At 47.9% G+C, this 142,861-nt stretch overlaps 4 protein-coding genes across 5 annotated transcripts; 3 read left to right on the forward strand and 1 right to left on the reverse strand.

Moving 5' to 3' along the window:
- Window positions 1-12,771: 12,771 nt before the first annotated feature.
- Window positions 12,772-39,817, reverse strand: CHMP4C (charged multivesicular body protein 4C). Its single transcript, XM_070392054.1, has 5 exons — window positions 39,565-39,817; window positions 19,040-19,217; window positions 17,008-17,122; window positions 14,511-14,664; window positions 12,772-14,345 (listed from the first exon to the last, which is right to left on the reverse strand). The coding sequence occupies exons 1-5, from the start codon at window positions 39,749-39,751 to the stop codon at window positions 14,281-14,283; spliced, it is 699 nt and encodes a 232-aa protein (XP_070248155.1). The 5' UTR covers window positions 39,752-39,817; the 3' UTR covers window positions 12,772-14,280.
- Window positions 39,818-63,934: 24,117 nt separating this feature from the next.
- Window positions 63,935-85,625, forward strand: ZFAND1 (zinc finger AN1-type containing 1). Of its 2 annotated transcripts, none has more exons than XM_070392209.1 (8): window positions 63,935-64,009; window positions 66,540-66,582; window positions 67,912-67,951; window positions 70,941-71,068; window positions 71,161-71,252; window positions 72,259-72,380; window positions 84,328-84,483; window positions 84,580-85,625. In XM_070392209.1, exons 1-8 carry the CDS (start codon window positions 63,955-63,957, stop codon window positions 84,748-84,750), a joined length of 807 nt encoding a protein of 268 aa, XP_070248310.1. In that variant the 5' UTR covers window positions 63,935-63,954; the 3' UTR covers window positions 84,751-85,625. The 2 variants fall into 2 exon arrangements, with proteins under 2 accessions (XP_070248310.1, XP_070248311.1); XM_070392210.1 differs by having other exon boundaries at window positions 72,259-72,326.
- Window positions 85,626-89,092: 3,467 nt separating this feature from the next.
- SLC10A5 (solute carrier family 10 member 5) lies at window positions 89,093-92,262 on the forward strand. Its single transcript, XM_070391946.1, has one exon. It carries the CDS (start codon window positions 89,159-89,161, stop codon window positions 90,497-90,499), a length of 1,341 nt encoding a protein of 446 aa, XP_070248047.1. The 5' UTR covers window positions 89,093-89,158; the 3' UTR covers window positions 90,500-92,262.
- A 3,460-nt stretch (window positions 92,263-95,722) lies between these two features.
- IMPA1 (inositol monophosphatase 1) lies at window positions 95,723-109,810 on the forward strand. Its single transcript, XM_070391956.1, has 9 exons — window positions 95,723-95,809; window positions 97,943-98,063; window positions 98,706-98,839; window positions 100,093-100,197; window positions 101,806-101,851; window positions 104,236-104,344; window positions 105,853-105,961; window positions 107,483-107,634; window positions 108,411-109,810. Exons 2-9 carry the CDS (start codon window positions 98,001-98,003, stop codon window positions 108,524-108,526), a joined length of 834 nt encoding a protein of 277 aa, XP_070248057.1. The 5' UTR covers window positions 95,723-95,809; window positions 97,943-98,000; the 3' UTR covers window positions 108,527-109,810.
- The last annotated feature ends 33,051 nt before the right edge of the window (window positions 109,811-142,861 follow it).

Raw genomic sequence — 142,861 nt, forward strand, 5'->3', positions numbered from 1 at the left:
CAGATGCACTGGGGGTTTGGGCTTCTACGTGTGACATTTGGGGGAACACATTCGGTCTCTACAGTATCGGATGGCTGTAACATCACTGATGTTTACAAAGACATCTCTCAGTTGGAAAGATTCAGGCAGGTGGCCTATTCCTGCGCTTATTCATTCAGCACACATGGAGCACCCACTGAGCCGCCCTTCAGGGAGTCCTGGGTGGTCTGGCTTTTACACCGCTGGTCCGCCCACAGCGGGAGATGCAACAGGCGCGTGGGACAGACGACAGAGAGGACAGGGCCGCCCAGGAGGGAAAGATTGGCAGGAAGTAGAAGCCTCAGTGCGTGGTTACCACGCAGCCCCTGGTGGCGGGCGTGGGGACGGGGGTGTGCAGGTGCCTGGGAGGGACTGGCCGACATGAGTGCTCAGGGGTCAGGGGGTCAGTGAGCGCACTTCACAGAGGAGATAGAGCACTGTGGCCGGCGCCTAAGCGTGTGCTCTGAGGCAGGGAGGACAGAGGCCAGCCTTCCTTACACCTGATCTCTTCGGGTCTCCTCCTCGCGCCACCCCACCCTGGCCACACGGCCAGTCTCTCCAGTGAGCCCCTGTAATAGTACGTTGACTGGTGTCCCTGACTCCAGTTTGGCGGCCACGGCACAGCCTCCCGAGCTAACAGGGGGTTCTTTTTGAGACACCGAAATCATATCATGTTTTTTCTCTAATTACTTTCAAAGGTCTCCGCTGGTGTTTAATATTATAGAATTCAGACCTGCGCATGGCCTCCCAACATGGTTTTACTCTGCGACTACGCGGCGTGGAGCCAGTGACGTGGCCACTGTCTGTTCCGCGATCTGTGACCACCTCCTGCCTCCCGTGCGGCCACAGCCCTGTCTGCTCCTCAGATCCTGCCAAGTTCCCCTGCCCCTTCATGCGCTTCTATTTCAGAATTGACTTCCAAAGTGAACAAACCTACGCGTGAGCCTGGGCTCTACGGCTCCCCTCGGGGGGAGGTCACACCCGCTCTGGGCCACGGGCTCATGGCCATGGGACAGGCAAGGAGCCGCACGGACAGGAGCTCGAGAAAGGACGGCGATAGCGCAGAGCTTGGGCACCACCTGTGGCAGGAAGAGCACCGGACCCACAGGGCAGCAGGTGCACGGGTGCTGATGGGGCCGCGGGCGGCTCTGCAGGGGAAGCTGCGTGCCTGTCAGTGCCCCCCACGCTCTGTGCACACGGGAAGGTGCGTGCCTGTCAGTGCCCCCCACGCTCTGTGCACACGGGAAGGTGTGTGCCTGTCAGTGCCCACCACGCTCTGTGCACAGGGGAAGGTGTGTGCCTGTCAGTGCCCACCACGCTCTGTTCTAAGGCAATAACTACTCAGTCCCAGTGGGGATCCTGAAGAGAGGAAGGAGCCGCCTGCAGTACTGACCCTCCACATTCCTGCCCTTAGGGCTGTGATAGCGAACCTATGACACGCGTGTCAGAGGTGACACGCGAACTCATTTTTTTGGTTGATTTTTCTTTATTAAATGGCATTTAAATATATAAAATAAATATCAAAAATATAAGTCTTTGTTTTACTATGGTTGCAAATATCAAAAAATTTCTATATGTGACACGGCACCAGAGTTAAGTTAGGGTTTTTCAAAATGCTGACACGCCGAGCTCAAAAGGTTCGCCATCACTGCCTTAGGGTCTTGGTGAGGGTGGGGTCTGCTGGAGTGTTGCCATGGAAGTGCATTTCTACTGCACACAGGTGACCAGAAACTGGAGCTGGCCTCTTCAGCCTCCTGCATCACACACTCCCCCTGTCATTCACCAGCCATTGGAGCCTTTTTGAGTTCGTGGAATGTTCCAAAAGCTCTCCCACCTCAAAACCTGCCAGCCGCATTCCCCTGCATTTCTTTCAATAGAAGGACAAAGCCAGACGCGATCGGGGCCTCGGCTTCCTGCTCCTGCAGTCTTTCCAAAGAGTCTTGTTTCCTAGGGATGCCTGCAGGTCGTCGTACAAACACTGACAGTTAAAGAGAAACGCCCAGAGTACATGCATGAAACACGCAGGCATGTTATTGAAGACACAAGGAAAGAGGGAAATTAATGGTGATCAGACAGCAAATGCCCTTAAACTTGTTCTTGGAAACATTTTTTCTTGGAACTCCATCTCACTGCTCACATATGTCAAAGGAATAATATTGATGCGTTGTGCTGTCGGGCATACAAAGGTGATAGGGAAGTCGCCCCTAAATCCATTGTCACCGTGACGACATGCGTGTGCCTGCGCCTCGGTTGGTCCCTCATTCAATTACACAGAGAGCTTGAAACCTGGAAATGTTGGGAAGAAGACATTATTTTTTCACACGCTGCTGCTGACGTAGAAGGAGATACACGCTAAGGAGTTGCATTTTGAGAGAGGGAAATAAGACTTTCTTTAAATGCAATCAATATACCCCCCACCCCATCCATGCTGAGATTCCTGTCCATGTCCGTGAAGTTTCTGGAAAAATAATGGCAACAAAGACAGCCTGTGCTGGCCTTGGGTTCTGTCAACAGGAAGAGTTCAGATGTCTTAGGCAACGCTTTCGACGACCCAAGGCTGTGTCACCTGCATCCCTCAAGCACTGGCCATCTCCTGAGTGGCAGGAGCGAGGCCCTTCACTCCCCGCTGCTTCTCACACCCGCCAGGAGCCTGCAGGGCAGACAGGCTGCGTCCCAGGTCTGGGCGTGGTATTCGCAGGGCGAAGAGCATCTCAGACCTTGACGTACACCCCACACGTTTCACTCTAACTTCATGCTCGCACATGGAGATGCCAGAAAGTTAGTTAGGCCCACATCTCCATGTACATCCTCTAGTGCGGCGATTTTCAATGGTGAGCTGCAAGCATTTTTTAAATATGCAATACCTGACTCGGGGCCACTGACCTGTTTTCCCTGAGACTCTCAAATAAAAGAATGATGGCAGCCGAACCGGTTTGGCTCAGTGGATAGAGCGTCGGCCTGCGGACTCAAGGGTCCCAGGTTCCATTCCAGTCAAGGGCATGTACCTTGGTGGCGGGCACATCCCCACGGGAGGGGCGTGCAGGAGGCAGCTGATCGATCTCTCTCTCGATGTTTCTAACTCTCTATCCCTCTCCCTTCTTCTCTGTAAAAAATCAATTAAAAAAATTTTTTTTTAAAGTATGGATTTTAGGTAGCTGCCATTTAAAAAAAAATGATGGCAGCCCTAGCTGGTGTGGCTCAGTGGATAAAGCATCAGCCTGCGGACCGAAAGGCCTCAGGATTGATCCTGGTCAAGGGCACATGCCTGGGTTGTAGGCTGGAGCCCCAACAGGAGCTGTGCAGGAGGCAGCCAATCAATGATTCTCTCTCATCAGTAATGTTTCTCTCTCTCCCTTCATCTCTGAAATCAATAAAAATACATTTTTAAAAATATACGGCTAATTAAAATAATGATGACAGCCAACACAATAGCCATCCGTGGTGAATAAATCAAAATCCCACCGTTTTGGGGTTTTTTGGTCAGGTCAGCAAAAATGTACTGTATTTTTGGTGTGCTGCGGAATGTTAGTAATGAGCTGCGTGTGCCCTGAGATGAGGGGTTGGAACCGCTGCTCTAGCGCAGCGCTCGCTGCTGGGCGGTTCTCTTTGCTGCGAGTCCACCCACCGCGAGGACCCTGGGCAGCGAGGACCCCGGGCAGCGAGGAGGCGGCGAGGAGTCCGGGCGGCGAGGACCCCGGGCGGCGAGGACCCCGGGCGGCGAGGACCCCGGGCAGCGAGGACTCTGAGCAGCCCGCACCGCCGGTCCAGGTGCCGCCCCGACGCACAGGGCTGCACGCAGTGGCCCGCGAGGTCGCTGGGCCTGTGAATTCCTTCCTAAGCCGCAGTCGGCTCTCCCTCTCCGGCTGACCCAGGCCTCTCGCAGTGACCACAGGGCCCCGGGGGCACAGCAGCCAGCGATTATCCGGGCAGCAGCGCCGCGTTCCCGGGAGGCACCAGACTGACCCAGCAAAAGCACGGATTCCGAGCGCGCCTGCCTCTCGGGCGACGTTAAACCGTGCGGCCTGCCTTGCTGTCTGGTTTCTAAAGAACAACTTTCCATTTAAAATTTCAATTAATAAAATCCACGCTGCTCTGGCAGATTTTAGGGGGCGGGCACTGGCATTTACGGTGAGCTTAGAGCGCGCCCTAGTGGCCGTGGGGGTGCCAGCACTTGGTGACACGGCGGGAAGCCACGGGCCGGGGGGGTGGGGGGGGGGGGGGGTCAGGAAAGCCACACCCTGAAACCGGGCTGCGGTCCCCCCCCCCCCTCCCCCCCCCCCCCCCCGGCTGTTGTCAGGGAGACACACCCCAGAGAGCGGTAATCAATCCTCTAAGGAAGTGCCCTGGCTCATCAGGTAGCGCTCGGGTGGCCTGGGCAGGCGTACAGTTCATTTACTGTATTTGACGGGTTCCCTTCACCTTCCTAAGGTAGGAACACAGAGTTGACCCCCGCCTGACCCCTGATACGTCTGAAAGGCTCAATGTGGTTATCAGCTATGTCTGAGTGGTAACCAACTTTCCAACGGACTTGTTTCTATTACCGACCTGTTCCAGAGGAAGCCAGGTCCAGCGCGGAAGGGAGTCCGTTATAAGTGACCTGAGTGATTCCACCTGAATCACTGCTCCCTAGTGCAGTGATGGCGAACCTTTTGAGCTCCGCGTGTCAGCATTTTGAAAAACCCTAACTTAACTCTGGTGCCGTGTCACATATAGAAATTTTTTGATATTTGCAACCATAGTAAAACAAAGACTTATATTTTTGATATTTATTTTATATATTTAAATGCCATTTAACAAAGAAAAATCAACCAAAAAAATGAGTTCGTGTGTCACCTCTGACACGCGTGTCATAGGTTCGCCATCACTGTCTAGTGTGTTCCTTACAGAAAGTGTTCTTCTTCTTAAGCTCCTTTTCTCGTTTCAGCTAGTTTTCTAGAAGTGGTAGGTTTAATAATTTTGTGTCACCTTATTTGGAAAAAAAAAATGCTTCCCGTCTCCTCCATATCTTCCTTTTTTTAAAAAAAATTTATTGTTGAAAGTATTACATATGTCCCCCTTTTCCCTCATTGGCCCCTCGTGGCCCCCCGCCCCAGGCCCTCGGGTCCCTTCCTTTCCGGGGAACTTGGGTGTCTGAGCGAGGAGGCCCTGCCCAGTGACGTAGGAGCGCTGCTCCCTGCCTGGGGAAGGACAGGCTCCGCACTGTGAGCACAGGCACAGCAGCCCCTGCTCCTCCCACTCCGCTTCCTCAGCTGCAGCTCCCACCCGGCAGGCATCAGCCTCGCTCTTCTCTCCGCAGCTGCAATGTGCTGACTCCAAAGACTGTTAGATTTAACCCTCCTGTGGCCCCCATACAGACATGTTTAAATGCTTATTTTACAAATGAAGACAATGAGGGTCAACAGAGTGAAACAATGATCTGAGGTCAAGGTGGTGGAAGTTGGACGGGACCTTCCAACCCCCTAGGAAAGGACTTACTGCCTCGTCTGCAGGGAGTGTGGCCTGAGGCACCTCGCCCAGGGCCGTGCCCTCTTGCAGGGCAGCCACATCCATGCCCGGTCCCCAGGGGAACGCCTCACCAGAGTCACCTCAGAGTGTCTCATGGGGTCGCTGAGCTCAACTTCTCCTGCTCAGTGCTCCTTTCTTCCCTTTCTTCCCATGGGGCGGATGCCCAAAGCACCCCTTAAGGAGCCTCCCGCACGGGTCCTCAGCCTCAGCCTCCCAGGAGCCCGCGGCGACAGTCACACAGCTAGGAGATGACGAGGACACTTGGACCAGAGAATCCAAGTCCGCAGCTGTGGCCTGGACCCACTAGACCACCAACTCCGACGATGGTGGTCATGATCACTCCTTCACCATTGTCACCCTTGACAACCTTACAATCCAGTCTGTTGCCTGAAGGCTCAGGCTGATTATATTCTGAAGTTCATGATTTTCCGGTCAAGTCAAGAAATGGGACTTTAAACATTCAGTACACGGACATATTCTGATCTTGGACTTTATTTTCTCTATCAATACTTTTAGAAACTTAAAATTTTAGCAATTATATTTTTACTCCTTAAAACACAAGTCTGACCCCAGTCTGATGTTACTTTACTAAATACCTTAAAGTCAAAACGTTTTAGGAGAGAGGAGGAGCTCAGGAGAGCACAGTGTCCCGGGTCTAAGGGAGCGCTGGGGCCATGGGCCAGCTTCCTGCATGGGTCACTCTGGGTGACAGAGCCCGCAGCGCCCTGAGGCCTGGGCTGTGGCAGGTGCACTGGTCCTGCCCACAGACATCGACAGGGGGGAACAAAGCAATAAAAATCGCTCAATCTCCTGTAAACCTTGGCTGTAAATATGACCTTGAACTCTTCGATCTGACTAAGAGCTATGCTACAAAAGGGCTGACTTTTCAAATAGGGACTGGGGGGAGCATTCTTTACCACACAGGGACTGTTACTGGCTAATCTTTTGGGCTCAGATTTGCTTTCTTTCTCTGAAAAAAATAAAAGGAGGAATATTCTTTTTTTAAAAAAAAAAAAAAAAAAAAACCTGTGTAGATAAATAAATAAATAATAACTAAAACTGGAAAAACCTATCAATCTGACCCAGTTTCCCAGGACGCATTCCGCAGTTTTAGGCCCAGGTAAGTTTGCATCATACAATTAAAATAACCTAGAAATAGCACCAGTCCAGAGAGTAAGTCGATTCCACACTATGAAGTGCTCACCCTTTTCACAGTCTGGCTCGCTGCTGCCCTCTACAGCCACAGGCAGGGGAGCAGTGCTCCTTTCTGAGGTTCTCCTGGCCTGGAACTACTTCCTTCAGGATGTGGCCTGTGTCATCTTGTGAAGGACATGCTGGTGTTAGCAGAGATGCAGGAAGAGATTAAGGACGTAGGTCCTGGATGGAAGGAAGCCTGAATTCAAATTCTCAACCTTGCTTTAGGAATGGTGTGGCTTTACAAAGTTGTTTAATCTCTTTGAGCCACCTTCAACTTTACTATTAATATGTATTACATATATTAATTAATGAATTAGTACACTGGGGTTTCCTTTTGAGAGAACTAATAAAGATTGAAATTCTTTCTTTATTTTTCCCATCACCACTTACCCCCTTGCCCTCTTCCATCTCCACCAGCCCGCTCCCCTCTTCCCCTCTGCGATCACCACACTGTTGTCCATGTCCATTAGTTGTTTCTCCTTTTTTTTTTCTCAGTCCCTCCACCCTAACACGCCCCCCACAAGAACTGTCTGCCTGCTCTCTAGGAGTCTGTCTCTGTTAATTAATACTCTGTTAATACCTCCTTCATAACCATGTTTTTAAAACTAAATCAAATATTGAACGACACCCTCTGCACTCAATTGGCATAAAGATAGCATATGATGGAAGGTGATAATTGATACTGAAAGTGCCTCTGTTGCTTTGAGAATTGACAAGAGCAGAAAGAATTTATTAAGCCTTAACTTTGTACCAGGGACTGCACTAACTTTACGTACATATTCTCATTGAATTCTCATGACAATCCAGTGAGATCAAGGGTAGTATTCCTATTATATCACTAAATAATTTCAGCCTCACCGAGATTAAAAAACTTTCCAAGGTGACATGAGGACACCTTCAATTGATATAGGAAATATAAATAAAGAGAAAGAAATTCTAAAAAGGACCTAAATGAAAGTTCCAAAGTTGAAAAATATGATAATTGGAATGAAAATTTCACTAGAGGAATTCAAATTTGAATAGGCAGGGAAAGAACTGGTGGACATAAAGCTAGATCTGTTACAATTATTTAGTCTGAGGAGCATAAAGAAACATGAATTAAAAATTAACAGATCCTAAAAGACCTGTGTGATACCATCAAGCATACTAACATATAAGTGAAGGGACCACCCCCCGCAAAGGATAGCACAGAGAGGGAGAAAGGGACAGAAAAAATATTTGAAGAAATAATGACCAAGTACTTTCCAAATTTGGTTAGAGACATGAATGAACACCTCCAAGAAGCTTGATGAACTCCAAGTTAGAAAAACTCAAAGAGATCCATGCTTATAATCAAACAGCCAAAAGCCAAAGGTGAAGAATCTTGAAAGCAGCAAAAGGCTCATGTAAAAAAGATTGTCAATAAAATTAACATCTGATTTCTCATCAAAAACATGGAGGCCAGCAGGCAGTGGAATGACATATTCAAAGTGTTGGGGCGGGGAAACCCTCTCAACCAAGAACTGTGTATCTGGCAAAATTGTTCTTTAAAAAAGGAAGGGGAAATTAAGACATTGCCACATAAACAGAAATGGAGGGAGTTCATTGCTAGTAAATCTGCCCTCAGAGACATGCTTACAGGAGTCCTTCCAGCTTAAATGAAAGGACATTACATAGTCGAACCAACACAAAGCAATAGAGAACACCAGTCAGATAACTGCATTGGCAAATATAAAAGGCAGCATTCATGTACCTTTATTTGTTATTCCTCTTTTCCAATTTTATTTAAAAGACAAGTATATGATGCAATAATTGTAAATCTGTGTTGATGGGCACATATGTGTAAAGATGTAACTTACACAGTATGAAAGGGGATGGAGACATGTAGGAGCAAAGTTTTTGTTTACTGTTGAAATAAATTTGTATTAATCTGAATTAATTTGTTATAAATTAAGGTGGTATTTGTAATTCTCAAGGAAATCACTAAGAAAGTAACTCAAAAGTATATTTTAAAAGAAACTACAAGGAGATTAAAATGTTACACTAGGACATATTTAACATTTATTTATTAACTTCCTTAAAGAAGTACATAATGGAGGAATTGAGGGAAAAACAGACATAAAACATATAGAAAACATAAAGCAAAATGACAGATACAGTAACTACATTAAATGTTAATGACTGAAGTCACCAATTAAAAGAAAGAGTTTGATGAATGGGTTTAAAAAAGCAATACCAATTATATGCTGTTAACAAAAGACTATCTTTAGAGTCAAGCACAGAGCCAAACTGAAAATTTTAAAAAAGAGAAAGATACTTCAGGCAAATTTTAAACAAAAGACAGTTGGAGTGACTATACCAATACTAGACAAAATGGACTTTAAGACAAACATGTTGCTATTGAAATGATAGGAAAACTAGAGAAAACCTCTAACATCCAGTTGACTGTAGCCTGGGATAGAGACCATGGATAGAAATATACCATTTTTTATTAAACTTCAATCCCCACACTAGCTCAGAGCTCAGAAAATAATATTTAGTAGATATTGGTTGACTGAATGAATACATTTACATATGAACTTCATTCCCATAAAAGTGATAGTTAAAGCTATAATTTAAAATAAGGTCTATGAAGAATGTAGATGGATGAGACAGCAAATAACTAAATTATGGAGAATGTGGAAAAGAATCACATTTGTAGCATGGAACAGACTGTGGAATCTCAGAGGGAAGGTGGGGGAGGGTGGGTGGGTGGGTGGGAAGAGATAAACCAAACAACTTGCTTGCATATATGCATAACCCATGGACACAGACATAGGGTGGTGAAGGCCTGGGGTGGGGGGCAGGGCAGGCTAGAAGAGGTCAATAGGGGGAAAGGGGGACGTATGTAATACTTTCACAATAAAGATTAAAAAAGGAAAGATTCACATTTGTGAGGAAGGAAGAAGACTGAGTCATCTAAAAAGAAAAAAAGAGTTGGGATTATGGAAATACAGGAATGTCATGGAGGGCAATGAGTAGCAAATTTTCAAAGAGTACATGACAGGTATTAATATCGAGAGTATGTATAACTTGTACATAAGTATACACACACTTGATGTGATTATAGATATATTCATATGTAAAAACAATCAACCACATACATGCCACCTTTTCAGAGAGGTCTGGATTGGAGTGTTTTTCCTGCTGAAAGGAAGCCTCCTGATATCCTAAAGAACAGTTTGTATATAACCTCGATAGCCTGTGAATACGAGGCATTTCCAGAAGAAACATTCATCATCAGAGGTGTTGCCTACTGCTGAGTGTTTAGACATCTCTCTTCTAAATAAGCTCACTGCTCTGCCTTATCTGTACTCCCTTAATGTATATAAGTCATTTTCTTCTGAAAAACAGCCCACGTCTTGTACATAGTGCAGTAAAACTTCCAGTAAGCCAGAAAACAAATTATGCAAAGTGAATTTGAAGTCCGAAGAGGACTTTTAGCTCTTTTAAGAAATGCTTTCTCCAGCACAAATGTTAATATCTATCTTAAATTAAGGGAACAGAGGAAGGATGTGGGGAGATGAAATTGAAATCGACAAAGATTTCATCAAGTTGTTCCCTGGGGCCGTCATATAAGGGCACCGAGATATCTTCATTAGTCTCAGCTCCTCTGGGTGTTTCCTTTTTTGGTCTTCTTCTTCTTGTTTGGATTGCTAATGTAGATACATTATCCAGTTTGTTTTCACAAGACACCTACCGTTGTGTTGTATAAAGGATTTGCTACTCCAATTTCTACTAAGTAAACCAGTGCTCAGACTCTGTTTGCCAAGAATGACAAAAAGCTGCAGTTCTGCCTTCATTATTCTCAGTGTGGAGTGGACACCTATTGTTTGGGGTGGAGTTGTCAGGTGTGAGGTGGCCAGCATCCACCCCCACTTCTTCAGGCCAGATGCCTGGATTATGCTTTAGCAAACCTCCCTCCCTGCTTCTCATTCATGAGCGTCCAGATGGCTGACTCCAGAGCCAAGCTTGGCCAATCAAATATTCTGGCTCTAGACCTAGATTCTGGAGCAGAATAACATCTTGCTCACTTTTCCCGACAGTTGGCTGGCTCTCAGAGGGTGGAGTCCCCGGGATCTGGCTCCCATGAGCTCTAGAGCCTCTGGTCTGATTTGCATTTTACGCATTTCCAAGTCACTTCCAAGAAAGCCAAGTCTGTCGCTCAAGTTATCCGGAATGTGTATCACACAGCCAAAAAGAATAGAAGAACCCAACTGATATATTGGAAGACATTTATTTAAAAATACAAAATACAACAGAGTAGCTACTCAGCATTGCCCTGAGGTACCATGTGATGCCCTGAGACCAATCGGTAGCAAACCTCCCAGAATGTACAAGAGCCCTTCTGTGCTAAGGCTGCCTTGCTGGAACACCTTTAGGTGTCAGATTAACACCTTTATTATTTTTCATACTCTTCCATCTAAGGATGATTTACTTTTACACCTTTTCTCTCTTGTGTTTCACTCTCTTTACTGCCAACAGAAATGCAATATTATGATTTTATTTCAAAGCATTCTTCTTTTCAAAATAAGATGTCACCTTTTGGAAAATTTTCTTTATTTTTAACAATTTGTCATTTTAGTACTTCAAATTATCTGTGCACTCATCGATAATGAGGAATCTATCTTCTTGCCCAAGGCTAACCAACAGAAATATAATGTGAGCCATACATGCAATGCTTCATTTCCAAATAGCCACAGTCTAAAAGGGCAAAAGAAACAGCTGAGATAAATTTGAATAGTTTATGTAACTCAATACATTTAAAATAATATTTCAACGTGAAGCACTATGGGAGTGTTAATGAGACAGCCCATGTTCTTTTTATTCTGTCTCTGAAACTCAAAGATTTGGGTGCCAGGGTTTTATTTTAGTTGTTTTGTTCTTGTTACTTGCCAGCTTTTATATATTCCTTTAAGTCTCGGAGGATTTGTCCTGGGATGCGTTAGGGGACTTGGAATCATTTCATTCTTTTGACGTTTGCTTTTAGTCGTTCAGGGTGGGCCCAGAGCAGCCTTTGGTCTGGGCACAATTGGACCTCATAGTGAGCCACGCCCTACTGAGGGCTCAGCCTGATGCCTCCAGATTAGGAGTCTCTCCACCGAGGCTGTGGGAACACAAACTGTCCCCAGACTGTGAGCCCTGGGAGGGACCTGCTACTTCTTCCAGTGGTTCCTGTGCGCCTCAGTCACTTCTTACTACATGGACGCAGGTCAGTGCCCAGCCCCACTCGCAGGGACCCTCTGCCCATCTGGTAGCCATTGTGCTCGCTCTCTCTCTCTCTCTCTCTCTCTCTCTCCCTCCTTTCCTCCCTCCCTCAGACCACCAAGCTCTCAGGCTCCCCTCCCTTTAAGGCACCTGCGGCACTGAGGACCCCTCACCAGTTTCTCTCTCAGGAATCAGTCCAGCGATGCCTATTGTCCAATGTCTGGAAACTGCTGTTTCCTGTGCTTTGTCCAGTTTTGAAGGTAGAAGGTCACTCAAGTTCCTGTGATGGCCCAGAAGGTGTAAAAACCTGCTCTCTGCTCCTTCACTAAATGCTTATGGGATGCCTCCTGCCTGCGAGGAGCTCTGCTGGGGAGGCCCCATTGAGCTGAGAGAGGCAGCTCGGCCTCATGGTCACCAGACCTCGGGGAGGAAGAGCGATAACTGTGTAATAGTTCAAGTAAAGATACAATGGGAACCCTGACAGGCGATAGGCAAGAAAGCAAAGTGCTGTGGACACTGTAGCAGGGAGACCTGATTTAGTCTGTGCCATCAAGAAAAATTTCCCCAGATAATGGACGTTTCACGTCAGGTTTGGTACCTGTGGCAGGACTGAACCTTAGAGATCATCGCACACAGGCCTTAGGTTTCCCAATGAAGACAGAGGCCCGGTCCTAGAAGGTGCGAGTGGCAGGGCAGGCGCTGGAATCAGGACCCCACCTCCATGCCCAGCTCTCTCCATTTCACTGTGCTGCTAAGCAAATGTTGGGAACACCCTATATAATGACATTGTCATTTTATGGTCCATGACATAGTCTGAGCAATACATAATTTTGCAACATATTTTTATTTAAAAATAATTACGACCAGCCCTGGCCGGTTCGGTTCAGTGGATAGTGTCGGCTTGCATACCGAAGGGTCCCAGGTTCGATTCCAGTCAAGGGCACGTACAGCGGTAGCGGGCTCCTCCCTGGCCTGGGACCTGGTCGGGGCTTGGGCAGGAGGCAACCAATCAATGTGTTTCTCTCACATCAATATTTCTCTCTGTCTTTCCCTCTCTCTTCCACTCTCCCTAAAAATCAATGGAAAAATATCCTTGGGTGAGGATTAAAAATCTATATAATAAAAGCCTAAGCAACCATTATGGTGGAATGACCAGAACGACCAGTTGCTATGATGCACACTGACCACCAGGGGGCAGACAACGCAGAAGCTGCCACTGGTGGTCAGTGCACTCCCACAGGGGGAGCCCCGCTCAGCCAGAAGCCAGGCTCACAGCTGGTGAGCTCAGCGGCAGTGGTGGGAGCTTCTCCAGCCTCCGCAGCAGCGCTAAGGAGCAGTGACCTGAGCAGTAAGGAGCAGCAAGCAGATGGGCGGTAAGGAGCAAGGGCTCCCAGACTGCGAGAGGGATGTCTGATTGCTGGCCTAAGCCAGCAGGCAGACATCCCCCGGGGGGTGGGGGGGGGTCCCTGACTGCGAGAGGGTGCAGGCCAGGCTGAGGGACTCCCCCCACCCAGTGCACAAATTTCATGCACTAGGCCTCTAGTAATAATAACAAAGGCCAAAATGTCATTCAAGATACACTTTAAAATGCCTATATTTTTAATGTATTTACAGGAAAAGGCTGCAGTGTGAATTAATGTGCAGAGCACAGGGCAGGCGAGCGTGAATATTTGCACGCTCCGCGGCACCGCTGCGGGGATCAGCAGCTGATGGGTGCCTGAGTCACAGCGGGAGAGTCAGCGGGCAGTGGGAGCTATTCGCGCTTTTAGACGTTCGGGACTGCATCCGTGGCCCCTCCCCAGCTTCATTGGCGGAATAAATGTCAATTAATGATCCTTTAAGATTTCCAACGGCCAAACTCCAGTGAAACTCTGCCTGGTAGACTCGCCAGGTCGTCGCCACGTGCAGCCTCTCTGGGGCGCCTTTGCACCTTCCGTGGCACCACAGCCCATGACGTAGGCGCACAGAACAGAAGTCACTTCCCCAGCTCCGCCAGCCGCCTCGCTCCTCCGGAGCTTTTAAACGGTTCTGTGTTTGATATGAGAACAGACTTCCGTTTCCTGTCCACAGATACAGAGCGAGCACTGGCGTGTCCCAGGCCTGGGGTTCAGTGGGGAGCAGGCAGAGGCCCCCCTCGTGCAAGGTCTTCCTCGGTGCCCTGGGCAGCCCCCTCTGACCCCACTCCCTTCTTTTACTTTTACGCGTGCGGCTGACAGACAGTCATGATCCATAAATATAAAACAGGGCCTCTGCTCACTTCTGAACTTGGCAAAAATACTTTTTATGTCTTATGTACAGCTCGTTGATTTAGGCGTCAGAACAGCTCCCTCCCAGTTAGGAGGCCCACGCTGCCAGGTGCTGGAGGTCCTCGTCCTCTCCGCCTGCCCGCCGGGAAGGTGCTGGGACAGAAAGCGGATGCAAGTTAGTAATCGGTGACATGCACACGTTGGCATAGAAAACAGGTGTGAATTATGTATAAAAGGAGTATACTTAGGGAATAAAGGTAAGCGCTGACGGGGGTAGGGGTCAGGCTCCTATTTTAGGTCGTGGAGGTGGGGACACACCTGCTCGGGGCCTCGCAGCCGGGCCCAAGGAGCCGGGCGTTCGGTCTGGCTGAGCTGGGAGGGAGGAGGAAGGCACATTCGGAAGCCGGATATTTGTCATCTTCTTATTTAATTCTTCCTGCTCCAGTTCTTCCAGTTCCGCCATCAGCTCATCCTGAGCACAGGGGGAAGAAAGAATTATGGAGTTTGCGTTTCAAGCAGTGGGTTTCCTCAAACACAATAACAAGAACATCTGCTACCCAATTGATATGTGAGAACCCAGTGAAACGGAATATTTATTTGAAGACTAAGTCTCTTTTGCAACACTGAGCAATGATTAAAAAATGAATATTTTGGCTTGTGCAAATTTGTCGTAGCTAATCTTACAATACTTCAGCAAACTGCCATGCAAGTAATTTGTGCAGCGGAATATAAAGCCTCCACCGTTCCCAGGGAGCTTACCCCTTGCCTGCCCGTTTCCTTTCTACTGTGAAAAATTAAGAATTTGTGAAACCTTTCATTTGGGTTAATGTTATTACAAATAAGCAACAGGTATAGCAAAAGCAGAACGTGCAGAAGGTAAAAAGAATCAAGGGTATTATGATTCTTTTGTTAAATTACTAAAGCCGATAGGTGTTTGGGTTAAGAAAACATCATCCCAAGGTAGGTGCCCTGTATTTCTTTCTCTTAGCAATAGTCTCAGAGCGGCCAGTTCGATCCTAAGCCACTCTCTGTCCCAAGAACCTTCGATTCGCAAGACCGTTGGGAGACTGTGAGTGTAAGTCACCTACGTCAGCTAGGAGGTGACGTGTGGTTGCCAGGTCACCTGGCTCCCGGGCCCTCAGGCAGACCCGGCCCCTGAGAGGCCGAGAGGCTAAATTAATCTGTCCCCGTTAGAATTCTGAGCTTGTCCCCACTAGAAATGACCTAAGATACTCTCATATCCAACCAAAGAAAGTCTTCATTTCCTCTTTCGTTCATCATTGGACAAACTGATTGCGAGCTACTCCTGGCTGGATATTGAACTCATAGCTGGGGATGCGAAGTTCAACCAAGAGTTCCGACCTTGAAGGAGCTTATTATTAAATGTGGGAGAAAGGCACATAAACAAATAATTATCCTGCGTTGAAGTGCGAGGGATAATATGAGGGGCCACCGAGGAGCTACTTAAGGCAACCGCAACACTTGGTAAAGACGGTGTGTATCAGACAGGAAGCAAGCTGACCGCTGTGGAATGTCCTCGTGGAGAGGAAACGAAGCAGGAAAGTGTGTGTGGGGGCGGGGCGGGGGGGGGGGGGTGGTCAGTGGAGCTGGTGGTTTGTGGCTCTCCACAGGCTGTGTGAATAGAGTGCCTTCGGAATGAACGCTCATGTCCCATTTCTGCTCACAAAGCAATCAGGAACAAATACAGGAAATGCGGTCACAGCAGAACACATTATTCCACCAGGAGTCCGTGCCTAGAATCGCCTACCGCGCTCGGCAGGTAGCAACGGCACCACCAAGATATTGACATTTTCCTTAGCAAATGGGATGACAGAATCACCTCCCTCATTCCCAGACGGCAGGTGCCGCCACGTGTCCCTTCATGGATGAAAGGTGTAGTAACAAATGTAAGAGCCCCAGCGTCATGAGCCCCAGCCTGAGGAGGCCTGTTCGTCTCCCCGGGCGGGCACACTCTCTCTAAGAGCCACACAGCCGAGGCGAGGCTCCGCGGGCCGCCGTGGTCCCTGCGGCAGCCTCTCCGCCCTGCTGTTCTGGTGGTGCTGGCTTCCTGCCATCCTTAAACAGGCAAAACCACCCTCGGTGCCGGGTCACACCAGCTCAGGCTGTGGGAAGGATCTGGCCTGAAAGCCAAGTTTCCCTAACATTTCTCTCGGTCCCGTGGAACCACACCTCTTACCACGTGCTTCGTTTTTAAACCAGGGAGATGTAGGAAGTCAGGGTCTTTGCTGTGCTACTCTGAGAAGGGGAGACGGTTCCAGATCTGAGCTGGTGTGCGCGCTGGAACAGAACCAGGGGCGTTCCCAGCACAGCCCCTTCCTCCTGGGAGTCAGTCTCACTTCGCTGATGGAACGTGTGCTCTTAATGCCCGTTCACGTTCATGCGTTTCACAGCCCGAGGAACGAAGGGAGGCAAACTCACCTCCCATGTCCCAGCCACACTGCGTGCTGTCTGCCTCGCAGAGTGGCGTCTGCTCTGTTCCGCCCAGATGTGCAAGCGCCATTCCTCCCCTAATGGGCGATTGAAGCACCGCCACTGAGTCTCTAACTTCACACAATCACAGGCTGTTCTCCCTTAACAGCTAGAAACTTAATGGGGGGGCCGCCTGCCAAACTCTATCAATCTTTCCTTTAAATCAGAGCTGCCAACCCTTCATTTCCCTCTTCAGTAGGTTTCTATCAAGTACCACTTATTCTTCGATGAGACTGAAGGAAGTATTTAAGGCGCCCGTCTGCTGTGGACGGTGGGAGCTGCCCTGCCCAGCAGCCATGCGCTCCATCCCCCACGCGCTGCCCACCTCATCGAAGTCCTCGCCGAATCCAGTGCGCTGAGAAAATGCCTCGGAGATTTCCTGGGCGACATCCTGCTGCTCTGTGATTTCTTGCATCAAATCATCTATTTTGTTCAAATCCCTGGGAAAGTATATTTTGTGGAAATATTTCAGAATCTCACTTTAAAATTATGCATTTAGTTAGATATACTCCCATATGTAAAAAAAAATGAGTCAAGTTAATATAAACTCCTAGTTATCCCTATAGGATAATAAAAATGATTTTATGTATCAACTTTAAAAATAATTCGCATTTCAAAAAAAATAACCCTGTATAAGCACAGATATTTTAAATATTAAATGAACAGCCATCACCTTTGGGAGTCACGAATGAGCAAATTATCTTATAATTTACAATATCTGTAGACCCATGTTGAAATTTTGTCTGGAAGGGCATATGTAAACTTTAAATATATGCTGCTCTGTATCAACTCTGCAGGAAATGGTGCGGGGACCCCAGGCCCACATGACTGAGACCCCGCAGCTCTCAGCAGCCCCACCTCCTAGCAGCCCTCAGGCCGAGCTCTGAGACAAGAGGGCCGTTTGCCAGGCGCCTGGCAGCTCTGCCATCCTGACCCCGGAGGGCAGCACAGGCCTGACTGCCCTGGGGAGTCACAGGGAGGGCAGCGCAGGCTGGGAAGCCCTCAGCAGAACCCCCCCTGCAGCCCAGGGTGCAGCGCCACGGCCCCCCCTGAGCCCCTGGCCCCCAACCACCGACCTGAGCGGCCAGGGTCCCGGTGCCAGGCTCCGACTGCGCCTCTAGGACCCTGTCTCCGAGTCGCCCCTCCAGCTCTGAAGCGAGGCCGAACTGACTGGATACCAGGAACGTGGACTCCTCACTGGAATTTTGATTCCCAGGGGGATAAACCTTTTGACAGTTTCTCAGACTCTCCGCGTGGAAAATGCTGAGTATTCTGACATATTTCCACGTAGTAAGTAAAAAGAACACTTACCGTTCTGCTACCGCCCTTCATTCCCAATTCTTTTTGTAACAAATATGTAAGGACTTTATGTCTTAAAGGGAGTGTGGGAGGTGCGGTGCAGGTTCGAGCACAGAGGGTGAGGCTGCCGAGCACCCTGCGTGCGGTGCACGTTGGCACCGGTTAGCAGCAGCTGCAGGTTCAGACCGGCAGCGAGTGGGATGGCCTTGTTGAAGCCGTCAAATCGATGGCCCCGTGGGCACGGCTGCATCGCCCGGTGCTCCCTGCTCTCACCTGTGGTGGCTCAGACCTCACGGTCACGTCTCCTCTCAGAAAAGGGTCAGGTCCCTGGCACTGACTTCCCAGTGTGACGTCCAGCAAACTGTCGCTGGCCCCACCACCACACTGAACGTTGATTACTGATGGCTTACTTTGTACCAGGGACTAAGTGCATGACATCTGGTATCTTATTGACTCTCACAATAACCATAAGCAGTAGTATTGTCCCCAATTTACAGGCGAGGAAGCGTAATACAGGGGAGGCAAAGGCCCGGGACAGTCAGCAGGGGAACTGGGACCCTCACTCCGAAAGTCTGAGCCCCAAACCCAGGCCCACAGCTATGACTCTCATATGTCGGTTAGTGTCAGTCACCGGGTGAACCTGCTCAGAACAGAAGGCCCGGCCTGCCCGCTTCCAGGAGCCTGGGCACCTGCGTTCTCGTCAGCCGCTTTCCGGGAGATCTGGAATGCCACCAGGTGACAACCACTGTCCTGTATCGAACAGCTCAAGATGCTGACGTGTAAGCCTCTGTGATTTATCTGATGAAGAGTTACAGGCGGAGTGTCAGACAATAGTGAGGCGACTGGGAAATGCAATGGACAGAATGAAGGTCCTTCGTGTTGTCATGGAGTTTTGTTCTGTTTTGTTTTCTACCACTGGAACTTCTAGTCTTTCTCTGAAGGACCATTCCATTCTGACGTGTCAAAGAGCCTCAACAGGACAGGCCATTCCTGCCGAATTCAGCATCTGGCTCTCCCGACACTGGGGGCGAGTAGGATGCGGAGGGAGGGGCACTCACATGTTCTCATGGGCCGCTCTCATGGCCTTGGCCGCCAGGCCCATGCTCCTCAGCACCTCGGTGTTGGTGTGCGCGTTCTCCAGGGCCTCTCGCTGGAACTCGACGGTGGACAGGGTGCCGTCGATCTGCGAGAGCTGCTTCTCCAACCTCTTCTTTCTCTTTAGTGCCTGCAACGCAGCTAAACAAGGAAGAAGCCACGTTTATAATGAGAGAACCCAGTCACTTACTCCAGAGACATTCGCTCAGCACCAACGGGGGACTGGGCATTGTTGGCACCTACGGACAAGAGACAACCAGAAGGAGTGGAGAGACTCAGGGGTGCAAGTGCCCCTCCTTTGCCTGCACCAAGCACCACCCCTCAAACATTTTCAGTGTTATTCTGTTCTTCCCAAGACAGGCAAATGTCAGAGGGTGAAAAGTCCATTTTCACATTCCATAAAATAGGCCACAGACACTGATTAAAAAAACAAAGAATGGGCATAAAAATATGAATAGAAATCATGCAATCTTATATAATAAAAGGCTGATATGCAAATTGTCCCCTCAACCAGGAGTTCAACCGGGAGTTCAACCAGGGGGTAGGACTGGCTAGCCAACCGCCTGCAGCTCCTCCCCCTGGCCGGCCCAGCCTGATTGGCCTGGATCAGGGTGAGCCAGCCGGACACCACCCATGCACGAATTTGTGCACCAGGCCTCTAGTAAAGAAATAAAATTTTAGAGGAAGAAAGAACTTTAACGGCTGTTTATTCTAGCTTTGCTTCCTTGTTTCAAAGACAAGTTCATGGAGACCTGAAGAAGTTACATGGCTTGCTTAAAGGTAAACAAGTGAGTGGCTGTCCCATACCCAGGATGATGAGCTGCCTGTCTTGGTCTGAAATGGTTATGAGATGACCAGTAAGGTTACAAGGAACTATGAGCCCCATGAAATCCTAGAGTCCCACTCAAGGATTAGCTGGCATATTGGTGAGAGAAAAGAGTGTTACCTTCAGACAAAAAATATCTACATACCCTGCCATTAGCATTTTAACAAATAATCTTATCAGCTCCATTCAGAAATCACAAAGCTAAGAGTTCTTTTGACTCTGCAACTTGGAAGGCACCCAAAAACAGGCCCTAAAATGTGAGTTGTGATAAGACATTTGGAAAGAGTGCAGGGAAAGAGTGGCCAAGGAATGTTACTATGAAGACAATTAAATGGAATTGGCAAAAGAACTCAAATAGGTTAATGGTTTCAGAGTGAAACATGTAAGTTATTGCAACAGATTTCTGAGAGAAGGCTCTTTTCTAACTCAGTTTTGGTCAATTTTTTCTTGTAATTACAATATGTTTGGTTTATCTATTCCAATGCTTTTTGTTTGGTGCACATGGTCATTATACTTGTTGGGTTTTATTGGTGATCAATATGAAATATTGCTCTGACCGGGTAGAGCATTGTCCCAATATGCCAAGGTTGTAGTTTGTCCCAGGTCAAAGCACATACAAGAATTAACCCATGAATGCATAAATTAGTGGAACAACAAATCTCTTTCTCTATCTCTCTACCTATCTCTCTCTCAAATCAATAAATAATTTAAAAATGTAAAGAAATATCACTCTCTGCCCTGACTGGTTTGGCTCAGTGGACTCAAGGGTCCCGGGTTCTATTCTAGTCAAGGGCATGTACCTTGGTTGCAGGCACATCCCCAGTGGGGGGTATGCAGGAGGCAGCTGATCAATGTTTCTCTCCCATCGATGTTTCTAACTCTCCCTCTCCTTTCCTCTCTGTAAAAAAATCAATAAAATGTATTTTTTTAAAAAGAAATATCACTCTCTGTCCCATTCTTTTTGCCTCAAAGTATATTTTGTTTTATATTTAAATTAAACTTTTAGCTTTCTTTTTGTTACAATTTGCCTCTAATAATTTTATGGGGACTTCTATTTAAAAAATGTTTTATATTTGGCTTTTTCTGTATACTTATTACAAGACTAGAGGCCCTGTGCACAAAATTCGTGCACTGGGGGGGCGGTCCCCTCAGCCCACCCTGCCCCCTCTCACAGACTGTGGAGCCCTCAGGGGATGTCCTACAGGCCACTCTATGAACTCAAGGCCACTCTATGAACTCAAGGAGACTTAGCAGCTACCCAGTACATAGAAACAAACACAGGGAAGCAGCCAAAATACAGAGACAAAGAAACAAGTCACAAATGAAAGAAATGGATGAAAGCAAAATACTGGATATAGAGTTCAAAACCACGGTTATAAGGTTACTCAAGAATCTTCTAGAAACCTCCAAGAAATTTAGTGAGACCCTCAAGTATATGAAAAAGGACCAATCAGAAATTAAGCATACACTGACTGAAATAAAGAATAATATACAGAGTTCCAACAGCAGACTAGAGGATCCCAAGAATCAAGTCAAAGATTTGAAATACAAAGAAGCAAAAAACACCCAACAGAAAAAGCAAAAAGAAAAAAGAATCCAAAAATACGAAGATAGTGTAAGGAGCCTCTGGGACAACTACAAGCGTACCAACATCCGAATTATGGGGGTGCCAGAAGAAGAGAGAGAGCAAGATATTGAAAACCTATTTGAAGAAATAATAACAGAAAACTTCCCCTACCTGGTGAAAGAAATAGACTTACAAGTCCAGGAAGCACAGAGAACCCCAAACAAGAGGAATCCAAAGAGGACCACACCAAGACACATCATAATTAAAATGCCAAGGGCAAAAGACGAAGAGAGAATCTTAAAAGCAGCAAGAGAAAAACAGTTAGTTACATACAAGGGAGTACCCATACGACTGTCAGCTGATTTCTCAACAGAAACTATGCAGGCCAGAAGGGAGTGGCAAGAAATATACAAAGTGATAAATAGCAAGAACCTATAACCAAGATTACTTTATCCAGCAAAGCTATCATTTAGAATTGAAGGTCAGATAAAGAGCTTCACAGACAAGAAAAAGCTAAAGGAGTTCATCACCACCAAACCAGTATTATATGAAATGCTGAATGGTACTCTCTAAGAAGAGGAAGAAGAAGAAAAAAGTAAAGAGAAAAAATTATGAACAACAAAGTGACAACAAATACATATCTATCAACAAGTGAACCTAAAAATCAAATGAATAAAAAACCTGATGAACAGAACAGACTGGTGAATGTAATAGAATCAGGGGCATGGAAAGGGAGTAGACTGACAATTCTCAGGGGGAAGGGGTTGTGGGGGCTACGGGAAAAGATTGGACAAAGAGCTTAACCTATGGACGAGGTCGGGTGGCGGGGAGGCCTGGAGTGGGGTGGGAACTGAGTGGAGGGGAGCTATGGCGGGGGGGGGAGGGGGAGGAGGAACATCTGTAATAATCTGAACAATAAAGATTTTTTTAAAAAAGATATTGCTATAACATATGTCTGCTATTTTGCTGCCTGTGGAGTCTTGTAGGATTTCTGTGGTTTCCCATCTTACATTTAAGTCCTTTAGCCATTTTGAGTTTATTTTTGTGTATGGTGTAAGTTGGTGATGTAGTTTCATTTTTTTGCATGTATCTGACCAAATTTCCCAGCACCATTTATTGAAGGGACTGTCTTGACTCCATTGCATGCTCTTGCCTCCTTTGTCAAATATTAGTTGAGCATAATGGCTTAGGTCAATTTCTGGGTTCTCTGTTCTGTTCCATTGGTCTATATGTCTGTTCTTGTGCCAGTACCAGGCAGTTTTGAGAACCGTGGCTTGGTAATATAGGTTGATATCTGGTATTGTGATCCCTCCAACTTTGTTCTTCTTTCTCAGGATTGCTGTGGCTATTCGGGGTCTTCTTTTATTCCCAATGAATTTTTGGAGAGTTTGTTCTAGATCTTTGAAATATGCCGTTGGTATTTTAATGGGGAGTGCATTGAATCTGTAGATTGCTTTGGGTAGTATGAACATTTTAATGATGTGCCTTCCCCCCACCCCTTTTCTTAAGTAAACATTCATTGCATATTTTTATTCTGAAGAGTCAAATCTTCCTTCATCTTACGGAAACTATATTCTCTAATTTTTTGTTACTTCTTTCCCTTCCATTATTTCTACTTTCTTCTGAAATCCCTATTTATTTTCATATTATTACCCACACCATGACTCTACCCTAACCATTCTTTCTGTTTCCTTCTTTTGAAATCCCTGTACAATGGATGCTAGATTCCTTGGGTCTCATCCTCACTCTATTAACATATCTCTCTTTTTGTTCTGTGTTCTGGGAGAACTCCATAACTTTATATTCCAGATCACTAACTAGTACTCAGCTCTATTTATTCTTCTTTTACCCTATTTATTTTTAATTATATTTTAAATTTCTAAGAACTTTTTCTTCTAGCTGTTCATTTATTTGGCAGCCATTCTTGTCTTATAACACAATATCACGTGCCCACCTGCGTGCGCCCCGCCCACCCGCCCACTGCTCAGCCACATCCGCCCACGCACCACGCTCGCAGCTGTGCCCTCCTCACCGTGCCCCGCCTGCCCACTGGCCGCCAGCCTTGCTGCGATCGGAACCTGTGGGCTGCGGGAGAGGGCCCAAGAGGTGCTCCATGCACCTCAATGTGACCGGTTGTTTGGTCGTTTTGGTCGTGACGCCTCTTGGCCTTTTATTATTATGATGGCCTCTGGAACCTCCCTGAAGATACTAATATACATTTTGTTTTTAACATTTTTAAAAATTTCTTGCATATCGCTCTTCTCTGGGATTCAGCTGTTTGCTTTGCTTACCTTGATGTTTCTTTTTATGCAATGAACTTTGCTAGAAATTCTTCTGCTCTTGTGTGATAGGTTGATATGTATAAGTGAAAGACTAGGATAGTGTTTGTAGATGTGCCTCTTCTATATACAGAAGTGTGTTCCCCTATGGCCTCTCTCTTGAAAGGGAAGGCTGCCCACAGCTCTGTGGGAGAAACGGGTGGGGCGTGCTGGAGGCAGCTGCCTTCAGGGGGCAGGGAGCAGGCAGACAGGCTGGGGGCTCCCACAATTGCCAGAGAAAGGCCTTCATCTGGGTGGTGGACACTTTTCTGAGCGGTGGCTTTGCTTCCGCACCCTCCCTGCCCTGCGGGCTGCGGTGGCTCTGTCTGCCTCCCTCCCAGATGCCACACCACCATTTAAGTTCTCGCTGAACAGTACTTACCCTTTATTTATAGAACAGTTTCTATTTGTTTAACCTTTCCTCCAGGAAAGAACAAAAACAAGTCTTTTAAAAGTCATCTGGCATGAAGACCTTCCACAATCTCACTCTGCAGAGAGGCTCCTCACATTAGTGATCGGAGCTGTGGATTTTCTCCCCACACAGGGGAATGGCCACTCGCCCCCGCGCAAACGCCCCATCTGGGCCCGCAGCTACTGCTGCATGTATCCCGCTGTATTATAACAATTTGTAAAATCTACTCCCCACCACCTCCCCACACTGACGATAAGCCCTGGGAGGCAAGATTCTATTCCCCCAATTCCCCAATCCCTAGCACATGGCCAACAAAATACAAAACAAAAACCAGCTTCGACTGAGTTTTTGCTGTGTGCCAAGCCGATGTGCTTTATGTACATAATGTGATTTATGTCATAAACACTCACAATCTCCAAGAGAAGACATTATTATAGAAAATGAAGTGAGTGAATGTTAAGTGAATAAGTCTGGTAATTTTGTGCACACAGTATGATGACAACGTGCCTAATGGAAAAAGTGTGGGCTCGGAGCCAGAGTGTGGGTCCTCCTTCTATGACTTGTTAGCTGTGTGCTTGTGGCTACGTCATTCCCTTCTTGGAGCTTCAGTTTGCTCTTCTGGAAATGGGGAGGTAATCCCCATCAGGCAAGGTGACGTTCAGAATTAGTGATAATTTGTGCAAAACAGTTTATACAGTGCCTGTGCATGGTAGGGTCTTCGCAACCAGATATTATTATTATTAATAATAGCAATTCATATAACACTCCTTCATTAATGAGATTGTGTATCTTATTTCTGAGACTACTGAGCAACAGGTTACCCAGGGTTTTTCACCATAGCTCTCCCTACCAGGCACATACACTACGAGACAGCTCCACGCTTCAGTAGGTACAGGACACAGTGGTCTTGGGCAGAGTCCCAAGCAACTAAAGTCCAAGTGCGCATCTCCACCCACCACACCCAAAGGCGAAGGTTCAAAGTGTGTCCCCTCCCAGGCTCATCACGCTGGCTCAGTATGTACACTCAGTTGGAACCTATTGATTGATTCATTTTTTAAAAATAAAAATGTTAAAGTTCTCTACTAAAAAGTATGCCACGTTTCCTAATAAGAATTCATTTTAGATTACTTTCTGAAAATCAAGGAATGCAATTTGCTATACAGGATGAGGCTTTGGAGTCACCAGATCTACATTTCCATACCACCGCTACCAATTAATAACTGTGCGCACTGACCTTGGTGTGGGACCTTCACTGTGAGCACTGACCTTGGTGTGGGACCTTCACTGTGAGCAGTGACCTTGGCGTGGGACCTTCACTGTGCACACTGACCTTGGTGTGGGACCTTCACTGTGAGCATTGACCTTGGTGTGGGACCTTCACTGTGCACACTGACCTTGGTGTGGGACCTTCACTGTGAGCACTGACCTTGGCGTGGGACCTTCACTGTGCACACTGACCTTGGTGTGGGACCTTCACTGTGAGCAGTGACCTTGGTGTGGGACCTTCACTGTGAGCATTGACCTTGGTGTGGGACCTTCACTGTGAGCACTGACCTTGGTGTGGGACCTTCACTGTGAGCATTGACCTTGGTGTGGGACCTTCACTGTGCACACTGACCTTGGTGTGGACCTTCACTGTGCGCCCTGACCTTGGTGTGGGACCTTCACTGTGCGCCCTGACCTTGGTGTGGACCTTCACTGTGCACACTGACCTTGGTGTGGGACCTTCACTGTGAGCATTGACCTTGGTGTGGGACCTTCACTGTGCACACTGACCTTGGTGTGGGACCTTCACTGTGCACACTGACCTTGGTGTGGGACCTTCACTGTGCACACTGACCTTGGTGTGGGACCTTCACTGTGCACACTGACCTTGGTGTGGGACCTTCACTGTGCACACTGACCTTGGTGTGGGACCTTCACTGTGCGCACTGACCTTGGTGTGGGACCTTCACTGTGCGCACTGACCTTGGTGTGGGACCTTCACTGTGAGCACTGACCTTGGTGTGGGACCTTCACTGTGAGCACTGACCTTGGTGTGGGACCTTCACTGTGAGCACTGACCTTGGTGTGGGACCTTCACTGTGCACACTGACCTTGGTGTGGGACCTTCACTGTGCACACTGACCTTGGTGTGGGACCTTCACTGTGCACACTGACCTTGGTGTGGGACCTTCACTGTGAGCACTGACCTTGGTGTGGGACCTTCACTGTGCACACTGACCTTGGTGTGGGACCTTCACTGTGAGCACTGACCTTGGTGTGGGACCTTCACTGTGAGCACTGACCTTGGTGTGGGACCTTCACTGTGCACACTGACCTTGGTGTGGGACCTTCACTGTGCACACTGACCTTGGTGTGGGACCTTCACTGTGCACACTGACCTTGGTGTGGGACCTTCACTATGAGCATTGACCTTGGTGTGGACCTTCACTCTGCGCCCTGACCTTGGTGTGGGACCTTCACTGTGCACACTGACCTTGGTGTGGGACCTTCATTGTGAGCATTGACCTTGGTGTGGACCTTCACTGCGCGCCCTGACCTTGATATGGGACCTTCACTGTGAGCACTGACCTTAGTGTGGGACCTTCACTGTGCACAGTGACCTTGGCATGGGACCTTTACTGTGCACAGTGACCTTGGTGTGGGACCTTCACTCTTCTTAAGTGGCGTTCTCCCTTTTGAATAACAACGTCTAGAAGACCACAGCAGAACACTGTACTCTGGAATCAGGTGCCCACTTTCAAATCCAGGCTCCATCCAGCCATAGCTCTGTGGCCTCCCATGAGTCGCTTATTGGGAAATGGAGATACAACTCATTCGGCTGTTGGGGCTTAAATGAAATAACATGTAGAGTATCCAGTGCAGTGGCCGCACACGGTGAGTGACCACTGAATGCCAGGGGTTTCCACAGCACCCTCACCTCCTCCACGGGCTGTTAGAGCCCAGGGGGTGGGAGCCCCGTGTCTAATGCCCACCCCTGCAAGTGTTTGTTACAAATCATAACCAGACCTGGTTTGGGCGCAGTCTTAAACACCTATGTTAGTTAATATATGGTTTCTGCCCTTCAGAATGTTTGGGAGAAACTAGACCGCTCACCCAGAGCTGAGATCTCAATTTACACTGTGATTACCACACCACAAACTACAGAGCGGCCTCCAGGGAGTCCTCCACTCACAGGGCCGGGCAGACGGTGGCGGGAGGGGGGCAGAGAGAGGTTAGGGGAGAGGCCTTGTTTGTCTTCCCACCTGAGAGGGGGGTAGGAGGGGGGCGGGGAGGGCGTTTATGTGAAGTTGGTGACCGGAAGACACATGCCTGAGCTCCTGGAGGCAACACGCTCCTGTGGTCAAAGAAGCCGGAGATCCGGATTTGCATGCAAAATCCCCACATTCAAAAACTGATCTGCAATTTTCAAACAGAACTGTGTGTGAGCAAAACCGATGACTCCTGAGCGGCTGGATCTGGCCCCAGACACCTGATGCGTCTGGCGACATCTGCCAGGCACAGTAAGCCTCTCACAAACACTCAGACAAGAGGCTTCTGTTCCAAAGAGCGAGACCTGTCCGGGCGGGCGCCCGCCCGGAGCTGCTGCTCACGTGAAGATATGATGCCACCGCCCGGGGATGAACAGGCTCTGACGTTGTTTTTAATAAACGATTTGGGAACGTAACAACTGTACTTTTCCAAAGGCACGCAATAAACTCTGCAAACCCAGCATCGCTCTGGGTTAGGCAAAAAGGGACACATCTAGAGCCGAGTCACTTAGCCTGTGGAGAGGGTGCAATTTAATCCTCCAAGCTCCCGTGTGGCGTGAAGGCACCAGGTGAGGCTGGCTGGCGTTCTTCCTACAACAAAGGAGCTCACTGTATTCCTTTGTGGTGGAGAAGCAGCCAGGGGTGGGGCTGGTCTCCCCGCCTGCCAGTGCTGCCTTCAGCAATGGAGTCACAGAACAATGTCCTAAGTCCCTGCCCGGGGAGCTGGGAAGAGCCCTCACTCCAGCCCCCCTAGGATTGGGACTAAAACTTAAGAATTACCCCTTCACAAAACCCAACCAACCCCGTGCCACCCTGCTCCACAGTGCTGCCAGAGGAAGGCTTCAGTCACCGATGAAAACACAACACAAAGCAGAAAAGCGTAGCAGCTTCATCACTCACATGATGAGTAGGGCATCTTGGGTTTCAAGGTCAACCTGTTGACTCCCGCACTCAGGGTGTGTGCAGGCGTGCATCGCTGAGGCATTAGTTGGCAAAAAGCAAGCACCTTTTAGAAGCCCTCACACTCATGACTGCAGACTCCCTGTCTGTGAAAGAGGAGACTCTATGACCGCTCTCCCGTCCTGGGCAGGGACGAGTTTCAAGGAAGGACTAAAAGGCGAGGCTCGCAGGAGCAGCCTCGGTGCTTAAAATTCAAATGCCACACATCGTCTTTAGCTCTTAACTAGGAAGTCTCACAATCTGGTTGTTTTAGGTGAGAAACTTGAATGGAAGCTCTGGTCTTACATCCAAATCGCTTCGTCAATCAAACACTGCTTTCTGTCCGTGGCAGCTGGTATTGGCTCCGGAAAAGCACAACCTGGATACCCAACTGTTAGAAAACTCTATTATCATTTGGCCATGAGCATTTCACAAATGGAATAAAAACCGAAGTGTTTCAAAGTCATGGTTCGATGGAAACAGCTGGGGGGATGCTAGAAAACTCTATTATCATTTGGCCGGCACCACCCCGCTATGAATTCCCCTGGCCCTCGTCACTTTTATAAACCATTCCTTACCCTTTCCTTTAGGTCACGGGACAGGACACACTGAGGATCTAGCATATGCAGAGGCTACAGCCTCAGAGGAGCCCAGGAGGAAATGGGCCTTCAGTCCCAGTCCTCATTCAAGGAGCATTTGCTAAGCACCTACTGTGTTTCAGGAACCGGGCCCAGGGATCCTAACAGGCCTGTGTGCTTAGGTCACACCCTTCACCTCCAGGGCAGAGGAGAGGAGCAGGACAGGTGTGAGTGGATGCACAGAGGATGTGGAAGCTCGCTCTGCAGGGTGAGGGGAGGTGCCACAGGGAGCCATGGCAACACAGGCACCTGTCCACACCTCCCCCACTGAACCCCGCCAAGTTCCAGGCCTAGCACCATTGGGAATCAGAGACGCAATCCTCAGAACCGAGCTGGTCACAGCAATGTCATCGATATCAAATGCCAGAGAAAGGGAAGTGGGGAGCTAGAGGAAGACGCAGCAGTGGCGTATGACTAGGCAGCGGGGGTGCAGGTGCCTGGAGAACAGTGACAAGGGCCTGCAGAGTGTTGAGGGACATCCTGAGGAAAGGGCGTTTGGGAGAGGATTACTGATGTAAGCAAGCCAGGAACTGGGCTGAACTCTGTAAAAGGGAAAGAAAGACGCTCAAAGTCACTGATCATCAGGGAAATGCAAATTAAAACCACAATGAGGCCCTAACCGGTTTGGCTCAGTGGTAGAGCATCGGCCTGTGGACTGAAGGGTCCCAGGTTCGATTCCAGTCAAGGGCATGTACCTTGGTTGCGGGCACATTCCCAATAGGGGGTGTGCAGGAGGCAGCTGATAGATGTTTCTCTCTCACTGATGTTTCTAGCTCCCTTCCTCTCTGTAAAAAAATCAATAAAATATATTTAAAAAATAAATAACCACAATGAGATATCACCTCACACATGTCAGAATGGCTACCATCAACAAATCAACAAATGACAAGTGCTGGTGAGGATGTGGAGAAAAAGGAACACTCCTGCACTGCTGGTGGGAATGCAGACTGGTGCAGCCACTGTGGAGAACAGTATGGAGTTTCCTCAAAAAATTAAAAATGGAACTTCCGTTTAACCCAGCAATCCCACTTCTGGGAATATGTCTCAAGAAATCAGAAACACCAATCAGAAAGGATTTATTCATCTCTATGTTCATAGCAGCATTATTCATAATAGCTAAGATTTGGAAACAGTCCAAGTGCCCATTAGTAGATGAGTGGGTAAAAAAGCTGTGGGACATTCACACCATGCAATACCATGTGGCTATAAAAAGAGGGATCTCTTACCCTTTGGGAAAGCATGGATGGGCCTGGAAAATACTATCCTCAGTGAAATAAGTCAATTCGAGAAAGATAAATATCACATAATCTCACTTATTTGTGGAATCCAATGAATAAAATGAATTGACCAACAAAATAAGACCCAAAGCATGAAGGCATGGAGCAGACTGACACACCTCGAGGTGGGGTTGGGGGACCAGGAGAGATAAATCAAAGGCCTATATACTTATATGCACAGCCCATGGACACGGGCACTGGGGTGGTGAAGACCTGGGGGGTGGGAAGGGGCTGGGAGGAGGGGGTAAAGGGGAGAAGATGGGAGCTATCTGTAATACTATCAACAATAATATATATATATATATATATATATATATATATATATATACATGAGAAAGAAAGGAAGAAGACGGAAAGATAAATGATATGCAACAAATTTCATGAAATGACAATATCAATTGTTGTGGCAAAAATGTTATTTATTGCATTGCATAAGATATTATAAACTCCTTTGGATATAATGTAGACAATATTAAGGTTTTTTCAGCAAACACATATAAATTTAATAAGAAATTTCCTCCCCTCAAAGTATAATAATAATAGATGAAATTAATGAACTAAAATCGCAGTCAATAAAAATGTTTAAAAAATCTTTAACAGGATTTGATCTTGTAAATTCAACCAGTCGTAAAATGACTTGGATTTCTGTTCTAGAATGGAAAACCATTTTTATATGGAGATATGTTAAAATAAATACTTCAATTATGTTATCTTTGTTAGAAAATTATGAATCAATAACTAATAAATTATTTTACAAAAAAGAAAGGGTGATTATTAATATTATAAAGCATAAGAGATGAGAAGAAGAGTGATCAGCGTCCCCTCCCATCCCCAGAAAGACAGCGAATGGACAGAGGAAGCTAAGGTCATTTTCCAACAGAGACAACGCTCCTGTCCTGCTTGGAGGCGAGGCGGGTACTCAGGGCCAGGGCCTCGCACACAGGCAGTCACACAGGGGGGTCTCAGCAGGGAGGTCATGGCCTCAAAGTCCGATCAGCCCTCAGTTGTCCCTGGAGGAAGAAATACTTACCTAGAGGATATCTGAAATACCCGCTGAAATTCTTATTTCTTGTAACCAATTGTTTCCTAGGTCAATTGCCAAACAAGTAGAATTAACCTGTTATTGGCAGGACATACCAATCTATTAATTAAAATCTACTTGATATTCTTTGTAAAAACCCAATTAATGTTGGACACCAGGCAGAATAGATAGCTACTTGAATGAGTCTTTTACTTGCTACCAGCAGTGTTTGTGAGCTCACAAATTGGTAATTCTGGTCCTGCTATTGCCTGGAATATAGGAAACAGCATGAATATGAGCCCAGCAGTATTAAACAGAAAAATTCAGAAATAGTTGATTATGCTTAATTCTGAAGGGTAGGCATGTGTATCTATGGATATAATTTTATATTGTGTGTGTATGTGTACATGTATGTATATGTGTATATATGTATGTTTGCATGAGTGTGTGTTCTAGAATATGGTTCTATTTTCTACTTGTAAACAACGTTTCTGCTCATATGATGCAGTGGCATTCCTACCGCTGTGCCCGTGGCTTGCAGGGACCCCTGAGAACCAACAAATGAAAGCCCTAGAGCCCTGCCTGCGGCTCGCTGTCTGTAATTGTGTGATTATCCCTCTGAGATCCTCTTATCAAAATCTCAAGAAATGCATATAAGCTCCTGTCCTCACGATGACTACTGCCATCTGAAATTCTTTAAGAGGTTCACCACGAAACTGGTGATGAGCTATAATATTCTTTAATTTCTCAAATAAAAGTAGGAGAATACCCAATAAATCGAGAGCTTACAGAAATAGAATTTTTCAAACTGCTCACAAAATCATAGGCTTTTATATGTGATCTTTAAATACATTGATTTAACATAATCATAACTTTTTCTTGCTGCAGTTTTTTAGAAATTTTGAGTTAGAATACTCAGGCTCCAAAGCTACATTTGCTTTCACTTTAGATGCATAAAATATATGGAAAGAATTGGTCGTGTAAATAGCGCTGTGCATCGAAACAGGCCTGTTGAACAATGTTACTGCCGAGCAAATAAGACACACCCGGTATGACCAGGTGGCATATAACCCTATGTAGAAGAATAAAGAGATTCTAGAAATTCATGTTAAAATAGAAAAGAAAATGTCCTAAGAGCCTGTCAAATATTTGGATGCATAATTTTATTCCTCTAAAGTTATAAGTAAGCCAAATATAAAACTGTAAACTTTATTTCATTTAAATTAAATGATTGGCATTAAATTTTAATTTTTAAATAAAGAATTTAACTTCTACTGCAAGGATTCCTGACTTTTAACTGAGAATAATCAACTTTTTATTTTCTGTAATGTAAAAATCACCATTCTTATTGTTGCTTTTTTGGGTTTGTTTCGTTTTGAGGGTCTGTAGATTGTTGGGCTGAGGAAAGTTGATGGAGGTGGCCCAGGGTGGACGGGCAATGAGGCTTCTAGCTACGCCTCGTCCCTCCTGGAAATACCCACGAGTTAGACAGCTGGGTAAGGGCTTTGCCGTGGGCTGGAGCAGCCACCGTCCAGGTTTAGGAGCTCTGACTGCTTTAAAACAGGACCATACAAACTCTGTTTCCATTAAAAAAAATTAGCATAAATTGAGGAAAATCATATTCCTTGCAAATATGGTGCTCTCTTATCCAGTTTTGTGGAATTTACATGAAGCAGAATAAACGAATGCTCCAGTATTTATAATGCTACTCCAAGTTCACGAAGGAAAAAGGCAGACTCGAAGTAAGATCCATCACACAGAAGCGGCACCCATTACCCTCCTAGAAGCAGCTAGAACAGTCAGCAAACTGTCCAACCCGAGCCACGGAGACTAGCAATGCTCTAGCCTGCCGTGTCTGAGGAAACAGCCAAGAAGACGGCGGTAACTGGAAGCCAAGATGAGTCCACAAAGATGGAAAATACCCAACTAACCTCACCGACGTCCTCACTGTGGGTTCCTGGGTGCCCACACTGTCCTGCGAACCTGCTCACATCAAAACCGTCAGGAAGGCTTTGAGCCTCCCTCAGATGTCTCACAACAGAATTTTAAAAACCTCTCCAGGCGACCTGATGGCTCTAACACACGATCAGCTCATGAAACACTTGTGTGACTGCAGCCGGTTTTAGGAATAGTTCACAAGGTGTATTGAAGACGGTGGGGAAATTGAGAGGACCTGGGCTGCAGATGCAGGTCAGCTGTGTTCACAGCTGGGCGATAGCTGGCCCCTCTCAGTGCGACCTGTGGGCCCGGCGCACCTGGGAGAAGCCTCCTGCGCACACGGAGCTGGGCCTGCACGGGGCCCAGGCCAGGAGGCTCTCGCCTCGGTTCTTCTTCTTCAACATGTATAACAGACTCTGACAGTCACACACACACACACACACACACACACACACACACAAGGCTGCCCATCAAATCTGTGTCTGATTCAACTAAAAGAAACAGCTCATGTCATACAATTAAAAGATGTAAATCTTTATTTCAAGGCAACCAAAAATAAGAGATCTCATAGAAATATATGTAAAATCCCGAGTGCCAGCTTAACAAATTGATTTCCTAAGGGGAAGAGGGTCGATCTGGCTGGCATTTTTAACTCTTTCCAAATCCAATGGGGAAAGCCAGTGAGGGCCTCTGAATAAGCAGCTGCAAAGGAGGCTATTTACCACAACAGAGGTGTGAGTGACAGGTGAGTCCCAGGAGCTTTAAGGAAGTGATAGGCTCCCCAGGCTGGGTCCTCCCACTGAGGGGTGGGAGCCAGGAGCTCCCCAGGTTGGGGAGGGGACAGGGGGAGGGCACTGAGGGGATCCCATTTCCATGGATCTGTCTTTTCCAGAAGAGAGAACGCCCAGACATTGGTTGTGTCATTGTGACAGAATAAACCTCACTCTTTTCCCGGGCCCCAGAGTAGAGTGTGGCACAAAAAACACAGAACACTTTATGATGATGCTCAGTTGTCATTGCACCTGGACAACAGGCCAGTGAGAGGGCTGGGACCACAGTCCCATGTGAGCCTCCGTTTTCCCGGGAGGATGGGTCAGAAACTCCAGGGTAGGTCCTTCGCTGATAAACGGCGGCGGCGGGGGGGGGGGGGGGGGGGGGGGGGGGGGGGGGCGCGAAGGTAGAGCTTCCTGGTCCAGGCATCCCCGTGAGGGCGGAAGTGGGGGCACAGGGATGCGGAGGGCAGTGCGCATCAGAACGGAATTACTCGTTCTGGTTCTGGGCCCTGCACTCAACCTTCCACCAAGTCAGAATCTAGGGGCTCCTGGTGGCTGCACATTTCTGCACATTTCACCTGACATCCTCAGGACTTCTGACCTGGTGACCTGAGGCGCACATTCTGGAAACTCTTAGAAAGGAGGTCGCCAGGTAAGTGATCCCTCTCCCAGGGGCACTGCGTGCTCCAGGACCTGCACCGGGGCTGGCTGGTCACCTGAGCCGCTCTGCCCTCACAACATTGGCACTGAACTTGCCCACACGGGCCTGGTTCTCCTCACACAAAGTCCTCCGGTCTCCAGGGTCCATTGCAGAATTCAGCTCCGCGAAGGTAATAAAAAGCAAATTCAAAAGCCCAAAGAGGTTCCAACACAGCCTGAAAGGGAGTTCAGCCTCCCAACAGAATGCTCCGGCACCCACAGAATGCCCCAGCGTCCACAAGATGCCCAGGCACAAGCGGGCCTCTTACTCAAATAGAAGATAAAGAGGGGAGAGGCCTCGCACCTGGCTTTCACTGCAGTCGCAGGTAATGTAAGGGTTTGGGCCAAACGTGCTTCCTCGCTGCCCAAACCTTTCTTCTCTGTCAGCCCCACAGCCCTGAGGCCCAGCATACCCAGCCGGGCACACCCTTTTCACATGATGACATGTTTGCCTTTGTTGCTCAGCTCGACACAAGGTAAGCAGCAGGCCCGGGCCTGAGGTGAGGGAGAGGGGCACTGGGGTGGGAATTAAGGGGTGTTCACCCTCAGGTCGCAGGGTGAGACCCTGCAGGGTGCCCCAGACCCAGCCTGGTGAGGACGGTTCAGCCCAGGAAGAGGTACCGAGGAAGCCACAAAGGTGGCTGCGAACCCGAGACTCAGAGGAGGGACTGCTGTCCTCACGTTGTAAACAGTCCTCGCGTCGCACAGGTGGGGTAGGTGAGTCCCTGTTACTCCAGAGACACAGTTTGGGCCATAAGTGGAACTTAATCTCAGCTTTACAGAAACAGCTACTGTTGTAACACTGGCTGGTATTTCCAGAGCACTGGATAAAGGCTTCACACAATAATGTCATCTATCCTCACCGCGCCGGTATCAGCCTCCGCATCGCCCTTATGCAGATGAGGAAACTGAGAGCGAGGCTCTGAGCGTGGTCTACAGTTACCCGGTTTCTCACCGGCAGGCCAGGCTGGGACTGAAACCCAGGCTGTCTGCTGTGACACCCTGGCTCTTCACTCCAGCGGTTCTCAACCTGTGGGTCGCGACCCCTTTGGGCGTCAAACGACCCTTTCACAGGGGTCGCCTAAGACCATTGGAAAACACATATATTACATATTGTTTTTGTGATTAAGCACTATGCTTTAATTATGTTCAATGTGTAACAATGAAATTGGGGGTCACCACAACATGAGGAACTGTATTAAAGGGTCGCGGCATTAGGAAGGTTGAGAACCACTGCTTCGCTCCAATACTAAGTCACTTCCTATCGAATGTGAAAAAACTGGACCAGGATATTCTATTTGAGAAAAATCCCTATGACTCTCTCTTCATGATATCATTTACATGTGCACACACACTCAGAGGGAGGTTAGAACAGTGACCCCTAGGCTGTCCCATTGATCCATATGGAGGAGGGGTCAGCAGAGGACACCAGCCAGTGAAGCATCCAATATTATCAGTGCCCATGGGAGCCATGCTTTGGAAAAGGTGAGGGCGCAACCTAAGATAAGAGAACTTGTCCTTCTGCCTCAGTACCATGATTGTGGAGTTAGGGTCCTAACCCTTACTTACCCAGGACACAAAGAGTCACCCGGTGCCCACACCACACCCTAGCCAATGAGATCAGAATCCATGGGGGTGGGGCCCAGGCTTCAAGGGACTTCAATGCACAGCCAGGACTGAAAACTGCTCTAGAGGACGGTGCTCAGCAGGAGGAGAAAACACTTCAGTGACATGTAGAAAGTGTGCTTTTCACGCGCAGGTCACCAGCTATAGCACAGGAGATCTACATGGCCACCTGAATTGAAGGATGTCTGACCTCTCAAGTTTCTAACCGAATTATAAGTCTTGCTCCAAGCATTCCTCTCTTAGATCAGCAGGGCCGGGAGCATCATGACTGTTGCCAAGCCAGTTTGGTGATGCAGACTGGGGGTCTTTCTGGTGGATTACAGTACCTGCCCAAGAAGTCTGCAGTGAGAATTCACTACCACACACAGCCTTGCTACACGTTACGGTGAAGGCATGTCTCAGACTAAGTTCTACAGGCACACGCATTAAACAAACATACGTTGGCCAAGCAGGCAAAAAGCAGTTTGTCAACCTGTTCCATGAGCTCAGTGAAGTCCCAACTCTATGGCTCTTTAGGTTCAATACACCGAGAATGCAAGGCTCACTGAAGACGCAGCCCCGTCCCCTGGCAGGGTGCTGTCCCCTGGCAGGGTGCTGTCCCCTGGCAGGTGCTGTGCCCTGCGGGAGGGCAGAGACCCACCTGAACCAGGATGCCACGCGGCACTGAGCTGAGGTGGAGCCTCAGGTACCACCCTAACGTTAGGTTAGTTATACACCCGGCACATTCTTATCGCCTGTTCTCCCGTGGGGAGCGAGGAAGGCTTTCTGACTATTTTCTCCAGTCCACATACTTAGTGTGCCCACAACTTCACCAGTGAGACCCCGCTTCTCACATGTTTTCCTATTCAATTCATCTGGTTTCTGTTCTATTTTTTTCCATTTCTCACTTTCTTATGCTAATGTCAGTTACTCATTTTACCAAGAAAACCATTTTTGACATTCAGAATGCTCTCAAGACTTCTATTGTTGTAGAGAAATAGATCACTGAAGAATTTGTACCGGCCAGGAGTGTGGTCCCTCCTCATACAATACTAGTTGGCTACTCAACTAGTGTTCTTGACAGCATGTTAGCTGGCCAACCACCTCTAGAAGTAAAAGCTTAACTGCACATGCGTGAGGTCACTCTGGTTGTCATGTAAATTATGGCCATTCTAGCACCGACACTGAGCGAGCAAAGTCCATTTAGTACCAAGTATATTGGATCTTACTAGGTGTGTGACAATATTCCCCGGTGGCTAATGGAAGTCCGTAACTATGTGTATGTGAAATGACCTGGGTTATTTGGTGATGAGGCTATGGACAGTGCTTCCAAAGCTGGGTCTGACTGAATTCTTTCCATAGTTCAGATTACAGATAACCTCATGCTAACCAGCTCTTCCTGTTCCCAAGGCCCCGGCAGGCTGGGCAGCAGCAAAGAAGTCCCCAAGAGACAGGACAGAGAGGAAACGGCCTGCTGATGCCAACTGCTAATTTGCACTTGGCCCTGGCATCCGTCTGAAACGCCTCTGACTGAAGGAAGCTGGTGTGCTTAGTGTTGTCTTTAATATTTTTGCTGTCTTTGTCACCTCTAGTCATATACCCTTTAGTGAATTGCCATTTAGAGAACATTTTCATGTTTATTTTACATTTTTGTCTTCTGAAAGCAAATCTATATTTTTACCACTTCTAAGAAGCAGATATTCTTTTTTTTCCGATTTTTAAAACCAGTATTTCCTGAGCAACTACTGTAAATAAACTTCTACAGATCCAAATGGATGACAAAAGAAAAACAAACAAAAAGAAAACCGCTGACTGACACTAAGGAAAAGACAGGTGCATGTCACACGGGAAGGAGGCCAGGGAACAGAAGGGAGTGAGTTTTCAGCAAGCCCCAGGGGCCTAGTCTCCCAGAGAAACCGCATTTAATAACCTCCCCAAATATTTTCAGGCATAAAATAAAAATAGAAACCAGCACTTCACTGGAAAACAGACTATAATATGGTGAAAAGTGAGACAGCAGAGAAAAATGAAACGTGACCTTCTTATTGTTGGTAATAATGGGCACAGATGTATCAGGAAGCATTTTTATGGGAGCAGCAGGGTTTCAAGGTCCACCCAGGAGACAGTGTTCCTGTCCTGGGTTTAACGATGGCAGCATCGCTTGGGGGAGGGAGTCCGTCTCCCAGGGTTCTCTATGGCTTACGGAGGCAAGTCCAGGGCTTGGTGGCGAGCAGAGTCCTGTGCGGCCACCTCTGTCCTGGGTCTGCCATTGCCCTCGAGTTACCAGAGCGAATCCCTTCATCTCCTCGCTGGGTTTCATATGTTCCACAGGTGCTGTTTAGATCTCTCCTCTGTACAGAGAGCTGTACCATGAAGAAACCAAGGAACTCTGGCCAAGAATAAAGGGTTCAAGGTGCAACAGAAACACTAGGTATTGTTACCGACTCAAAGTCCCTTGAGTGGCAAAAACCAGTGATAAGAAATTTAATAATTAATTCCCTGACTTTTGTTTTTGTGGTTGTTATCAGGTCTCAACTTCACGACAGTCTATTAAAGTCTTCAGCAGCGGAGGCACCCGGTACACCGGAACTTACTAGAATGTACTTCAGTGGAAGCTTAGGTGCAAGTTGAAGTGTGTGATTCCATAGGCAAGAGCACGGGAGAAAGCCTGATATTTAGTGCTGAGGTCAGCAGGGCTGGACTGGGGTGAGGCCAGCCAGGAGCAAATGTAAGGGGCCGCCAAAAATTGCAGTAGTCGAGATAAATAACATTTTCCTGCTATAGAGTTAAAACTAAAAATAAGTGAATAAAAAAATCCATGTTGAACAAAGCAGATATTTTTTTTTAAAAGAATCTTAAATAAAGAAGCACCGAGCACAAAACAAAAGAGCCAGCATGGGGGGGGGGGGGGGGGGGGAATCAATACTACCGATCCTGTTTTATTTAAATTTCTGATATTTTGTTCATCGTGAATTTTTTTGCATTCATTCTGAGTGTTTTAAATATTGCCTATAGTGCTGTTCATCTCCATCACCCTGCCCTCCAGGAGCGGCGGGCCCAGCGCCCTGCAGTCGCAGCCCGGGGCCAGCGCCTAGAAGGGCTGGGGGAGCGCAGCCGGCCGCCTCCGGGCGCCCCGAGCCCGAGCCCGAGCCCGAGCCCGAGCCCGAGCCTGAGCAGGTGCCGCGCGGGGCAGAGGGCGCGCCGGGCGCCGGCCAGCCTACCTGGCTTGTTGCGCGTGCCGTGCCTGCGCGCCAGGCTGAGCTCGCGGTGGATGCGGCTCTCCAGGTACTCCTGCTTCTTGCCCAGCATCTCCTCCGTCTCCCGCAGCCGCGCCAGGGCCTCCTGCGGGCTGGGCGCCGCGCGGCTCCGGGAAGAGCCCCGTTTAAACAACTTGCCCAACTTGCTCATGCTGCGCCGGGGCCGCGTCCTGGGTCTGCGCTCCGACCTCCCGGGCGGCGCTCGCTCTGGGATCAACAAGCCGTCGGGGCAGGTGACACACACCCCTGGGCATTTCCTGGCGCCGCCCCGCCCTCGGCGGCCAGGGGGCGGGGAGGGGAGGGGACGTCTCCCTGGGACATGGCCGCGAGCGCCGCGGGCCTGGGGTGTTGGGGACGGCTGGGAAGGAGGACAAAACTCCGGGGGACCGCCAGGGAGTTGTTTAGTGCTGAGGTGCATGGGGTGGAGGTCAGCACACCCATGTTCCAGGGTCTTGTGGGAGCCTGAGAGCGCGCGCGTGTATGTGTGTGTGCGCGTGTGTGTGTGCTGGGACACCCAGATAAACAAAACGCTTCCTCCACGCATGTGCTTGTGTGAGTGTGTGAGTGTGTGTGTGTGTGTCTGTGTCTGTGTGCACGGTGTCCCTGCACAGCCTCTGCCCTTGTGAATAAGAACATCAGGTATGCGGATCTCGGTGTGTGTCCCGTGGGTGTGAGTGTGGAGGCACAGGGACCTGCGCTGTGATGCAGGAGTGAGGAGCCGCTTGCTCTAGGAGCAGCAGGTCTGACCAGGCTTGTCTCTGCAGAGCAGGAATGTGGGCAGGTGCCTGTGTGCTCTGCTCTCCGCATGGGTCATTCCCACGTCACCCTTACCTCATCCTTACGGAGCTGGAAGGGCCTGGAGGGTGGTGGTTTCTCTGTCCCAACCTCAGGACTTCCCAGTGAGTTTGGTTGTTGCGTTCAGCTCTGTCCTGCAGCTGAGCCTTCAGCGTGAGGTTAGTGTAGCGCTCGCCTGTGAGAGGCTGCCAGTGTGTCAAATGCCTTTACACAGACACCTCAGTAACAAAAAGAGAAAAGTCCCAGAGAAAAGAAATGTTCTTTTGCTCATGCTCGCTCTCTCGGTCCCATCTCGGAGGCCCCCGACAGTGTGGCAAGCTGGAAGGACACCAGTATGTACAGTGACTGCGGCCGACGCGAGCACGCCATGGAGAAGTGCACGTGGACTTGAGTCTGCAGCCTGGTTTTCAAGGGCTGTGTGTACCCCACACAACACGGCTTGTTTGAGCAACATCACCCCAGTCAACGGGACCTATTTGCGATCCTTAGCTAAGCACTGATTGTCTCAGGGAACAAAGCATCCATTACTATGACAAATACACCTTGATACTCAAGATCAATAACCCAATTCATCTGCCATCCTACTAACACAAGCAGCAGTTCGGTCCACTTGATCCAACACTGGAATAGCCAGTGCCAAATTTTGCCGAAGAAATCAGACATTTTCATAGGAGGCTCCTTGGTTTCTATCTTCCACACACAGACACAGACGCTCCTCATTCCCCAACCACCACAGCCAGCCACTTCTTACCATCTCCCCGGCCATCCAAAGCACTTGTGACCTGGAACACTTATTTTCCTCTAATCTTCTTGTAGACTGTAATAAGGATTGTAGTTTATGGCTGAATGTTTTGTGACTGTTTTGGAGCATATTTTTTTCTGTTCGACTGTAGGCCCTGGAGAGTTGAGAAGTAGCAAATTTTCTGTTCAGGTTCCCACTGCTGGTTAGTTTAACGCCTTTACCACTTGGAGTGCGGGAAACGAGGTAAGTCGGCTCGCGTGAATTGCGCGTACTCCGCGGGAGCCATCTTAACTCCGTTCATATAGATTTGCGGTGGAGTGCGGGAAACGTGTAAACTCGGGCCGATTGTAACTGCGTATTACCAAATATTTGTTTGTTTGCCGTTCACAAAGATACCTACCTGCGTATGCGAACCGCCATCTTATATTTTGGCGGGAAATTCACCCGACACCGTAGTGTTACTGAGTGTATCTCTATATAAGGTGCCGGCAATACAAGGGTAGTCTGCCCCGAAAGAGCTGCCTTCCAGGGATAGTGCCACAGGACAGGGGACCTGGGCCCGAGGGGTCTGCCTAGGGCTGCCGACAGTGTGGGTTTCTTGACTTCATGCAGGAAGAGTTTCACCAGAGTCCAGGTGACTATGAAGGAACAGTTATTAAAGCTGGGGATGTAAAACACAAAAGGGCTTAGTCTAGAACAGCGGTTCTCAACCTGTGGGTCGCGACCCCTTTGGCAGTCGAACGACCCTTTCACAGGGGTTGCCTAAGACCATCCTGCATATCAGATATTTACATTACGATTCATCACAGTAGCAACATCACAGTTATGAAGTAGCAACGAAAATAATTTCATGGTTGGGTCACAACATGAGGAACTGTATTTAAAGGGCCAGAAGGTTGAGAACCACTGGTCTAAAGAAGCAACAGCAGAGCCAGGCTGGGCTGCCCTAACTCTCTGGGAAGTCAGGGAAAAGGGGGCCTTGGAAACAGGTTCAGGGCACTAGCCTGCGATGACCTGGCCTGCCCAGTGCCCCCCAGGTTGCAAGCCTCTGGGGTCCTTTACGGTTTAGGAGAGGCATGCCTGTGGGGGCAGAAGAGGGGGGAGAGAATGGTGGGAGCTGCTCCCCAGAGGGAGAGAGCTCCTGGGTCCTTTGTCTCGAGGCTTTTATTTCTCTCTTGCAGGCAGGAATCTTCGGGGAAGCCTCAGGGGAGGGTTTCAGCAGAATATTCACCAGTTTTCCAGGTGTGCTCCTTCAGGACGTGGTCTCCACCGATTGGTCAGTGTCAGGGCTGGGGGTCATCAGTCACTGCAGCTGGTCCTGGTGTCGCCCACCTGGTTCTGCTGCCTTTCTGGGTCTGGAACTGAAACACAACTGAGGCTGAGATGTTATCTCTAGGGGGTGACCTGTAGCTGCGGTAAATTGCCGTCAGTGTGCTCAGCTGTGGGTCTGCTGCCCTGCTCCCCTTGTCCTGCTCACTGGCCTGTGCCAATAGCAGTAACATCCTTTTTCCTGGGTGCGTGCGATACGCCCCACACCGTCCCAGATGCTAGAGATTCACGGAGAGAAAAGAAAGACTGAAACCCATGCATTCTTTTTTATTTTTTAAATCTTCACCCGAGGATATGTTTTTATTGATTTTAGAGAAAGAGGAAGGGAGAAAGAGAGAAACATTGATTGGTTGCCTTCTGTACTCACCTGCAACCTTTTGATGTATGGGACAAAGCTCCAACCAACTGAGCCACCTGGCCAGGGCAACCCATGCATTTTTGGGGAGTCTACTTTCTAGTTGGGGAAAGACAGACAATGAATTAAGGAAGTAATGTATTATATGTGTTGGGGGGGGGGGCGGGGGAAAGCATGGGGTGTTAGCGAATTTAAATTTTAGACAACATGTACCAAAATCTTGAGTCTGAAGTCTTATGGGTCAAAGGAAGGCCAGGCCAGCTGGGCCTGGAGGCACAGGAGAGTAGTGTGAGACTGTCTCCAGAGGCAGACAGAGTCCAGGGTCCACACGATGTGCTAATAAGGATCTTGTATTTTATCTGTAGAGCAAATGAAAATCAATCAGAAATTGAAACGAGTGGTTTAATCATTAATTTATAATTCAACGGAAAAAGGAATCAGTTTTACTGCATTTAATTTTTAGTATTTTCAGAAATGCATGTGGTATGCAAAACAAGATACATTTGAATTAGAAATCATTCCCTCCATTAATACATAACTTCAGTAGGGAAAAGATAATATTTGCATGCAAGCAAACCCTCCAAATATGTATCAGTGCTCAATCCAGCAATAAGGTATAGAGAATAAATTTTTAAATCAATGATGTAGAAGCTGAAAAATAACACATTAATCTTCATTCAATACTCATCCCAGAAATGCGGTTTCATAAAGAGTTCTCAGCATCTGGTATATTTTTCATTTTCTAGTCTCAATTGATCTCAGCTAATAAGGAGGCTGTTGTGCAAAAGAATGGTCTTGTTCAGGGTGATTTACCGCGGTTAAGATGGTGAAGGAAATTGGAAATTTATAGATCCGTTAAAAAGACCATCGTGTCAGGCTAATTGAAACATTTTGGCCACCCCTTATAATCACACCCATTTTTAGGGTGCCAAATGACTCTCTACGGCAACCGAAGAATTGCCCCTTAAACACACTGCAGAGTGATCATCAAATAGTTATTCATTAAGCAGCTCAACGAGAATGTCCACATTCTTTTCATCAGCAGTTCTGTTTCTTAGAACCAAATATTCATCGTATATAGTATTGAGTCATGATAATGAGTACAAAAGTAGTTATTATGAAAAATAATAATTTTTTCAAAAATAAAAGATGTATTGCCCTGATCGGTAATGAAGATATACGGTGCCTGTGACTGAGTTTTGCCTGCATAGCTCTTCATGTTGTTTCCTATCTCTGTCTATCCCTGACCAGACAAAAAGGGACAGAATCTAATGAACACAATAAAACGATGAATAAAATAGGACCAGAGGCATGGAAACATAGAACGGACTGGTGAATCTCAGAGGGAAGGGGCAGGGAGAGATTAACCACAGGCTTTGCATGCATATATGCATAACCCAAGGACACAGACAATAGGGTAGTGAAGGCCTGGGGCAGGGCAGGAACTAGGGGGTGGGGTGGGGGAGCAAGGGGTAAAAAGGGGGGACATCTGTAATACTCTCAACAATAAAGACTAAAAAAAAAAGAAAATTAAACTGGTTAAAAAAAGGGGACAGAATCTAAGGATTATCAGATTTGGCTGTAAAATGTTTTCTACACCAACCACTTAAAGGATATAAAGTGAGATGCAGCTTTACCGTAATATCACCTGTATTGGGCATAACCTACCCAAAGCTGATTCTTACACCATCCTTTCCCTCTAGAGCAGCAGTTCTCAACCTGTGGGTCGTGACCCCTTTGCGGTCGAACGACCCTTTCACAGGGGTCACCTAAAACCATCCTGCATATCAGATATTTACATGACGATTCATAACAGTAGCAACATTACAGTTATGAAGTAGCAACGAAGATAATTTTATGGTTGGGTCACAACATGAGGAACTGTATTTAAAGGGCCAGAAGGTTGAGAACCACTGCTCTAGAGTTTCATTATACCTGAATGCAATCGCATGTAATTTGGGGCTTAATTAAGGAACACACAATTTATCTCTCAGTTAATAATTATAGCTTTCATTTTGCCAGAGACCTAGGAGTCTTCCTCTCATACTCCACATCCAACCCATCAGCAAGCCCATGGGCTCTCACTACTACTAAACCTGACCCCTGGCCGCCACCACCAGTGCTAGCATCCTGCTCCCACCCTCTCTGCTCTCTGCTAGATATCACAGTCGACTTCCAACCGACCTCCCAGGATCCCCTTGACCTTGCTGCTGTCTCTCTGCAGAGTGAGCTAGGGTCAACCACCCCCCCTCTCCCGCCCCCCCCCGTCGACTTTTCAATCCCCTTCATGAAGTGCTACCGAGCCCCACCCACCCTCACATTGTTAGGGGCAGAAGTAGAATATTGGAAACTAACTCTAATTATAATAAATATTAATCATCTGTTAACCATGATGGTTCTGTTCTGATTAGAGAAAGCACATTCTAACCTCGCTATGAGTTGTACTTCCTGGGACCTGGGAGCTCACATCAGAATGCAGTCCATCCTCCCTCGGAGAACTGCCTATCATTATGGAAAGACTTACAACCTCGGGGCCAAAACAATCCAGTCCAGGAGGCACCTGTTCTTTACAACCCCAACAGCTATTGCCTGTAATCTGGTCCCGGGTGCAGGAGGAGGAATCAAGCCTGTTTGTATGGCACGAGAAGCATTTGCTGCCTCTCGTCTGGGCTAAAGGCATGCATTTACTGCGTGAGCCTGATCAAGAACTGGTGGCAAGAGACCTCCTGTGGTCCTTGCCTGGTCTCCTCGCCCTTGGTCTGATCCACTCTGGGATGAGAGACATTGCTCTGCTTCGGTGATTTTTTAAACGCAGGGCATTCTGAGGTGTCTGTGGCTGGACAGACAAGGAGCATGGTGTGAAGCTCTTGTCTGTGGGTTTTGCAAGGCTGTAAACATTGTATATTAGGGTGTTATTTTCCTGGTGTAACTTTGCCTATAAGCTTGCTTAAATTGTTCAATGATGGGTGCTGGCGGCCTGATCCCAAAAGGTACTCCATTGGTATGGATCTTGGGAACTGGGCTACTGACACTTATCCACCAATGAAAAAAAAAAAAGAAAGAAAAGAAAGGAAAAGGGTGTTTTACCGCAATAGTGCTTGGCCTCACTCTTAAATATCCTCTTAACTGGGAACAAGAGATTAGTGTTTGGGAACACATGGTGTGAAGCTCTTGTCTGTGGGTTGTGCACGCCTATAAATATCATATATAAGAGTGTCTAATGATTGTTTTGTGTCTCTTTGTTGTTTGATTTAATTGTTTAAAGATGGGGCATATCCCACTCTGTGAAGGGGGGCGGGGGGAAGGGGCAGCTGCTTGTAGCAGGCTGACCCCATAGCATTGACTGCAGGAACTTCCCAGCAGCTGCCAAGACTTCCTAATCTTGGGGACCCTCCCTGCTCTCCTTCTCAAGACATCAGATGCCTGAAATGCTTGGCTAGTGAGAGTTTGGTCTGTCTGTAATGTAACTTTGGTTAAAGATGTTCTTTGCTTGCTTCCTTATCTTTTGGGGACTTAGTTTATGAACACAGGGAATCCTCTGTCTTTGCTGTTTGGACTTTGTGCCACTCAGAAGCAAAGGTCATTTGCTGGGCTGGGTTAGTGTAAAGTAAGATTCTAAGGCTAAAGTCCCAGTCCCTCCTTTTGGGAGTACTCATTGATTTACTGTAGGGGGTGTTTTGTTTCTGTTTTGAAATAGGGTAATATTTCTTCTTATATGCAAGATTTCATGTTGTTACAGTCTATTCAGAAAGAAGAGTATGAAAAATAAACTTTCTAATTCCCCCCCACACACAAGTTTTTCTCCTAGAAGGGCCTGAGCTGCAGAAGTGTCCTTGGGCAGGGGCCACTCCCAAGTTGTAAAGAAAAAAAAAAAAATAGTAAAGACCTTGGTAACTAAAACTTTGGAGTCCTGTTGTAGAAATTATTAAATAGCTAGGTATTTTTAAGTAAATGGATACTGAGATATTAATCTGAGTTTGCCCACTTTTGACATTCTATTACAGAAGAACTAGAAAATACACTTGAACTTAGTGAGTGTTTTATAATAGAAATATGTCTCTCAAAAGTGTAATGTATTTGCCAATCTTAAAGAATGATAACTGCTTAATTTTTGGTGGTCACCTAAAAATTAAGGTTTCTAAGAGTTAAGAATCTAACCAATTGGAAAGAAATTGTGTAGTTTTGGTAATAGAAAGCATGAGGCACGGAGATGCATTTGGAAGGAAAAAGAAACTGAGTTCTAAAGCTGGTTAGATCTGAATGGGTAAGAAGGTTTGTGAACATTGTAAGAAGCTTTGTGAACATTATGGAAGGGTTGTGAAGAGAAATTTTAAAAGGAAATTATAGGTAATCTGAATAATAAATTTAATTAGATAGATGAATCTAAACTAAGCTAATGCAGAATTTGTTTAGTCTTTTCTAGTGTATTAAAAGGAAAAAAAGTCTTTCCAGATTTTGCGCAGGAAGCAAAAGTTCTATAAATTATTGAAATTGACATATAGTTTGTTATATTAATCAGGTACTTAATTACTTATAAAAAGTGATCTTCTTAATTGTGGGAACTGAAGTTTTGCTAGCCTATGTCTGTGTTTAATACCGTTTTGCTACTTTGAATGAATAAATAGTCTAATATTGTTTCATAATAACAATGATTATATATAATCTTTTGTTCAAAAAAGTTTGACAACCTTCCTAGGATTTGAATTTTAAGAAACTTATTTTTTACATAGAGTTGGTTTTAGGCCATTCCAATAAACCCTGGAATGCCTCAAGAATTTGTTTTCTCTCTTTATGAAGAAAATTTTCTCCTTAAGGTACATGGGAAACTTTGTCAAATAAATAAATAATAACTATATTCTACTCATATGCACATTATTAAAATAGATTCTGATATGCTCTAATTGTTATTCTGGAATATTGTGTTTTTCAGAAAGGACAAGATTCCATGTAATTTGCATTTTAATAAAATCCATAACTGTGTCCTTTTAAATTTCTTCTTCTTATTTAGAGATATTCACTGTTTTGTTATAATGCTTTTGGGAAAATGTTACATCTTCTGAGGGATCCATGGAAAGAACTCTGACATTTTCAGATCATCACCTTCGACATGGATGAAAATTATTAGAACTCTATAGAGTATCTGGGTCTATAGAAGTACTGGCAGGAAAAATCAGGAGAAACAAAAAACTGATTATGAGACTGAATGAACTAATAATAATTATATAGTTTTTGTACTTTTGTTGAAAGTATTGCTGATTTTTAATTTTTGTTTTTCAGACATAAGGAAACTTGTTTATTTTCTTACAGCAATTTGGTAAATTATCTATTTTTCTCCCTACCCTACCCCTCCAGACTTTGGCAATTCTTAATAAGTGAGTCATGGCAATACTTTCTTTGTATGAGTTCAATAAGACCAGTTTCCAATTGTGGTTTTATTAACCAAGACTATGACTGGAATGTCATGTCTGAAAGAGACATGCCCTGACTCTGGATGTTACCAGAAAGCTTTAAAGAATGAAGACTGACTTTGAGGCCGATAAGAGCACCTTGGAGAAATAGCCTGGTACCTTGCTTGGTCAATGGTTCATGGCTATCTTTCCAGGTAAGGAATGAAGGTTGCTTTCCTAAGAGATGGCAAGGAAAGAACCCCAATACATTTTGGGAACCTCAAGAATGTGAGGAATTGGCCTAAGTCTACAGGTATTTCAGGAAAACCTAATAGCAATTAGATGGCTCAGCTTCTTTGCCCTGGGGAGCCAATTAAAGCTCAATCATGAGATTCCAGCAAAGCTCATTTAAAAAAAAAAAAAGCCTATATGATCAGTTGCTATTCTTATTGTGTTCATGCAAACAATCAGCCAAATTAAAACTAGACTTAATACAGAATATAAATTGGTCTTAATTTGGCTCCTTAATAAAAATGAGGGTGATTATAAAGGGAAAACTGTGTTTTGGTAGACTCTATAACACACAGTTGTGAATATTAAACTCAAAACTTTATTTTTTTTCACCTGTGAATTGAACTGGATCCTGAATTTATCTCTAGCTTTTACCCTAATAATACTAACATTTATAACAAAGTTTGTCTCCACTAGGTTAGAAGCCCTATTCATACTCAGAGAATACACTTCTAGACACCATTGCCACCTCCTTCTGTGCCCAGGCCTCATCGTCCCTCTGACAGAGAGCAAGGATCTCCTGGCTCTGAAAGAAATCTTCAACTCTCCTCAGCTTGAAGCAGTTGCAGAAGTGACACTGCACCCCTTTTATCTGAGAGAATTCAGAGCCAAGCTCCTTGACGGGGGTTGTGGTGGGCAGTTAGACAGACCTGAGCAGAGCAAGGACAATGGGCCAACCAGAGGAGAAATGGATGGGACCCTGAGAAATGCTTCTCACCACTCAACTGCTCTGAAGCCTGCAGTGGAGGAACCTATGCAGAGCGGACCTCTACATTTTGCTGAGTAGGAGTTGGGACACTTATTGCTAACATAGAGAACTAGTGGCCTGGTGCACAGATTCGTGCACATTGAAAGGAAATTAATTAGAAGAAATATCTTAATATCACTATTCGCCCTTTCTCTATAATAGAGTGTCAACCAAATTCACGATCGACAATGACAGATCAAAACACGCATGCAATTGGCGCCAGTGAGAGCTTTATATGTATCGTGCATGCACGAGTCAACGTTTATTTTTAAATTGCCAGTGTGTGTCATATGTACTGGCTGGTTGGTTGGTCGGATGGTCAGACTTACATACGGTCAGTCACTTAGCCTTTTATGTATGCAGATTATTCCATTCGTTTTGGGAAGAAAGTCGCATACTGGGACCCACTGTCTGGGAAAAGGATGCAGGAATGTTTTCTCTAAAGGTTGCTGCAGTCGTTCCCAGTGGCAAATGGCTGACTTTTACTGGGTGTTCTAGTTATTATCTTTCAATATCTAATAACTACAATATGAACTGTTCTGATAATTTCACACACACACACACACACACACACACACACACCCCGCCCCATAGTAATGGAATACTAAGCTGTTGGCTGGTTGGTTTCTGATATGTGGGGTAAGTGTTTATTCATATATCCCCGCTAACAGCACCAGGGTGTGGGGGACTGTTCCTTAGGATGACTGACTGTCTTTATCTCTCAGAAACATCACACGGTCCGAACCAAAAGAGACCTTCTCAGGGCCGTGGCACTGGCCTGCAATGACAATGCCCTCCTGTGGAGCCCTGCTGAACACACTGCTTTAACCATTTTGTTATGCTGGTAATAGCAGGCTGGCTCCCTTCAGGTAGAAGTGACCCGGCTGGCTTGTAGCATGGTGAGAGCCCCGAATGCCCCTTCCAGGGCTATACAGGGGTAAATCACGAGCTGAGCCAGGTCAGGGAGGAAGTTCTAGAGAATCAGGCAGCAGCCAATTATTTATTGTTGCGGCATAACCACAGTTGTGAGGAATTTAAAGGAATGTGCTATTTTAATCTTTCTGACAATTCTCAATTGATAGAAAACAAGATTCAACAAATTAGGGAAACCATCTCCCAAGATCCTGCATTCGCTGTATTCCATCCCTGGGAACGCTTTCAAGGCAAAAAGCAAACGCAGTCCAGCAGGATGAGATTTTTCATCTAAAACTAATCTCATACCTATGAGATGATAGGAAAAGCAGGAGTGAATGTTAGGGGCAGAAATAGAATATTGGAAACTAACTACAATTATAAGACGTATTAATCCTGCTCTGTTAACCATGATTGTTCTGATTAGAGAAAGCATAGTCTAACCTCGCTGAGAGTTGTACACCCTGGGACATGGGAACTAACATCGCAATGCAGTCCGTCCTCCTTCCGAGAACTGCCTATCATCATGGATTTACAACCCCATGGCTGAAACAATCAAGTCCAGGAGGCACCTGCTCTTTACAATCCCAAACCCCTATTACCTGTAGTCTGGTCCTGGGGTGCCCAGAGGTGACCACCCTCCTGCAAACTCCTCCCTCCCCCGCCACCTCCCCTCCCCCCTGCAAGCTTACATGATGATTATCCTGTGCCTACTTTCCCAGGCCTGTAATTCTTACTTTCCCACATAATCTTTGTCCTTCTACCCAATTTAAACAGCTGGCTTATGGGGAGGGCAGAGCAGATCTGTGTGGATGACCTGCTGCTCTCCATACTGCGGCTATTATTGGAATAAATGCTCATATATGATCCAACCCCGTCCCTGCTTAATTGGCTGGAGTAGTGACAGGCGGCCCAGACCCCTTGGTTGTCCAGTTACAACATCACCAGTCCCTCCCTGACCAACCCCCACTGGTCCACTCTGCTCCAGCTGCCCTGGCCTCACACCCCCTGGGCTGGAACTCACCAGGCATGTTCTCACTGCAGAGCCTCTGCACTGGCTGCTCTGCTGTCTGGAAGCCCGACCCAGACACCGTTCTGCTCACTCCTGGGGAAGCCTGGAGTTAGGACGTGGAATGCATGATAAACTCATACTCAGTGAGGGGAAACTTTTATTTGTCATGTGAATTGTGGATTATCTTACCTTTGTTTTATTTATTCTCTGTACATTAGTGAGCTATTGCCATGGGGATGCTGTTAGGGTTGCCAAAGGAGGAACGCACGAGGCCAAAGTGGAAAGGGATTATGAATTTATTAGGTCATCTGGAAACCAGATGGGTTGAGCCCCCAAACGGTGCCAGCATCCAGCAATGGGGAGACAGAGATTTTAAAGGCCTTTAGGGGGGCTTTTCCTGGGTGGAGAGTTCTCTGGGTGGGTCCAGAGGGGAAAGGTAGTGGTCTTAGCAAATGGAATGTGCAAATGGATAGATGATAGCAAATGGTCTAAAAGTGAAAGGGAATGTCAGTTGTGAAATTATCTAAAAGTCAGTTTCCAGGGGAAGGGGTATCTACTCAATTATTTGATCAGACCTAATAGCTTCTGTGTTATAAAACACCCCAAATCTCCAGGACTTACAGCCATAAGCGTTTACACTCAAGCTCACAGACCAGCAAGCTTATTGAAATCGGCTGGGCTAGGAAAGGCTTGCCTGGGTAGCTCTTCTTCGGACCATGGTTTGACTGAGATTGGCTCCATGTTTGGGTGGGGTTTAGGTCTATTCCACCTGTGTTCGTTCTGGGGCCAGGCTGAATGGCATCACTATAGGTTGAAAGAATTACGATGATGAATGAAACATTGGTCCAGCCACCAAAGTGCTATAGCCAGTAAGGGAGAAGAAATGCATAATAACAATTATAATAAAATTGAGAAATTACTAGGCTTAACAGAGAAGTACTGATAAACCATTAGGAGAGTCCAAAAGAAGGAGTGACTACTTCACAGTGGCAGGAGTAAGGGAAAGTCTTGGAGAGGAGGTGAAGTTTGAATTTGGCCCTCAGCTTGGGTAGGAATTTGATTTGTGTACGAGTAGATGGAAGGAAGGACATTCCATGGCAGGGGAGGCAGCACAAGACCCAAGGTGGGAAAGCCAAGGGCATGTATAGTAAACCTGTAATGATTCAACTTGGCTCATACATAGAAGAATTAAGAAAAGTCATTTATTTACCAATAAAAGTTGGATATCTAAAAAGTATACTCGGGCCAATTATACTACAATTGACAGCAAAAGCAGACATGGTCCCTGTCCTCATGGAGCTTACATCTTAGAGGGGGAAACAAACTTAAAAAAAATCATACAAACAAACACCAAATCCAGTCTGGGAGTAATGCTTGAGGGAGATACGAAGTGAACAAGTAACAGCAGACTGTGCAAGTGAAGGGAGAACAAAGACTTTGCTAAGGAAAAGATACTTGAGGTGGTAGCTAAGGGAAAGCAGAAACAAACTAGAATGAACGGGGGAAGAGCATTCCAAGTAGAAGGAACAGTAGGTGTGAAGGGCCTGTGGCCACAGGGAGCACAGCATAGAGGAGGCAAGTGAGAGAAAATGAGTGAAAGAAAGGGAGGCTGGGCCAAGATTTGAAAGACTTTAAATGCCAAGTAGAGACATTGCTCTGTAGACTATGTGAGCTCCTTGAGGTCGGGGGTCATGTCTTCTGTATCAGGCCTAGAGTACTGCCTGATATGCAACAGATGCCCGAACACTGGCTGCATTGGCGCCAGTGCAGATGTTATCACACGGTTAATGGAAGCCACTGGAGGCTTCTGGTCAGGTCAGTTGTACTCTCTGGGTAGTTCGGGTAAGAAAAGGACGCTGGAAGTGCTACCAGAGCGGGTGCCTGATATTTTGCTGATGCATCAGGACTTTCCAGATGAAAGGATAACAAAACCACACTCTGAAGGTGGGACAAGAGGAAAATCTGGTTCCAAACTGATATGATGATAAGAATGAATTTAAAGTTGAATTTTTAAATGTAGCTTGCCAGGACCCAGCCCAGACCCTCTACATCAGACCCGGAGTCAGGCATAGGCAGCTATATCAACAAACACTCCACCTGACTGTCATGCTCAAGAAGTTTGGGAAATTATGGCAAAGAGAACACTCAATGGACAAACGAAAGAGCTGGAAGGTAGGTTCAGGAAGTAGTTGGAGAGTGGGGAGTGAGTGCTGGAGCCTGTGAGGAGTGTTACCACTAAAGCAGGTCCTCACTAAGCTAAGGAATCCTATGAATAATGGGAACCAGGGGAGGGAGGAAGTGAGCTCTTTGGGGGAAATTACAGGAGAATTGAAGCGTGCAGGTGTGAGAGGCATTTCCATGGCACAACTGACAGTTCAGTGGGTGCTTCCCTGGGAGAAGAAAGGAGAGGTGGAGACTGCTCTCCCCAGGGAGGGTCACAGGGCAGGAAGGCATTCCTTTTTCCACTGGAGTTTTACATGACAAGTGACACCACGCACCTCACTTAGCCCAACCTCTCCTAGGATGGAAACACAGACCTCCAGGTTGGGAGAAGGTTACTGGGGCTGGGAATATGGGCATGGGAGTCACTGGAACTGTTGGCTGAAAGGGTGAGGGCTATGCGCTCCCCACCATCTTGCCTGTATCCTCCATGTTGGGGCCACGTGTAGCCTTCTTCCCGGAAGCCCAGGCCTCTGCTGGCCGCGCCCGGGATTTTAAACTAACCAATGACAATCAAGGGAAGTGCACGCCATAGATATGACCACATCCTGTGTAACAAGACCCAGCTCACGCCTGGCCAATCGGCAGGGCCCACAATCCCCTTGCGTCACCCCCCTATTTAAGCCGGATTTTCCCATGGGAGGGCACTCTCTCTTTCTGTCGCCGGGCCAGCCGGGAGCAGGGCCGGGCCGGCCGGGAACGGGGGGTCGGTCTAGCTAGCCCAAAAAAATAAAAGGTCCTTCTGCTGTTGCATCGAACTGGCTCCCAGTGTGGAATTTTTTTTTGAGGATCTTGGAATCTGGGCATAACATTTGGGGTCTCGCCCGGGATCCTCAAACCCCATTCAGGGACTCCCAGCTCGGAGGACTTGGCTGACCGCGGTATGTGTCGTTTATGTTTGTATTTGTTTGTTTCTGTGTGAGCTCACTTCTGAAATCTGTATTCGCCCACATTGATCGTGGACGCACGAGGACAAAGGGCGGGAGGAGTCGGGGGACGCCTCGATCCTCCATCTGTATCTGTAGAAGTAGCTTTGCTTCCGAGGTCAGGAAATCTGTAGGCGGGTAGCTTCCGCTGGCTGTAGAACTAGCTTTGCTTCCGAGGTCGGGAAATCTGTAGGCGGGTAGCTTCCGCTGGCTGTAGAACTAGCTTTGCTTCCGAGGTCGGGAAATCTGTAGGCGGGTAGCTTCCACTGGCTGTGGAAGTAGCCTTGCTTTGTTTTCGGTTTTTACCATCATGGAGTTGGAAGATTATTTTGGTTTCGCGTCCATGGAGTTGGAATACTGTATTTTAGGGCCCCTTAGTTGTCTGTGTTTGTGTTTTTTTGGTTTTATTTTGTGGATTTACTGAATAGACATTATGGGACAGACTCAAACTACTCCTTTAAGCATTATGGTCTGTCATTTTAAAAAGGTAGAGGAAAGAGCCAGCAACCTCAGTGCGGAGGTTCGGAAGGACCGGTGGCGGGCCTTTTGTTCCAGGGAGTGGCCGACTTTTAATGTCGGGTGGCCGCCGGAGGGGACTTTCGATCTCCCCACCATCCACCGGGTTAGGGATATCGTCTCCCAGCCCAAAGAGGGACATCCTGGTCAACTCTCTTACATTGTTACTTGGCAGGACCTCGTGGAGGATCCACCATCTTGGCTTAGGCCCTTCCTACCTCCACACCCTCCGGAGCCAGAACCCATTCTTGCCTTGCAGGAAGCGGAGAAGAGGAAGGAGAAAAAAACCACCCTGCCGTCAGCTCCAGCTCCCCCCTACCCGGTTTTGCAGGGGGGAACTGAAAAAGAGTTAATTTTTCCTCCCCCATATCATTTCCACAGGATGCCGGAGAGATTTGATCCTGCCCTGTGGCGGGAAGCTGACGCAGTTCCAGGAGTACCTGGGGGTGGAGTTCCTGGAGTGCCTGGGGATGCAGTTCCGGGAGTGCCTGGGGGCGGGGTTCTGGGAGTGCCTGGGGGCGGGGTTCTGGGAGTGGCCTCAGTTCCGGTTCCGGTAGGAAGCCCGCCTCTCACCCGGCAAAGAGCTCAGCAGGAACTGTCTGTCGCAGCCCCCGACTCCACTATTAAGACCTTGCCCTTACGGGCCGCTGGACCCCCGGATGCGAATGGCAACCAGCCCCATATCTATTGGCCTTTCTCAACTAGCGATTTGTATAACTGGAAGGCACAGAACCCTAAGTTCTCTGAAAAGCCGGGGAGACTTATTGACTTGCTAGATTCTGTTCTTTTCACCCATCAGCCCACATGGGACGACTGTCAGCAGCTTTTACAGGTTCTGTTCACAACGGAAGAGAGAGAAAGGATCCTCAATGAAGCCCGGAAGATGGTTCCTGGTGTGGACGAAAATCCAACCACAAACCAGGCCCAGATAGATGCCTCTTTCCCTTTAACTAGGCCTGAATGGGATTTCAACACGGCAGAAGGTAAGGAGAGGCTCTCGGTCTACCGTCAGACTCTAATGGGGGGTCTCCGTAGGGCTGCTAGGAAGCCCACCAATTTGACCAAGGTAAGGAACGTACAGCAGGGAAAAGATAAGTCTCCAGCTGCCTTTCTAGAACGGATCATGGAGGCATATCGCACCTACACCCCCATGGATCCAGAAGCCCCTGAGAATAAGGCAGCTATAATCATGAGTTTTATAAACCAGTCAGCCATGGACATTAGAAAAAAACTGCAGAGAATAGATAAATTAAAAGGAAAGAGTTTACAGGATTTACTGGCAGTGGCAGAGAAGGTGTTCAATAACCGAGAATCCCCTGAGGATAGACGAGCCCGCGCCATGGTGGCTGCCAGTGACAAGCAGACCCGAAACCTGGCCAAGATTCTGCTAGCCACCACCACGGAGTCCCCTGAGGAGCGGACCCGCCGCCTTCGCCAGCTTGCTGATGGCCAAGAAAGAAGTAAAGAAACCACCCGGAGTGGGAAAAAAAAACTGCAACAGAACCAGTGTGCTTACTGCAAAGAGATAGGGCACTGGGTCCGAGAATGCCCAAAGAAGGCCAGTAAAAGGGGAAGCAAGACGGACCGGGTGGAGGTCTTAGAGCTGGAAGGACTGAGTGATTAGGGAAGTCGGGGTTCGAACCCCCTCCCCGAGCCCAGGGTAACTCTTAGAGTGGAGGGGACCCCTGTTGACTTCCTTGTCGACACTGGAGCACAACATTCGGTTCTCCGCACACCTCAGGGGAAGCTTGCTAATAAAAAGTCCTGGGTGCAAGGGGCAACTGGCATGAGCCAGTATCCATGGACTACCCGAAGAACAGTAGATCTAGAAACGGGCCGGGTATCCCATTCCTTCATGGTAATACCGGAGTGCCCCTACCCCCTTTTAGGACGGGACTTGCTAACCAAGATTGGAGCCCAAATAACCTTCAGACAAGGGGGGCCTCAGGTTACCGATAGCGAAGGCCACCCCATCCAGGTTCTGACTCTGAAACTGGAGGATAAATATCGCCTACACCAGGGGGCGCCCCCAGTAGAAAACAATATAAATAAATGGCTGCAAGAATTCCCCACAGCCTGGGCAGAGACGGGGGGAGTAGGACTGGCCGCCCACAGGGCCCCAACCCTGGTTGAGCTAAAACCAGGAGAAAGCCCAATAAGAGTAAAACAGTACCCTATGTCCCAAGAGGCTCGGAAGGGAATCCAGCCTCACATCCGGAGACTGCGAAGCCTAGGGGTACTGGTTCCATGCCAATCTGCCTGGAACACCCCCCTCCTGCCGGTCAGAAAGCCCCACACGAATGACTATCGACCAGTCCAGGACCTCCGGGAAGTAAATAAAAGGGTCCTGGATATACACCCAACCAATCCTAACCCATACACTCTCCTAAGCTCTCTGGCACCCTCTAGAGTCTGGTATACCGTACTAGACTTGAAGGATGCCTTTTTCAGCCTGCCGCTAGTGCCTCAAAGCCAGCCCCTGTTTGCCTTCGAGTGGCACGACCCAGAGGAAGGCTACAGTGGACAATTAACCTGGACGCGATTGCCCCAAGGATTCAAGAATTCACCCACCATCTTCGACGAGGCGCTGCATGAAGACCTTGGTGAGTACAGGAAAAAGCACCCCAATCTCACTCTCCTTCAGTACGTAGATGACATCCTGATTGCTGCGGATACTGCCAAAGATTGTGAACAAGGGACCAAAGATCTGCTGGCCACCCTAGGGACCTTAGGGTACCGGGCCTCTGCGAAGAAGGCTCAGATATGCCAAAAGAGGGTGAGTTACCTGGGGTACATACTGGAGGGCGGACAGCGGCGGTTATCAGATGCTAGAAAAGAGACAGTCTTGAAAATCCCTGCTCCCACCTCCCGGAGGGAGGTGAGGGAGTTCCTAGGATCGGCTGGCTATTGCCGCCTCTGGATACCAAGTTTTGCTGAGATCGCCAGGCCCCTATATGAAGCCACCAAGGAGGGGAAGGCCTTTAAATGGACTGAGACAGAAGAAATGGCCTTTAATCAGATAAAGAAAGCTCTTTTAGCTACTCCAGCCCTGGGCCTACCAGACATTACAAAACCCTTTCGCCTCTTTGTAAATGAGCGCAAAGGAGTGGCAAAAGGGGTTTTAACCCAGGCTTTAGGCCCCTGGAGTCGCCCAGTAGCATATTTGTCTAAAAAGCTGGATCCTGTAGCCGCCGGCTGGCCACCGTGCCTAAAAATCATTGCAGCAACCGCGCTCTTAGTCAAGGATGCTGACAAACTGACCCTGGGGCAGGAGATCTGGATCACAATCCCGCATGCCATTGAAGGGATCCTAAAACAGCCTCCTGATAGATGGATGAGCAATGCTCGCATGACCCACTATCAAAGCTTGCTGCTCAACCCCCCTAGAGTGCGGTTCCTTCCCAGTGCGGCCCTCAACCCTGCTACCCTGCTACCTGACCCTGACCTAGATGCCCCACTACATGACTGTGCGGGAATCCTGGAGCAGGTACATGGACTTCGGAAGGACTTGACCGATCGGCCCCTCCCGGATGCAGAGGCCACCTGGTTCACGGATGGAAGCAGCTTCGTGCGGAACGGGTGCAGGTACGCAGGTGCGGCGGTGGTTGCCAACACAAACACTGTGTGGGCGGAGGCTCTGCCCCCTGGGACATCAGCTCAGCGAGCAGAACTCATTGCACTCACCAAGGCACTGACACTGGGGGCTGGAAAGCGGCTTAACGTTTACACAGACAGCCGTTATGCATTTGCTACAGCTCACGTTCACGGGGCAATCTACCAGGAGAGAGGGCTATTGACAGCAGAGGGACGGACAATAAAAAATAAGCAGGAAATCCTCGACCTGCTCTCAGCCTTATGGCTTCCTGCCAAGTTAGCCATAATCCACTGCCAGGGACACCAAAAAGCCAATGACCTGGTAGCTAAAGGCAACCAAAAGGCTGACCAGGCTGCAAAGGCAGTAGCCCTTACCTCGGTCCCTACCATGGCCTTACAACTACCAGACCCAGGGGACCCAGTCCTACCAGACCAGCCCAAGTACTCCCAGGAGGAGTTGCAACGTATCAAAAAGCTCCCTAAAGCCCAGGAAATAAAGGGATGGTGGCATACACCAGAAGAAGAACTTATACTGCCAGACTGGCTCGGGGACACGATATTAAAAAATATGCACCAATCCACTCACCTGGGAACCCGAAAAATGAAGGACTTAATCCAACATGCCAGGATCAAAATTCACCAGCAGAATACCAAGATAGATCAGGTTGTGTCAGCCTGCAAGACCTGTCAACTCACAAACGCAAGGATTGGATCAAATAAAAAAGGAACCAGGCTCAGAGGCACCAAACCTGGAGCACAATGGGAGGTCGACTTCACTGAAATTAAACCAGGGAAGTATGGTTATAAATACCTTTTAATATTTATAGATACCTTCTCTGGCTGGGTAGAAGCATACCCAACCAAGCATGAAACAGCTCAGACGGTGGCCAAGAAGCTGCTGGAAGACATCTTACCCAGGTATGGTTTTCCTGCTATGATAGGATCCGACAACGGGCCAGCCTTTATTTCACAGGTAACACAGGTAGTAACCAGGGCTATTGGGGCAAATTGGAAACTACATTGTGCTTATAGACCCCAGAGTTCAGGTCAGGTAGAAAGAATGAATAGAACTCTAAAAGAAACCCTTACCAAATTAACCATGGAGACTAGCGGGGACTGGGTGGCTCTCCTACCGTATGCCCTTTACCGGGTAAGGAACTCCCCTTATACCCTGGGCTTTACTCCCTATGAAATCATATTTGGCAGGCCACCCCCTATCATTCCTAACCTTAAAGCTAACTTTCTCGCTAAATTTGAAAATCAAGAACTATCTCTTTCCTTAAGAGGGCTCCAGAGGGCACACAAGGACATTTGGCCACGCCTTCGCGCCATCTATGAGACCAGCCCAATTCCAACTCCTCATCGACACAGACCAGGAGATTGGATCTACGTCAAAAGGCATCATCAAAAAACTCTTGAGCCACGTTGGAAGGGTCCCTACACTGTGGTGCTAACAACCCCCACTGCTCTCAAGGTAGACGGCGTCGCGACCTGGATCCATCACACTCACGTCCGGTCAGCGGACCCATCCACGGTCCAAAAAGACTTCATCACCAAATGGAGCGTCGAAAAAGATCAACGCAACCCACTGAAGCTCAAACTACGGCGTGCTCCACCTGCCTGATGCTGGTGACATAACTCGCAATCACTCCTGTCGCCAGGAGCCCCCACAATAGACTTAGATGATGCCTGCATCTGCATGAACATGACTCCAAAGAGACAGGGACAATTTATAGAAAAATTGGGGATAGACTTTAATATCACATGTTTAATAGCGGAAGATTTGGCTGCCTGAAAGCGGCCATAATGCCAGTATTATATTCCATTGTGTTAATATGTTACATTAACCTTTAATTCTCTTGCAAGTTTGAATGTATATTGGTTATCCTAAAAAAAAAACTGTGCGGGATGACCCCCGAAAGTAAAAAGTGCCTAGCTGCCAAGAGGGCAGGTGCCCAACTGAACAGGGAACGGTGCCCATCAGGTTTTGGTCGCTGTTGAGAGACAGTTGACAGTTGACAGCCTGTGTACTGCTTGCAGGCCTGCATGACCATGCCCATGTCAGGGATAGTAAAGCTAGAAAAAGCCTGGTTAGAATAAAAATCTAAGGCATGGTTATGCATAAAAAAAAATTAGCAAAGAAAATCAGAAAATCTTAAAATAAATCAATATATTTTTCTTCTTATATAATTCCTCCGAAATCTGGCAATACATCTCTTTGCATAAATTCAATAAGACCAGTTTCTAATGATGGTTTTCAGTTACCGAGGAATTTTTAAAAAAAAAATCCTATTTCAATAAAAATTGTTACTTTCCCTTCCACCAGACCATTTGTTAAAATATGCCCAGTACAGGCCTCTAGCGACGGTGGAATAGAAATGCAGCCCGACTCATGATTGAGCCGGAAGTTCCAAGACAAGGGGGGAATGAAAGGGTGAGGGCTATGCGCTCCCCACCATCTTGCCTGTATCCTCCATGTTGGGGCCACGTGTAGCCTTCTTCCCGGAAGCCAAGGCCTCTGCTGGCCGCGCCCGGGATTTTAAACTAACCAATGACAATCAAGGGAAGTGCACGCCATAGATATGACCACATCCTGTGTAACAAGACCCGGCTCACGCCTGGCCAATCGGCAGGGCCCACAATCCCCTTGCGTCACCCCCCTATTTAAGCCGGATTTTCCCATGGGAGGGCACTCTCTCTTCCTGTCGCCGGGCCAGCCGGGAGCAGGGCCGGGCCGGTCGGGAACGGGGGGTCGGTCTAGCTAGCCCAAAAAAATAAAAGGTCCTTCTGCTGTTGCATCGAACTGGCTCCCAGTGTGGAATTTTTTTTTGAGAATCTTGGAATCTGGGCATAACATTGGCAACAGGGAGAAGGGCACCAGGTGTTAGGATTGTGGGGTCAGACCGGGCTGGGTTCGGCAACCTTGGTACTTGAGTTCTGGCTAGAAAAGAATTCAGAGCCAAGAGTAAGTTTATTTAGAAAGTCACAGAGGTAGACGTGAGTGGTAGGAGAAATGGGCTCAGGAAACAAGTTACAGAGGCAAAGGAAGAGGCCTTGGGGCTTAGGAGAGAGGAAGGTCATGGTAATAGGCCTGGGCAGGGGGTGGGGGGGAAGGGGAGGAGAGGGAGGGGAAGGAGAGAGGAATGGGAAAGGCATGGGTGGGTGTGCTCCTGGGCGGGAGAGCGCTGGGTCCTCCATCCTAACGGTTTCAAGGTGGATATATTAAGAGAGGTCCCCAGGGAGCATCTCCATAGACCAGCGGTTCTCAACCTGTGGGTCGCAACCCCTTTGGGGGTCGAACGACCCTTTCACAGGGGTCTCCTAAGACCATTCTGCATATCAGATATTTACATTACGAGTCATAACAGTAGCAACATTACAGTTATGAAGTAGCAACGAAAATAATTTTATGGTTGGGGGTCACCACAACATGAGGAACTGTGTTTAAAGGGATAGAAGGTTGAGAACCCCTGCCATCGACTATGTCACAGCTTTCCAGGTGTGTCCTTTCAGGATCTCGGTCTCCGCTGATTGGTCAGCACCAGGGCAGGGGTTCTTAGTCAATGCAGCTGGTCCTGGGTCAGGCTTGTCTGGTTTTGCTGCTTTTCTGGGCCCTGAGCTGAAACACAACTGAGGCCTAGATGCATCGATGCGGGTCAGAACCTCATTGTCCTGGGGATTAATGCATAAGGGCTACTCTTTGGCTCCCTTTTTCATTCCCCCTCTAAGGGGGGTTCTAACCCACATGACTAGCAGCATGCCAGGGGAGGGAAGGTGAGGGGAGCTTCCGAACCGCGTGACCAGCAATATGCTCAGGGGAGGAAAGGTTACGTTGGGGGCGAGGCCCTTGTTTTCCCAGTTTCACCCATTGCTAGGCGCCAGGGGCTTCCCACCCGGTGACCTTCTGTACCCGGCCCATCATCCTGGCTCTGCTCATGTCTCTCTAACTGCCGACCACAGAAGTATGGGAATTTTCCTTGTATGAGGATGCAAGCTGATAAAGGGACCAAGGACAAAATTGTGGGGAAACAGGCATGTTTAAGTAGCACCTAGAGAAGTCAGTAAAGGAGACTAAGTAGAGATGGAAAAGCTAGCAACTGCAATCTTGGCTGTTCTAATTATTTAATACCTATACCCCCAGGCTCAGTGAACTGAAAAAATAAAAAAATATTTTCATTATGATAGGACAGATAACATATATTTGCCACCTATCTAGAACATTCTAGTAAATTAGAATTTACTTAGTAAATTCGAGTGAACAGTAAAATTTTAGAAAACCTATTGATTGATTGACCTAATCAGCTAAAATAAACATATCAAATCCAGGTAAGGAGGCTGAGATATGGCTAGATATCTTAGCTTGCTTCCAGCTCTAATCTAAAGTGTTGCCAGAGATTCAAGAAACTCAGAGATGGATTTATTAAATAGAGTTATTCAAGAGCAAATCCTGAAGTAATGATACCTATTTCCTAAGCCTACCCTTCCCCCTTCCTCAGTGAGGACTGACTAGGGACAATCCAAGGTCACAGAGCGGGCACTGGAATGCCCAAGGTCATGAAGGGGCGCTGGCTACCTTTCCAGTCCCCATCATGAGTAGTTTGATTTGTCATTTATGCACTCTGACTGGCGCCGGGTGTCACATCACTAGGTCACTGGGAATGGCGTCCATTTGTGCCTCTCCCAGCCAACCTCTCCTTCCTCTGAACCTGTGAAGTGGCTCATCAAGCACGCGGACTCCCGCATCCCAAAGGCCCAAAGGAACCCCGTCTGCAGTGCGTCTGGGCTCTCTAATGAGGGCCTTTACGGTTCCCTACGCACTCGGGAGCCAGAGACTTTTTTCTACCAGGATTTTTAAAAAGGCAAGAAAAAATAAAAAGAAACCTTTATTTATAAAAAAGCCTAATGTCTTCTTTACAAAGGGCATTTACTTTAAACTATATAATCAAGTAGCACTGGTGTAGGACAAATCAGGAATCGCACCAGCCACGTCGTCTCCTTCACTGGACTCTTGCAAATCCCTGTGCCAGGCACCGTGCTAGTCCCAGTTACACTACAATCCTAGTGAGACATTCCGCGGCGCCGGCGGCAGCGCGAACCCTCCAGCGCGGAAGCTGAGCGTTTCCTTACTGACCCTCGTGACGACCCCGGTGCTGGAAAAAGGCGGACAGCGTGCCCTTTCTTTGGGTTGTCCTGGGGACAAACCGCAAACACTCAGGACACTCTCAACACAGCAGCTTCGCCGCTTCCGGCCCTGGCCCCGCCCCAGCTGCAGGCTCCGCCCCTGGGTTCCCCACCTCCCCAGAAGGCGCCGTGTGCACCGTAGCCCCGCCCCTCTGGCCCTGGCCCCGCCCCAGCTTCAGGCTCCGCCCAGCTGCAGGCTCCGCCCCTGGGTTCCCGACCTCCCAAGCAGGCACCGCCCCTCCGGCCCTGGCCACGCCCCACCTGCAGACTCCGCCCATGGGTTCCCCACGTTCCCAGCAGGCGCCGCGCGCGCCGTGGCCCCACCCCGCCCCAGCGGCGGAGAGAGATGGCGGAACTGGACGTGGGGCAGCACTGCCAGGTGGAGCACTGCCGGCAGCGAGGTGATGGCGGAGTCGGCCCAGCTCTGCCCCACGGACAGTGGCGGCGGGAGGGGGGGCCTGGGCGGAGCTTCTCTGCGGGAGGGGAACCCGTAGCCTCCGTGGCATGGAGCCCGGGAGCTCCTGGAAACACCTGGCGTGCACCTGGGTGTTCAGGGCGCTCGCCGGGAAGTCGCGCCCCCGGAGCATTGCAGCTCCGCTCTGGCCCTGGCACTGCGCCCTCGGGGCCGCCGCTTCTCTTCCCCTAACTTCATGTTTAAGCTGCTACTGTCGGCGAAGGCAGCGGGAGATCAGTGCTAACCTGGGTTCCGGGCCCCTCCTGAGAGGAGCTCTAGGCGGAGGCCCTTGGCTTCACCAGCTTCCCCGGGGGTCTGACACCCCCGGCTGCTCCTCCGGGGGTGCTCTCCCTGCTCAGTCTCACTTGGACTCCGATTGTCGCCAGGCAACCAACACCTACCAGGCAGCTCAGGAGCTAGGACAGCGTCCAGACTGTCGTTAGCGGCATTTAGAGCATTAACAACAGTGTGAGCCGGGAGATCCTGACAGCACAGCCCGTCCGTCCGGCAGCAGCGCGGGCAGTGCGGCCGGCGTTAGGTTTCCCGTCCCCGGAAGGCGTTCCTGAAGCGGACAGCACAGCAGGCGCCGTCCCGGTACCGGGGTTTCTCCCGTGCGCCGTCGCCTGGGGCTCCCACTGCAGGAGGGTGGCAAGTAGGTTGCATCGCTCGTGGCGGCTTCAGGCACTGGTGCAGGTACCCGAGTCACTGTGGAGAGGACTGAGGGTCGGCCCGATTAGTGGGAGCGCCACCGCTGATTAGTGTGCCCCGGTGGGCCGGGGGCGGAGGACAGCTCCCGCCGGGTCCTTGCTGCTGACCCTCGGTGTCCCTCTGCTGCGCCGCCAGCCCTCGCAGCCCCCTCGCACGTCGTGCATGGGAAGCCTGGCCGGGGTTTGCCGGTGAGCTCTGTGTCGCTGCTGTGCCCGGCTCACCCTGCAAGTCCACCTCACCTGCCATGTGTGAGATGGTCGGCTTCCTTGCCCACTCCAGGTGTCTTCTAAAGTGTAAACGTCCGAAACGAGGCCGAGGTCTAGCTCTTGGACTAGAGGACAGCAGTTAGGTTTGGAGTGTGCGTATCCTAAAACTGTTGTTAGCTTCCCGATGGATAGAAAGATGGTGTCCGGTACCAGGAAATTATCCTGATTTCACTCTTCCCCCGAGTCCTCTTGGTTTGTATCTAATGTTTACATGGTCACTGAAAGTCTCAAAATAGCAAACAGGTACAGTTCTTCCAAGTTGAGAAAGACATCAGAAGTTTCTGTTTCTGTCTCATTGAAAAATGTATGCGCACTTTCTTGCTATGAAACGCTCATGGAATCGTGCAGCCAGAACCACAAGGACTGTTCTCAGGGGAAGGAAGAACCAACCGGGTCCTCTTGGCCCACAGCAGAATTACCCAGGGTCTCTTCGGTTATAAGGTCCTTTCTGCGTCAAGTTTAGATAACCTGCAGATTTTGGGGGGAAATTGTAGCTTTCTCTAAAGGGCAGTATCTTCTGTTTTCACTTTGTAAAAGTGGCGTGATTAGATATAGCCAGCCTTACTTTAGCTGTGATTTAATATGAGGTACATTGAAAACATTCTAGAGAGTAACTGATTGTGTCGGTGGTTAATAGTTGTCACATCTGGGAATGGGTACTTCCATGTGCTTTGCAAAAATTCTGTTCCTAATGTAGTTATTTATCTATCTATCTATCTATCTAGTTAGTTAGTTAGTTAATACTAACTTAGTTGTTCCTCAACAGCAAGGAAAAACAATTCAGGATTACATTTTGCAGTATCAATCCACCAATCTATTGAATTTCTGGACTTTCTTTAAAAATATCTCCATCTAGTCATCACAGTATTTTTCTCAGAGCCTATTCAAGACAAATTAATTGTTGTAATTATCTTGGGAATTATAGTTGCTTTCTAACTATTCATACCTTTTATGTATATCATTTGGTTTTTATAATTATCCTGTGAAGTAGATATAGTATATAATATAGATATATATATACACACACATATACATACAGACCTATATACATACTTAATAATAGCTCTGGTTTTGTGTATATATACTATAAAATATATTTATATATAAAATCTCCAAAGCTCTACTGTCAAGTAACTTGCTTAGCATTTCTAAATTACTAAATAGTGGAATCAGAATTGAAACCAGGTTTTTCACTTAAAATGCAGGAAATTTGCAAAATGCAGTCCTCGAAAACAACACCTACTAACTCTGGGAAACAAAAACAACATTTTTTTGGATTTAACATGCTACTCTAAGTAACATTTGTCTCCTGATAACCTAGTAACTTTCTCCCAGGGGACTTGAGGTGGTGATGGCTTTTGTTTACTTGCTACATTAGGATATTGTCAAAAAGGAAAGTTCTCTGAGGAAGGTGGCTCAGTACTTGCAGATTCTTTATGCTTAAGAAAACTAAATCAAAATCAAATACTGACCAGTACATATAACATTTTCCTTCAATTTTAGATTTTCTTCCATTTGTATGTGATGGTTGTTCAGGAATATTTTGGTAAGTTATTTGTTTGTACAGGATTTGAAAGTAACTTTGGTGTTTGTAATATGAGGTTTACTTCTGAACAGCAAAATTATGTAAAATAGCTCTTACTTTAGCCATTGATATTTAATGTTCATTATAGTAAAATGAACACTTGAAAAAAATAGATTAGTCATAGGCTCTGATTACTTGTGCATATATTTAGCTAATCTTCTAACTTCTTAGATGGCATTATCTGTGTGATTTTTCTTTTTTTAAATATATTTTTATTGATTTCAGAGAGGAAGGGAGAGGGAGAGAGAGAGAAATATCAATGATGAGAGAGAATCATTGACTGGCTGCCTCCTGCACCCCCCACCCCTGCCCTCCAAGGGATTGAGCCTAAAACCCTGGCATGTGCCAGGACCAGAATCAAACTGGGACCTCCTGGTTTATACATCGACACTCAACCACTGAGCCACACTGGCTGGGCTGTGTGTGATTTTGTATGTAAAAGTCATATTTGTGCCTTCTAATCACAAGGAGAGAACATGTCCACAATATAAATATGGGAAAAACCCAGTTAATGATTATACTCTTTATTTTAATTAATAAAATGAAAGTAATGCATATTTTAAAATCAGAGCTAGAGCACATTTTTGACCTTTTATTATTGACCAGAGGCCTGGTGCACGAAAATTCGTGCATGGGAGTGGGGGTTGGGGAGGAGTCCCTCAGCCCGGCCTGTCCCCTCTCACAGTCCAGGAGCCCTTGGGGATGTCCTACTGAGGGCTTAGGCCCGTTCCCCGCGGGGAGCGGGCCTAAGCCGCAGTCTGGCCTCCCTCTGCGGGAGGCGACTGGCCAATCAGGAAGGCACTGCCCCCATTACCCACTTGCTGCTGCTGCCTCTGGTCTTCCTCTGCACGAGGCAACTGGGCTGATCACGGGAAGGCGATGCCCCCATCACGCAGCTGCTGCTGCCACTGCCAGCCAGCTGGGGCTGCCTGAGCCTCGGGCCGGCCCTAGCAGCAGCAGACTCCCCTTCCCCTGACACGCCAGTCCCCCCCCCCCCCCCCGCCATGTTTTGGTCTTTTCACACACCTGAAAGCACTCAGAGTAAAGGAGGTAATTTAGAGTGGCAATTTTTTTTCTTCTCATATGGAAGTTGAACAATTGTGTTTGAGGCAATAGATGCTCTATTTTTATATGATAAGCTATTTCAGCTTATCCTTATTTGTAGAGTTCTTAATGTAGCATACATGTAATTAATCTTAAGGATGCTAACAACTGAAATATCTCAGATTATGTTATCCTTACATTATTTGATTGCATTTAAATAAACACTATTTTTTTTAATTATTTAAGCCTTGAGCACAGAAGCAGAGAGTCGCACAGCTGTCCTGAGGTATGTTAATAGTTCTCCTCTCTAATAACTCACATTTGTATTTATGTACTTTCCTTCCAATTTTTAAGAACGTATTTTTATTGATTTCAGAGGGGAAGGGAAAGGGAGAGAGAGATAGAAACATCAATGATGAGAGAGAACCATTGATTGGCTGCCTCCTGCATGTCCCCTACTGGGGAATCGAGCCCTCAACCCTGGCATGTGCCCTGACCGGGGAATTGAACTGTGATCTCCTGGTTCATAGATCAACACTCAACCACTGAGCCATGCCAGCTGGGCTTTCTTCCAATTTTGAAGAGGTTTCAAACCAGCCAGTGTACAGCAGATTAAAATTTGGCATACTAAGCTAATTATGCAAATTATTGTTTTTGCTTTATTTATATTATTTTTCTCAGTTTGTTTTTTAAAAAATTGGTCTACTTGGTATTTTTACTTTTTTAGTCTCATAATTCTATGGGGGTGGGGGGTTCTCTCTTCCTGCAACCAGCGCAGGGAGAGAGAATGCGGGGGTTGATGAATCTTGAATAGAATGCGACGAAGTTTAAGGAAAAATGAAAAAACACAAGACTGAGACAGAAATAGAGAAAGCTGGGCCTGGGTGTGGTGTCTGCCCTCTGATGGAGGGACAGACACCTCTATGGCATTTGCCCTCTCATGGAGGGACAGACAGAGAGAGCGTCAGCACCGCAAGCAGATTTATTTATACTCAAATAACAGGAAGTTACATCACATCTGGGTGGACCTTGACTTCCTGGCGACATCATGAGATCCACCCCCTTAACACTGGGCGGGAAGGTCAAACTGAATGGCGTCCCAATCTCTTGATTAGGTCCGCGCTCAGGGCGTGGCTCTGCCTTTCGCTCTGGGTTTCAGCCGACATATTTAAATCAAGTGTTTTTGCCAGCAGCCCTTAACATAATTCTTAGTTCTTTACCCTCCAGTTCTGTTTGGGTGGCCGCTTGCAGCTGTAGGCTCCCTGTTTGCAGATCTGAAACGGAATTGCCGCCCTCATGCACCCCTGCCAGTTTCCTGCACTTGTTTGTTTGCATGGTGCCTGGTGTTAGGATTTGGTGACAATATATTGTTCTGACTCAGTCAGCCTTAGACCACCCGGAACAAACCTGTGATCGCACAAAGTCCCATTCTAATTCTGACCACATGGAGAGCTTAAAAAGCTGCTGGCGGACAGAAGCCAAAATGTCATCTGTGTTACTGATAAAGGATAAGGAGGATGATGGTCAGGCTCAGTGAGGAGAGCCCAGTAGGTCTGCAGAGAACGCCAGGACTGGGCACACTGCCTGCCCATCCCAGCAGTGCTGGACCCCGCCAGGCCTCCTCCTTGACTCCCAGGTTCAGGTCCAAGGGGAAAAAGAGAAAGCTGGACCCACTGTCTCACATTTGACAGGCAGACAAGTGGCCCTGCCTCCCTCGGGTCAGGAGAGGCGGGAAGTTAAACTGGATTCTCTCCATTTGGAAGGAAGCGTTTGCCTCACACTTTGCAGGGAACACTTATTCCTGCCCACTGTTTGCCAAGCATAAGGATTTTACATCTGTTCTGTCAGTTACAGAAAATTCAGGTTAAATGGTTTCAAAGACTGGCCCTGCGAAGTTTAGGTGATTTATTTGAGGGAACTAAAAATGAATGAATGGTATTACGAAGGGTTAGCTGGGAGGAAAATCTCATTTAGAGTCACAGAAACATGCTGATGTTTTTTATGCAACTTGTAAATCTGCCCTGTGCTTTCCTTTTTCTTATGATACCACTTGATTTTCTTTCAATGTTTCTCACAGAATGTCTCTCAATTGGATCTCAATTAAATAGTGAAGAAAAATCATTTACCTTGAGACTGTGGGAACAAATTTGGAAAAATAGTTAAGTCAATTCCAACAAGTTGCAACTATCATTTATATGGAGGAGTGTCTTTGATTGTGGATTTCAAGCAATTATTTCTCTAAATTCATTCAACTTTAGAAACGTAGTTACTTAATACACCCCCACCCCCCCACCCCCGTTTTCAAAAGTTCTCTGTAAGCCCCTTCATTGTATGAAAGACCCACATTAGTACCTGTTTGTGCTAACCTAAAGAAATCCAAAAGGGATGTTCACTTTTACAAAAAAAGGGGAGAAGGGAAAATAGCATTTAACACTTGTTTTGCAGTGAGCCATTCACTACACAGGCAGCGCACCCCGAGCTGTGAGAGCGGCCCAGCAAGCTCCTTCCCCCGGAATCATGCTCAGCATCTCGGCATTAGGGCTCCCTAGCTTTGAACTGTGTCTGAGCATCTGGGAGACCAATTTTGGGGTCGGGGAACAGGGCAAAAATTTTCCGTGTAAATTAATGGTCATTGCGCCATTTCAGTTTATGAAAAGTTTCATAGGTAGGAATGCTCAGCTACTTTCGGATAGTGGGGGACACCTGTAGTCAAAAGAGCCTGGTTGATCTGGATTTTTTTAATCTTATAAAATCTCATCTTTTTCTGATGTAATATTTGCTGGAAATACAATACTAAACACACCATCATGAACAGTATATCATTAGGAAAACTATCTTTAACCCTCTGTATCACGGATAAACATAATTTTAAGTGTTCATTTATATATACTTAACTACTTAAAATTGGTGTAGAAAATTGGTAGATTTGCCATTGAGGACTGATGTTGCGTGACTACCTGAGCATGTTAGTATGGGGGCATCTTTGTGTTGGACCGTTTACAAAGTAGAAGACTAAAATTGTAAAGAGTGACTCAATAGTCACGGTAACTTGATTTAGAAGATAAATATACCACAGTAGGAAGATTATGAAAATGTAGAATAGTCAACACAATAATCATTTCTCACACAAATATTTACTATAATCTGTTTTGTGGGAGCATCGAAGTTGCTCTTATAAGTTTAAGCAGCAGTAAAATGAATGCTGCCTTTCAAAATAGATTTGTTGACTTATTCTCCATGTGAAATACACCAATTTCTCCTTTTTACATTTTCAGGTGACTGTAGTCAAGGAGAGGCTGAAGTCAGATACACATGCGTCTTACCCATGTGCGTTCAAGGGCTGTGCTGAGAAAGAGCTTTTACCAGTGACCTGTCCTCACTGTGAGAAGAACTTTTGCCTGAGGTGATCACTCAGATCCCCCACACTCTGTGTATCTGTTTAACTTGTATCTGATGCAAATACTTGAACTGGTGTCACTCTTCTGTTGCTCACAGGCACCGTCACCAGTCAGATCATGAATGTGAAAAACTGGAACTCCCTAAGCCTCGCATGGCTGCCACTCAGAAACTTGTTAGAGACATTATTGGCAAGTACCAAGGAAACTGGTTTCATTGCTTTCTGTGTTGTTGTCTACCTATTAGTTCCAAAGCTCCTGCTGCTTATGTCTGCTTCTCAGTATGGAAGGCATTGTTAACAGTCCCGGTGGGCTGAAACTTGCAATCTATTTTGATGATACTCTTGCAACAGTATTTCTCACAAAGCCAGATGTTTTCCTGCTCGGCCACTCAGATCAGCTGGTTAACCATCACAGCTAGAAATAGTTTCACGGAGCTAAAGTGGTGGTTTGTAGTCTCTAAAGACTAAACATTAAGCCTAGTCTGCTGTCCTAAGAATGCTGATACAATCTGAGATACCAGGAAAGAATCTATAATAATAAAAGCATAATATGCTAATTAGACCGGACGTCCTTCCGGTCGACCTTCCGGATGAAGTTGGGTCTGCAAGGGAAGCCCGGGTCCCGGGTGCCTGTCAGTGGCCAGAGGAAAGCCTGGGTCCCGGGTGCCAGAGGGAAGCTGGTGCCGGCAGCCTGGAGAAGGAAGGCCTACTTGTGCACGAAATTCGTGCATCGGGCCTCTAGGATATCTATAAACTAGACCAGTCTCTGCCAACATGTTAGTTCAGCAGAATTTTCATTCTTTTTAAGTACGCTACCTTTAATAAAATCTTCTATAACCAAATCTTAAAGTTCTCTGTGGAAGTGTTAGTGATTAAAGTAAATCAGCTTAAATTAGAAAGAAGCACCATACTAAGGGTTTTGATGTGGAGATTGTCAATATTTTAAATATACCTACACAATATGTTGTCTCTGTAGAGCTCCGTTGTGTGTAGTTTTTGTATGTTTCAGAGCCATAAAAAATTAATCACGGAGTATGGGCTGAGACCATCCTCCACCCCTGTGTCCACCGCAGCCTTGCAGCCAACAGTTCCTTTCAAGGTGCACAAATTCGTGCACGGGGCCCCTAGTAGTTAATAAAAGTCTAGAAAATATAATGTAAACATTATGTGTTTATATGCTTGTTTTTATTTCTTAGATTCCAAGACAGGAGAGACAGCGAATAAGCGACGGAAGGGTGCAAAAAATAGCGCAACAGCTGCGAAGGTAGCACTGATGAAATTAAAGATGCATGCTGATGGGGATAAGTCACTGCCCCAGGTTGGTCTTGGAGACTTTGAAAAACAAAATGTTTACATGTGGTTGAAGCCCCTCTTTACTCCTCCTCCCATCTAGTAACAACTAACCTGAACCTGATGTGTGTCTTTCCTGGTGTTACAGGTGTGTAGCTACATAAAAAATGGTACATTGTTTTGTGAGATTTTCACTTTATAGAAATGGCAGGGAGTCATACGTATCCTTCCTCAGCTCTTTTTTTTTTTTTTCACTTGGCATCATGTTTTTAGCATTTATCCATGTTGACACATTTGGTCTAATTTGTTCATTGTGATAACTGCATATCCCATAATATGAATATACCACATTTATTCATTCTCATGATGAACAATATTCAGAATTTTTCCAAGTTTTTTTGCTATTATAAACTGTTCAAAGGTGACTGTCCTTGTGTGTATATGGAAATGTCTCACTAGGACAGTTCCTTTAAAAAGCCATAATGTCAATTGTATTTTATACAGCAACCCAGTACATACATACATAGATATATGCATATATACCTTAACACAGTTTCACCTAACCTTACACTGGTATTTTCTAATTCTATTTTGTTTTAAAGAGTATTGATTTTATAACTCCTGAAGGATTGAGGCCCTCAGATTGAAAAATGCTCCCCTGGGGAAGATACGGAGAAATAGAAAAGCTGGGTCCTGGGCTTTGCTTATCCTCAGGTTTCCTGGATGCTGTCAGCTTTGTGCTCAGTGGTTGTGCTAATTTTTCATCTGAGGGTTTCAGGGTTTCTTGCCAACACTGGGTGTTATTCATTGTTACCAAACTGATAGATATGAAGTTATGTCTCACTGAAGTTTAAAGTTAAATTTCCCTTTTGACAATTAAGGTTCAGTTATTTTGCATGAGTTTATTGGCTATTGACTTTCTTCTGTGAATTATTTGTTCATATCCTTTGCCTATTTTTTCTGTTGGGTTGTTGCACTTTTTTTTTACTCTAGATCAGTGGTTCTCAACCTTCCTAATGCCACAACCCTTTAATACAGTTCCTCATGTTGTGGTGACCCCCAACCATAAAATTATTTTCGTTGCTACTTCATAACTGTAATTTTGCTACTGTTATGAATCATAATGTAATTATATATGTGTTTTCCGATGGTGACCACTGTGAAAGGGTCGTTCGACCCCCAAAGGGGTCGAGACCCACAGGTTGAGATCCGCTGCTCTAGATGTTCCGCATTTTTTTTACTATATGTGTTGCACATTTCCTCTCTCAGTTTGTGGTTTGTCTTCTCTTTGTTTTTTATGAGTGGTCCAGACTTTTAAAATTTTAATATGTTCAAATTTATTAGTGATTTCTCTAAGATTTGTACTTTTCAAAATAAATTGTTTAAGATATTTTCTTACATTTTCCTTTAAAAGCTTTATTTTATTTGCTTATTTTGTGTAGCTCTTTATTGCATTTAATTATAAGTAGAAGTAAAGATTTACACACATACACATATCTGAATGGATTACCTATGGTCATAACATAAGGCACTGAGAGTTCATCCTTGTAATTACACCTCAGTCACCTACCATGTAGTACACATGGGACTAGTTTGGGACTGTCCATTTTTGCATCAATATCAAACTGGCTTATTATCATAGCTGTGTAAGAAGTAGGACACGTTTCTCCACCTTACTTTTTGCTTTCAGCTGTGTTTATTCTTGGCTCTTTATTCTTTTGTAAAAATTGTAGGATCACTTTGTCCTGTTCTATGAAATTGTGCTTGATAGGAATTATACTGAATTTTCTATTAGAACGGTTTAGCTTTTTAGAATTTTTTTTTTTAATATATTTTATTGATTTTTTTACAGAGAGGAAGGGAGAGGGATAGAGTTAGAAACATCCATGAGAGAGAAACATCAATCAGCTGCCTCCTGCACATCCTACACTGGGGATGTGCCCGCAACCAAGGTACATGCCCTTGACCAGAATCGAACCTGGGACCCTTCAGTCCACAGGCCAACGCTCTAGCCACTGAGCCAAACTGGTCAGGGCGCTTTTTAGAATTTTGACTCTTCTCATCCCATCCATGTTTGTGGTGTATTGTTCCAATTTTTCTTTAGGTCTTCTTTTCTGTCTTTAAATAACATCTGTAATGCTTACCATTCATATCTATATGTCTTTTCTTAATTATATTCTTAGATTCTTCCTAATTTTTGCTGCCATTGTAAATAATAATTTTTAAAAAACTTAACGCTTCCTTAATTGGTTATGCTGGTTGTTGTTTGTTGTCCTGTCCTGCAAAGAAACCTCTCATTGTTCCCATGGTTTATAGGCTTTCTGGGATGTTTTCATGCAGTTACATTTTCTGCAAATGACAGTTTTGTGTTTTGGTGTTTCTTTTCCTCAAATTTTCTTTCCTCTTACTCCTGCTTTTCATCATTATTTGTCTTAATGCATGGGTTGATCTCTACAGAACAGGACTGAATAATATGGGTGACAGCAGGCATCTTCATCACAGTTCTGACTTTAATCCACATGAGTCTGAAGTTTCAACATTAAATATTATCTTTATTGTAGGTTGTTCATAGTTGCCTTTATCAGATTAACAATATTTCTTTCTATTCCTAGCTTACTAGAAATTTATGTCATGAATACTTACTAAATTTTTCTGTGGGTTTTTTCCCTACATCTAATAAGATGATCATGTTGATGTATTTTTTTGTTATTGTTTTTCCTTATCTGTGTGATAAATTATGTTGATTGATTTTCTGTTGTTGAATCACCCACATTTTCTGGGATAAACCACTTGACTTTGGTATATAATTCTTTTAAAATGCACTATTACATTGATTTTCTAATATGTTACTTAGTAATATTTTGTGCCATTAGTAGCCAGATTATACTTATAAAATTAGTTGAGTAGGTTTCCCTCATCTATTCTTTGAAATAGTTGTAGAAGGTGGGATTCTTTGTTGTTGAAGCTTTGGTAATGGTTATTACAGCCTTTTTGAAAAAGCAGAGAATATCTAACATGATTCAAAATGTTAAATAGTTCTTGGTTTATTTGGATAATCTGTTGGTTCTGAAATAAATGCTGGTAAATAATACTTTTCTTAAAATTCCTGATGTAGATTCTCCTGTTTATTATTATAAAGTTGTTCAACTTATTCTCTTAAATAAGAGAATTCCAGAATCTCTACTGTGTCTTTAGTCATTCCATTTCATTCTTAATATTTTTTCATTTGCATCTTTCTTTGTTTTCTCCTTGGCCAGTCTTCCTAGATGTTTGTGTTTATTTTATTTATTTATATTTTAGTCTTTTCAAAGAAACATATTTTGGTTTTATTGTCCTCTGTATTGTTGCTTTGCTTTCTTTTTCACCAAACTCTGGGTGTCCTTTTTTCTTTGTTCATATTTTTTCTGATGTACTTTTTTCATCTTTTCTCATTCAATGGTGAACTTATCTGTATTTCAACCTACTTGTTTGGGTGTGTTTTTCAGGTAACTTTAATTTGATATAGTTGCAAACACAAAATAGTAGCAAGAATAGTACAAAGAAATTTTCCATATTTTTTACCCAAATATACCAGTTAATTACATTTTGCCCTTACTTGCTTTATCATTTGCAGTCTCTCTCTTTGTACATATGTCTACACATGTGTACCTGTGTTTGTATGTGTGTGCATACTAATTTTTGGTTTACTTATGTATTAGTTTCTGAGACAGGTTTGTTAAAATCTCCTGGAGCTGTGGTTTTGTCAGGGTTTTTCTTGTAATTCTAATGGTTTTGCTGAGTTGCATATTATCAGATGTATGGAATTCTCCATTATTATATCTCCTTTATGAATTTTGCCTTTAATGCTATTTTGAATTATAATAGTACTAGGGGCCCAGTGCACAAATTCGTGCACCTTGAAAGGAACTGTGGGCTGCAAGGCTGTGGTGGGCACAGGGGCGGGTCTCGGCCCATCCTCCGCGCCCCCGCCTAGCCCCTCTTACCGCAGCCCACGGTCCCTTGTCTGCCGGAAGTCCCACTCCCGCTGCTGCCACTCCCATCCACTGATGGCACGGAGCAATTGGGGCCAGTGCCATCAGCGGGTGCGAGCAGCGGCTGCTGCCCTGATCGCCCCTCAGGAGCAGGGGGAGGTGGAGAAGCCCTCACGGGCGATCAGGGCTAGCAGCCACCGCTTGCACCCACTGACAGCACCGAGTGATCAAGACTGGAGCTGGGTGCTGGCAGCAGGTGTGAGTGGAGGCTCCGCTGCCAGCAGCAGGTGCAAGTGGGGCGGGTGCTGGCAGCAGGTGTGAGCTTCCGGCAGGACCACAGTGCACGGGAGAAAAGAATTTTCAGTAACCACCAGAGGCTCGCCCTGATGACAGCGACTGGTGCCCCGCCTTGGTCTGGCGCCCCCACTTACCTGCTCCACCATCCCGCCGCGGCCAGTGCCTGCCATGTTCCGTGCTCTCCCACCTGCTGCCAATGCCCACCATGTTCCACATGTGCCCCCTGGTGGTCAGTGCACGTCATAGCGACCAGTTGTTCAGTTGTTCCGCTGTTTGGTCTATTTGCATATTAGGGTTTTATCCTATCTAATAATAGACAAACATGGTAATTGACCGTACCTTCGCTACGCCTCCCATTGACTAATCAGCATGATATGCAAATTAGCTACCAACAAAGATGGCGGCTAATTTGCATACTGTAGGCAGGGTGGTGGCGAGCCCCCAGCACACTGCCATCCAGGGCAGGCCCGCCCCAGAAGCCCCAGCAGCAGGCCTGCCTTGCCGCCAGGGACCAGATTGGCAGGTCCCGGGAGGCAAGGCAGGCTGGCCCCAGAAGACCCAGAAGCCACCTGATCTGGTAGTAACTCTATCAGTAAGCACTTTGAAAGTCAGTGGCATAAATGCACCAATTAAAAGAAAGATTATGAGGGAGAGACCAAGATGGCGGCATAGGTAAACACCTGAGATTGCTGCCGCAAACAACCACTTCAAAAATACAGCTAAAAGACGGAACGGACATCACCCAGAACCACAGGAAGGCTGGCCGAGGACAGACTCTTCAACTAGAAGGAAAGACAACAGCATACCGAGGCTCAGAAGAGGCGCAGTGTGGAAAATTTAAAGGTGTGGAGGTGCGCGCGAAAAGCGGGCTGGTGGCTGAGTGCGCGGTTGTCGTTTTCAATCAGGAGGGAGTCTCAGACTCTGAGCTCCAGATCCGGGAGAGTCTCTAGGGACTCAGACTCAAACGGGAGAAGCGGGAGTGTCTGGCATCAGTTGAAACGTGAGGGCAGCCTTCTCTCCGAGATTTGCAGCCGTTGCTGGGGTTCTGAGAAGCAGAGCCTCTGGGAACGAGACTGAGAGCAGCCATAATTGCTCCCTCCGCCCGCCCTGTTGAGCCCGCCCCGCCCAAGCCCTGCACAGAGCCATTTGCCGGATCGCCTCAGGCAAAGGCTAGATTAGCACCTCCCCAGAGGACAGAAGTTTTCCCACAGCTGATTCTCACAGCCAGTCGGCCTGGTGGTCAAATCCCTCTAGTATTAACTACAACAATCAAGGCTTAACTAGAACAAGACTGCGCACAAAGACCACAAGGGGTTGCACCAAGAAAGCATAAAAGTTGCGGAGACAAAATAACATGACAGAAATGGAGGATATGGAGCTAAAAAACGCAATTTTGAGGGCTTGCAATAATGTGCTAGAAGCAGCCAATAAACTTGATGAGAGACTCACAAAAACTAATGAGACCCTCGATGCTATGATAAAGAACCAACTAGAAATTAAGCATACACGGACTGAAATAAAGAATATTATACAGACACCCAATAGCAGACCAGAGGAGCGCAAGAATCAAGTCAAAGATTTGAAATGCGAAGAAGCAAAAAACACCCAACCGGAAAAGCAAAAGGAAAAAAGAATCTGAAAATACGAAGATAGTGTAAGGAGCCTCTGGGACAGCTTCAAGCGTACAAATATCAGAATAATAGGGGTGCCAGAAGATGAGAGACAGCAAGATATTGAAAACCTATTTGAAGAAATAATGGCAGAAAACTTCCCCCACCTGGTGAAAGAAATGGACTTACAGGTCCAAGAAGCACAGAGAACCCCAAACAAAAGGAATCCAAAGAGGACCACACCAAGACACATCATAATTAAAATGCCAAGAGCGAAAGACAAAGAGAGAATCTTAAAAGCAGCAAGAGAAAGAGACTCAATTACCTACAAGGGAATACCCATACGACTGTCAGCTGATTTCTCAACGGAAACTTTGCAGGCCAGAAGGGAATGGCAAGAAATATTCAATGTGCTGAATACCAAGAACCTACAACCAAGATTACTTTATCCAGCAAAGCTGTCATTCAGAATTGAAGGTCAGATAAAGAGCTTCACAGATAAGGAAAAGCTAAAGGAGTTCATCACCACTAAGCCAGTATTATACGAAATGCTGAACGGTATCCTTTAAGAAGAGGAAGAAGAAAAAGGTAAAGATACAAATTGTGAACAACAAACATGCATCTATCAACAAGTGAATCTAAGAATCAAGTGAATAAATAATCTGATGTACAGAATGAACTGGTGGTTATAATGAATCAGGGACATAGAAAGGGAATGGACTGACTATTCTTGGGGGGGGGGAAGGGGAATGGGAGATGCGGGAAGAGACTGGACAAAAATCGTGCACCTATGGATGAGGACAGTGGGTGGGGAGTGAGGGCAGAGGGTGGGGTGGGAACTGGGAGGAGGGGAGTTATGGGGGGGAAAAAAGAGGAACAAATGTAATCTGAACAATAAAGATTTAATAAAAAAAAAAAAGAAAGATTATGAGGGTGAATCAAAAACAAAACCCACTTTAAATATAAAGACACATATAGATTAAAAGTAAATGAATTAAGCTGCAGCCTGTTTTGCTCAGTGGATAGAGCATTAGACCATGGACTGAATGGTCCCAGGTTTGATTCCAGTCATGGGCATGTACCTCAGTTGCTGGCTTGATCCCCATTCCCTATCAAAGCATTTGCAGGAGGCAACCAATCAATGTGTCTCTCCCTTTCCCTTCACTCTCTCTAAAATTCAATGAAAAAATATCCTTGGGTGAAGATTAACAAAAACAAAGTAAATGGATTAAGTAACATTAAAGAGATTATAAGAAAAATATATTCCAAATTTTATTAGTTGTATAATGGTTATGTTTAAATTATTAACACCTAAGAAATTGGGTGAAGGGTACATATAATATGCTGTAGTATTTTATAATTTTTTTACATGTATGAGATTGTTTCAAATTAAAATATTAAAAAATTAAAAATTAATAAAATATTAATTGAAATGTGTATGCATTACATGAAAAATCTCCTAATTGCTTCTAGCATAATTTATTAAATTGTGCTAAAATTTACAAGGGTTCAATTAAAAAATATCTTAATTTTAAATTATATAATAGAAAATATATAATAGTGCAGTTATAAGCACTTATCTGAAAATAAACATTTAAAGAAGTGAATTTACAGAAGGGATTAGCCAAAGAAAATATATGCACAACCCATGGACACAGACAACAGTATGGTGATGGCCAGAGAGAAGTGGGGGGCAAGAGCTGGGTAGAGGGGACAAACGGGGGGAAATAGGGACATCCTATATAATAATAACAAAAGGCTAATATGCACATTGACTAAACAGCAGAATGACCGGTGGCTATGATGCGCACTGGCCACCAGGGGGCAGATGCTCAATGCAGGAGCTGCCCTCTGGTGGTCAGTGCACTTCCATATGGGTAGTGCCACTCAGCCAGAAGCTGGCTCATGGCTGGCCAGTGCAGAAGTGTTGGCAGGAGCCTCTCCCACCTCTGTGGCAGCACTAAGAATGTCCAACTAACGGTTTAGACCTGATCCCTTGGGGGCCTAAGCCTTTCGTCGGACATCCCCCGAGGGCTCCCTGGCTGCCAGAAGGATGTCTGACTGCAAGCTTAGGCCTGCTCCCCTGGGGAGTGGGCCTCAGTCGACAGGTGGACATCCCCCAAGGGGTCCTGGACTGTGAATGGGTGCAGGCCAGACTGAGGGACCACCCCCCCGGAGTGCACAAATTTTTGTGCACTGGACCACTAGTATATATAGATTGTTTCACTAGTTTTCTTTTGGTTAAGATTTAACTATTATGTCTTTTTTCATCACGTTATGTTCAACTTTTCTGTGTTGTTTTGTTTTAGGGTGTCTCTTGTAAGCAGCATATAGCTGGACTTTGTTTTTTTAATCCAGTTTGATAGTATTCCTCTTTTATAGGTGAGTTGAATCCATTTATATATATTGTGATCACTGATACATTTGAATGTATTTCTTCCATCTTATGATTTTTGCTCATCATCCTTATTTCTCTTTCCTGTCTTCTTTTGTATTGATTGGATTTTCTATGTTTTCTTGTATTCTACTCTTTTAGAAACCATTGATTGTATTCTTCTTTTAGTGATTATCCTTAGTATTTTTCTTTTTAAAAATCTTTTTTTAATGTTTTTAAATTTGCAAAGGTAGTACACAGTTTTAGCAAGAGTAACTATTAAGAAATGTGTAAAGGAAAAAATCAAACTTCTTTAGGATTCATACTGGATTTGCATTACATGTTATTTACCAGTTTTGAGAGAAATAATGTTTTTATTTCGTGGCCTTCCTATCCAGGAGCCTTATGTGTCCTTCCAGTTATTCAGATCATATTTCTTGTCTTGTGTAACATGCTTGTCTTCATTTAAGTCTCATTCCTTATTTATTTTCATTTCAAATTATTTTTGGGGTTTATTTCTGTTGTGAACAAAATATTTGTGTCCACCTCTATTTTCAGGTACTTACTGCTAATATAGAGAAAAGAGTCTTGATTTCTGTATATTCATCTGATTCAGCCACATCATCAAACTCTTATGATTAATTTTAGAAGTTTCTTTTTTACCATTAGTGCCTTTGATTTCCTAGATATGCAGTCATACCCCATTAGCAGGATAGCTTTTATTTTATAACTAGAGTCCCGGTACACGAATTCATGCACTGGTGGGGTCTCTTGGCCTGGCTGGCGATCAGGGCCATTGGGGCCATCTCGCCCAGTCTCAATCGGGCCGGCTGGCTGGGGGGAGGGACTGTGGGAGGTTGGCTGTGGGAGCGCACTGACCACCAGGGGGCAGCTCCTGCGTTGAGCGTCTGTCCCCTGGTGGTCAGTGTGTGTCACAGCGACCTGTCGTAATGATTGCTTAGGCTTTATATATATAGGTAATTATATTAGTTATTTCATTTTCTTATTCTACATTATCTAGAACAGCAGCTCTCAACCTGTGGGTCGCGACCCCTTTGCGGTTGAACGACCCTTCCACAGGGGTCGCCTAAGACCATCCTACGTATCAGATATTTACATTACGATTCATAACAGTAGCAACATTACAGTTATGAAGTAGCAACGAAAATGATTTTATGGTTGTGTCACAACATGAGGAACTGTATTTAAAGGGCCAGAAGGTTGAGAACCACTGATCTAGAATCTCCAATATAATGTATTATAGTAATGGTGATAACAGGCTTGTGTTTATATTTTTATTTTTTATGTATAAAAGTAAAAACCGCCCTAACCGGTTTGGCTCAGTGGATAGAGCGTCGGCCTGCGGACTGAAAGGTCCCAGGTTCAATTCTGGTCAAGGGCATGTACCTTGGTTGCGGGCACATCCCCAGTAGGGGGTGTGCAGGAGGCAGCTGATCGATATTTCTCTCTCAGCAATGTTTCTAACTCTCTACCCCTCTCCCTTCCTCTCTGTAAAAATCAATAAAATATTTTTTTTTTTAAAAAGTAAAAACCAATTTTCCTCTTTAAAGTTACTTGGTATTACATCCTCTCAAATAGCACAAGGAGCTTGACATGCCTATCCACTCGAATGTCTCCCATCCATCATCTTTGTTCACATGTAAAGATTATTGTCATCAATACCTATGTAAATCTACAAATTTTTTTTAGTTTCTTCTTTCCTTAGGACTTACATTTATTTTTCTGAATTCCATTCTTTAGTGATTCATTCAGAGTCTGTGCAGGTAAACTCTTTTCGTCTTTCTTGTCTGAGAGTGCTCTATTTTACCTTCGCTCGAGCTGCTTGTCTATTAGACTCTCACTTCCTCGGATCTACGTACGTGCGGTGGCTTCTGTGATCTGTTATAGGGGAAATATGTGCTGTCTCTTGATTTTCATTGCTATATGGGTAACTGTCTTTTTAGTGGCTTTTAAGACTTTACCTGTGGTGTTTTTCAATTTCAGTGCAATGTTTCTGGGCATTGATTTATTTTAATTGCCCATCTTGGCCCTTGAGATACATTTAAAATTTTAACTTATGTCTTCACTTTTAGAAGATTATGTCATTTTTCTCTGACTATTGCTCCTCCATCATCTCTTCTCTTCTGAAACTCTTGTTAGTTTCAGACCTATTTGGAGACATATAGTTTCTATCTTGCTGTCTCCTTGTGCTACATTCTAGATGACTTCCTCAACTCCATCTCCCTATCAAGTAAGCCTTTTTATGGAAGGTTAGAGAAATTTTATCCTGTTTGAACTTTTAATTTCAGAAACTGTGGGTTTTTTTATGTTTATATTTCTTATTAGCTATTTATAGCTTCTTATTTTATTTCTGACTGTTTTGGTTTCATAACTTCTTGTTCCTTTTTTATGGGTATTATCCCTTAATTTGTCTCATTTTTAAATGTCTTTTTCACACTTAGTTATTTTCATCCTTGGTTTGCTATGAAATTTCAATTTACAGATTGTGTATGTTGGTCTTGAATAGGAACTCCCTTCTGGTCTCTCTGCCCACTCACCTTTCTGCATTTCTGTTCCATTTGTGATCTTCAAGCATATTTATCTTTTTTTTAGGTGAGTCTATATTTTTTTAATATCCTCTTTTTATATTTATACTCTGATTACTTTGATTTTATAGAGTTGGCCCAGAGTTTGAACTTCCAATGATTTCTTATTTTTTCTTTTAATTCTTGTTATCTGTAATAACACACTCCACTGGTCTTCAACAAATCTAAGTTCTTTGGTGCTAGGAATGGTCTTGAATCTAATGTTTCCTAAAATAATTGTAATCTTTTCTCTGCGACTTAGAGATTCTCCTCTTATGCCAACAATTTCATTGTGACAGGAATTGGTCTGTAAAGCCAACTCTTTTTAAAGCAATTTTTAGGAATCAATGAACACCTTTGCTTTTACTCTTTTTTCCCTCTGCATTTATTAACTTAGCATGAAAATACAATATGAGGAAACATATAGGGTATAGAATCCTGGAGGGACCATCCAAATCTTCTATGAAACTTGTCTATTTTTTCTTTCTTTTTTTCTAGCTTCTTTATTCTCAAAAGCCCTGCTATCTCTAAAACATTGTCTTTCATGTAGGAAGATGTGTTTCATGTTTCAGGGATCTTTCATTTGCAAACGACAGAAACTTGATACCAACTAGCTTAATGAAAACAGTTTTCCCCTCGGTGTGATGGTAGTGGCATTGATCTGGTCACCAGGATGACTGAGTTCCAGGACCCAGATGCATTAGAAAGAGCCCATTGTGTCCTTGACTTCCCTCTGTGTTGGGCCCATTCTTTCCCATCCCATGGGATTTTTTCCACGTTGGTTCAGGAATGGCTGAGGGGCCTGGGCGATAGCTGTAGGCAAGTCTTATTTAATTCAATAAGCCCTAAAATCTCAGGAGAAAGAGCTGCCCTTTCCACCCCAGCGTTTGAATGTAAAATCCCCGGAAAGACCTTAGTTGATTTACCTGAGGTCACATAACCCGTTTTAGCACAGGTCACCCTGGCCAGGCCCTCTACCCATGCATTCAGGTGGCTGCTGGGCGACTCTGACTGGTACTCCCACCACCAGTTTTACCATCAGAGGGCAGTCCCTCGCTGACCAGGAGAAGAGTGGAAGTGACAAAAACAGATGTCTCATTCATGTATGTAATCTGTTGTAACTGTTTTGTTCCTACAGACGGAAAGAGTCTACTTGCAGGTTTTCTTGCCCCAGGGGAGCAAAGAGAAGAGCAAACCCATGTTCTTCTGCCAGCGCTGGAGCGTTGGGAAGGTCATCGACTTTGCAGCTTCTTCAGCCAGTCTCAGAAACGACAACAACAAGTCCACAGCCAAGGTACCAGCGGGTCGTAACAGCTCTGCCTAGGGGTTTAGGCTATGCTACACACGCATGTTTGTTACGCTACATTGTGCTTCGTTTCTCTCTCAACAGAAGTTAAGGCTCTGTCACATGACTTCTGGAGAAGCGTTGCCCTTGGACCACACGCTGGAAGCCTGGATGGCCAGGGAGGACTGTCCCTTATACAACGGCGGCAATGTTGTCTTGGAGTATCTTAGTGAGGAAGAACAGTTTTTAAAGAATATCGACTCTTACTTGGAATAGTCATTCAGGGATTCAATCCAGGAATCATGAGGAAAAGTCTCTGTGAAGTCAGTTTCTTTTATTACAAATACTATAAGTATTTTTTTAAGTTGCTCTTATATTTTTTTCATTATGTCATATGTCCCTGATCAGTTTTCTATAAATTTAATTTAAATTTTTTGTTTTAAAGTTTAACTATGAATTGACAGCTATTAGCACATTATCGTGTTTAATTAGCTTTTGTTAAGTGTGTTGCTCGTGGGGCTGTGAGCTGTCGTTTGACTGCGACTGCTCTGTGTCACCTTGACTCCAGGATCCATGCTGAGTGTTCCGATGTCCCTTTTGGGACGTTGCCGTTCTGTGCAGAGGAAGAAAGATGCTCTGCAGGGTACGTGTATCTCTTGCTTTGAGCAGGTAACATGCAAGCGTAGCACCATGGTGCCGGGAGTGTAGCTGCTCCGTGTGCCTGCACCATGGCGTATGCATTGATGTGTGTACGTGACTCGGGAACTGCGGGCTTGTCTCATTCACTCTTCCGAGTTTCTGGATGAGGAACCTCAGGCCTGGGGAGGAGAAGTGCTTTTGCTGCTGTCACCTACCTGCTGTGGGGCATGGCTCTGACAAAGGCTCTCTTCCTGGGCGTCACCACCTGTGTTTGTTTGTGGGCATGGATTCAAATGAGAAGAAAGATGGCGCAGCTCAACTCGATGGCAGTCTCTTCTACCCACCAAAGCGAAGTGCATGCCAAGAGTGACTACATTGTACCCTCAACAAAGGACTACTGTATGGAGGGAACAGAAATTATTTCTGTTTGTTTTTTGTCCCTTTTCTATTTTAATTGTCATGGACTTGCAGAGTGGCTTTAGGTTTAATTAAAGGAATGAATTCGGAATGTTCATTTCATCTCTAATTTTTCGTCGTATAATTTTCATGCTAAGAATGGAGATAGCTTCTGACTTTCATCAGCTGCTTATATCATTTATTAGTGTGATTATTTGAGTACCTACAAGGATAAGGATTTGATTCTAGTTTCCATGGTAACTACAGTGCAAAGCTGTGTGACAAGTACCAAATGAACAGATGGATAGTAAGTATAGCTGTGTTCCAACAGCTCTTTTTCACAAACTGTATGACCAGAAGTAGAAATAATCCTTAAATCTATTCCCAGACACCAGAAAGTTTTCATACACACGAATACCTTAGCATGTGCCACAATTACTCGCACGTGCCGGGGATCAGCACACGTCTCATGACTCAGCTGAGGCTAAACATGGGAGAGAAAGTCCCAGTGGGGCTGAGCGGAGGGCAGGGAGGGCAGCAGGAACTGAGTTACGTGGAGGCGAAGGCAGAGCTGTCAGTGATCAGACGGGAAGGGGAGCCAGGGCGCGGAGGGAAGGACTGGTGTCAGTCGGCATCCGCGTCTGGTGAGGGAGGTCAGTTTCCAGATAGGGGGCCAGCTTCTGGAAGGCACAGGTACCAGCCTCCTCAGAGGCTCCAGGGACGGGGCTCCAGTATGAGCCCCTAAAGACACAGGGCGAGAGAAGCCCGAGCTTCGCACTTCAAATGACTGACAAGACAGCTTTCTCGGCGTTGTTGTGGGGCTCTCTGTTGAGTGTGCGCAACGAAATGTTAGGTTTTGACTGTTCCCACCCGACCCTAGTATCTTTCCACCTCTTGCAGACGACTAGAATTGTAAGTAGGAAACCCACAAACAGCTTTAAATTCCGATACTGTCGCTGTAACAACAGAAGGGTACAGATGAGCGCCAGTTGAAATGTCATTAGCCAGTAAAGGCGTGTGGCGGATAGATCATTACGCTTTTCTGGACATGTCGGTTTTATTCCCCACAGATCTTCGGCCAGGGGAGGGCCAGAGGGCCAGGTGAAGGGAAAGGGTGCAGACAGCAATCAGGAAGACAAAAGGTCCCTTCCTCACACCTGTGACCTGGGCAACTAAAACTGGGAGCTAAAATACTTGCTCACATACTGTACACATGGCTTTGGTTTTATGAAGTTTCTGTTTTATTTTTGTCTTTTTAAACTAGGAATGTTCTCTGGGAGTTTAACTGAGATATCAGAAACATTAGTTCTGTTCTCCATTTTCAGCATCAGCCAATGTCTTGATGTGGTACATGCAAATACAATTTATGAACTACAAGTTCCATTGCATTTTTTACAAGTGTAAAATTTTATTTTTTAATTACAGTTGACATTCAGTATTATATTAGTTTCAGGTGTAAAGTCTACTGCATTTGAAAGACTAATCTACATAAGTAGAATTTTTAAAAACTTAAAAAATGTCCAGTAAAATTGCTTTAACAGTTTTTGAGGAGCAAATGTTATGGTGCAAAAATACTTATTCCAAACTGTCCTTGCATTGAACACAGATTCTGCCTTGATTCATGAAGGATCTGCTGAAGTGGGAATAGATTCAGAGACTACCACCTCATTTAATATAGGATGTCCAAAAAAATGTATACCCACTTTGAATGATTACAAAAGCAGTGTTTATTAACAAACAGTTCATTTTCAAAATTTAAAAAGAATCTACAGAAATGCCTGGCCAGTGTGACTCAGTGGTTGAGTGTTGACCCAGGAACCAAGAGGTCATGGTTCCATTCCTGGTCAGGGCACATACGTGGGTTGTGGGCTCAATCCCCAATAGGGGGTGTGCAGGAGGCAGCTGATCGATGATGTTTCTCTCTCATCGATGTTCCTTTTTGTTGTTAATCTCACTGGAGGATATTTTTCCATTGATTTTTAGAGAGAATGGAAGGGAGAAGGAGAGAGAAACATCAGTGTGAGAGAGGCACATCAATTGGTTGCCTCCACATGCTCCCCAACCAGGGCGGGGGATCTGGCCTGCAGCTGAGATTTGTGCCTTTGACTGGTCTTGAACCCGTGACCCTTCAGTCCTAGGGCCGAGACTCTATCCACAGAGCCCTACCAGCTAGGGCTGTCATTGATGTTTCTATCTCTATCCCTCTTACTTCCTCTCTCTCTAAAAATCAATACAAAAATATTTAAAAGAATCTACAGAAATGAATAATTTTTTTGTCAGTGTCTATTTTCAAACTGATGACCATTCTGTTCCAGGCACTGCTGATAACTGGAAGCAATGGAATCGCAAACATCAAGAATCATTTCGTTCGATATTTGTGTGCCCTCAATTTGTCAACTGTTGCCAGTTTTGTACCTTAAACTTTATATTTTATGTATCCCCATAAAAAAAAGTCTAGTGGCACTTAAGGATAAGTTTTCTTTGTACAAAGCTTAGCCTGGTTTCACCCATTATTTCAAATCAGTTAAACCTGAAAAGAAGTGGAAATTAAGTGAGTTATCAGCTGTTAAAGTATATGTATGTTTTTTGGGGACACCCTATAGTAGACAGTCACAGTGGATTTTTGTTCTTTTCTTTCCTTTTTTCTGCTTAGTATCTGAGCCCCCTCTTGTTTGGGAATACATCATTATGGGAGTATGTGGGGTGTAAGTCCTCACTAGAAAACCCCAATACTTTTCCTTATTCCCGGCGGGCAAGGCACAGGCCTCTGACCTCAGTTGGGCAGTGGGATGACATGCCCTTAGCTGTGACGAGGCAGGGGTGTTAGAGTTAGTGCCCGGGGCCTCCCAGTGCCCCATGGTGTCCAGCAGCAGGGACAGGCTGTCCCTTTGGCCGTACATCTGGCCAGCCACTTTCCCTAGGTTCCCAAGCTCCCCGGTTACCATCCAGGAAATTGTTTTTCTACTTAAGGATTCCAAAACCAGTTTCAGATTTTGCCTAACTGATGCACTCTCTCCAGAGTTGTAGGAAATCTATTAGCCGCCTCAGGACACGGCAGGCTATTTTCTCGGCTCGGCAGTTGTCTAAGTCTTGCTCAGGGGCTGCCAGTGTGAGCCGCAGGAGGAGAGGGTGGAGCGGTGACTGGCTGGATTGCTCTGCTTCGCCTGCTCCAGGCCCAGCGCCCAGCAAACGTGGCCAATAAATACTCGTTTGATTTTGACGTGGCTCACCCACCTGCAGGCCCCCTCAATGTCTATTTTATATTTTTGGGTTGTGACTGTTTCTAGTGTAGATTTTCCTTAGGAAGAAAGAAAACTAAAAAAGGTGTAAGTTTTCAAATGCAAGGGAAGAGGAGGCTGTTTTTTCCTTAGCAGAAACCAGAAAATGAGGAAGAGATCAGGTTTCTGCTGTGAGTCGCTGACGCTGTAGAATGCCGGGGCTTGGGCATTTTCATAACTACAGGTTGGGCAGGTTGTGTCACTCATGAGGTAGCCAGGTTTTGTTTGAAAGTACAGGCCCTCCTCCTGGACTTTGATCCAGCAAAACAACTCTTGCCTCAGCCTCTGCCCGGCATTGGGACGCCTCTCCCAGGAACGTTCTCTCGTTGTCTTCGATGCGTTCGCATATATAATTGATTTAAGTTTTCAAAATGATTAGACGACTTTTTATTGTTTTGCTTTTTGTGACACTGGGAGAAGCAAGGAAGCCATTTCTCAGTTTTCTGAGTACAGCGAGGACTGAAATACTGTTCCTCACAAAGACCGAAGAAACCGTCCTCGTCCGATCCACTTACAGAGATAAGCGGCCCAACGCCAGCTTCCTCTCTGTGCGGCTCCAAGACCCTGAAATGCTGCAGGTGGTGAACGTGACCAGGGCCTCCTCCGGTGCTACAACCTTCATCATAAAACTAGTGGCAGAGGAAGAAGGAGAGACCAACTTGACCATTCAGCTGTGGGACTCTGAAGGTAGGCCAGAGAGACTCATTGAAGAAATAAAGAATGTCAGAGTCAAAGTGCTCAAACAGAGGCCAGACAGTCTTTTCCAGGCATCCATGCACATGGATAGGAATATCCTACTGCTGATTCTGCCAATGATCCTGTTAAATAAGTGCGCGTTTGGTTGCAAGATTGAATTGCAGGTGTTCCGCGTAGTATGGAAGAGACCTTTGCCAATAATTTTGGTGGCAGCTACACAGTTTTTTCTGATGCCATTTTGTGGATTTCTTTTGACTCAGGTTTTGGCATTGCCCGAGGCACTGGCTTTTGGGTTTGTAATGACCTGCACGTGCCCAGGAGGGGGTGGGGGCTATCTCTTTGCTCTGCTTCTAGAAGGAGACATCACTTTGGCCATTTTGATGACCTGCACATCAACGGTATTGGCCCTGGTAATGATGCCTGCCAATTCGTACCTGTACAGTAGGATCTTAGGGCTCTCCGGTACATTCCACGTTCCTGTTTCGAAAATTATGTCAACACTCCTCTTCATACTTGTACCTATATCAGCTGGAATAGTCATCAAGCATAGAACACCTGAAAAAGCAAACATCCTGGAGAGAATCATTAGACCTCTGAGTTTTATTTTAATGTCTGTGGGGATTTATTTGATGTTCAGGATGGGATTGGTGTTTCTAAGAACAGATAGCCCAGAGGTGCTTCTGTTGGGTGTCTTAGTTCCTGCTCTGGGTTTGCTGTTCGGGTACTGCTCTGCTAAAAGCTGCAGGCTGCCTCCCGCTGTGTGCAAGACTGTGGCTATCGAAAGCGGGGCACTGAACAGCTTCTTGGCTCTGGCCATCATCCAGCTCGCCCTCCCCCAGTCCCAGGCCGACGCAGCTTCCGCGGCTCCCTTCACAGTGGCGCTGTGCTCTGGGTGTGAAATGCTGCTGATTCTCCTGTTGTACAAGGCGAAGAAGAGGTGTATCCTTATCACAAGAGAGGAAAGGAACCATCCTCCCCGCTCTAGCAATCAAAGCACGGCAGCATGCCCGCTCTGAGGTCCTGTGGGGCGTCGGAGGGTATCTACAGCGATGCTGCTCTCAGCCCCCTTCCGATCTGATTGAAAACTTGGCACTAGGGGGAGGCGTACCCATTATAATATATCCATCATCATAGCATACATTCTCCCAGGAGCTCGGGAGGAGGCCACTGCGCTGTGTTGGTCTGGAAATGCTTTAGAGTGGGATTTGATTATGACACTTCATTAGGGTCTCTTAAGTGGTAAAGAGCAATTTAAAAACACCTCCTGCCGTGCTTCTGAGAATACCCCACTTTTTACAGGAGGGGCACTCCCTACAGTCTCATAGTATTAATTAGTTAATTAGTTTGCCAGCTGATAAGATAACCAAAGTTCTTTTTTTCTAATTTTACCAAATTCAGTATACAAATACCAAGATTTATAAAAGATGGGCTTCAGCCTGGTGGTGGCTCATTATTATTCCCTTTATAAAATGACTAGAGGCCTAGTGCACGAAATTTGTGCACTGGTAGGGTCCCTAGGCCTGGCCAGTGATCAGGGCGGATCAGGTTCCCTCCTCCTTCCCTCAGCATCCCACTGCCACTGCTTGCCCACCATGTTCCACATCGTCCCCTCGTGGTCAGCACACAGCATAGCAAGCAATCGAGCTCCCATTCTCCTGGTTGAATTCCTGAGGGGACACTTAGCCTTTTATATATATAGATAATTGCCCTCATGGAATCTTTTACTGCTGAGTCCTTTCAACAGAAACCTCCATTTAGGAGTAGGAAATATAATTGAACTTGCACCAATTTCACTCATATGCATTTCTATGAACATATTCTAGTGATTGGGAGATGAGAGACCTGCATCCTAGTTGCACTTTATCATTTACCTTGAGAGCTAGCAAGACACTCTCTGTACTTCAGTTTTCACATCTGTAAAATGAAAAGATCAACTGAGGTCTAAGATTTTGCTCAACTCCTGAGTTTGTGGTTGGGGCATGAAACTCCAGGACCTAGCAGCACAACAGGGTGATGGGCGGAGAGAAGGTTCGGGCTGATGGAAGTAACCATACCCGACCGCTGTAGTGGAGGCAGCAGTCAGCATTGGGCTTCTTGAGTGCAGGGACCCTGCATTCTCTGAATGCCTACGGTGTTTAGCACAATGCCTTGGATAGAGTAGATGCTCATTAAACATTTATTGGATTAATTAATCAGTAATATCTATAGCGGTCAAGGTCATATGCTCCAAGCCAGACTGTGCCTGGGTCTGCCATTTCAGCTCTGTCACCCGTCAGCTGGATGACAGTGGTCAAATTACTTGATCTCTCTCTGCCTAAATTCATGTGGAATGTGGGGGTGATGATCATACCTACCTCATGTTGTCCTTGTGAGGATTGAATGAGTTAATAGGAGCAGGGTTCTCGGCGGCCAACACACAGGGAACTCCTCAGTACTGTTACTTTACGCGTATCTGATTGGTCTTCCATGTTGAAAATGCACTCTCTGTACTTGGACTTGGAATCTGTTTTATTTCTCTTATAGATGTATTGTGGAAAACAATTTATATATTAAAATTTATCTAATTTGGATTGGGATGAAATTCCTTTTTTTAAGTTTTGTCCCTTAAGAGGGATGATTCTGTGATACATTGTCCAAGCATAAATGTCTATGATATACACTAGTGGCCTGGTGCACGGATTTGTGCACATTGAAAAGAAAATAATTAGAAGAAATATTTTGATATTGCTATTTGCCCTTTCTCTGTAATGGAAGTGTCAGAGCCGCCACTGGTCACCATCTGCGGAGCGATCGGCAGGGTGATCGGGCCCCTGCCCGGCTTTCTTAGCACCTGGGAGCCGAGCAGCTGCTGCCGCTTCTGGTCACCCTCTGCGGGGCAATCAGGCCCCCCCCCCCCCCCCCCCCCGCTCGCACCCGCCTTGGCCTGGCGCTGCCTGCTTACCTGCTCCACCATCCCACTGCGGTACTGCTCTCATCGGGGGCCCATTGGTGCTGGCAGCACCTCCACTGCTGCCTGCTGCCAGCGCCGCATCACCAACTCCCGCCATGTTCCATGCCGCCCCCTGGTGGTCAGTGCATGTCATAGTGAGTGGTCAAACTCCCAGTTGAGGGGGCAATTTGCATATTAGGCTTTTATTATATAGGATTCTCAGATCTGGGAAAGTTGTTGGCATTACAGGGCACATCAGGGCTTAACTGATATCCACAGCTCCAAACTATTTTACGTCAAAACAATAAGTGCTGTCAGCTACCCAGGAGACTCCATCCTGAGAACCTGCACATTGCCGTGTACTTTTTTAAAAATATATATATATTTTATTGATTTTTTACAGAGAGGAAGGGAGAAGGATAGAGAGTTAGAAACATCGATGAGAGAGAAGCATCAATCAGCTGCCTCCTGCACACCCCCTACTGGGTATGTGCCTGCAACCAAGGTACATGCCCTTGACCGGAATCGAACCCGGGACTCTTCAGTCCCCAGGCCGACGCTCTACCAGTGAGCCAAACCGGCAAGGGCGCCGTGTACTTTTTTAAAAAAATCAGTCCCCTAAACAACTCTTACCCAAGAAAGTCTTGTGATGTGAACCTGATTATTATTATTTTTTTTAGTGAGAGGAGTTGCCATTTACAAGCAGTCATCTCTTGGGAGTAAGTAGGCTTAGCAAGATACCCAAGTGCAAATACAGGGCAGTTGGGCCCCTTTTGCCCTTGCGGAAGCCCGACCCGAGCACTGGCTGACAGAGGCCATCTCCTCGTACAGTCAGGTGTTTGGGGAGGAGCCAGGGCTTCAGATCTCTCCTCTCTTCCATTTTGAGGTTAGCATCATTAGCACCTCTCTCAGGGATGAAGTCCCCTGAGGGACTCCCTGTTAGTGAAATGTGGGCCTGTGACCTGGGCTGCACACTGGGGGGCGTTTATTCTCATGCTGTGTGGCTCAGGCTGAGCCTGGCCCCTCCCTATCTCCCAACCACCTTGGCATGATTGGGAACAATGACTGCAAATGCAGTTTAAAAATTGCCCCTTTGAGAACTCAGGAGCGATGCACCAGGTACTGAGGGTCCTGCAGCCACCTGGACTCACAGACGAAAATCTTGGACTTTGTGGAACCAGTTTGCAATATATCCAAAGCGAGAGCCACGCTGGACTGCCGTGTGTGCTGGAAGACTCTTCATTTGCTTTCAGGCGGGCCTTTGGGAGCAGAACAGCCTCTGGACTGAAAACCTGCAGTGACTTGTGAACTACTGAGAGGCAGCAGCGGAGGCTCCTGGGAAAAGGGTGGACCTCCTGCTCATTTGAGGAGGAAGCATGAAGTGATTTTAATTTGAGAGATCAAGATATTTGATCTTCTACCTATGAGTGGGACCACGTTCGCTTAAAGGAGGCTTAAAGAGGATGCTGATGACATTTCTGCAAATGCCTGGAACATTTTACTGGTTTATGAATCAACTCGTCACCATGCAGTTGACAAGTTTGTTTTAAGGTGTCTGACAACAAAGAACCAAAAAAGCTGATTTCTGAGGTTTTCTTCTTTTTTATTAAGAACATATAAGCATGTTTTGCTAGACAAATCAAGGTTTCCAATTCAGATACTTAAGGCATTTTTAGAAAAATAAAAACAAAGTTCTGGCTCTGTGTGAGGTTTGAGAATTGGTCACTCATCTGAGAGCTCGTTCATCTGCAGCGTGTGGTGACAACACCTTGCCTTTTGGTGAAAGAAAGCAGGCAAGCTCTTTGCAAGCAAGGAGCCAGATAACCTATTTTCTTGTCCCTGATGAAGCTAGGATGTCTCAGATGTGCGCATTGCTTTTCCCTCTAAAACGGGAGACTGTATATCCCACACGGCCAGACCTGTTATTTGAAGACTAGTCCTTGTGTCTCACACAGCGCAGCCTCGCTGTGCCAGGGAGTCCCGGAGTGTGGACTCTGGGTCCGTGTGTCCCACTCTCTGCCTTTGCTGTGTGACCTGAGGACAGGTGACTTCTCTGGGCCTTCATTTCCTCATTTGTATGAGGAAGCTAGTCATATCTTCGTCCTGAAACTGTTGCGATGTTTGAGTAAAAGAATGCATATAAAAATGCAGTTGTCTGAAGCATGGTAATTCCTCACTAAACGGTGATGTTAACAAAAAAAATTCAAACCTGTAAAGAATTTTTGTGAGTTTATTTGAGCCAAACTGTTGACAATTGCCGGGAAGCAGAACCTCAACAGTTTGAGATAATGCTCCAGAGAATGGTGGTTTCTCCTCTATTTTTATACATTGCAATCAAAGGAGGGACGTAGGTGGGTTACATGAAATCCACTGGTGATAGATTAGAGAGGCAGGAGAAAGCAAACCGGGGGGGGGGGGGGGGGGGGGGGAGGAGGAAACCCCTGGGATTGGATAAAAAGTAAAATGATAGACACATACTTAGGTGGGTGCAGGGACAAGTAACATGATAACAATGAAGGAATCTGTCCTGGCGCCCAGGCACATTAGGTTGTGCCCCAAAGGGTCCTGAAAAAGGGAGGTTACAAGTTACCCAGACATTTCAAGGGTATGTTATCATAGATGCAAAAAGACAGACAGGCTCAGTTAAGGTAACGGTTGACCTTGTCAGTGAAGATACCGGTTGAGGATGTAACTACCCACCATCACTGCTTTAGTTAAAGTTTAATTTCAGACCATCCTTTGTGGTGACTTTAGGTCTGAGTTTGCAAGACCGCCATGCAGGCCTCCCCTGAGCTGTCAGGTCAGTGTGTGGCCAAGTGAATTATTGAGAGTAGGGGCAGTTGGTGTGGCCATCACTCACCAGTCTTCCTATCTATATATATTTGTAATTTGTATGGTGTGTATAATTTACATGGTTTGCATATAATTTATATGCTGTATAAATAATTCATATGGTATACTGGTGTATTTATTTATATTCACTCCCTAGTATAGGTTTAACAAGTTGCAAGATACCTGCAATTTGTGTTTTGTCAGAAGTAGTCTGGAATAAGAGAAAGGGGTAAAAAAGAGAAATGGGAAGGGAAGGAATGGAAGGAGGGCTGTGCAGCATAAAGAAGAAAGGAATTAAAAAACAAACAAAACACAGAACAAAGTGCAGGCAGGACGCTCTGAATCAGAACCAGAGATGAGAGCGGAGCCAGGCAGGAGGGGAAGCCTGAGGCCCCGCCCTGACACGGCGGGCGGGGCGGGGCGGGGCGGGGATGGGCGGGGCCGAGACGGCCACGCCCCCGTGGCCGGGGCGGGACGGGGACTTCCGGTCCGGGACCTTCCCTTTGCCCCCGGAAGAACCTAGCGGTCCCTCTGGCAGCCAGCGAGCGGGGTTCCCTGCGCTGAGGTGAGACCGGCGCCCCTGCGACCCCGGAGCTGGGGGCCGGGAGGGGCGGGCGAGTTGGGTGTGGCCGGTCCGCCCGGAGCTGGGCGAGGGCTGGGGCGGCCAGGCAGGCGCACGCGTGGCGGAGCTGCACGGAGGGCCGTCCGGGCGCGGGCCTGTTCCCTGCTCCGGTGGCCGTTTCTCCCTGCGGGCCACACCCCTCCGCGACCTCAGGCTCCCTGCGTCCGCCTGGCAGCCCGGGGGGGCCTGGCTCCCCCGCCTCCCGCCCGACTCGGACTCCTTTCCGCTGCGCCCCACGGGGAGCCCTGGGCACCCTCAGCTCCTCCCGTCCTCCTGGACCCCGCCCAGCCTGTCCCTCGGTGCCCCCGGCTTCTCCTCCCCCAGCAAGTGCCTCCTGCACCTCAGCCCCCCCCCCCCCCCCCGCAGGTGTCAGCCAACCTAAATCTGGAGCTGATCGGCCCCCCCCCCCCGCCCTCCCCCCCCCCCCCCCCCCCGCCCTGCAGGAGGACTGGTGGGTGCTCACAGCAGTCCTCCAGGCCTGCACCAGCTCCTGCTCTCCCGCCTCCGCCCTCCCTGTCCCTGGATGCAGCTGTCCCTTCCCGGTGCGCTGCTGCACTGTGCTAGTTACTAGTAATGCCTGTTCACTTGTCACGTCCTCAGGGAAACGCCATCCGAGACGGGGAGCTGGTCAGAGCCCCCTGTTCCCTGCTTCCCATGGCGCCTCACCTTGTCTCATCCATGACGGTGCATGTAGCCCGATGGTTTTGGTCCCTATCTGAGTCCCCCTAGGGAGCCCGTGGGAACCGCCACGCAGGGCACAGCATACCGTCTTCAGCAAGTAGTTGGGGGTGGTAAACAAACCATGACTTCTGGGGGTCCTTTCTGGGGGAGGCCCCCAGGGAGAAATGGCGGATTTGGGGGGCGGGAGGACTGACTGCATGGTCAGTGCCATTGCACGGGGAGAGGGTGGCTGGAGCTGAGCCTGCCTGCCGCTCAGCCTCGAGGACAGGAAGGGGGTAAATAGGAAGGAAGAAAGAGTTTGCAAACAGCTCCTGGAGCCCCTCAGCAGTTACTGTAAAATGGTAAACTTTTAAACTGCTTATCCCGGGAAGAGAGAGCAGCTGGCGGAAGCAGCTGGGGTCTGCCTGCCCTTCCCTCCCCTGAGCACTGTGTGGGGTTCCCCACGCCCTCAGGGGGAAGCTCTGGCGGTTGTTTCCGCTGTGAAGGTGACACAGTTCCGGTTGCTCTGCCAGCGATGCATTTCTGAGTCTGAGCTTGAAGGCCTCCCTGCCCAGGGCACAGACTGCACAGCTCACCCTGCCTGGGCGGGCGGCTCTAGTCCTCTCTGCAGCGTCAGTGGACAGCTGGGCAGCAAATATGTTGTGTGTTTTTCCTCTGAAACTCAGGGAGAGAAGTTTCCTTTTTGCTTTATTATTATTTTTAGTCCTGGAATATTCGCTCCGGATCTGCCCAGGGCCGCCTCCTGGTATAAGAGATACACCTCTGTCCAAGTTGGGATGCCATTCCTCCTGCCCTCCTGGCTGGGATCACTAGTGAGGCTCATCTGCCATCTGCTTGGAGGGTGTCATTTCTTTACTTGGCTTGTGAAGAGAGATCGTCCTGCGTGCTCTTGGCGTGTGGCGCTCCCTCAGCGACTCCCTGCGCTAGCAGAGACCAGACCGGTCTCTGAGCTGAACTGCGCCGACTCCTCCCAAACAAAGCAACACTGGCGGGTGAGGGGTGGTGGGAGCTCCTGGTCTGTGGGCCTTGATGCCTTCAGCTCAGAGTGATCCACGTGCAGGGTGCATATTTAGGGGAGACTTGTTCTGAACCCCTATCTTTGAAAATGTCCCTGTGTCCTTTCTCCTCCATTTTCCAAGCCAGGGTTGTTTTAATGTGACAAGATATGGGCACTTTGGGAGACACTTTTGTAGAGTATTTTTTGTTATGAAGAATGTTTCTGCAATAGAAGTGGAGTCATTTAGGTAAAAATGATTTATTTTGTTTTGTTTTTACTGGATCTACCCGTGAGTCTTGGAAAAAAATGGAACTCTAGATTCAGGAGGGGAGAGAATCCTGAATGAAAGGACGTTGCTAATTGAGATGCACTTTTGAACTATCTGTTCTGTGGTTCAGACTCAGACTCAGAGATTCAGCACGGCTCTGTCCTGATATGCATTAGACCTGTTCGAAGATGGCTGACCCCTGGGAGGAGTGCATGGACTATGCGGTGACCCTGGCAAGGCGAGCTGGAGAGGTACGGCTGCCGTCGCGTCCCGATGCCGTCATTCACCAATGCCGCCATGTCCCCGATGCCGCACTCACCAATGCTGCCATGTCCCCGATGCCGTCACTCACCAGTGCCACCATGTCCCCGATGCCGTCACTCACCAATGCCGCCATGTCCCCGATGCCATCACTCACCAATGCCGCCATGTCCCCGATGCCGCATTCACCAATGCCGCCATGTCCCCGATGCCGCACTCACCAATGCCGCCATGTCCCCGATGCCATCACTCACCAATGCCGCCATGTCCCCGATGCCGCCATGTCCCTGATGCCATCACTCACCAATGCCGCCATGTCCCCGATGCCGTGGGTTAAGCACCTGCGTTGCTTTTCATTTCACTAAACACTGTACATGGAAAGAATACTCTAATTTTGTGTCATTAACTTTTGGGGATGACAGTTGTGGATCTAAAATGGGATGTAAGATGCTATGATTTTGTATCTAGAAGGACATAACCACTAAAGGTTTATTTTGTAAACCTTGTGATAAGAAAATTTTAAGAATATCATTTAAGACAGACTGAATGTCATACACCATTTCTCTGTTTCATTTTTAGCTCGATTTAAATTTACTTACACTTTTCTATTTGTGTACCAAACAAATTTCCAGGTGGTTCGTGAAGCTTTGAAAAATGAAATGAATGTGATGATTAAAAGTTCTCCAGCTGACTTGGTAACTGCGACTGATCAGAAGGTTGAAAAGATGCTTCTCTCTTTCATAAAGGAAAAGTACCCGTCACACAGGTGCGTCTCACTGCCACTCCAAGTGATAGAAACGGACCTGCTTAGAGTCAGTACCTGAGGCAGCAGTGCCGACTAGACCGAAGTTGACAGTAGTTCCCTAAACCTGGAAGGGAATGCCTCCGGAGGGTGGCGGGCGGGCAGCCCTGGGAGGGAGGTTGGGCAGGAGCCAGGGAGGAAGAGGGACCTGGACCCCCAACAGGAGCCACGGCTGCTGAGGCACTGGTTGCCTCGCTCTTGACTCTGATTTCCCAGTCACTTACGATTATAGGTCCTGGGCAGGGCCACCAGCCAGGAGGGATAAGGGGGGTGTTTGGGTGCAGGGATGCTGATGTGAGAAAGGTCTGCCACAGGCATGATTTAGGTCAGTTTTGTTCTCTGTCGCAGACTCTTCTGTGTGGTAGCTTTGGGGACCTGAAAGCAACCACCGGAGTGAGGGCTCTCACAGGCACAGCCAGAGCAGGAACTGTCACCACTTTACGTCTTCGTGCTGTCGTTCTCTGCCTCTTCCCGGTCGTGTGTGTTAAAGCCTGTACACTTCCTCTCAAAACGTGCTGTGCAGCTAACAGAAGATCATGAAGTGATGGTTAGGAGAGCTCATTGCTGGATAAAGGGAAAAGATAAAAATGAAAGTAGGGAAGAACGACAGCAGTGAGCTCGGGCTCCACTTCCGGAATCCATTCCGGATCCATTCACTTGGGTGGTTGCGGGTGACTCCCCTGCCTCCCGAGGTCTGCGGGCAGCTCCCGTCGGTTCCTCGCCACGTGGCCCCCCTCAGAGCAGCTGAGCACGGGTGGCCTGCTTCCCTGGGCATGGCAGGGACGGGGAGTAGAGTGGGTAAGACGAACCACAGTGCGTGCACATGGGCACTTCTGCTTCATTCTGTTGCTTAGAAATGAGTCACTAAGTCCAAGTTCACACTCGAGGCTCGAGCGTTAAGCCTGCCTCTGGAAGAGAGGAGGATGAGAGACCTGAGGGCGTCTTTTTAAAACCACTACGTGCCCTAGTAAGTCCTCACCTGTACCAGCGCCCTGTGCACGCCTGCGCCTTCGCTCACCCGGCCCCGAGTTGCAGGTTCCAGTACCGCTTGTCGGGTGACCTGGGAAGTGAAGTTTGCCCGCTCCGTCCCTCGGGAGGAAGGAGGCCCAGGATGGAAGAGTGCTATGTAGGCTTGTATGTTTGCTGTGACGGTAGCTAAAGGAATGTTAAACCTGGAACTTGTGGAAATTGGTGTAAAGAATCATTCTTGCTTTTAGTTTCATCGGTGAGGAATCCGTGGCCGCCGGGGAGAAAAGTGTCCTCACCGACAACCCCACGTGGATCATCGACCCCATTGACGGAACAACTAACTTTGTGCATAGGTACGAGTGGGTGTTTGCACTGAGGGGACCTTTCAAGTGCTCCGTTCACGAACATTCATACTTTAGAGAATTGTGTAATTTGTAAGCTGTGTTAGGAGGCTTTTCATTACGTATAGCAGCAGTGATGAAATATTGCTGGTGGGACTTGTGCGACCCAGTGGCCTGCTCACTTCTTTTCCCACCGAGAGAGCAAGTGCAGTATAAGCCAGCACCGTGCTGCTCTGAGATCAGCTAGGGAGCTCTGCAGCCCCACTGCAGTGCTGTCGGTGCCACCTTCAGTCCGGGCGAGGAAGATTAGAAAGAGCGTGGGTTTTAGGGTCAGCACTCTTGGGCTTGAGCAGGTGCTTAATATAGGCTTTTCGACCTGGGCAAGTTCCTTTACCTTTCTAAGCCTCAGATGCTGTTTTCTTCTTATCTGCAAAATGAACATATTATTGGTGCCTACCTCATGGAACTGTGGGCACTTGATGAGTGGTACACAGATGTAAGGATGCTGTACAGGGCCCGGGACACAGGCCTGGCACACAGGGTCGGCACACAGGGCAGCAATAAAGGCCTCACACACAGGGCCTGGCACACAGGGCGTGCATGGGAGAGAGCCTGTTGCTGGTGAGCGAATATGAGCAGCCTCGCTGGGTGGGATCAGGGAGTTGCCCTGTGGCTGTGCCTACCTGTAGGGACACAGAATTGTTTATATTGTAAACCAAGACCTAGACCCTATAGGTGATGGATAGGGATGTGGAAGGATGCCTCTGGAATGTCGTAACCGAGAGAAGATTATAATGCAGTATGTATAGAATGGTCTCATTTTTGTTAAAATAAAAGCTATTATATATTTCTAAAAATTTTTATTTTTAACTAGAGGCCTGATGCACAAAATTTGTACAAGGGGCTCGGCCCTCCCAGCCCTAGCTTCATCCGGAAGGTCATCCGGTCTAATTGGCGTATTATGCTTTTATTATTATAGCTATATTGAACCCATTTTGTCTTTTCTTTATCTTGGTTCTCTTCTGAGTCAGAAATTACCACCCCTGTCTTCAGACTGCCATGCAGCCATAGCAACCATGTGGCTACCAGTCACCTTGCAGGTGTGAGGCTCCGGGTGGGGTTCGAGGGAGACAAGTAACAGTGTATTCTGTGCAGGTCACACCTGTGTTTACAGGTCCAGGCTGGGGGAGAAGTGACCACAGAAAAGAGACTTTTTAGCCATGGTCAATGTAAAGTCTCTTAAAATTTTTTTTGTTTTTATTTTTTGAAAAAATATCGTACATCATTACTATGTTTGTGGTATTCGACATTCAAAAGATGAAATGGCGTGCAGAGCAAAGCGGCCTTCCCATTTCTGTCCCCAGTTTCTCAGGCCTGTCTCTGGAGGTGCCTCCTCTCAGAGCTGCTCGCTGCCGCAGGAGTCCCCTGTGCGTCTGCATCTGTGTCCCCGAGCCCCAGCCCATGTACATGAAAGGTTGCATACTGTACACACCACTGTGGGGCAGCAGAATGAGACTTTATGTGAAAAATGTTATAAGCAGCGATATTGTGAAAAAACGTATTTATTGAAAATAAGTCCTATCTTGGTAATTTTGTGTGTGTGTGTGTGTTTTTTTTAAGATTTCCTTTTGTGGCTGTTTCCATCGGCTTTGTTGTCAATAAAGAGGTACGCCGTTTAATTATGGCTGGTAACATGCCTTGCTGTCCTTTCTGAGACAGAGTAACTGTCTCCATAGTACGTACAGGTTTGTCTCTGTTCACTTTATACAGCTGCATTGTTGTGAAGTAAGCTACAGGAGGGTTAACATTATCATGGTACTTTTTCCAGCGAAGAACACTTAATGTTTTTAGAGCAGCAGGAGTTTTAAGGAAGAAATACACACACTGATTTAGTCACCACTGCATATGTGAGAGAATCAGGCGGTTACAGGGAGAGTGGGATTCCAGCTAGCACGCTTCCGTGGGTGTTGGTGAAAGGCCAGGGCCCGGGTGGACGAGCAGAGTGTCGAACCCAAAGCCGCTGTGTGCAAGTCCAGCAGAGCAGAGTGTAGCTCGGGCATTGCCACGCTGCGTGGCTGCTTATTGATAAACAGTGAGTGATGTTCCTCTCATCTGTGGACCTGTCTTCACGGGGCTTGTGATGTATTGATCAGCATGGACACAAGAGAGTTAGAGTCGCTGGAAATGAAAACACAAGTTAGTGCACATGAAATTAGCCACAGGGCTCTCAGCCGTGGGAACGTGCGAAGGAGCCGAGCGAGCGAGCTCACCCTGCACGGTGTGTGGTCCCGCCCTCGACTCCCAGTCAGCGCCAGTTAGATGTGGGACAGATGGGATCCTGTGGTGGATGCTGAAAACCTACCTCGAGAGTGTGAGAGAGTCCAGGCATTTGCCAGGAGGGGTCTGAGGAGATTCCTAACAGAAGGGTCTTAAATTTGATGGAGTGGTTTGGGCCTTGGAAAATGAAGAAAAGGAATGCGTTTCCATCAGAAACAACAGCTTGGAGAAGAGCCTGGTGTGGGGGAGCCGCGAGGGGCTGTGTGAAGCCCTGGGCGTGGCTGGGAAGGCCCAGGGAGAAGCTGGTTGTGGAGGTCTGTGCGGCTGTGGCCTGTCTGCACCACAGCATTGAGGTTTGGTTTGGGGGTGGGGGTGGGGGGTCAGGAGTGGTTTCTAAGTGCAGAGTTACAGGTGTTTGCAGCCATGTCGGGATTCTGAACTATGACGGTGCAGTGAGAATAGCTGAGGAAATGCCAAAACCAGGAAGTGTTCTCAGGACAGAATCTGAAGGAGGAGCCCTGGCCAGTGTTCTCAGTGGTTAGAGCGTCGGCCCCAGCACCGCAGGGTCTGGGGTTTCATTCCTGGCCCAGGGCACGTACCAGTTGGGGCATGTATGGAAGACAGCCAATCAGCGTGTCTGTCACATTGACGCCTCTCCTCCCTTTCTCCCCCTCCTTCCCTTCCTCCCTTCCACTCTATAAAGAAAAAAAAATCTCAGGATTAAAAACATATTTTGAAGGAGAATGGGGAAGGATGGAGGTGTGATCAGGTGGTGAGTGTGGCCTCTTTGGCTGCGGTTCCTAGGAGAGGGTCTTACCTATGATGGTGGAGTTGATGGAGCCAGTGCCAGTGGTAGTTGATTTGTGGGCTGTAGGACAGGGGAGAGCTAAAAGGGACGGAGAATGGAAAACGCTGATGTACACAACTTCCAAAGGTTGAGCGAGAAGAAGGTCCTAAGAGAAGTGACACGCCCACGGGTTAGTGAGTGAGGTGGGGGATAGTCCTGGGGAAGCGGGCAGCCTCCGGATTCCCTGGCTCCGCCTCGGAGAAGGCAGGCGGCCCGTGGATTTCATAACCGTCTCTCTGCGGGGGTTTCGGAAGAATGCGTGGTCAGGGCAGAGGCCAAACTAGTGTGTGACGGGAAGGGGAGAGGCGGAGTATAGACTGCTCTTTGGCAGGGAAGGGGGAAGATGAACATTTTAAAGGTTTTGTAGGGAGGGAGAGCTAGGTGAAGAGGAAGCAGAATCGATATTCCAGAGGAGGGAGCAGCAGGGAGCAGTAGGAGGGAGAGCAGCCACACAGGAGGAAGGATTGGCCCTGGAAGATAGGCAGGTTCTGTCCTCTGGGCGAGAGGGAGGGGGGCCACGGGGGCGCTGTGAGGATTCTAGATGCTGGGACCACTTCCCTCCGATGAAGCTAGACAGTGATGGCGAACCTATGACACGCGTGTCAGAGGTGACACACGAACTCATTTTTTTGGTTGATTTTTCTTTGTTAAATGGCATTTAAATATATAAAATAAATATAAAAAATATAAGTCTTTGTTTCACTCTGGTTGCAAATATCAAAAAATTTCTATATGTGACACGGCACCAGAGTTAAGTTAGGGTTTTCCAAAATGCTGACACGCCGAGCTCAGAAGGTTCGCCATCACTGAGCTAGAACTCGGCCTTCTCAGTGTCCCCCGTGTGGCCATTTGCAAACATCTGTCCGTGTGCCGGACTTCCCTGTTGTTGAGGTGAGCGTCACCAACACCCAGGTTTCCGCCTGCAGATGGAGTTTGGAGTTGTGTACAGCTGCGTGGAGGACAAGATGTACACGGGCAGGAGGGGCAGGGGCGCCTTCTGTAACGGCCAGAAGCTGCAGGTCTCCGGGCAGGAAGGTAGGCTCACCGTGGGGGCGGCGCTAGCATCCGCTCCTCTTCTGTGGTTTTGAGTGTTAACTGACTCATAAATGGTGTGTATTTTCTCTGCTGTTTGCTCGCACTGGAGTTTGAATGTGGTGGTGGAAGCAGGGAAGCTGGTGGAATTGAGCAGACCACACTTCGGGACAGCGCTGCGGGGCTAGGGATGGAATTTATGGCGCTTTACTGCAGCCACTGCCTCCAGGATTCTTTGTAGACTCGCTCTGAGCTGATAGCGTTGGTACCATTTATTAGGCAGTAAATTAGGGAAAGTGTGTTAAATTTAGGAATCACTAAAACTGACGCATGCACATTTAGTAAGAGCTGGATGATTGACAGTTAAGCTTTCTCTCTGCATGACAGCCGAGAGGGTTTGAGGACCTTTTCCCCATAAGCCATGCCAAGCTTTTTTTCAGTTTGCACATCAGATTTTCTTAAAAATATATTTTATTCATTTTTTTTTTTTATAGAGAAGAAGGGAGAGGGATAGAGAGTTAGAAACATTGATGAGAGAGAAATATAGATCAGCTGCCTCCTGCACACTCCCTACTGGGGATGTGCCCGCAACCAAGGTACATGCCCTTGACCGGAATCAAACCTGGGACCCTTCAGTCCGCAGGCCGACGCTCTATCCACTGAGCCAAATCGCTTAGGGCCGTGGTCGGGAAACTGTGGCTTGCGAACCACATGCGGCTCTTTGGCCCCTTGAGTGTGGCTCTTCCTAAGCCTTAGGAGTACCCTAATTAAGTTAATAACAATGTACCTACCTATATAGCTTAAGTTTAAATAATTTGGCTCTCAAAAGAAATTTCAATCGTCGTACTGTTGATATTTGGCTCTGTTGACTAATGAGTTTGCCGACCACTGGCTTAGGGCATACACATCAGATTTTTAAGTGCACCAAGAACTTAAAGATACTTGCAAAACCATCTAAATTCAGAATCCTCCCACACTGTTATAAGTTTTCTCCTTAAACACTTAATTTGAGAGCATTTATTTCATTATCTTTTTATTGAACTCTAAGACCCGATTGTCCAGACGTTACTGCGTGAGAAATGTGCATCTCAGAATTGAAGGAGTGGTCGCTTTCCTACCAGCAACTCTCCCCCTCTCTGTAATTATTCTGTTCTACACAGTGTTTAATTAGACCATGTGATTAAATATTTAAGGTATTTGCTTATTTCCCACTGAAGCTATTATGTAAGCAGGTAAGTTGGTTATATTCTGCATTTTGGGGGGGGGGACGGTCGAAAAAGCTAGACTCTTATAAAATGACCACTGAGGGATAACAAATGTATCTGTATTTTAATATTTAAAGTCTTAGAAGTAAACAGATTTGATACAACTAGGAAGAGGGCTAAGAATGTCCTGTTTTGCTCTGAATCACAAGTGTTAATTTTTTTATCAGAATTCTTATCATTAAATGAGTGATTTTTTTTTTTTTTCAAATTTCTAAACGAGTGATTTTTGAAGTCATTTCCCTTTAGATGTCACCAAGGCACTCCTGGTGACAGAGCTGGGCTCCTCCCGGACGCCGGAGACCGTGCGGACCGTCCTCGCCAACATGGAGAAGCTGCTCTGCCTCCCCATCCACGGGTAGGTAGGCTGTGCCCGTGGCCACGGGCATTCGGCGATTTCCTCGTAGCTGTGAAATGTTCATACTGGACATGGGATCAGTACCATAATTCTAATTTTCTAATTTAACTTGAAAAACTTTTATTTGAAAATAATTTAAAACTTAACAAAATTTGCAGAAATAAAATAATGCAAAAAGACAACAATATATCCTTCGCCCAGTTCACCTATCAATATGTTACCCCGTGTGTTTTACTCTTTTACACACACCTTTTCCCCCTGAACAGTCTTAAGGTAAATTACTTACAGCATAGGTCTTTATCCCTACATACTTCAGCTTGTTACTTCCTAAGAGCAGAGATATTCTCTCCCGTAGCCACAGTGCGTTGCTGACTTTATAAACGTTCTTGTTCTCTAATCTGCCGTCCACGCTTGCTGTGGTCCGGGGATCTAATGACATCCATCCTTTGCAGTGTCCCGTCCTCCGTGGGGGATCCAGGCGCCGGCCGGGCGTGGCCTTGGGCTGTCCTGCCTCTTCAGCCACCTCTGCTTTGCATGTTGTTTTTGAGGAATTTGGTGCCAGCCTGATTTTCTTGGCATTTAAACTATTTCTTGATTTACATGGAGCCATTGAGATTCTGTTTTCCTTCTCACTTTTGAGGTCTGGTTGTTTTACAAGGATCTGTTTTGGAATTTCACACCTGGGGGAGTTTTCTCCTTCAGCGTGGATTTGTGTCTTCTTTTTCAAGCTTTCTTGAGTTATAGTTTTAAATATTAGCTCAGGTCTGTTTTTATTTTCTTCTTCAGACACCAATAGGTGAGATCCGTGTCCTCCGTTTCAGCCACTTTCTCTCTGACCCTTGTACTCGTGTTTTTTCCTGCTTTTCCTTGGGGCCTTGATTCGGTTTTCACTCGCAGCGCTTGGTTAGGGGCTCCCTGAATTGCAGTCTTCCCTCGATGTCATGTGTCTTGTTTACCCACCACTTCTCTGGGCTCAGTCATCTCATTTTATTTCCTCCTGGGCTTTGTTCCCCCTTTTCTGTGTGTAGGTTTTGTATTTCTGATTTAACATCTATGTTTACAACTACTTCTTTGAGATGTTTCATTGAGATTGGACTGATGTCAATTTCAGTTTTCTCCCATTTTATTGTTGGTTTTTGCGGGAGAGACTTTATCAGCCACAAAAGTTCCAACACACTTATTAGCAGCTGAGCAGGGAGCAGAGTCAAATCTTTGTGATACAAATGTGGTTATACTCTCACCCATGCATGTAGTGGAATTTAGTATTTTCTTCAGCCTATTCCCCTGAAGATGTCATGGCTGTAATGTTTATCTTATTAAATTACTTTGTGGGAGTGGTCATTTCTATGGTGCACCATGGTAATTAGGTTTTTATAGATTTTTATTTAATTTAAAATTAGGTATGTGTCCTCTAGACGGGTTCAGGTGGTCTCAGTCGACACTGAAAATGAACTGACGCCAAGGAGGACCTCATTTGAAAGAACTCCTTTTCCAGTCTCCTTTCTAAATGCTGTCTGCTAGGATCCGAGGAGTCGGGACGGCGGCTGTCAACATGTGCCTGGTGGCCAGCGGAGCTGCGGATGCGTATTACGAGATGGGCATCCACTGCTGGGACATGGCAGGAGCGGGCGTCATTGTCACCGAGGCCGGCGGGGTGCTGATGGACGTGACAGGTAGCGGATGCGGCGGGAAAGCATCTTCCTGCCCCATCGGTTGGACTTTGGTCTTCCAGTGTGTGCTGTGTTGCTACTTGAGCTCTTAAAGACAAAACAAGCCATGTAACGGTCTGCGAATTCCAGATAGACATTGCGGCAGAGGCGAGGATAAGAGGCTAAGGGTAGTGTGGGGTTGCTCACGCTGCGTGGCTAAGCCTCTTCAGACGTGAGGAGCAGGAGCTCTGGAGAGGCCGGGGAAAGTCTGGCAGGTCCACGGGCCTGAGGGTTGTGCCAGCAGAGCTTTGGATGGCGAGCGAGTGGCAGCTGATGATGGACCTCCGCCTCCGTCACTTTCTGCCTCGGGCTGGAACGGTTCACTGCTTCAAACTGTGGTGACATTTTTAAAAGTCGGGCGAACCTGGGTTAAAATTCTCCAGTGTCTGAGAAGGGCAACGGAGAAGTCAGGAAGTGGGAGGGGATTCCCTGCCCACGGACGCCTAGGCGTTACAGAGGCAGTCAGAGTATAACAGTGACTCGGAGAATAGAAAAAGGTGACAGGTTCAGACTGGTATGACTGAAGACCCCCCCAAACTCGTATTAAAATAAGATGCCTAGAAACTCATTTGTGTATTGCCAAAGCTTAACCAGTATGGTTATGTGACAGAGTAGCTTTTTGAAAAGATGACTGGAAGTATTAAAATGTTAAGATTGGCGTAGTGCCTGTCACCAGACGAGTTCTGTAGGAATGGTTTTGGTACGAGACGTAACTGTCTTCCTTGTTTGATTGATTTCAGGGGGACCATTCGATTTGATGTCGCGGAGAATCATTGCTGCGGGCAGTAAAACCTTAGCGGAGAGAATAGCCAGAGAAATCCAGGTCGTGCCCTTTCAAAGAGACGATGAAGACTGAGCCTCACCGCCTCGCACTCGGCCACGGTGGTTGCTCGCCCAGATTTGCTGACAGTGATGGTGTCACAAAATTTAGGACATCATTTCAGTCCTGTAATCTGATTGGCTTAAATTGTCTTGATGTCCAGATTTAAAAATTGCCACTTGTTCCATATTTTACTAGGACTCGGTAGGCACGAATAGTTGAAATGTTGTTTCATTGTTTTAAAATTCTGTGTGTAAGAATGTACCTTTCGGCAGCTGATGAGATGGTCTCTTGTCCACCAAAGTAGTGAGCATTCAGTTTCCGAGTCTGTATGAGCCTCTGAAATTTTGACTTGCCACTGATGTACCTAAACATTCTTAATTACAAAGTCAACCTTTTGGAAAAGAATTTATATTGAAAATAATTTTAGGTTGAAAAGCCGCATTTCACTGAGTTTGTAAGAAGTGTGATGAGTACTGCCTGGGCCGGGCTCCGGTCTTTGCAGAGAGCCTTGCTTTGTGCATCGGTGCGCAGCTGGCACCTGACACAGCCCCTGTCAGGTGCTCAGCAGTCCGAAGTAAAGCATTGCAACCACGAGGCTTCTGGAGGGAGCAGGTCCTGGTTATAGCAGATACATAAGTGAAGAGCTCAGCGTTCTGTGTTATCACTTCAGGTTTTGAAGTGAGAATTATCTAGCCACCCTTTACATTTCACATTACCATTCCTATTAGCATTTCATTCCACACGTTCCCATGGCCACCCCGCCAGGTGTGGGCATTTCTGCAGCGAATGTATCGCCGGGACCTGCCCTCCATGGGCCGTGGCTCCCTGTGCTCACAGAGAGCCGGGTGAGCGGCTGAGACTGGGCGGGGCAGATAGATGGAGTTGATAATGTTGAACTGCTTGGTCCTTCTTAGACTCCTTGTTTCATTTCGTTTCAACCGGTTTCTATTCAGCCTTTAAATATTCCTTAAGGTCTTTGGTTTATGAAACTCAAAAAGAAAATTGCTTCAGTTTATAGATGCTTTTAAAGATTTATTTATTGTTTATTGGCATGTGAACAGACTATTAAGTTTAGTTATAGGCTTATGCGAGCCTGGTGTTTGAAGGAACGGAAGTGTTCAGGGCAGGGCTATTTTATTGTGCGCGTCTCACATTAAACTGTGTGGTACTAGACTTGAGTGTTATTGTGCATTTGTGCTGTTGTCCACGTGCAGTAAAACATCTCATACTGTATTCTTGCAAATAAATATATTTTAATTAAGACAATCATGAATAACATTTTAAATAAAACGTGTAATTGAAATTTTTATTAAGGTTTATAGTTTAAGCTACCTTTTTGTTTATTTCTTTTAATAACTCATAATACATTTTAAAAATAAGAAATAGCCTTAATATTTAGCATTTGTCGAGCACTGTAGCAGGCACGTGTAGCACTTGACACCGTGATCCTATTTAATCCCACAATAGTCAGGAGAGCTGTTGTCCTCATTTTACGAGGCACGTGGGTGGTATTGATGAGCCCGCTTTCCCTGCTCAAGGTAAGGAGCGGTGAAACTCAGTAGAGAGCGAGACAGCTGGAGCCCACAGTCTGACCCTGCCCAGCGGTCCTCAGCTGGCTGCCAGGAGAGCCGCCCGGGGCTTTTGAACAGGCATTGCTTGGTCCCACCTGAGGGAATCGGGTTTACTTGGTCTGCGCTGTGGCCTGACCGGCTGCCCTTTGGTAAGGGGCCCGGGGACTCTGCGGGTGGCCAGGAGTGAGCACCGGGTGCTACACTCTCCTGCTTTCTCAGGAATGGCCGCCTCAGCGACTCGCCCTCGCCACCTCCACCGCCTCGGAGGGCTTCATGGTGAGATTGGGCGTCTTAACACTGAAATGTGGTTGTGCGTCATCCCTTTGCGGATGGGTGAGAGCTCGATTTGAAAGATTGTATCGGCCTTTTTATTTCCACAAGTGACCACTAGATGGCAAACTACACATAGGGATCATCTTATACATTAGCATCTTCATCACTGAAAACATTTTATTCTTCCTTCAAATGACCTCATTGGCCAGTATTCGAGTTTAATAATATAGCACCAGAGCCAGGGTAGTTTTTCATGAATGAAATACGCTGCATTGTGGGTCAACTTATTTCCCTTCAGCGAAGCCATAGGTACTGATGTCCTGTGGCCTAGACTTCAGCATCGTGCAGCTCTAGCTTTCAGGGTTCCTTAACCACAAACATCAACCAAGTGTGGGCCTTGTGATACTTGAGAACGCCTTTCCTCCAGTGGAGTCCAGTGTCCCTGTCAAGTAACCCGCCGTTCACAGAGCCATTCCCGACGTCCTGCTCACCTGTCCTGGGGGCTGGTTATAAGGCGAGGGGTGGGGGTGGGGTGATAACGGAGGTGCGGTGGTGAGACGTGAGGAAAATAATAAAAGTATATGAATGAGGTCATGCAAGCACTTGTGTTGATCAGTGAATGATTTTTAAATTTTTCTATCAAAAAGCACTACTTTCCGTGGCCCTTCATCAGACTCATGCACGGGCACCAGCTGAGGGCTGGCCTGGGAAGCCGTGATGTGGACGTCTGAGGGCCCTGCCCTGCCCACCCAAACCTTCCCACCTCCATCCCTGCCTTGCTCCTGTTCCTCGCTAGCTGTCCCCACGAAGGCATTAATTTTGGGGCGCGTGGGAGAGCAATTCCCAGGATTACGGGAGTGAGGGGTCCGTAGGTTGTCTGGGTGAGTTTCAAGGAGGGAAGATGCCCTCGCTGTCCGTCTGTCTGCCCACAGCCAACACGCCTGAGAAGGGCTGAGCCCGGCGCTGCACCTGTGCGTCTGCCCGGCAACCAGACTTCCCTCTCGGGTCACTGGTCACTCCCAGGAGGAAGCTCAGGGAGACCCGGGTGTGAGCCGTCAAGTAACGCAGCCTGGCATCGGCTCTGACACAGGTGTGAGCTGGGCGTGCTCCACACCTGCTGGGCCCTCACTAAGCTAACAAGGCCAGTGCTTCGCTGCGGGGCCTGGCTAGTCCCTGGGTGCAGACGCTGTGTGCTTAGAGCTAACAGGGCCAGTGCTTCGTGGGCCTGCAGTTAACATAGAGCTCAATTGAACTTGAAAAAGTTGAGCCCCACTCACTTTTAGAGAACCGAGTCCAGATTGCATGAGGACTTGCCACAGCAACGTGCTCAGCGTCCGCGTTAGAATCCGAGGCTGCAGCCTTTTCCTAACCATGGCCACCCCCGTGGGCCGTGTGGCCGTGAGCAGCGGCCCCGGGGAGGACAGGTCTAAGCCCAGGGAGGGCGTCCTCCTCAGGACTTGGGCCGAGTTAGGGAGAGCGGAGCAGGTCGGGAGGAGCTCACCTTGGACTTGCTGAGCTCCCAGCGGGAGTGGGGGTGTGTGTCCAGGCAGAGGTGCCGGAGGACACCTAGGTTTCAGGAAGGGAGGACTGGTCAGCCCGGAGGGTCCCCCCAGAATGGCAGTGGACACTGTCGAAGGGGTCACTGCAGGAGGCGGAAGGAGCGGATGGAGATAAAGCTCCTCCCGGGAAGGTCTTCCCAGTGTGGCCGTCCACCCGGGAGGGCTCACCGGGGAGCTGGGCAGGTGTGAAATAAGCGGAAAATAGTGACCAAGAGCAAGTTCACTCCTCCAGGAACCGGCCTCTCGACCTCTCAGATAAGATGGGGTTATGAACCCTAAGCCACCCGACTGCGGGAGAAACTGTGGGGGCGAGGCCAGCGGTGTGGGGTCCTCTGGAAGCTCGCCCCTGTAGAGGCAGGCACCCGGGAGGGAGGACACCTCTCCTCGCAGTGCGGTGTGTTTTGCCGCCCGCCCAAGCAGCAGACGCGGGCCTGCGGCTGTTCTGGGCCTGGTGGTGCTTCCTGCTCGCCCAGCCCTGGGCCGGTCCCGCCACGTGACCCCGTGGCCCCTGGCTGCGAAACCACTGAGCAAACTGCTCCAGCCGACAGCACTTCCCATGGCGGGACCGCTCCTCCAGTGTTTACCGATCCTCCGGTGACTCAGGCCGAGGCGCTCACGCCGCTCACACACATGGGCCCTTGGGTATGAGCGGCGGCCGCCAGGCTCTGAGCCGGGCTGAGTGGCTGGTGGCACAGGGCATGCGACACCGAGAGAGCAACTGCTATAAAGTAATTCACCAGATAACACTGCAGGGACGGCCCTTTCCACAGGCATTAGGTTCCATCTGCAGCCGCAGGGGAGGAAGGGGCCGCTCGCCAAGCCCACCGCTCTCCTCCACGCGTGATGCTCTCCTCCACGCGTGACGCTCTCCTCCACGTGTGACGCTCTCCTCCATGTGTGATGCTCTTCTCCACGTGTGACGCTCTCCTCCATGTGTGATGCTCTCCTCCACGTGTGACGCTCTCCTCCATGTGTGATGCTCTCCTCCACGTGTGACGCTCTCCTCCATGTGTGATGCTCTCCTCCACGCGTGACGCTCTCCTCCACGTGTGACGCTCTCCTCCACGCGTGATGCTCTCCTCCATGCGTGATGCTCTCCTCCATGCGTGATGCTGTCCTCCACATGTGACGCTCTCCGCCACGTGTGATGCTCTCCTCCATGCGTGATGCTCTCCTCCATGCGTGATGCTCTCCTCCACGTGTGATGCTCTCCTCCATGCGTGATGCTCTCCTCCATGCGTGATGCTCTCCTCCACGTGTGATGCTCTCCGCCACGTGTGATGCTCTCCTCCATGCGTGATGCTCTCCTCCACGCGTGATGCTCTCCTCCACGTGTGATGCTCTCCTCCATGTGTGATGCTCTCCTCCACGCGTGATGCTCTCATCCACGTGTGATGCTGTCCTCCATGCGTGATGCTCTCCTCCACGTGTGATGCTGTCCTCCACGTGTGATACTCTCCTCCATGCGTGATGCTCTCCTCCACGTGTGACGCTCTCCTCCATGCGTGATGCTCTCCTCCACGCGTGATGCTCTCCTCCACGCGTGATGCTCTCCTCCACGTGTGATGCTCTCTGCCACGTGTGATGCTCTCCTCCATGCGTGATGCTCTCCTCCATGTGTGATGCTCTCCTCCACGTGTGATGCTCTCCTCCATGTGTGACGCTCTCCTCCACGTGTGACGCTCTCCTCCACGCATGACGCGCCAGGGGAGGTGGCTTTCTCCTCCGCCGCCTCCAGCTGTATCAGCAGAGGTGGCAAGCACGAGTCTGTTAAAGATCGTGAACCCTCTGACGATTCAGATCTTGTCATTTTACAGTCCGATTCCTTCCCTTGCTCCGTAAGAAAGTAGAGAGGACTTGTCGCTAGAAGAACACGCTTGCACTGCCAGGCAGGGGCCGCTTCCTGTTTTTGGAAACTCATGGAGAGCAGGACACGTGGGTGAGGAGGGGCTGGAGGCAGTGAGTCCTGCCTTCAGTGATCTCTCACTGATTCCTGCTCATGAGCATTTAGGCGAGTGACTGTGGAGTGTCCCCAGGCCCGGCCCCCATGCTGGGTACGGGTACAGCAGGGACAAGCAGACACAGCCCCTCTCACGGTGCACGCGTGTCGCCAGAGGAGATGGGCAAGTGAAAACACGCCACGCAAGGCTGCCAGCTTTGGATCTGTGGGGTCCGGCTCTCCGGGCAGCTGTCTGGGGTGGTGTCCCCTGGGCCCCCTGTGGGATCCTGCCAGTTTCTCTGCTCCTCAGGTTGCTGGTAGGGTGGGGGGAGGATCCGGTTAAATGATAACCACAATCACTCGCACGCAGTCCACGTGTCTGATGGTGTTTTAAGCTCCTTGTGACAAGGTTTTGAATCATTTTGTTCACGCTGTGCTATGTCCCCAGTGCCTGGAGCCACACCCGGCACGAGGCAGGCATTGATAAACACTTATTGGCTCAATGGCTTTAACAATGAAGAGAGTCATGGTGGGGAAAAATCACAGAGGAGACACACGTAAACTGCCAAAAAGATTCATAGGCTGCTGGATGGAGCCTTGGTAAACGACGTCACGAAGTGCAGCTTTTGGAGTGAGAATCTAAGCCAAAACCAAGAATGGAAATCCTGTCATCCTCAAGGGAAGGAGTCGGATGTGTTCCCGTCTGTCCCCACTGGAGGGAGCCTGTCCCTTTGCATGAACCAGCCGGTCCTCAGCCAGCGCACCCCGCCTCACCAGGCCGCGCTCATGGGGAGGCCGCTGGGGCCACGGCCCGCTCTGTCTGGCTTTGTAGATGTTTTTAAAAAAGGCTCAGATCAAATCAATGGTAGCCAGAATAAATCATCAAACTGTAATTCATGTAGTCTTTCCAAAGAACTATTAAAGGAAATCATTTTTATTTCACTATCTTCAAAAGAACTAAATCTGTTCCCAACAGGGAGTATGTCTGCACATTTTTAATCTTTGGGCACTCAAACCTCGGTGCCCTGAAAATCACTGGAAATGTCATTCTCTGGTTGTTTTGGAAATTAAAGTTGGCCAACTTTCCTTTCTTTGCACATTTTCTTGCATGCTTGAGCCAGATAGTCTGAATCAAACGTCTTTTATCTGACATGCGTGGGTGGGGTTAGTAACGTGTAAGCGGTCATGATCACACTGTGTTGGGCACACGCTGACACGATGGACGAGAGGCATGCGTGGAGCAGGGATCCTGGGCAGAGCTGCGTGCCATTGGTCATGTGTGAATATAGATGCTGCATGGAGTTCTTCACGTTCGGAATTACAGTTGTTCCAAGCTTGGAGCACAAGCCACTTGCTGGTATGAACTGCAGGCCAGGGGCCCCTGGGATGTCAGGCGTGTGCTCAGGGCCCTGTGGCTCAGGAGACGGAGGCCGTCCCTCTTGGAAAGGGCAGTTTGCTCCCAGCGGCCGAAGCTGTGGAGGCACAGCATAGTCCTGGGAGGCAGGTGCTGCCGAGAGACGACGCACCCCTTCCCCTAGGAACCGATCGGCCTGTCCCCTCGGTGCCACAGGCACTGTTAGGTGAGGCGTGATTCAGGCTGTGGGGTTTCACAGCTTTTGGGCACTCCTTGGCATGTGTGCGTGTGTGCATGTGTGTGCGTGTGTGCACATCTATGTGTGCCTATAGATAGATCGTTTGCTATTCGGTCAGTGTTCAGCTGACTGGTCTCACTAAGCCTCCAAATCCCCTTCACAGGGGAGAAGACTGGCCCTCAGCTGTCACGCTGTTGTCAGATGAAAGTGACCGACCGTCCGTGCCCTTCCACCCCTCAGGCCTGGCCCCCTGCCTCCCGCCCTGTGGCGCCGCCACCTGGGTGGTGACCTGGAAGTCACGGCTCACTGCTCACTCTCGGATCAGCAACCAGAGCTCCGAGTCCAGCTGTGACCCTGAGTGCCCAGGAGCCCAGAGCCCAGCCGCAAGCTCCTTATGCTGTACGTGGCTTCCTCGGGGGGCTGGGCCCTGGGCCTCTGAGCTTCTCTGGGCCAGGTCTGTAGCCACAGGATTTCAGGAGCGTTGTCCCAGAAGCTGGTCATGCTCATCAGTGAACAATACCCTTCCCCGAGTCGCTGGAGGGCAGCTCACCCGCAGGACAGCTGAGCACAGGGAAGCAGCTGCTCGCAGGCCCACCTGGGGCGGTCAGCACTGCGCGGGGCCTGCCGACTCACTGGCCAGACCCGGGTGGTCACTGCACTGTGCGGGGCCTGCAGATCCGTGGGCCAGGCCCGGGTGGTCAGCACTGCGCGGGGCCTGCGGACTCGTGGGCCAGGCCCGGGTGGTCACTGCACTGTTCGGGGCCTGCGGACTCGTGGGCCAGGCCCGGGTGGTCACTGCACTGCTCGGGGCCTGCGGACTCACGGGCCAGACCTGGGTGGTCAGCACTGCGCGGGGCCTGCGGACTCACGGGCCAGACCTGGGCGGTCAGCACTGCGCGGGGCCTGCGGACTCACGGGCCAGACCTGGGCGGTCAGCACTGCGCGGGGCCTGCGGACTCGTGGGCCAGGCCCAGGTGGTCAGCACTGCGCGGGGCCTGCGGACTCGTGGGCCAGGCCCGGGTGGTCTCTGCACTGCTCGGGGCCTGCGGACTCACGGGCCAGGCCCGGGTGGTCAGCACTGCTCGGGGCCTGCCGACTCACGGGCCAGACCCGGGTGGTCACTGTACTGCTCGGGGCCTGCGGACTCACGGGCCAGACCTGGGCTGTCAGCACTGCGCGGGGCCTGCCAGATCAACACCAGGAGGCCTGCGGCTGGGCTGAGGGGTCACGTCTGTGCCAAAGCCCGCCCACCGTGCAGGGAGTGCCGTCTCAGACAGGGGCCTGCAGGCGGAGCAGGGGGGACCCCCTCGGTCATTCTCTGAAGCTCCGAGAGGAGCTGATCCCACGGACAGACCCTGAGGTGAGACCCAGGCTCTGGTCCCCCTCCCGTGTCGCTCACGTTTCCGCCACGTGTCTCCATCCTATACCCACGACGTGACATCATGGTGTGACACACCGTTGTGACAAAGATGCAGAAATGAACGTTTTATAATAAAAATCCTGACAAAGTGGCTATTTGGGCAGGAATGACCTTCACACGACATTCCCTCGGGAGGACCAGGACGGGGTGCTGGCTTGCTGACGTGTCCACACAGTTCCGGCTCATCCCAGCAGCGCCGGAACCTCGCCTCCTCCGCTGCCTGGGGAGGTGTGGGTGCTGGGCAGATGGGGCCCCCACCCTCCCGTCCACCCTCCCGTGGAGAGTAACCCACAAAACTCCAGAAAGGCCTCTCTTCCCTGTTGAGGGGCCGTTAGGTATGTGACACATGCTTGATGCCAGGGACCCCGTGGAGGTGGGAAAGACGGCCCTGTGAAGGGCTTAGAGCAGTGGTTCTCAACCTTCCTAATGCTGCGGCGACCCTCAGGTTGTGGTGACCCCCAACTATAAAATTATTTTCGTTGCTACTTCATAACTAATTTTGCTATTGTTATGAATTATAATGTAAATATCTGATATGCAGGATGTATTTTCATTGTTACAAATTGAACATAATTAGCCCTAACCGGTTTGGCTCAGTGGATAGAGCGTCTGCCTGCAGACTCAAGGGTCCCAGGTTCGATTCCGGTCAAGGGCATGTACCTTGGTTGTGGGCACATCCCCAGTAGGGGGTGTGCAGGAAGCAGCTGATCGATGTTTCTCTCTCATCAAAGTTTCTGACTCTCTATCCCTCTCCCTTCCTCTCTGTAAAAAATTAATAAAATATATTTTAAAAAAACACAACAAATTGAACATAATTAAAGCATAGTGATTAATCACAAAAATAATATGTAATTATATATGTGTTTTCTGATGGTCTTAGGCGACCCCTGTGAAAGGGTCGTTCGACCCCCCAAGGGGTCGCGACCCACAGGTTGAGAGCCGCTGGCTTAGAGGGTCGAGAGCATCGACCAGCACAGCACGATGCTCCTCACTCCCACACACATACTCGCTGTGGACACGAAGGATGGCGAGTGAAGCCACATTCTACACGAACAGGGAAATCAGCATCATGCTTTCACTGCAAGGACAGGGAATGTATATGTCTGGGGAAATGTGTGGAAAACGCTATAGTTTCCAAAATAATTAAAAAGTATTTTTTTTTTTTCTCTTGGGAGGAATCCCAAATCTAAGCTTTGGCCTATAAACAAAAGGGTTTTTTTCTTGCCTTTGCAGGCGCCGCAGAGTGGGGAGCAGGCAGGCTGATGCTCGCGGCTGGAGCAGAACCTGCACCAGGCCAGGCTTCCCTCCCGGGGGCTCGGAAGGCAGGTTGGGGATCTCCATCCTCCATCATAGCCGCAGAAAGCCAGGCACCTGGCAGGCGCCAGCAGCGGCCTCGCGAGGCAGGTGACCAAGGACCCCTCAGCCGTCACTGTGGGCCTGTTGGTACCAGACTCTGTCATCCTGACCGAGGAACAGGACGGGGGTCAGAGCCGGAAATGAAGAGAAGGAAGCACGAGGCTTCCTCTCAGCTGACCCCGTGTTCGGCCCGTGGGCCAGGAGCACCCCCAGGACACCACTCGCGAGGGGCGTACAGCATCCTGGGATGTCACAGGATGGTGAGCACCCGCCACTGGAGTTCCTGCGGAGTGTGGCGAGGACACTGTGGAATGGGAGGGTGGGTCGGGATAGGACCGCCAAGAAAAATGCCCAGGGAGCAAGGTGTTGCTAACCTGCCGCCTGCGGAGAAGGGGCCTGTTTAAGCCGATCTGTGCTGGCTGAGTGGAGTGCAAGTCTGGAGCCAGAGCGGAACTGTGCGGACCTGAGAGAGGCTCCCAGATGACCGCCTCTCTCCAGCCACCAGAGGTCCTCCTTCTCTGCCCCCCGCGCCCCCGGAAGAGCTCACCCAGCCTCCACCCACTGAAATGGCCAGAGTACCTTGGCCATGTGAGTCCCGAGGGCGACAAGTCCTGGTCAGCTGTGGCCGCCTTCATGTGCACGGACTCAGGGCCGGGCAGCCTGGAGGGGAGTGTGGGTGGCCAGCCCGGCTCACTGTGGTGCAGAAAAGTAAAGAAGGGGCTGCCCCACTTCACGGCTCCCCTCCCAGAGCCGCTAAGGCTCCGCATCCGAGCCCCTGAGCGGGAATGGGCAGAGTCCGTGTTCGAATCACTGTGCAGCTCCCCTCTGACCCGCATTCCACCCCTCCCGTGTGCGAGGAGCCTTACGGCCTTACGGCCTTTCTCCTCCTCTCCCTCCTCGGCTGGACGTCTCCTTGCTCCTCTGTGCAGAGCACAGGCTGCAGGAGCAGGCGCCTGCCCAGGGACCGGCTCTCCGTGGGCCATTCACGTTGATGCAATCCTGTCCACTCGGCCCAGAGAGGCCTTGGGCAACCGTGGTCTGCTGTGTCCCAGTGGCCTCTCCCCTAACTGGCCTCTCGGATTGTCCCCAGCGAGCCCCGTGCTGACCCAGGGCCTCCACGGCTTCCTGCCCACGGAGGCTCTAGGCCACGGGGACCAGGGCGTCGCTTTTGGGCCTCAGGACTGCGTGCAGGGGGCAATCTGTGTTCCTCTGGTTCAGCCTCTGTGAGATTTTCAAACCAAATTTAAATGAAGCTTAGAATAAACCCTTTTTGTCAAAGGACATGTCTTATTTTTCTTCTTTGGCTGATAAAAGACTTGCTGTAGAAAACAAATGGAAAATAAAACCTTATTTTTGGGGGGGAAAATCACCACATTTAACCCAGATGTCAGCTAGGACCTCCTTGTAGTTTGAGAAAACAGTTCAAGATTTTAATTGGTTTCAGACCAAACTGGAATCATTGCTACTCTTCTGGCGCGTTTTCCCACAGCCAGTCCAATCTTACAATAACACCGCGTGCGGTTCAGCTGGACTTCCCTCTGCAGACTGTTTCATTCAGGGCACCACCTTATAAACAAATCTGAAAATGTAGGCACATAAGAGAAAAATGAGGAGAATGGTTAAGGGGTAGGAAACCATGTTATGTAGAGAAGGTTCAGGAATTTATTACCTTCTTCCAGGAAAAAAATAACACATACCTAAAAGAAAAATGTTAGCTGTCTTAAAATATTTGGAAGACAACTAGGTTTATTTTGTTTGTATCAGGGACACATAATTATATCTAATAACTAGGAGATGTAGAAAAATGAGTTTGACACAGTATAAGGAAAATTATCCTAGCCACTGGTATCTTCTAGAAACACAATTCAGTGCCAAAGAAAGCTTCCTTTCCCTAAAGTCGTTCAATCTGCAAATATTTGTTGTGCTAAGTTCCAGGCATTGTCCTAACACTGGAATGTAGCCAGGAAAAACTCAACAAAAGGCCTGATGGCCACATATCTGGGCTTGTGTAGGATGTCCCAGAATCTGCACAGGAACGTGAAGTTGTTATTTCTATAGGATTTTTCCTATTCAAAAAGGTGACACTTTCATTCACTTGAAGAAAATAATCACAGCAAACCTAGTTATCGTTCACCATTATAACTACTGCTTCCGGGACAGCGACTTCCTCCGGAGCTGATGAACTGTGTTGTAATGAAAAGCTGTCCATCCGTTCTGGGCTCTGGGCTCAGCACCCGAGGAGGCAGCCATGCTAACCATGCTAACGTTTCCTCTCGCAGTGGCTGACAGGCCGGCCCTTTTCAATGGGTCCAGTCAGTCAAGATGTTCCACTCTCACCTTTCTTTTCAAGCACATTAGCCCTCATCCAGAACTGTGTGCAGCAGCCCCTGGAGTCATGTGCCTTCCGTATCTTCATTGCGATCCGTGGAGGAAGTGTTCACAGGACAGGAGTAGATACAACGTGTTCCTGCCAACTTTCCATCACGCCACCAGGCCATGCGGGTGCAGGGACGGGCTCACTGCAGCATCCCACATGCGGGCTTACACTCCCAGCTCAGATGCTGTGAAAGACGTTAGAACTGGCTTACGAGCACCAAGGCAATGTGTTTGCAGCAGGCTTTGTTCTGCTCATTACAAAAGTATGATTTGTGCCCTAGCTGGTGTGGCTCACTGGGTAGAGCCTCGTCAGCCTGTGGACTGAGGGTCCCGGGTTTGATTCCCATCAAGGGCACATGCCGGGGTTGCAGGCTTGGTCCCCAGTAGGGGGCGTGTGGGAGGCAGCGGTCAATGATTCTCATCATTGATGTTTCTATCTCTCCCTTGCCCTTCCTCTCTGAAATCAATAAAAATATATTTTTAAAAAGTATGATTTGTTATTAAGATATTTTGATTTTTTAGAGAGCACCACTTTACTGCCTATATGCTCACGAACAATATTCAAAAATTTATTGTAACAGTGTTCCACACTCTAAATTTACTTAAAAAAATTAGCCCTGGCCTGTGTGGCTCAGTTGGTAGGGTGTCCTCCTGTGCACTGAAAAATTGCCAGTTCGATTCCCGGTCAGGGCACATGCCCGGGTTGTGGGCTCAATCCCCAGTAGGGGGCGGGCAGGAGGCAGCCAACTGATGTTTCACTTTCACATAGATATTTCTTTCTCTCCCTCTCCCCTTTCTTTTTCTCTAAACATCAAGTTTTTAAAATCTTAAAAAACAAAGAACATCTAGAATCTTTTATCACTCCAGCTGACTTTCTCCAGTGTCTCTAGGGGTGAAATTATTTTCCTGAGTCACTTTTCTTTTACTCCAGTTCCTCTTATTAAAAATTCCTATTAAGAATACACTTTAACATGTATTCTAATCTGGAATTTAATAGAATTCCTTATTTTAACTATGTTATAGGACCGTGGTCGGCAAACTGCGGCTCGCGAGCCACATGCGGCTCTTTGGCCCCTTGAGTGTGGCTCTTCCTAAGCCTTAGGAGTACCCTAATTAAGTTAATAACAATGTACCTACCTATATAGTTTAAGTTTAAAAAATTTGGCTCTCAAAAGAAATTTCAATTGTTGTACTGTTGATATTTGGCTCTGTTGACTAATGAGTTTGCCGACCACTGGTATAGGATATTGCTTTTGTTGAACTGATTTTTTAAAAACATATTTTTATTGATTTCAGAGAGGAAGATAAAGAAAGATAGAATCATCAGTAATGAGAGAGAAACATTGATTGGCTGCCTCCTGCACATGCCTTACAAACGATGCTCAACCGGCCGGATTTGAATTGATATTTTAAGTACTAAAAAATACTTATAGAAATACAAAATAAAATTATGATAAATCTCCTTAAACATATTAAAGACTTTTTAAAAAATTATTAAAAGATAGAGAATTACCCTATGCCACTAGATTCTTTCCCATGGAGGTTTTATTAGTCACTGAATAAAATTTTCAATTTAAAACTAGGTTTCCATTGTCAAGTATTATATTGTTAACTCTCTCCATGAAGTTTCTAGAAATGAAGCACACACACAGCAAACCCAGACACATTCGCTAAGCCACGCAGTCTCCTCAGGCGTCTAGGTCAGTCAGTTATCCTTTGGGACATGTCTCCTTTTTATTTTTATTTTAAAAAATAGTTTTACCAAAGGATTATAACAAGAATAAGATAGTGTCTTTGTGCGTGTTGAACACTGTATTCCAAACATGGACTGCGGTGTAGAGCTTAGGGCAGGTGCTCATCCGTATTCACTTAATGAATGCTGAATGGATGGATATGCAAATTAAGTGCATCTCGGCATAGACCAGTGTGGGTCCTGGCGAGGAGGACCAGAGCTGAGACGAGTGAACTGCACAGCCACGACCAGGATATGACAACCACAGATCATTCTGACAACGTTTTAAAAACAAATACACGCAGCCTTTCTACCCCCTGCCCCCCCCCCCCCCCCTTCCAATGGCCTTGGGGACACAAAACATGTAAAAGGAGTCTTTGAAAACGAAGTTAGAATTGTAAGTTATAAAATTCTGAGTGTTCTTCCTTTGAAATCCTTCAATTTGTTTAGCTTCTTAAAACCCTGGGCTGGTTTTCAGGGTGACTACATCAAAAGAGCACAGATTCGGCATCTCCAAGGATGGCGCAGACCAGGGGCTGGCGCGCTACCTGCCTGAAGGATTTGAACTCCACAGCCTGGCAGTACATGCCCGTAGGCACTGCTTCTCCCCTTTGATCTCCCTGACAGCTCGCTGATCGCCGGGCCTCACAACGGAACATTCACAGTTTGGCAAGCTTCTTGAGCCTGCTCTAACAAGTTACTTGTCTCTGAGTAGCTGCAACTCTTTCTCTGGAATCAGTTTAAAAAGAAAGGATTAACCCGTGCTCTCCATTGCTGTTGGCTGTTTCGATGAGTGCTGAAGGCTACCCTGGCTCCCACCAGGATCCAGACCCAAACCCTGAGCGTGCCCAGCCAGGCCTTCCTTCAATGTATCCTCATCTTCCCAACTGCTCTCTCCATATTGGTCAAGGTTTTCCAGAGAAACAGAGCCACCAGGTGTGTGGATGTGTGCATCTATGTATCTATCGTCTATCTATCTACTATTATCTATCTATCTATCTATCTATCTATCATCTGTATATCATCTATGTATGTATGCATTTATCATCTATCTATCTATCTATCTATCTATCTATCTATCTATCCATTTATCTATCACCTATCATCTACCAATCTATCATCTGTTTGTCTATCTCTATTTTTCTTAAATAATTGGCTCATGCAATTGTGGGAGTTCATAAGTTCAAATCTGCAGGTTAGGCCACAGGCTGGGGACGCAGGGCAGAGTGGCCATCCCCAGTTTCAAAGTCCTTGCTCAAGGGAGATCAGCTTTTGTTCTACTCAGGTCTTCAGCCAGCTGGATGAGGCCCACTTACATTATCAACTTTTCTCAAAGTCCACCAACTTAAATGCTAATTCTCATCTAAAAAAATACCTTCACAGAAACACCTAGAGTAAGATTTGACCAATAATCTGGGCACTGGCTAGTCGTGTTGACATAAAATTAACCATCATTCTTTCTTCCCAACTGTGTAGCTCTCCTTGCCACCATCACTCCCCTCCATACACAGCATACTTGCCCTGACTCCTACTTGTCCCCCAGCTGCAACACCTCTTCACCTGCCAATCCCGTCCTCCAAGTTGCCTTACTCCAGTCAAATGGATCTCATCGTGGGGTGTCTCAGAGTCATTGGGAGTGGAACAGACTAGAATGGCCCAAACTTGTGGGAGTAGCATAAGCTCTGGGGGGTTGAGGGGGGCGGTCTGTGTTTTGCTGCACGTTGTGGAGGATTCTGATACATGGCTAGGTCTGAGAATCATGACTCTAGTCCAGTGATGGCGAACCTATGACATGTGTGTCAGAGGTGACACGCGAACTAATTTTTTTGGTTGATTTTTCTTTGTTAAATGGCATTTAAATATATAAAATAAATATTAAAAAAAGTCTTTGTTTTACTATGGTTGCAAATATCAAAAAATTTCTATATGTGACACGGCACCAGAGTTAAGTTAGGGTTTTTCAAAATGCTGACACGCCGAGCTCAAAAGGTTCGCCATCACTGCTCTAGGCCAAAGCCTGCCCAGTCTTTAAGTGTTTTATGTCCCCTTCATTTCAGAAATTATACTTTCCACGAATCCACCAGTTTACTAAGTCTGCCATAAAAAGTTCTTCAGACTGGGGCCGGGAGGGGAGCTTAAACAGCAGACATGTATTTTCTCTCAGTTCTGGAGGCTGGAAGAGCAAGATCAAGGTGTCGGCAGGCCTGGTTTCTCCTGAGGCTGCTCTCTTTGGCTTGTAGACCTCAGCTCCTCACTGTGGCCTCATGTGGTCTGTCCATCCTTCATATGTGGGAAGCCCTGGTGTCTCTTTGTGTCCAAATTTCCTCTCCTAAGGACACCAGTCAGATTAGATTGGAGTCCACACTCATGATCTCATTTTAACTTAATTACCTCATTAAAGGGCCGCTCTCCAAATGCAGGCACATTCTCAAGTGCTGGGGGTTAGAGTTTCAACGTATGAGTTTGGGGGACACACAGTTCAGCCCAGAACACCAGCCAACTCCAGAAACAGTTTTCCTTTTGTAAAGTCCAGCCCGTTACATGTGCACGGCACTATTTCAGATTTCTTTGGGCATTGCCCTCTGTTTTCCCAGTGTGTTATGTTGTATGCATTTCTCTTCCCCTTCTGCACAGAGCCAGTGTCATGAGGATGGCGACCTTGCAGACGGCATAATCTAAAACATGCAAAGAGCCCTGTTGGGGTGGCTCAATGGTTGAGCATCAACCTAATATCCAGGAAGTCACGGTTCGATTCCCAGTCAGGGCACATGCCCGGGTTGTGGGCTTGATCCCCAATATGGGGTGTGCAGGAGGCAGCCGATCAGTGATTCTCTCTCATCATTGACATTCTATCTCTCTCTCCCTCTCCCTTCCTCTCTGAAATAAAAATCAATCAAGCAAGCAAGAAAGCAAAGATTCTCAATCCTGTATGGACTTTCGAATCACTTGGTAAACTTTAAAAACTCTTAAGCTTGGGCTTCACTTCCTAGCATCTCAGCCAGGGTTGAGGACCACAGATGGAGGGAAAGCTGTGCCCCGGGCAGTGCCAGGTACGTGGTAAGTGGTCAATCGTATTTGGTGGAATAAATGCGCTTTTCACCACACTTAGCTGTGGGCTGTGGAGGGTCTCCCACGAGTTCTCTAAACCCTTCCTCCCACTTGTTAAGTGGAGGTGACAGGACTGTATTGAGGGGGTGGTTTGGGGATGACATCAGTTGGCTCCCAGTGGAGGCTCATCAAGCGCTACCTGCCTTCCCTTCAGACATGCATGTTCTCTGTTCTCTGTTCTGGCAGGAAGGCTACTGGGGCAGGAACGCAGTGCATGTGACGAGTGCAGGGAGTGAGTGCACGCCACGTGGACAATAAATGATGGGCACAGCACTGAGTGATTAAACGGGCCTGAGGAGGGTCCTGTCTCGTTTGCATTGTTGGTGCCCGCATCCCACTGTCCCTCGAGGCAGAGCTGAGACAGTGGGTGTGAACCTTGGAGGAGCACCTGCTGACGGAGCAGGGCATTCTCTCTTGTTAAAACAAACAGCGTTAACGAAGAAGCTGGAATGTGATCCAGTGAACTCATCTGGCCCCAGACCTTACTTGGATCACATGTTTGAGTGCCCTTGAACCCCAGAGGCCTTAAAGGTCATTGCGTGGTGCTAAGGAGGGAGGGGAGCGAGAAGACACTGTTGAATGGTCCCTCCGATTGGCTGGAGTGTGTGTGTGTGTGCGCGGGCCCCTTGGGGACATGCTTTTCCATGTTCATGATGTTACATTACCAGCCAGGCATCTGGACTTTGTGAGCTGGCAAAGGGCGACACACTTCTATTTCAAAATCATTGCTAATTGTTCAGCTCCCACTTTTATTCTCTCTAGATGCAAAGCATAGGAATTCTGATGTTTCTTCTTCACATGACTTTATTTTTTAGACATAAAGGGAACAAGGAGTTTTTGCGAACCACCCTGGTGCATGTGCCTGAACACGTAGAAGTGGGTGAGGGGAGTGCCGTGTGCCAGGCCTGGCCTCCGAAGGAGCTGGCTTGGTGCCCACGGGCGGTGGGGAGCAGCTGGCACCGGCTGTGAAGCGCACGTAGGGGAGGGGCATCACCTGCTGGCACTCGTGGTCAGTACACACTAGGCCTCCGCTTTCCCTCCCCGGGGGGTTGGTCTCCATCCGCGCCCGGTTACTAAGAGTGCTTCCCGTGAGCAGACTTTCTCTGGGCAGTCGCGCTGTGTCTGAAATCCCACTCTACGGAAATTCTCCCAGCTGCTGGAGTTTTTACACCCGTGTCTGTAGACCTGCTCTCCACAGAGCCTGTTCCGTTTGAACCTCAATCCACTCCATCAGACCCCGGAACGGTAGCCCGAGGCACACATGCCGTGTGTTATGGGGGCAACACTCCACAATCAAATACAGACTTTCTTCAGCAAAATGTGCTTATTCACTTACTTGCAAAGATTGCAAAGGGCCTCATTCATCGTGCGTATTGCACCAGGCTGGCATTTTAATGAGTTACGATTTGAAATCGTGGGTCAGGGGCTGTGAGCTGTGTCTCCATTTCCTTGCTCGGCCGTCTCTCCCTCCCTCCCAGCCTCCCTCCCTCCCTCCCAGGTCCTGTCACTCTTCTCCCACGTTGGCACCCCCAGAGGCCATGGGCCCCATCCCCTCCTCCAGCCCCTTCCTGGAGCCACCACACTGCCCAGGGCGGCTGCTCCTGCCCCTCGCTCCCCTCGGATCTCCTCCAAGGAGCTCCAATTCTAGTCCCCCAGCGCCCACTGTCTTTCAGACACGAGAGGGCCTGGCCCACAGTCCCGGGCTCAGCTCAGAGCCTGGTGTTCTGGTCACCACCGTCTTCCCACTGCCCCCATGCCAGGACTCCTGTACTGGCAGGTCTCGACCCACGTGGGACCCCGAGGGAAAGATGACATCCCCCCAGTGCCGGGCTGCAGCAGCCTGCTGTCCACCTCAGCCTTGACCCCGAGACCCCTGGGTCGCCCACCCTCCCCCTTCCCCAGGCCCCACGGCCCTGCCTGGCTCTCAGCCTCTGTTCAGGAAACCACCTCCTGGAATTGCTCCTCCACGCTCCCCATTTCAGGCAGAATTTCCATTAGTAAACTCTCCCGGATCCTGAGGCTTACTCTAACCCCCCACTGGGCTCCCGGTGCTGCTGCTGTGGCCCTGAGATGCGGCCCTGAGCAGCCCCACTGCAGGCCGAGGCTGGGAGGGTGTTCCTCTTTGTGATGACATGAGGGCAGGGCGGAGCCACGTGTATTGGGGAAAAGTCGCCTACACAAAACTAAAGGACTTCTTTCCCTGTAGTGTAGGACTTCTTACTGGCTGACCCATTCAAACAAACCCCTCCTCCCGTAATGCTCTCATATTTTACCTTCTCCCCACAGTGGGGTGAATGGTGGCCCCCAAAGACCTGTCTACCATCCTACATGGAAATCCCTGGAACCTGGGAGTGTGATGTTATTTGGAGATAGAGTTTTTGAAGACATAATTGAGGATTTTGACATGACGTCACCCTGGATTATCAAGGTGGGCTCCGGAGCCAGCAGCAAACTTCCTTCCAGGAGGGAGAAGAGGAAAAGACACACCCAGAGGACAGGCCCTGGGGAGCCGGTTGGAGAGCCAGGAGCCAAGAACGCGGAGTCCCCAGAAGCTGGAAGAAGCAGGAAGGCCCTGCAAGGGCCTCTGGGGGAGCATGTGGCTGCTGGCACCCAGTTCCAGACTTCTGGCTTCAGAGCAGGGGAGGGGAGGATGTCTCTGTGGTTATGAGCTCACACACTCCCACTCCCCTTTCTCAGGCGCCCAGCTGGCTGCTTTCATGTGAGTTTCCATGGGACTCTGGACCAGGTCCTCTATTTCCCCACTGTGACCTAGACTGACCCCATGCAATCCACGCCACTAGGTCATTTCCCCCTGACCAGGCCTCTGTCTCTTGTGCTGCAGGTCTGTGTCTGTAACGTCCTGTTGCCCACTTTGCCCGGCTGCAGACACGGGTGTGCAGTTGAACTCACATCTCCCTTTCTTTTGCAGAGTGGCCCAGTCCGCGTGGGCCAGCATCAGTGCAGAACTGGAAGAGTGGGGACCACGACAATTATAAGAACCATTAATCCCGCTCTGTTAACCTTGATGGTTCTGTTCTGATTAGAGAAAGCACATTCTACCCTGGCTGGGAGTTGTGCGCCCTGGGACATGGGAGCTCACATTGGAATGCAGTCCGCCCTCCGTTCTGAGAAATGCCTGCCATCATGGAAAGATTAACAACCTCGTGGCTGAAACAATCTAGTCCCAGAGGCGCCCGCCTCTGCAACCCCAGCCCCTATTGCCTGTAAGGAGGTGCTCGGAGGCACCTGCCCTCGGTGAACCACCCGCCCCCCGCAGCCCGCATTGCCTTGTGACCATTATCCTGTGCCCACTTTCCATGCCTGTAATTCCTACTTCCCCACGTAATCTTTGTCCCTCTACCCAGTAGAAGCAGCTGGCTATGGGGAGGGGAGAGCAGATTTGTGTCGATGACCTGCTGCTCTCCTACGCTGCCGGCAGGATGGGAATAAACGCTCATATAGGATTGAACCCTGTCTCTGCTTAATTGGCCCAGACACAGGCGTTGTCCGGTTACATCAGGACCACTTCCCACTAATTTCTGACCTTCACTCCCGCAACCTGCCAGCCTCACAAGCCCTTATTGAACAGACTCTATTTTTAAAATTTTACCTCTTTACTATTATTTTACATATTGCATTGTATTGTCATTTATATGTAACATGAAATGTACCACCTGAACCATGAAGTACAGTTGGTGGGTCATGTTCAGTCCTATTCACATTGTTGTGCAACAGATCTCCACAACTTTTTCATCTTGCAAAACTGAAACTCCGTTTCCACCCTCCCCTCTGGCACACTGAAACTCCTCCCTCCCACCACCTTCCTACCTCCTGTTTCTGTGATTTTTGACTACTTTACATACTTCATATTAGTAGAATCACATGGTATTTGTCCTTTGGTGCTTTAGTTTTTATTTTATTATTATTTTTTAAATATATTTTTATTGATTTCAGAGAGGAAGGGAGAGGGAGAGAGAGAGAGATAGAAACATCAAGGATGAGAGAGAACCATTGATTGGCTGCCTCCTGCATGCACCCCACTGGGGATGGAGCCCGCAACCTGGGCAGTTGCCCTTGACTGGTATCGAACCTGGGACCCTCCAGTGTGCAGGCCGACGCTCTATCCATTGAGCCAAACTGGGATGGTGCTTTATTTTTAAAATAGAATCTGTTCTTTTAATTATGGGACAATTTTAGAGCAATTGAAACTACTGAGAAGTAGAAAGAAAGAGAAAATTATTTTGTCCATAGTCAAACCCACAAAGATGCTCATCATTAACTTAGTACATTTACTCCCAGTCATCTTATACAATTTTTAAAATAGTTTTGATCAGACTGTAAATAACTTTGTATGCCCATAGATGAATGAATGAGCAAGTCTCCCTGCTTTTCAAAATAGTTAGTGTTTGTTTTTAGACATCCCTGAAACAGAAGTCCTCATGTTACCCACCATCCCCTAAACCTGTGGTCGGCAAACTGCAGCTCGAGAGCCACATGCGGCTCTTTGGCCCCTTGAGTGTGGCTCTTCCTAAGCCTTAGGAGTACCCTAATTAAGTTAATAACAATGTACCTACCTATATAGTTTAAGTTTAAAAAATTTGGCTCTCAAAAGAAATTTCAGTCGTTGTACTGTTGATATTTGGCTGTTCACTAATGAGTTTGCCGACCACTGCCCTAAACTAATTTCAAAATAGTATTTGCTTTCCAGCTTCACTGTGCTTTGAATCAGAGACCAGGTGCTAACCTCATCCCTCACCACCCTCCCACCCCCACCCCCAGGTGCTCCCTCCAGTGGAGCCGCCATTGTTAAAAGAGCTGAGGTCACGTTTCCCGTTGACAGCGACTCGGCGTTGCCCAGACCTGCTGGAGGTTCCGCACAGGCAGCTGTTCCTGGAGTGCCATTATTCACTTGGGATTTCACAGTTGACACTAATGTGAGAAGGAAAAATGACTCATGGACTGACTAGCCCATGGCTAATTGGATCCATAGCACACGCAGGGTCACACAGCCCAAGTCGTGAACGCTCCGCCTTCTAGGGCAACGTTTTTGATTACTGGATGTTTCGTTGTGGATTTTAGACTCTAAAGGGCCAAAATTGTAACCTTGGGTGTCTTAATTGGAGATGATGTTGGATTATCCCACGAGCGTTTTGACAGGATGGTGGACTTCCTTCCTTCGGTTGACAGAAGTCAGCCCTGTTCGCCTTGGGGTGCAGTCTGTCTCCACCTCAGGCAGGGGCCGGTGTCCTCAGGTAGCCCTGCCCCTTCCTCCCTCGTTTCCCAGGTTGTGCAACGGGGCTTGTCACTGATGTTGTGGGAGATATTAGCCTCCTGCCAATCCTGATCAAAATGTGGGGAAATCTCCTTGATCATCAGCAACAAGATCAGAGGTTTTGTTTGTTTTTAAGTGGAGACTAAAAGAAATAAGACACAAAAAGGTTAGAAATGGAGCCTTAGTGGAGTATTGGAGTGTTGACTGGAGCAGTCAGCCCACCCACAGAGCTGCCCACTGGCGACCCATGACCTGCCTCCCACCTGGAGACTGGGCGCAGCCAGCCCCACCCAGATCCCTTCCCAGGCTCAGCGAGGTGCGGCATCCCACAGCGTGTCCCCGAGTCCCACTCAGCAGGTTGCTGCCAACGTTCAGGTCATTGTAGGGTTGCCTCAAGTTTAAAAAATTTGGGTGCCCTCAAATCATTTGGGTGATAGACTGAAAAATTCATGTGCCATGGTCCAACTCAAACAATGTTTTTAAGGAGCATTTTTATTGATTTTTATAGAGGGAGGAAGGGAGAGTGAGAGAAACATCAATGTGCGAGTGAAACATTGATCGGCTGCCTCCTGCATGCCCCCTACTGGGGATTGAGCCTGTAACCTGGCATGTGCCTTACTGGGAATTGAACCCACAACCTTTTTGGTGCCTGGGTCAATGCCCAACTAACTCAGCCACACTGGCCAGGGCCATTTCTCCTGACTTTTAACCTGCAATTCACTCAGGTCCTTTTCTCCAAGAGAAGAAGGTCCAATTCCAACAGGTCCAGGGGAGCATCCATTTTCACCATTCTCTCTGGGTTTGATAACTCCCCATCCAGAAACTGCCTTTATACAATCAGTAGCTTCTTGTTTCTGAGACTTCACTGGAACTGTCCGCCTTTCTAGTTTCATGCCCGCCCTCCAGTGGCTCCTGGCCGTTACCTGTGGCCACACGTCCTGTTGAACCTTGTTCTGTGTGAACACGGGGGCACCTGGAAGCCCTGCCTCTCTGCTGAGCCCAGTGATGGGAAGTGGCTTTCCACATGTCATCCTGTCTCTAGATATCCCCAGACGTGGTTGATCTGGAAACTGGAGCTCAACATCGGCGTTTATAGTAACGATGGGTGGAATCCAGCACTCGTCAGCCTGGGAGGTGCGTGGACCAGTGACAGGCGGGAGCCAGGAGGTGCCAGACACGTGGGCTGTCTGCAGGAGGGCATCTGTGGCAGGGAGCAGGCCTGGGTGGAGTTAGGTATCAAAGCAAGACTCCTGATTTTAAGGAAGGAAATGCCTCGCCCTGGCCGGTGTGGCTCAGTTGGTTGGCATTGTTGTGGGCACTGAAAGGTTGCTGGTTTGATTCCATGTCTGGGCACCTGCCCAGGTTTTGGGCTCAATCCCCTGTAGGGGGTATAAGGAAGCAGCTGATCGATGCTTCTCTCTCCCTCTCCCTTCCTCTCTCTCTCTCTCTCTAAAAAAAATAAAAAAAAAAAAATTAAATAAAAAACTTGTCACACAGACACAAGATAGGGCCCGAGCCTTTGAGAAGGTTCCATGGAGGCTGAGCCCAGGAGTGGCACAGAAGTTCGAATGTGATCTGGGTGGAAACAGCCTGGGGTGGTGAGAAGTAGGCAGGCCTTCCACAGTCACATGAGGGCCGTTCCAGGCCCAGACCAGGCCGAGCGGACGCTGGATCCAGGCTCGTGCTAGCGAGCGGGTTTCCACATCTTACTGCTCAGTCGACGACTCCCCCGAGCATCTGTGCAAAAGGCAGATTCGATGCACAGGCCCAGAGCGGGTGCTGGGGTTCTGACCGGCTGTGTCACACGCGCTCTCGGGTGCTGCGGGCGCTGCTGCACTGGACCACACTTTCGGGGTCTTGTTTTTTTGTTTTTATTTAAGGATTTATATTTTGGAAAAATTTTAGATTGACAGAGAATTGCAAACATAGCACACAGCATTTCCATAGTCCACCCACCCCACTTCCTGGCGTTAACATTTCATATTACAGTGAACATTTATCAAAGCTGAGACACGCCTGTCAGCACAATACTGGTGAACTGTCGCCTTTATGCAGACGCCCCAGCTTCTCCGCCGATGTCGTTCCCTGGTCAGGATCTAACTCAGGGTCCCAGTTACATTTAGTTCTCACGTCTCCTTCGCCCCCTCCGACCTGGGGCACTTTCTCAGGGTTGCCTTGCTATTCGAGATGTTGACAGTTTTCACGAGTGTTTGGTAGAATGTCCTCGGTTTTGTCTTCCTGTGTCCCGTGCCGCCTCATGGTTAGATCCGGGCAGTGGGGGCTTCGAGAGAAGAGCACTGAGGTGAGCTGCCTCTCACGGCCTCATCCTGGGGGTGGGGGTGATGTCAGCACAGGTGAGGTCGCACTCGGCCACCAGGTAAGAGCCATGCCAGGTGTCTCACAGCGCTGCCGCCTTTCCGTCCTCTGTTCTTTGGACGCGGGTCCGAGTGGACGAGGACTCGGCGTGCGCGCACCAGCTCCGCCTGCAGGGCTGGACAGAGGGCCAGGCCCGGCCCAGGGCTGCTCATTCCCCGAGTTCCCAGCTGATGTTCAGCCCGGGCCGGACCCCACTCTGAGGACACTGGCTTAGAGCATTTGTCCTTCATGACCAGCCTGACTTGCTTTTCTACCAAAAAGAAGGAAATAAAGTGGTAGGATCCTTGGCTTATGTGATGACATATCCCATGTACTGTGCCCTGAGTGGGGCCTGCAGGAGGGCCGTGCAGGCAGCCCCACACGAGCAGGCCAGCACGATGCCGTTGGAGGTGTCAGTGACAGGCAGGACGCAGCAGGGCACAGAGACAACGCCGCCGGGAGCATCTGACAGCCCTCCAGGGCTCCGGAGCAAGGCCACGCCACCTGCACAGGATCGTATGTACTTCATGGAACAGAGCTCCTCACGTGTTGCTGGGACCTGGTGGAGGCAGAATTCTTCACGATAGGACACAAGGAACCGTGCGTGTGGAGCTCCCTTGTGAGCTGGCTTCTGTCAGGCCCACAGCCACACTCAGGCAGGCCCTGCAGGGACCAGCACAAGACGGAAATGGTGCATCTGGGATCCAGGCTAAGACCAGAAAACCTGAGGTGACTGCACCAGCAGGCAGCCCAGACCCCAGGTCACCCACCCCAGGTGGACCAGCACCCTCTCTTGGGACTATGTGAGGTTCCATGTGACCAGCTGAAGGGGTGGGAAGAGCCTGAACACGTGTTATGAACAGGTCAACTCGGGGTGTGGACCCCAGCTGGCGGGCAGAGGTCTAGTGGCACCGAGGGGGGCGCAGGCCTTGAGAAACAGTGCTGAGGAAATCGGGTCCCAGTGGACAAAGCTCAGAGGGTGCACCTTTACCCATCCTGCGTGCAGGGAGCAGTGGCCTGAGGTGAGATGTATACATCCTCGCGGGTACAGGGACTAGTCTGATAGGCCAGTCAGGGGTCTGGGAGGGAAAGGACTCAAAAACTGGAGGCAAGGGAATGGTCTTGACTTACATTCGAGAAGCTTGTCTTCTTTAGATGGTATTAAGGGAAGATGACAAGAATTAGAGTTCCTTATTTTTACCCTGACTCTTCTATACCATCTACCGAATTGTATTTCAAAAATTGCAGGATGTGGAAAGATTTTCACTCGGGATTCACAGACGCCAGAAAGCATCCATCACAAAAAGGCAGGGAACAGCCGAGCAGACACAGTGACCAGCAGCTGACAGTAGCCAGTCTGACATGATGGGTGTGTGAGTGGAAGGACCATTGACAGACAGAGGCTGTGCCATGGCTCTGTGTCACCGACTTTTCTGAAAACCTCTCCGGCCAGTCATGGAGACGACACTGAGCCCTCCGTATGACGTCTCCTAGGACAGGGGTGGGGAATATCCACATGAGGCCGCAAAGTCATTGGGTCTGGCCCTGCCGAGGCATTTGACCAAGTACAGCAGGCTAATTTTTAAGTTGATACTTTTGTATGGACCACAAATGATGTTATAAATATCCAACAACCCTTGGCAGAGAAAAGGTTCCCCACCCCTGCTCTGGGCGATGATTCTCGCGGTGATTCTGTCAGGCCCACAGCCGCTTGCAGGCAGGCCCTGCAGGGACCAGCAGAAGACGGAAATGGTGCATCTGGGGTCCAGGCACATGGGCAGTCCATGTGCCTCCCGCATGAGGCAGCACATTCCGCATTTTCTTGGAAAATCTCCCGGGCCTAATTTCCATACCTTTAGCACCTTCAGTGGTGGGTCATTTCCTAGCTCAGCCTTATTCCTTCCTATCCAATGGGGTGGGCATAACCTTATAAACTGTACAGGCTAATATAAAAAAATCACAACATTAAACTGGCTAACAGGAAAGAGAAAGAGTCAGAAACAAACTGGGATAGCTTTGCTCACCACAGTCGGGCCCTTAAACCGATGGTGTCTGCGTGTGCATAAGACGAGCTGCTCCACCAATGCCAGTTGAATAATGACCAGGGAGACCACGGGCCTGGGCCAGCGTCCCCACAGATGCTGATCGTGCTGGGAATTTAACAAGAACCAGATGCCACAGGACCCGTGCTGATGGGAAGAGACTCATGAGCAGCCAAGACATTTGACTTGGGAGCTTTCATTAAACAAGCTCAGCAGTTGGTCTCACAGCCTGAGAGAGCCTGGCGCCCCGCTGAGCGCTGTGTCGTGAGCACTGGGCACTGCAGTCCCAGGAGCCAGGCGGCTATTGTGAGCCCGGGCTGCGGCCACCTACGCAGAGAGGCACTTCTCAGTGGTGTTTTTCTCCTCAGCTCAATCCTCACATTCCCCGCGGCCTGCCCTGTATTGAGAACGTGGATTTTAAAATAAACTAGTTGGGACATAGCGTGCCTCACAGGGTACACCTCAGCGATGTGTGACAGGACAGCAAACAGGTTTCGAGCTGGAGAAACAACTGACAATCTCATCTAATACCAAACGAATTTTATGGAGAAGAGCGCTACCACCCCCGCTGTGGCCACCATCACTGAAGCCGGCAAAGCAGGACGTTCCTTTTTATCGGCACAGACCTCATCGGCTCAGGCCTGGACGTTGGAAACTGCGTGGACGGGTCGCCTTCTCTTGGGGATGGGAAGCAGGCCCACGCGGGGTCACCGTGCACTTCGGGGCCACCCGATGGTTTCGGGAAGGCCTGGAACCAGACCATGTGCCCCATGTTTGCTAATGGTTAACCTCCCACCACAACAAGGGGGTGTAATGCACAGCCTGGGAAGTCTGCCCTACCTAAACTCTCATGCCCCTGGCCGCTGGGCAAGACTCCCTTTGGGGGCTGAAGATTTACAGTGCAGGAAACACCCAGACCGTGACTAATCCATCACCGGTATGACAGCTTTGCGAGGAAATTCTTGCTCCACGCACTTAACAAAGGAGTAAAATCTGAGACCGGAGAATTTGGATGAAAGGAAATAGAGGTCGGGTTTTAGCTCAGCATTTGCAGGTGAGAACTCTGTTTAAGAATAAGTTTGAGAGTACTGCTGCATGCTTTGCATTTGGGAAATTTTCATGTTGACAGTGCGGAGATGTCATGGAGATATGCTTTTAGCTCAAGGCAGGGCTCTGAGGGTCAGAAAATGGAACTTCCCCGGGAAGGTGACAAGGCCTGCGTTGGTCGCCGCAGGGCTGTGTGTCCCGTGGCTTTGCTCTGAGCAACTGCGTAGAGCCAACAAAACCAAAGCGAGACTGAAGTCCCCATTCTAGACCTATTTTGACCGGAAATGTTGATGAGCTATGACATCCAGTTAAACAAACACACTGAATCCCGGGAAGGACCGGATGCAAACAAGACTTGCTGACGGGAAGAGCCTCGTGGAGGCCCGGGGCCAAGCATGTGCCCTCCCTGTTCTGGGTATGAGCGCCTCTGCATACCCTGCAAAACGTAGTCACTTAATTTTGGTTCCTCACGGCCAGTTTCCAAACATTGTTTTTCCAATCAATGGACATTTTGGCCAAATCACAGGCAGAGCCTTAACGTGTGAAAATGGTGGGTGCAGAGCTCTCCTGTGCAGGTCCCGGAGCCCCACGTATGTCTTTACCTGCCTCTCCCTGTCCAAGGGAGGCTCTGAGGACAATGTCCTTCGCTCCGTCTGCTGAGCGACCAGAGGCTCTGCATGGCCCGTGCCCGTGAGGCAGAATCGTTAGATTTTAGAACTTTTTTGACAAGTGGGAAAAGGGAAACTGAGGCAGATGGTTTGACAAATAGGGCCAAACAAATCAAGCAATGGACAGCCAGCTAGCAAATCGCAAGACCTTATCTGCCTTAACCAAGGACACTGGAGAGCAAACAGCTTACACCTCTGCTCCCTAACCAGAGGGCAAGTAGCTTAAACCCTGGCCAGGCAGGCAGAGGACAGAGACCCAGTTAGCGCCATCGGTGCCAGCCAAACCCAAGACAGGAAGTTGGGGGAATAAATAACAACAAACCCAATCAGAGTCAAACAAATCCAAGAGAGAGGCAAAGCTGAGCAGGAAATGACCTGCCCCTCCATGCACACATCCTGGGCTGCCAGCATATTAAAGAGCACACCTGGAAACTGACACGCATTCTGCTGAAACGCTGCCTCCCACCGCCCCCAGGCTCCCTCCCACTAAAGAGATAAAAGCCCTCAAGACAAAGGATGCCCCTGTGGCTCTCTCTGGAGTCTATCCACACCTTCTCTGAGGTGTGAGCCTTTTGTTTTTCTTACTCCTAAACTCCCACTGTCCCCGGCTTTAGTAAATATACTCTTCAAATCTCCTGGACTCGTGTTGTGAAATCTCTCCTGCACCAAGTCAAGAACCCACACCTACCAGCTGGGCGGAGGCAGACGTGGGTCCGGTGCCTGTCTTACACTCGGGTACCTCGGTCGGCTGGGCTGTGAGCTCCATTTGAGAGGATGGAAAACCGAACTGACACCAACCACGGCTCCTGGGACCTCCGGCTGCCCACCGTCTGCAGAGTGAAGATCTGAACGCAGTTCGGGAATGAGCCAGGCATGAGCAGATCAATTGGGAAGCTGTGACAACCTCCGGGCATGATGAGGGGGACTGTCCGTGGGGGTGGCGAGAGGTAGCAGGACTGGGGATGTGTTTCTAAGTTAGGGTTCACAGAACTTACTGATGGATTGAATTGAAAAACTTGAACTAGAGTTAGGATGATTTAAAACATTTTGGTCTTAGGACTAAGAAAGATGCATGTTATTAAGTGACATCAACTAAACTATGCCAAAACAACCGTCTGAGTTTATAAATTCACTGAAAAATGAAACAGAACAAGACAGAAATAACCAAATGGGTGAAAAAAAGTGGCTCCTTCATTTACTCAGGAAACATTGCGGACTCCCTTTCTGGCCCAGGTGGAGCAGAGGGGCCAGATTTACCTCCAACTGAAACAGCGGAAAAACGGCCAACTGCTTTGAAACAATGGATTTGAAGACACGGGCTCTCAGGGAAACACAACAGGGACCCCAAGAGAAGGGAAGTGGGTGAGGTGAGCCCGTCCATTCCTCAGTTTCCCCGGGCTTCAGAGGGGCACCCGCACCTGCTAGGCATCACGCCCTCGCCTCCCTGGGGAGCCTGCCCCACTTCAGGGGACCAGGGAATGCCTCCTCCACACCTTATAATTCTAAAACCCCACCCCTTTCCTGTGGTTAGGAACTAGCTGAGTCCTGCTGTCACCTCTGTGTACCTCCATGCAACTCTCCCAGTTCTCTGACACCAGCTTCAACAATGCCTCCAGTTCCCAACTCTCTGTGCACTTCCCACCTGCTCCCACTGGTATCGCACGGCTGCTGTGTCAAGCAACGCCCTAGGCCAGTGATGGCGAACCTATGACACGCGTGTCAGAGGTGACAGGCGAACTCATTTTTTTGGTTGATTTTTCTTTGTTAAATGGCATTTAAATATATAAAATAAATATCAAAAATATAAGTCTTTGTTTTACTATGGTTGCAAAAATAAATTTCTATATGTGACAGGGCACCAGAGTTACGTTAGGGTTTTTCGAAATGCTGACACGCCGAGCTCAAAAGGTTCGCATCACTGCCCTAGGCCCTTTACACTCAGCCTTTGGGAAGTGAAACAATCCCCCTCCCCCCCAACCAAGGTTGCAGGGATGCTGACGGCACATGCAGAACCCAAGTCTGTCTTCTTATAAAGACACTGCTCTCATCACTAGCACTGCAGCTGGACAAAGGGCTTGGAAGGCAAGTTGAGACTTCCCGCCTTACTCCTGGAATGATGGCTAAAGCCAGGATGATTTCTAATCATGTGTAACCTTTTACCTTAAAAATATATTGGAGGCTAGAGAAGGCTAAATGTCTGGGAGAATAATTTGATCTCAGGAATCTGATAAATATTATTTCAATGTCTATGATAAGGAATTGGCACTGTCTCCTGGCCGGTGTGCTCAGTGGTTGGCGTTGTCCCGTGCACCAAGAGGTGACCCGTTGGATTCCCTGTCAGAGCACACGCCCAGGTTGTGGGCTTGATCTCCGGTGGGAGCCGTGCAGGAGGCAGCTGCTCGATGTTTTCTCTCACCGATGTTTCTATCTCTCTCCCTCTCCCTTCTTCTCGCTCTAAAATCTATTTTAAGAAAAGGATCGGCACTTTCTGTTTGTTTTTGGCCGTGGTGTTTGCGGTGACTCTCAAACTCCACGCACATGTTTATCAAATGCGGACCCAGGAGCTCTCTCAGAGCCGGGCATCCTGTGTCCGGCTATCGCTGCTTCGTCTCTTCCCTCGAGAAGAACCTGAAACGAGTTTCAAAAGAGTAAAATCCTTGATTGACTTAGAGCAGCTCTGGTCGGGATAATTTTGAATCTGGACTCCAGCTCCCCTCTTGCCTTGCAGCAGGGTGGGCGCATGCTCCGGTCCTGAACAGCCAGCTTTCATTCGTATTTGTTTCCTAGAGAGTTGCTGTTTCCTGTACAGACTTGGAAGTGTAGAGGGAGAGCATGCGTAGTGTCGGTACGTATCGCATCTCTTCCCACTTCTCTATTCCAGCGCTGACCTGCACTCCCACCACCACAGGACTGGCAGAGGGAAAGCCACGCCTTCCACAGTAGGACCAGCCATGTCATCAAAATGGAGGGGATGCATTACTGAGAGCCGTGGTCATACTGGACAGCACGTACACGTAAGATAAAAAGAAATCTGGGGCTTTGCTTCTAGCCAGGGCAGTGACAATAAATGCCCCATAAATGGCTAGAATACTGGGCAACATGCATGAAGCAGCACTTTCCAGATATTGGGGTACAAGAAATACAGGACCAGGAGGCCTTAGAGAAGGGGAACGCTTGAGGTGAGCTCCCACCATCGTCCCAGTTTTCTGCTTGGGCCACGTCCCTGAGGGGTGTGTGGGGAGGGATCCCCAGGAGAGCACAGTGGCCATGCTGAGTTGAGACCAGTTGAAGTGTAAGGGGTTTGAGGCCCCTGGAAATGAGCGCTAGAAATTTGTGCTAAAGGGCTCCCTTATTCTTGGCAACATCTTCAGCAGGTGTGGAGAGAATGCCCACAGAGCTGGAAACTGAACCACTCTGAGCCCATACAGGGGAGGGAACTGCTCAGGCTCCTGCCAGCCAGAGGGGCATCACTGGCACTCAACCAGGACATTCAGGGGAGACCAAGACGGGTTCTGTTTTGGTACCAGAGTAAAGGTGAGGTCAGACCCACCTTGACCAGACTTAAACTCAAGCCTTGTAAGGAGTAAGTGAGCTGCCAATAACTTAAATTTCCTTAAGAACAAAACCCAATCCTCTTTAAGGAAGACGAGATGAGGCACTCAACAAAGCTCCACTTGCAAGGTCCATGCATTCCATCAAAATTATTAAGCACAACAAGAAAAGGGGATGAAGCCCTAACCAGTTTGGCTCAGTGGATAGAGTGTCGGCCTGCGGACTGAAGGGTTCCAGGTTCGATTCCGGTCAAGGGCATGTACCTTGCTTGCGGGTACACCCCACCCCGCCCCCCGTGGGGAGTGTGCAGGAGGCATCTGATCGATGTTTCTCTCTCTCATCGATGTTTCTAACTCTCTATCCCTCTCCCTTCCTCTCTGTAAAAAAATCAATAAAATATATTTAAAAAGAAAAGAAAAGGGGATGAAAAGTGAGGTCTCTAAGAAAGGGAGAAACTCTGTCAATAGAAACAGATCCAGGAATGACAGAATGAGCTGAACCTCTAAGATTGCTTTAAAACATAAGTATGCTGAAATGCACAAGGATTTAATGAAAACTGAGCGTAATGGAAGATAAAACTTTTGGAAATAAAGAGTACAACATCCAAAATTAACACCTGCTGGATGAAACTAAGAACGTATGAGAAACCACAGAAGCAAAGATTAGTGAATGTGAAGACATAGCAATAGAATCTACCGGGCCTGAAGCACAGAGGAACGGAGACTGGAAATGGCTTTTGGCTACAGAGAGCTCCTGGCTCCAGTTCAGACTCCGCCCAGCAGGGGAGGCGGCCACAGCCCAGTGACAATTTGGTCGGGGTACACTCATTCCAGATGGGCCACAGCGCTGCGTCTCCTGCAGGGGGGTGGGCGCACGCCCAGGTCCCGAATAAAGGCGTAAGCTGTGCTTAACGAGAACTACCTTAGAACGGACTATGCAGTGGTACAAAACTCCGGTTCATGCAAATTCCTTCTGTGAAAATTATTTAAAAGGAAAAATTCAGTGTTCTTTTATGTTTATTTTCCATACAAAGGCTTCCTATAAATTCTTATAATATAATATAAATTCTTATAATATAAAGTTTATAAAATAAATCGATATGTAAACATGTTATTGAGCAACAAACTGCTTTTGTGAAATAAGTAAGCTCCAACAGGGTAGGGACTTTGTTGTGTTTGGTCCACGGTTGATCCCGATACTTTTTCGGGACGGAGAATTCTAGTAAACTTCCTAGACAAACAATGCTCTGGACAGAGCCTTGGGATTGTTTCCTAGTTATTTGCTAACCCGGGGCCCCTGGAATATTTCTCCTGTCGCTTTCTTCGCTTCCTGTTTGTTCTCTAGTCCCCACCCTTTCCTGCTTTCCTTTCCCACAGAGCAAACTCTAGGACAAACAAAAATATCAGGTCAAGAAAACATATGGCATCAAATACGCATAATTTGCAGTTGCAAGTTTCATTAATATTCAGTTATTCAGCAACTAAGAAAAGGTGAAATTCGTGGTGGGCCACTGCGGAGCACCGATCTCCTGGGGAGATGATGAGGTTCCTCTCTGCCTGCGCCCCGTTTGTCTGGAGTGAGGAGTGGGGCTGTGTGCAGGGTGGCTTGCTGCCAGGGTTGTGCTCGCTCGGGCTGCCCGGACACCCCTGTCTCCAGCCGGCTTCTCTGTGCAAAGAAATGCCCATTCGGGAGATTCATGTTCTCTGTCCAGCTTCCAATCTGAATGCCACAAAGCTCAGGAGCCTGAGTTTACAATAAGAGGATAACAGATAAATTAAACAAGAGCAACCAGAGACCCGAAAGTCGACCATGAGATACTACTGCAGGAGGCCTCTACCTGGAGCATGCCCACGCCTTATCTGGGGCGTGAACTTATTACTTTCTTTCTCCAAAACGCTAAGGGTCCCTGAGAGACAAGCCACCGAGGGAAGAACGGGCAGTGGGGCCCGTCCCGGGCCAACCCCCTGACCCTGCCTCCAAGGACCCCTTTCTCTGACTTCCCAGTGAGCTGCCAGCAGCCCAGCCAGGCTCTCCTGTCCCAGCCTTTCCTTGTCTCACTGTCCCAGCTGTGATAAATGTACTCTCAAAACAAAAAGAAAAGATGATATTTAAGCATCGCCTCGTCCCAGCATGAAGGCTCAGGCTGAGTGTTCATTGAGACCCTGCACTGAGGGGCTGAGACCAGGGCCTCAGCCTGTGAGGCAGCTGACAGCCCTGATTTCAAGGGAGGTGCTTTTGGGAGGTAGTTGAATGCTACCTGCTTCAATGGCAAAACCACAGCTTACCGTGTTCCCTTCACCTGGGGCGCCGGAGGGCTGCCTGCTGATCACACGCCTCTTTCACTGACCTTTCACCACATTATTTCCTGTGTGAGCCACACACCAGGTATTTCAACTCAGCAGTTTTTGGTTGTTTAATTAAAATCTCCTGTTTTTTAGGAAATACTTTATACACTTTCCGAATTGAGAAGTCTAGAGAGCTGGGCATTGCGTTAACTACATTCAGC

This window comes from Myotis yumanensis, unplaced genomic scaffold (assembly GCF_028538775.1).
Source record: "Myotis yumanensis isolate MYYU_CA2020_CCGP unplaced genomic scaffold, mMyoYum1.0.hap1 SCAF_15, whole genome shotgun sequence".
Classification (NCBI taxonomy): Eukaryota; Metazoa; Chordata; class Mammalia; order Chiroptera; family Vespertilionidae; genus Myotis; species Myotis yumanensis.

Bases quoted from the DNA above. Each gene is read 5' to 3' on its own strand.
- CHMP4C (XM_070392054.1), bottom strand. From the start codon at position 39,751: ATGAGCAAGTTGGGCAAGTTGTTTAAACGGGGCTCTTCCCGGAGCCGC. The intron at 19,218-39,564 runs GTAGGCTGGCCG...TTCCTTGTTTAG, and splicing joins CGGCACGCGCAACAAGCCAG to CTGCGTTGCAGGCACTAAAG. The intron at 14,346-14,510 runs GTGTGTCCCCAC...TTTCTGTCCCAG, and splicing joins GGCTGCGAGGCCCCGAGCAG to CACCTTCCCGGCGGGCAGGC.
- ZFAND1 (XM_070392209.1), top strand. From the start codon at position 63,955: ATGGCGGAACTGGACGTGGGGCAGCACTGCCAGGTGGAGCACTGCCGG. The intron at 66,583-67,911 runs GTAAGTTATTTG...TAATTATTTAAG, and splicing joins GGTTGTTCAGGAATATTTTG to CCTTGAGCACAGAAGCAGAG. The intron at 84,484-84,579 runs GTACCAGCGGGT...CTCTCTCAACAG, and splicing joins ACAACAAGTCCACAGCCAAG to AAGTTAAGGCTCTGTCACAT.
- SLC10A5 (XM_070391946.1), top strand. From the start codon at position 89,159: ATGATTAGACGACTTTTTATTGTTTTGCTTTTTGTGACACTGGGAGAA.
- IMPA1 (XM_070391956.1), top strand. From the start codon at position 98,001: ATGGCTGACCCCTGGGAGGAGTGCATGGACTATGCGGTGACCCTGGCA. The intron at 100,198-101,805 runs GTACGAGTGGGT...GTTTTTTTTAAG, and splicing joins ACAACTAACTTTGTGCATAG to ATTTCCTTTTGTGGCTGTTT. The intron at 104,345-105,852 runs GTAGGCTCACCG...ATTTCCCTTTAG, and splicing joins GCAGGTCTCCGGGCAGGAAG to ATGTCACCAAGGCACTCCTG.